The following is a 144,179-nucleotide window of genomic DNA, read 5'->3' as shown; positions in this document are numbered from 1 at the left end:
CATTGTGTTTCATTGTGATGACGAATATGGAAAACAACTACAACTACATGGATAGTTTACCCAAAAATGATAATTCTCTTATCATTTACTCATTTAGCATTTATATTTTGAAGGATATATGATGTTTTTTTCAATGGGGTCCTAAACAATGAATGTCAAAAAAGGACATAAAAGATAAAAGTAATCCATACTACTCAAGTTGTTTAAACCATGTCTTCTGAAGTGATACGATCAGTTTTGGGTGAGAAACGGACCAAAATCTAACTTCTTTATCACTATAAATCTTGGCATCTGCTGTCTCCTTGCTGCAGTTATGAGAGAAGCTCATTTACACATCCTCGTGACTGACAGATATGCAAAGAGATTTTGAGATGTCTGGGTGAGTAAATGATGAGAAAATAATAATTTTTGGGTGAACTTTCCCTTTAACAGCAAAACATAAGTGCATATGCATTAAAGGTGCACTCAGTAAGTTTTGTCTTTGTGTCATCTTGGACTTACACTGACACCTAGTGGCTTGGATGCAGCATAATTTAAAATCAATAGTTTTCAGTTTCAGATGCCATTTTAGAAATGTAGTATTCACAGTCAGCCATGATTATTTTAATCAATGAGTGAAAGTGTAATATAACAGGACGGTTACTGAGATTAAGCGAGTAGTATTCGGCTGGTCATGTGATTCTAACATGGCAGCTAACGTGTGGACCCTCTCCATGTAGAATAAAACGGCTTTTATAAGGTAACTGATATGACTGGAATCTTCATTTTAATGTAACATGATTTCCTACATATATTGCAAAATCACAATTCATGTCTTTAGGAGTTTTTAATGAGGAAAAAATTACTGAGAGCACCTTTAACTGGGTTAGCAAACATTTCACTAGCCACAAAATTTAGACTACAAGTTGGCGATGCTGTAGATGCCCTCAAACAGAAAATGTGTTTGCCAGAGAAAGTTAATATAGCAACATTATGCTGCTTGAGTACTTTTCATTGGGACTGCCTTTAGATCAAAATGAACAAAACAAAAACAATGTTATATCTATCACTTTAATGTAGATTTACATATCACAAGTATATCACAAAAACATTATTATTTTGTTTAAAAAGTCAATTTGGGTTGCACAAGATGAACCTCAAGAGTTTGCGCCCCAAATATCAAGTGAAATCCCTGAAAGTCATTGTATAATTAATTGAATATACAACAGTGAAGTTTGTGTATACTGTAAATACAGAAGCAAGACACAGATGAAAGGGATCAAAGTCTCAAATCTGAACCGATGAAGACAGATGGGGACCATTGGCCTAACAAATACGTCTATAATACCTGGAGAGAGATATCCGGTAGCATTCCCATTCATCTCAATGGCAGTTGCTCATCTGTCACATGACCACCCAGGAAATACACGACCTGCATGCTGCCATCTTTGTTCAAGGGCTTTCAGTTCTGGGTACAGACACTTTTGAGCCAGTTACCTTAGCCGTAAATGCCATATGACTAATCACTCTGGACCCACAGGAATAAAATGTCATTACAAAACTTTGGATGACTGGATGATGGCACCACAAGAACATAAAGAGTCATAATAATGATCTGATTAATTTCCGAGAATTGATTCTTTCGAATGGTTAATTTCAATGAATCGGTCAAAAAAGCGATCCAGCAGTTCTTTTTAGCTCATCACGTAATGACGTCATTGTATAATTCCATTTCATAGTTTAAAGAGCCCTCGAAACAAAACAAAAAAACTGTCACTGGTAAAACATTTACTATATTTCTTGGAGAAAAAAAAATATTTCATCAGAAAACATGGTTACTTTTGAATGGCTTCAATGGAGAAAAAAAAGCTTTTTGCCATCATACCATCTACGAGCAGAACAAAAATGGGTGTTTCCCAATAAATGACATTTTCAAACCGGGATGGGCGTTTTTCAACCATTTTACATGATTTTCCTACTACACTGAGATTCACTACTTTCGTTGTATAGTTGAGAAACGCCCATCCTGGTTTGGAAACACCTACTGATTACTACATTGAGATTCCCTGCTTTCACTGGATAGTTGAGAAACGCCCATCCTGGTTTGGAAACGCCCACTGATTGCTACATTGAGATTCCCTACTTTCATTGGATAGTTGAAAAATGCCCATCCTGGTTTGAAAATGCCCACAGATTGGGAAACGCCCAGAGACTGATACTTCATTCTTGACCACCTGGTCCCATGCTAACCTGCCAAACCCTGATCCCTTGGCGTGTCTCCTACAATACTCAGATCAGTAGTTGCTCAATATGGGTTTTCAATGACCAACTGTTTATTTTTTTAACCAATATTTAATAATAATAAGGTCATACTGAAGTAGGAGGCATGTCAGTGTGGAGTGTTTGTATCGCTGACCACCCCTTTCTGAGCCCAAGGGCATGTTAACCTGGTAAAATGAGCTTTCAAAATAAGTCTGTATGTGCTCTCTGCTCTGTAGGGAAACAAGACCACAAGCTTGAGTCACATCTGTTAAGCTCATTACAGGCTAGAGATTGGTAATGTTTTACTGTAATTCACCTCATGATAATGAGGCTGCCCGCATATGAGTGAGGTAGCGAGTGGTGACCACCATCTGGGACCGAGTTACACAGGGAAGAGAACAGCTGAACTGAAGTTTTGATTTATTTCACATCATACCACTCAAAATGACCCCTGCCCTTGTTTTCTCAACCAAACATTCAGTGGTGAAGAAAACTGGAAAGAACTTTCTCAATCTGGCAAACGCTAATCTGATTGGCTGGCTTTACACAATTTCTGGGAGTAAAAGCACACAGGGTTTTTTTTTTTTTTTTTTTAACAGTATGCCTGGAAACAGGGTACCAGATTGAAATTACTGGATTTGCCATTCTGCCAGGTTAGTGGCATCACATCTTTCTATGTAACTCAGAGTTTTGTTTGAGGCACTATGGCCCAATCCCAAATGGCACACTTGATGTGGACTTGTGGTCTTGTGGCCTTCATTTGCACATTCCTGTAAAGTCCACGAGACCGTAGGGTGTCCCATTTTACATTTTAGCGTTCAGAGGTATGCTCGTGAGCACCCCCTTTGCACCATCAATGCGCCCTTCAGCTGCTGACTATTACCCAACAATCACCTCTACTGATCCTCTCGACCAATCACAGCAGACTGGAGTTTCCAAGCTGGAGGAAAAAACATGGCGGACGAGGCGATGTCAATCGTTTTTTACTGATTATTATGTGTATATAGTATCACGTTTAAGTCTGATGTGTAGAACTGGTTCAAAATGTAGTTTTATTTAGAGATTTATTTAGAGGGAATTACTCCTATTCAGTTTATTGAACAGTTTTTCTTGGGGAAGTTTTATGTTCATAAAAGTAAGTCACCTAACATTAAACCTTTGCTATTGTTGTTTCAAAGAGGATTTTAGAATCCATCTAAAATATCATGACAGGAGAGAATAATTTTATGCACATGGCTTTTTCTTGTAAGATTGCTTATATTTATTGATATAGCAACATTCTGTCTAACAGTGATATTTACACCTGCAGAAGTGTGGCTGTGTGTATTCTATAACTATTTTTGCGAATATATGTATGTATGTATGTATGTATGTTCTTTCTGTTCATTTAACTGTGTTCTAAGCACCTGCCTGTAACCATCCATGTGTCTGAATCATGTTTATTTGTTCTCTAAAGATTTAGATTTTGTTGTTGTTTTTATATGTGCGCTTTGTTTTTCAGAGGTTTTTGATCAAATTACTTAAAGCTTTATTGTCAGTGTGTTTGAAATGATTTAATAAAAACAAATATTCAATAGTGAGTTTAAAGTGTGTTCCTTTAACTAACCTATCTATAAATGCCATGACTTTTCAAATAATAATGTATAAAACTCTGTGTATATGAAGAACAGTATGTATAAACAAATATGTCATCTGATTGAAGTCTGCCCCAAATGCACACTTTTATAAATCATGCACCCTCATGGACTAGCTGACTAGCGCCCCATCGTTCTGCAATCACTTATGTCACAAACGTCTGCAATCAGAGGAGGACCGCAAGGACAGAGGGTGCCATTTGGGACAGGGCCTAAGTAGCAAGTTAACTAGATATCCATGGGCAGAGTTATGTTTGTGAAATAATCAGTGCTTATTCATTTTGACGGCCCTCACACATTTAGATTGCTTTATTTTCAGTTCAAAACCTCCTGCAATTTATCAGAAAATACTGTATATACTATTATAAATATATGAAGAAACAATTTGTCTTCTGTACTGTTTCTTTTTTATTTTTCTTTATTCAAGCTACATATAAGCAGCATGGTCTACATGTGCACTGTTTGACGCATCATTATACTGGATAAAATATTGGATGTTCTGAATATATTTCAATAATAATATGTGTTATTATTACTTTTATTATAGTCATATTATCATCATTGTAATCCCATGGTAAATTTTTAGGGACTATGTCTGCAGCTGGTCAGTAGCAGATCTTGGCATAGGCAATATAGGCAGTCACCTAGGGCAGCAGTTCTCTGGGGCACCCTGACTAGTCAGAAGCAATCAACAAGCTAGTAACTTAACTTATTCAACTACGTAGTTCAACTATTTTCACAATAGTGTTGCTTTTCTATTAACAAGTAGGGATGTCATAAAATATTGATTATTGATCGGCATGTTATTTTATCAACAAATTAAAATTATTTTGAAGCATAGATATATTAACATCAGCCGACATTTAAATTAGAAGCCTAATTTGTGCGCTTTCAATTCACTGCCAGTTGCATTCCATTCAATGTATTCTGACGTAATAGCTTTGGGAGACCACAAGGGGGCGACATAACATTTACTGAAGCCAGTCGCAGAATATCACACACATTACGAGCTGATGGTAGTCCAAAGTTACAAAGGTTTTGTACATCTTCTAGAATGAACAAAGTGACATTGATGAGTTTGCAGGTTAGTGTATGAAACTGGTGTAACTGCGCAAACTGAACGATTTAAAATGGCAATGTTTATTATGCAATTTCCCTGTATGTAGCATTACATAGGTCTTTCATTCAAGCTGTCAAACCACAAAAAGACATAACTGTAACATGAAAATACATTCTGTTGGCTCTATGAAAGATACTTATACACAATATATCATCCAGTAATGACTGGAGTAAATAATCTTTATCCTTTGATAATGATTTGGGTCGAATTTAATGGAAAAGTATGCGAGTTGAGGTCCGTGGCATTGCAGAATTTTTAACAGCCTCCAGAGACGGCGAGCCCGCGGTGTGTGCGTACGTACCTTCATAGAAAATTATTGTTTAGAATTTTAGAACGCACCATGTCGTCCCCCAGACAGCTCAAACTTGTTGTTTTGAGAAATATGTTTGAAAAGACAAAGAATATTAAGCAACGAGCAACCCTATTTATATCTGGAAAAAAAAAATCCTTGTAAATCTTGTAAAACATTGAGAATAATTATTGATAGTTATATTACTAAAACATTTTCTTTGGGTTAAAATTTTTTTTGTTAGTTTTTGCTAACTAACTGCCCTTTTAAAGTGGAGTGTGGTGGTGGGTGGCTTATGTCTGATCTCGCCTAGGGCAGCATGTGAGTCAGAACCACTGCAGCTGATCCTCAGAGCAAAGAACATCATGCACGAAATAGACCATCCATTCTTAAGGCCAAAACATACTCTACACAAGTACGTGAACGCAGACGCACCTTGCTACACAAGCTCGATTTCACGCATCGTTGTGAAATGTGTCAGTGCTCAATTCTTAACACAAGTATGCACTGCATTCTCAGTGTTGCCACAAGGGGTGCTAGAGCAGATTTTCTTCTTTCAATCAACAACTGTCATGGCGGACTCAGGCAGCAATTTGAGTTTAATCTTTTCTAAAAATATATACGACTTTTTGTCCCCAGTCCATTCAAACTATCTTGTTTTTTCTCTGTGTCTCTTCCCCACTCCTCAACTATCCACTTATCCACCACATCTGGGCTGCATCCAAAAATGTAGGCAGCTGAATTGCTGCCTAATCAGTTAATGGCTTAACTGACAGCTGTTTTAAATGAATGGAACTCTTAAGGAACTGGTCTCCAAACAGTTTGAAAAGCACCTTATTTTCATCCTGCCACCGTTTACAGCCTCCAAAGGCAGTATTTTCCTGGTTTCAGACGCAACACGGGTTTCGTGGTCACCACTAAAAAGTCTATTGCCCTCTTGTGGTCTGATGTTTGTAACCGCCAGAGCAACACAAGAGCGCACGTAATGTATGTACAACGGGATGACACGCTTTGATTTGTTTAAAGGATATTTAGATATTTGTACCTGGAAATAAAACAAAAATAATGTTTTTTGTTTTTTGTTGTTTTTATTACAGTGTAGTCAAATGTCTGACCATACAAGACTAGTAACCCCCAAACACAAACTTTAGAAAGTTCCTGGTTATACACACTTTTCTTCTCTCAAATAGGGAAAAATACCATGACACACTGAATCACAATATGTTTGAGCTAAAAACCAGACATATAATTTTATTGTATTTGTGACTGTGTGTGTGCAGGCGGCAAGGAAAGTGATGTCATCAGTGCGAGAGGAGCCCCCACCACAAAGCCAACTGCCTAAAACGTAATGTTACACATGGCTTTGGCTCCAAGCCCCCCTTTGAGGTCAGGCCCATCTCCCTCACCATCAGAGCATTAGGGGCCAGACTGAATGTCTCTGGGTGTCTCTACAAATGGGGTATCTTAGCCTACATCTTATAATATGCACCCTTTATTTTTATCATTACTGTAATCACTCATTCCACTCTCCCTGTCAGCATCCTATATTTCAAGTTCTCTAAGCATGTGATGTCAGCTCTGTAATACTTTAAGAGAAGTGTGTCTATACTTTAACATGTCTGAACTGTGATGTGGCGTGGTGATCCCGTTACCCCACGAAATCAGTTTTCCAACTGTCTGACTTCAGCAGATGAAATTTACTGCCTCCCAGACAAGACCCAGAACTTTCTGGGAGCAAGGGGGTGACTTGAATGAGTCTGATGCAGGGACACAGTTGTTTCGCTCACCCTGACAATTTCTGTGTACCCCAACTGAAAAAAAGAAAAGTAACAGACACAGTAAGAAGTGGTCCAGGAGCTGTAACCAGGAGCGTAACTACAAGGAGGGCATGGTGGGCAGCCGGCGTGAGAGGGGGCCAATGAAGGTTGAACAAAAAGAACCATAAAAATGACTACGGGCCGGACGGGCAATTAAAAATTACAGAGGCACCCCAAGCAGGGGGCCCGACAGGTTCTTTGCACTGGGGCCTGTAAGATCCAAGTTACGCCACTGGCTGTAACCATTGTGCTCTTGCTGTGAACTAGGCATCTAACCTCAGGTTGCTCCATTGGGGCTGTCACCGTAATGGGTATAATGTCATACACTTAAAAAAGTATCAATAGTCGATATAATTGCATACATGTCATTGCATTTATGTGTCATGAATATGAACGTAGTATTTAACATATATTTAATTACATAAATTAAAACTTAAAACAATCAATGTATTACAAGTAATACCAGTGTTAAAACATCGAACACCATAGTAAACATACAGTATATGGGTCATATAGGACCCACATATACGTACATTCTAGGGGAAGTGATGCAAATTCTCTTAAAATATAAAAAAATATTCAAATAAATTTTTAAAAAGTCAGCTCACATGATCAAAGACACCTTACTTGAGGAATACCTGGAGTGTCTGATCAAAAGACCACTTCATGTAAAAATTATAGTCAAAAAGTAGATGGCCTTGCAATTTTTGACCCCTATATGCATTCTATGGTACATAATCTTTAACTATCTATTTTTGCTAAATTGTGACATAAATCATGAATTAGGACATTTTCTGTTTTTTATTCAAATAAGTATGAATAAGTGTATTTATTAAGCATTTGTAATATGTAAGTTAAACTCACTATTTGGCAAGTATTCAGTGAAATACTGCTTGTTGCTATAAATGCATAAAAATGATATATAATACATTTGTAAATAACTTAATATTCAAAATATGAATCCAAATGGAAGACTGCTATCTTGGTTGAAAATAAAATAATTGTGCATTGGAGATTGAGTACCTTCCTCGTTTAGTACTTCAACTTAATAGTCATTAATGAACCCTTTTATAAACCCTTAACAAAGGGAACATTAATGTAACCCCTACAAAAAATCATTGTCATTCTCATGCAAATGAGCTTGTGATTCACAGCAAATGTTTGCCAGAAGCTTGCAGCTCTTCACCGGAATTGGTGAAACATTTGGCAAAGCCAGTGATGGACTGGCCATTTGTAGCACCAGGACTTTTCCCGGTGGGCCGGTCAAGTATTGGGCTGGTAAATCACCCCACTCTTATTTATTAAGCACTGCCATTTTCTGCTGTGCATGGAAAACACCAAATACTCCAAAAGTATGATGAAACGGCACTACCCGATTAAACCGCGCAGCGTGATAGCCGAGCAGGACCGGCCCTCCCGTGCAGTGCTGACGAACCTGCTTTGCGCTCGCACAGCACAGTCCCGTGGTAAACAAAGCGTGAGATATGAAAACCTTAAAGGAATGTTCCGGGTTCAATACAAGTTAAGCTCAATCGAAAGCATTTGTGGCATAATATTGATTACCAGAAAAATTTATTTAGACTCCTTCCCCCTTTCCTTTAAAAAAGCAAAAATCGAGGTTCCAGTAAGGCACTAACAATGGAAGTGAATGGGGGCCAATTTTTTAACGTTAAAATACTCACTTTTTCAAAAGTATAGCCAAAAGACATAAAGGATATGTGTGTAAACATGATTTTAGTGTGATAAAATCACTTACAAACCTTTTCTGTGTAAACTTATAGCCAATTTTACAATTTTGTTACCATGATGATGTAGTCAATAAACCTGTAGCGGGATATGAGCTGAAGAAAGGAGGTACGGAACAGGAGAGTGCGTTTCAGTGAAGGCCCCGGAGGGGTCCTGAACCTGGAACATTCCTTTAAAGGCTCTGTGCAAAGCTCTTTGAAACCAGATTAAACAGCCCGACATTCTAAACAGCTGTGACGAGGTAAACAGGAAAACAATGTGTTTTCAATCCACACATCACCATTCTTATTGCATTGCAGTTAGTAACACTAACTGTAGAAACTATGGTGTTTTAGCAGAAATATTGTATTTATTTGAGATACTGTATATGTCACTATAATTATAATTATATTAAATATTGTATATTAGGGGAATATAAGTCACTTTCATTGCAGTTGTTTTTTATAGTCTTTACATGGATATTGTTGATATCATAGTTTGTTTTTTAGAAACCATAATTACATCTGATAATAAGGAGCATGGTTTTACCTGTGATCACCATGTTCTTACTAATACTTACTGGATACTATGCAAGAACTGTGGTAAATTTTCATAAGGGCAAGTACAAAGGAGAATTTAACAAGAGCTTTAAAGCATGGACCCCTGTGAATTAAAGATGAAGCAAAGAGTTTTTCCACCTCTGTAAATATGTTCAGTTCTAATTAACTTTAATGGGAAAAGTTAATTCAATAATCAAGATCCTGATGAAACAGAAATATCAGTTAAGATGTCCTACTGTCATAGCCTTTCATAGATTTCATACTGTTTACCGATTTATAGTTGTTAATATCAGTAAATTCACATCTGCCTCACAACTGAATGCTTCACAGTCAAATGTACATTAATACATGCAGTATTAATATTGATAACTGCATTTGCAATTCAATAATAATATCACTATCTATAATATTATCACACATCCCGTTGTGGGGGAACGCATGGGCCGGATGGGCTGAGTTCCAGGGCCAATTTTTTGTCCCAGTCCAGCCAGGCACAAAGTTCATTTGCATGTGAAAATAACGAGTGGGGAATTTGCGGCAAGTTTGCCAGAACTCTCGGTTTTTGTAAGGGACATGTTACCAAAACAAAAATAGGCCTTGAAACTCTTAAAAATTTATATTTTTTTCTTCTTTTTTAGCAAACAGTTAGTGACAAGTGTTTATCTTGCAACACGATTGTCAGCCACAAGAGTTTTGCGCTATATATATATATATAAAACCGTTTGGGACATGTCTATATAGTTTAAAATCCTTATTTGTGTGATTTATTTTTATTTTTATTTTTTATTTTTTTATCAAAACGCATTAAATAAATACACAAATTAAATAGATAAAATGCTTTAAATGCTAAAAAAATAAAATTAAAAAAAAGTGAGACTAAGCCAGAATGGATAACAGGGTTGCAAGTAACGTCTGCAGTTTTTTACAGAAATTAATCTAGCACTCAGTAGGGGGTTGCTCATTTGGGACCAAATGTTGTTTGTAGTTAATGATAAATGTAATATAAATAAATAACAAAAACAATTTTTACAATAACTTTGGTTTTGGTTCAGGATTTCTTGGTTGAGCTTGAATAATGCAGTCAATACTTCAATTTGTGTAAAAATTAAGAAAATGGAATGACAAATGCCATTACTTGTCTTTATGGCATGATGTAGAAGGGGTCAAAATTATGTTCCTTTTTGGCATTTGTGCCTCTAATCTTTTTTTTTTTTTTCTTCTCCTTCTTCTTCTTTTTTTAATATGAGCTTCCAAATTATGTGTTCAATGTTGCTTTTATAAGGCACATCTGGCCATGTGTCCACTCTAACAAAACTCGTCATTTGGCACTTTCTACAAATATGGTTCAAAATAGGCTTTGAAACTCTTAAAATGTTTTTTTTATTATTATTATTATTATTATTATTATTATTATTATTCTAACAAATTGTCACCGAAAAAAGGAATTTACCTTTTAGGAAGTAATCATCAGCCACAGGAGGTCAAACTAAATATTACATGTGTTGTTTTATTCTTGGAAACTGACCAAATGTGTGGTGCCTTTAGCCCCATTGTACCCTACTGAAAAAAAAAAAAAAAAACATCTTAAGGAAAGCGTGCTGTATTAAAAGAATACATTTCTTTGAATTAAATAAATAACAGAAGGTGATTTTTGATTAATTTTTTTTTTTTTTTTTTTTTTTTTAAATGGGGGTTATGGTGATATAGTGTAGATATAGGGACAATAGTTATAGGGCAAATTTGTCAACTTATGCAAATACTTTTGAGACAACAAGATGCTTTTTTGAGTAACAAATGAAGATAATGCTTTTTCAAAATAACCACTTCATTTAATCACTCCATTCTGCTGTTAATTTCACTAACATTTGACACTTTTATAATATCTCAAGTATTCTATAAACAAATGAATCCATTTTAGTTAGATCAGTCAATGTGAGCCCACTTTGAACATTCGATCTTCATAACAAATCTATTTCCCCAAATTACAGAAGACTGTGTGTATTATAGGGGCCTTTAGCCCCTGCAACAGGGGGGCTTTTTACCCCAAATACCATCCTTTCACTTATTGCACATTTATTGAAAATCATTTTATTTAATCACCTTGAAAAAAAAAAATAAATGAAAATAACAAATAAGTATTTTGTCTCAAAATAAATGTGATAATTTCAGGAATTCTAATTAGCTATACATTTGCAACACTTTAAAAGTTATTATATGTTAGATCAAATTTGCTCAGAATAAACCTTTAGGCATTGCATGCACAGATCTCATTGATCAGGAAACTTGGCAGTGAATAGTGACAAACAGGTAAATTAGGAAAGTACTGTGGTAGTTGCTATTTAGTGTTTTGGGAGAAAATAAAATCAAAACTGCCTTTTACACCGGGGGAACTTTATCCTTGTTGTATCCTGTGTGTTTGAAGTTGCTTTTATTCATGTGTGCACCCTAACAAAACTCGTCATCTTACAGTTTTGTCTCCCACGCTCACATAAACCGAGCCAAGTGTTGTGACGTCCTTCTTTCCCCCAATGGTTTGGGGTTTCGCAAGTCTGATTCATTTTCCCAACTACAAGTGAATGGAAGACAAATTGTGAGGTTGTAGCCCATGGTGTGCCCCCCGCCCCCTCTCTCAATAGACAGGATTGGCAATGGGCAGACACAGGGGCGGTTCATGGCACAGTGGTCAGACAACACCAAAACGAGGAGGTAAACCAGAGTCTCAGTCACAACCACTAAATACAGCTCAGAGCTTTATTGTGGTCTGACCTTGAAGGCTGTCATGGACAAAATACGGAAACAGTATCATATCAAACACATAAAGCAACATGTATATTTCAGTTCTCCCATGATAATGCCACATCTGACTCGCTACACGTCACAGTCAAACAGTTTTGTCAGATGGTTTGTTTTGCTGGATGAAACTCAGAATGCAGAATTTATTTTTGTAAAAAAAACACGTTAAATGAAAGGTTTATAATGTCAAACAAGCATTGCTCAGAACCAGAGTGAGCAAGTCTGCGGATTTCCCATGGAATCGGGCTACTTTTTACCAGTGGCAATTGCTTTAAGACTACACATTTCTGAAAATTTCATCTGAAATGCAGCAGTTACGAGTCTAATATACAGTACGTACAAATAACCTATATAAATGACATATCTCTCTTGGTGCATTAAATATTTTAATGACTAAAATTGTCAAATATCACACATTCAAGTTCATTCAAGTAACACAGTCCACTTTTTCTACATGAATATGTCCATAGATGTCAGTAATTACATGGCCCATAGAGCACGATTGAAGGCGTGCTTCAATGGGACTCTATGTCAGATACTTTTACCATTCAAATCAATAGAGTAAAGATTGATGATAATTGGATAAGAGGCTCTAAACATGTCATTTTTAAGTGCTGTCAAGTCGCCATGCTTTTCTGGGTGTCTACGGGACCATCATGAGCACTATTTGTATTGGAAAAAGCATTAGATTGCCTATTGCACATTGGACTTTCAATCAATGCATTTTTGTCCCACCAGGAAACCGTCTTTTCTATATGATGTTCAGTGTTCGGTGTAATCTAATTCCAAAGTAATTAGTTACTGTAATCTAATTTCTGTTTAGTCAAAAGTAGTGCAACGCATTACATTTAAACTTGAGTAATCAGATTACAGTTACTGACTTTCAATTAAGTTAATTACTTTTAAGTACATTACTTGTGTTATACATATTTCTAAAATAACTGAAAGCTGAAGAATCACTAAGACAGAAATGTGCGCCTCTGAGTGTATGACTTGAGTGCACCAACTATTGAGAAGGAAATAGACATTACTTTGAATTTGTTGATGGAAAAAACAAAAAAACATTGTGAAAAGTGTTTTGGAAAGTAACTTAAAAGTAAAGTAATTTATAATGTGATTACTTTTTCCATGAAGTAATGAGTAGTGTACTTTTATTAAAATTTTATAGAATAAGTCATTTGTTTTGCATTATGTTTTTGTGGCAGCTTACCCAACACTGATGATCATTGGTGCCATGGTCCTGTCAATCTGTCAATTTGGGTTTTTGTCTGACAGGACCATGGCATCATCGTCCCATGTCTGTCTCTGTGTGAGCGCACAGTTTCGGCTGTATTCCCTTCCCTGCTCTGCGCTGTTCGTTCTGTCTTGTGTTTCATGTCTGGAGCATGATGTCTGGATCCTGACTTTGTCTGGTTCAGTTTCGGTCTGTGTCAGGATCCAGACACTCATCGGGATCCGCAGGCGCACGTTGCGGTCTGAGATTTCGGGTTTGTGTGTGGCAGAACTCTTGCACAGGTGTCCTGTCTTATTTTTGTCGCCTATTGCGTGCATCGCATGGCGTTTGCCTTGTTTTGTTTAGTGTGAGAATGCGTGGCATCACTTTGTTTGGTGCTGCTATGCATTCTCTCGTCTTGCTTGTCAGTTGGCATGAGTGTATATTGCCTTATTGTCTTGGCGATGTGCACTTATGCCATTCGGGTGTTTTGTTGTCTTGTGAGAGCATGTGGTTTTGTTTCTGTATCGCCGCGTGCCTCTCTGTCTTACGTCATACCCTGCCTCATTGTTTGCTTATTATTAGTTAATTTGCCTCACCTGTCCCCTGTTAACTCGTTTGATTACTCTCCCTATTTTAGCCTCCTTGTGTGTGCTGACCAGTGCCAGTTCATTTTGTATATTTGTTTGTTCCAGTCGGTCCTGTTTGTCGGTCACGTTATTTGGTCCTGTTTCATCCCCAGCCCAGTCCGGTCGGTCCTGTGCCCTGTTTTCCCTACCCCAGCCTGGATACCTTTTTTCCCCTTTGGGGTAATTTATGTTTATTTTTCCCCCTCGTGGGAGTTTTGGTTTTTTGCCCTTTTGATATATTAATAAATCCCTTATTTTTTACTCTGCATTTGGGTCCTGAGCCTCTCTGATCCTGACAGATTGGTCAAGCATGAGAGATGCAAATGGCCAATAATTGAAACAGTGATGTATGGGATTGACAGTGTATGAAATGTAAAAGCACCACTTTCAAGCGCAGAATGCTTGGTTGCTCTGAGCTTCAGACGCAGTTACACATTTGTTTTAGCTTTCATAATTCTATATTTTGCCTATTGGCATTTTAAATTGTTGCAAAAACTGTTAATTGTTTTCATTAAGAATTTCACAGTTTGAATAGTGGTTGATTTGAGACCCAATCTCTATCCTGTCAAACTGACCATCTGATGCCAGATAGCGGTAATGCACTCAGACATGTCCCCATCTAATCTGCTACTGCATTCATAAAGTGAAGAAATAATATGTAAGTAGAAATAAGATCACTACCGATAATGAGTGCTGGGTAGATTGCTTCGGAATTGTAACCAGGTACTGATTACAAATTACATGACTAAAATTTTAAGCAGTTACATAATCTCTTAGATTACTGTGTTTATGTAATCTAATTTGACTACTTTTGGATTACTTTTTGGATTACCTCTGACCTAAATTACTAAATTCAGGCTTGAAACTCAGAATAGCGCAAATTGAGAGGTTCTTGAATTTGTAATCTGTTAGCCAATCGGCTCACTCACATGTGATATGTCAAGACATGATGTAAGCTGATCAGTCCTTTGATGTATAATCGAGTAGCCAATCAGCTTGCATACTCTCTTTTTACCTAACATTCAAAATTGCTGAGTTCACAAATAAGCCTGTTTCACTGCAGCCCGCTGACAGAGTTTCTCTAAAAATTATATTTGCTCAGGTGGTTGCTGGGGTTTTTTCTTCTATTAGCTTGCACGGTAAGGTCTGCTTTTGGCCAAGACACATAGAAGTGTGTCTTTATCACAGTAAGGCATAGCCAAATCAGGAACTGGCACACATCGCTATCTTAGGTAATTCGTTTAGATAAATGCACACATAGCTAGGCTAAGTCAGTAGTTAAATAAGCTCTGGGCTTTCCAGGTCCAGGTACACATTATGAGTCAGGTCATTAGCCGTTTAAGACATTTGGCCAAGTAAGCCCAGGCACACATAGCAATTTAGTTTATTAGCATTATGCCATTCGGCCAAGTAGGCCAAGGCATATCTAGCTATCATACACTTGGTGCACATGGCTCTTCGGAGCAGCAGCAGTACACAAGTCTTGGTGATAGACCTGCTTGTTTGTGGGGTTGTGTTTTGTGTTATGTATTTGTGCAGCTTACCTGCTTTGTTGAGGGATTATATTAATAACAAATTCTGCAGTAGCATATCATACAGGCTGATGCAGTTGTGTTTTTCTAATTGTGCAGCAGCAGCATGTCCACATGCTTATTCAGTATGTCTGTGTATGTTCTAGCATACACAGCAGTAGTAAGTCTCTGTACTTGCACTGCAGCAGCAGCAGCAGCGTAACAGATCTAGTCTGCTAAGACCAGTATCCTATTAATATGTCATGCCCACATTAGCGTGCTAAATCTTTCAGAGTGTTGTCATGACTGAATTTCTGTTTATTTGATGTCACATTCATTGAGTAGGGAAATCTTGTACAATTTCAACATAATGTTGGTTAATGCATTAAAGAAAACTTAATGAATCAAAATATGAGAATTGAAATGATTTTTTTGTGTTTTACTCGCTATTTGATTGAAATAACAAAGGCACTTAAAGGGTCATGAAACACAAAACACATTTTATCTGATAAGAATAATTCACACCATCAACATACCAATTTAGAAGATTAACCTACATTTCTTATGAGAGAGTTTCAAGAATTATGGACAGGTTTTCCAGCTTTTTTAACAAATGTTGTCTTACTCCAGCAATTCAACTGTTAATGTGTGAGGATGTGTATTCATCAACCTGTTACATGTCCAAGAAAATCACACAGGCCTATTGAACCAAGTTAAAAGTGCTTTTGTTGGTAGTTCAGAAAAAAACTATTTATTCACAGTAAACCATACGTAGATATCCCTTTATAATCATTTTCAGTGTGATGTCAAGGGTAATTTCATCTTTAAGCAGCATAGAAAAGCAGCATTGAACTGCATGCATGTATATTATCCAAGTAACCCTATAAACCCTGTCTTACTTCAGTTGAAATGTATTACATTTATTTACTTTGCATTATTCCCAGATGTATTGTAATATTTACAATGATGATGCTGGATTTGTGCGGCTATTTTTTTTCCTTCCATAGTGAACTTGAAATGTTTTTAATCTGGAACTTATAAAATCACGTTATATACTTACAACGAGTCACTTAAAAATAATTTAAAAAAATTGTGAGTATTACAGCAGTTTCATGGTGAAATGAACACTAGAGGCGCTACAACAGCAATTACTTTTATTCACTGTCACACAGTAAAACGGTAGATTATAAATTCATAAACACTTACTTTTCACCCTGTTCCTTACAAAATGCTATCTTATGACACCTAAACACTTTTACTAAAGAACATGAGTTGTAAGATGATACATTTTAACGTTTACATTACATAACCAACTACATTTACAAGCTTGTTCAAGCACGATCAAATTCCAATGTAGCTCAACTGATAGAGCATTGTGCTTGCGATGCAAAGTACTGGGCTACGTGTCCTAAAGAGCATGCAAGACGATATGTGAGCCAAAAGTGTCACAGAAGCACCACAAAATGAAGTGGTTGCTCAAACAATTGTGTTTTTACCTCATATTTGCTTTTTATGGCACTTTCGGTTAGGTTTAGGGTAGGGAGGTTTTGTTAATTTAAAACTCAATAGAGCAATAACCTTCAAAGCCTCATTTGTTTAGGAGAACATTTAACTCACTTTAAGCACCAAACAGTGGACATTCAAAAAAAATTATGAATTTGACATCACTGCTTAGCACCCATGTGCAAGATGCCAGTGAGCAGGTCATGTACTTGGGCTGCGAACAACTGCAATTGAGATGAATGGGAAAGTTAACGGATAGCTCTCCCAAGGTATTACAGACCTCGTTGGGATAGTCATCAGAAATCGTCTTTAGAACTTAAACCAAGTGCCGAACAAACACTGCCTACACTGAGACAGAGATGAGACTTTCACATTTAAAGATTGAGTCACTGCCTGCCACCCAGCCGTGGGGGTGAATCACTGCAGATTAGGGGCCCCACAATTAAAGTTCTTGACACACATTTTTGCTATTTTCTTCCATCTCGTGCCCTGCAGCCCTCAGTCAAAAACAAACTTTTTTTGGAAGCTCTTCAGGGTTTTACCCACCACAGAATTAATCCATTCAGATCACATTTTACTGTACACATGACCACCAACAATCTCATTAGCAGTATTGCTCTGTTTATCTTCAGTTTCCATGTGCACGGCGGTGGGGCCACACTCATTCAAACAAACACACACAGATTCAATAAAAATAAATGTACAGTTTTTATCTGTGAAATTTAAAGCTAACCTCTAACCCGCCCAATGCACACTGGTTATGATAGGAGTCGGTGACACAGAAATAATGTGTGGCTTAAACATGCTGAAGCAATAATACTCTTTAATATGTTCCATCTCTCATAAAGCGCTGTACCTGGTGCCACTCCGGCTATGCCTCCACCTCATATGAGCACAACGCTCTCCCACACACACACACTACCCTGAAATCCCACACACTGATGTATAAACTTGAACATACCTTCAAACATATAAGCCGAAACCTCAGAGACCACACATGCTTGAAGACTGCAATTGTGAGCTGTGATCTACTGTTGATGACTTTTTGAACAGAACATTTTCTCACACACATATGTTTGTTTTGCTATCATATTGGGGACTTTGCATTGACTTGTAGTGTTTTTATACTGAACTAATTATATTTTCTATCCCCTAACCCTACCCCTAACCCTCACAAAAACATATATTTTCATGAAGACATTATTTAATGTTTAGTAACCTCTTCAGCTCTGCTGCATATTTTGGCTACCACCTGCACTAAACTAATTGCAAAGTATTGGCCTCATTTTACAGAAAACCCACCAAATTCCCCCAAAAAGATTCCAATAATTCATAAATAACTTTGTATGTGTTTACAATCTTATGATTTACATACAACTTTGAAAGCCATTCCAATAGATGGCAGCAAGTACTAGGAAATCTTTTTTTCTCTATCACCTTTCATCACAGTGTAATTGGCGCTCTAACACAATTGAGCACTCGCCATGTGCTTGTCCATAGACATTCAGTCTATTTTGTGATCCCACACACCTTCCCCACTGTTTCGTTAAATATCTCATCCTCTGAGTGGACTAGAAGCTTAAGCTGAGGTCCTCATCTTCTCGATATGTATAAGAATTCTACACCAGTAATCAGAAACAGATTTTGCCGATGATTTGTTTATCATGTTTTTTCTGCTGGACTGCATATTTTGTCCTGGACATCTGAGATATAATTTTGGATTATTACCCAAGCAAGCTCACAGACAAGTAGAAAATGGCACATTTTAAAGAAAACAGCATACGGTAAGAGCTGATATGGAGTTTGTGGCTACTTGAGGCTTACAGAAGCCATGATCGGAGCAGACATTAGATGTTTGTCTTTGTCTTACAAAGATTATATTTCACTTATACAACAGTTAGTTCCTGTCCTTGAATCTAATTGGACTAGATGCATTCTAAGCATAGGTGTTGCTAGACCATATTTAAAATGAACCTAAAATTTATCTCAGCCCCCTAAAATATGTGACTCAGAAAGCAGCAAGCAAATGTTTTTAATGAGCAGCGGCACTGCACTAATTTTATTGCACTGCACTTGTAAAGACTGACTATAGCACGAGCCAATAGTATTGGAGTGCAGGCTATGAAGGAGCATATCATTGGTTTGAACTACTGAACGAATACACCACATTCCCCCATTCGATTTGTAAACAAGTGAGGATCAGCATCTGTTGACCGACTGAAGGAGAGGAGCATGTTGTTTTTTTTAGTTTGGTCTCTCGTTTAACAGGAGAAAAAGGGGCTGGATGAATTAAGAGTAAAAGTGACAAATGACATTACAATGACATCAGGACGTAATCAAAACTTGTAATTATTTTCACGTTTTTTAAGTTGCAATTACTGATTTAGTTCTACAATTTTTGTTAATAATTCTGAATGAATATTAGCTTGCTGTCTTGAATGCTGCAAACACAGATAAAAAAAAAACTCTATCTATGCAACAGAGTGTGATACATTCAATGTGCATATCTTATGGTTTCATTGGGGGCTGAGCCCCCCTACGATTAAAATCCTAGAATTGCCCCTGGTTCCAAGAGTGCTGATAAAGGAGTCATAACAGCACTAGAACGATTTACTGTTTTTATCACTCCACTTGTGTTCGTAACCTTTGAAAGCAGTGTAATGTGAGGGATTTTGTTTCATCCCTGTGAAATTATACATTTACTCCCAGAAATGGTGACAATTGACCATCTTTTGTGTTATGAGTTTCTGGTGAGAGAGAGAGAGTATGCTTTGTCAGTGAGCGGATTTACTCAGAACATCCGTATTGTCTCTCATGCTGCCTTCACATGCTATCAGAATTATTATACAAGTTTACTTGGAAGATACACATAAACACCCCCTCAAGTCATTATGACTGGGAAGCAGAGATAATTTTGATACCCGAGTTTGTGAGTTGTGAGGAGACATAAACTTTCAACATGGCGGAGGTGAGTGCAATGTCTGTGTTGGTATAAGAGCTCCCCAAGAAATAATAATGAAACTGTCTTCCTCCATGTTTAATCTCCAACAACAAAACACTTGAACGTGACATACTCATTATTGTGACTTCAGAAATGGGAAGTAGGATAATTCTGATGGCAGCATCACCCTTGCGAAAATCGAGAGTTCATGGCAAATTTGCCGCAGACTTGCCGCAAATTAGCCACTGATCGTTTTCACGTGCAAATGAGCTTTGCGGCAACCTTGCGGCAAATTGTCCATTGTTGCCAAAGGTTTGCCGGAGGTTCACCACTACCGGCGAAGAGCTGCAAACTTCTGGCAAACATTTGTGATGAATCAAAAGCTAATTTGCATGTGAAAATAACAAGCACAAATTTGTGGCAAGTTTAGATTTTTTGTAATGGTTCACGATTACTTTCATGTATGGAAACAGAGTTCATGAGGTGGGCTGTTGGCAAGTGTAAGATAGGTGTCGAGTGCAAAGACCTTTGCGCGTAAGCCACACTGACACAAAACTAGAACACGACCCAGACTTCCACTCAGACAGCTACAAAGCCACTTAAATATGTGGTAAACAGACAAGTCTCCTTTTCATTCAGAGTATGTAGTGGGTTTACTGACAGATGACAGACTAAAAATATATGCAAACAGATTATATAACAAAAAACTACTAGATTTGCTTGACCATTCCAAACTTGCCACCACAATGCTAAGGTGTTGTGGTGCTGTGTGTGCTGTAGTTCTCAGGGCATTTTGAGGTGGTTGCTATGGTTTTCTGGATGGTTTCTAGGACTTTGCTTGGTGGTTGCTGGGGTGTTCTGGGTGGTTGCTAGAGTGTTTGTTAGGTAGTTTCTAGGGTGGTCTGGGTGGTTGCTAGGGTGTTTAGGTAGTTACTAGAGTGCTCTGGGTGGTTGCTAGGTAGTTGTTAGGGTGTTCTGGGTGGTCAGTAGGTAGCTGCTAGGGTGTTCTGGGTCATTGTTTGTGTAGTGGCAAAGTAATTACGAAGGTGTTCTGGGTGGTTGCTTGGTAGTTGTTATGGTATTCTGGATGGTCGCTAGGTAATTGCTATGGTGTTCTGAGTGGTTGCTAGAGTGTTCTGGGTAATTACTAGAGTGTTTAGGTAGTTGCTAGTTTGTTCTGGGTGGTTGCTAGGGAGTTTAGGTATTTGCTGGAGTGTTCTGGGTGTTGCTAGGGTGTTTGTGTGGCAGCTAGGTAATTCCTAGGGTGTTCTGGGTGGTTGCTAAGTAGTTACCAGGGTGTTCTGGGGGGTTGCTAGGCAATTCTTAGGGTGTATGGGTGGTCACTAGGTAGTTGCTAGGGTATTCTGAGTGGTTGCTAGGGTGTTCTGGATAATTTCTAGAGTGTTTAGGTAGTTACTAGGGTGTTCTCGGTGGTTGCTAGAGAGTTTAGGTACTGTATTTGCAGGAGAGTTTTTGGGTGTTGCTAGGGTGTTCGTGTGGTGGGTAGGTAAGTCCTAGGGTGTTCTGGGTGGTTGCTAGGTAGTTGCCAGGGTGTTAGGGTGGTTGCTAGGGTAATTTTGTAGTTGCTATGATGTTCTGGGTGGTTGCTAGGGTGTTTAGGTAGTTACTAGAGTGCTCTGGGTTGTTGCTAGGTAATTCCTTTGGTGTTCTGGGTAGTTGATAGGTAGTTGTTAGGGTGTTCTGGGTGGTCAATAGGTAGCTGCTGTGGTGTTCTGGGTGGTTGCCATGGAGTTTTGGTAGTTGTTAGGGCATTGTGAATGGTTCCTAGGGCTTTGATTGGTGGTTTCTGTGTTGGTCTGGGTGGTCGCTATGCAGTTGCTAGGGTGTGTTGGTTGTTTCCTAGAGTGTTTGTGTGGTTGTTAGGTTGTTTCTACCATGGTTCAGGCAGTTGCTAGGGTGTTTTGGGTGGTTATTATGATATTCTGTGTGGTTGCTAGGGTAATTATGTAGTTGCCAGGGTGCTCTGGGTGGTTGCTTGGTAATTCCTTGGGTGTTTTGGTTGTTTGCTAGAGTGTTTGTGTAGTTGCTAGGATGTTCTGGGTGGTTGCTACATAGTTGTTAGGGTGTTCTGGGTTGTTGTTAGGGTGTTCTGGGTGGTTGCTAGGTTGTTCTGGTGGTTGGAAGGGTGTTAAGGTAGTTGCTAGGGTGTTCTGGGTGGTTGTTTGTGTGGCGGCTAAGTAATTCCTAGGGTGTTCTGGGTGGTTGCTAGGTAGTTGTTAGGGTGTTTGGGATGGTCACTTGGTAGTTGGTAGGGGGTTTTGAGTGGTTGCTAGGGTGTTCTGGGTAATTGCTAGGGTGTTTAGCTAGTTGCTAGGGTGTTCTGGGCGGTTGCTAGAGAGTTTTGGTATTTTCTGGAGTGTTCTTGGTGTTGCTAGGGTGTTTGTGTGGCAGCTATGCAATTCTTAGGGTGTTTTGGGAGGTTGCTAGGTAGTTGCCAGGGTGTTCTGGGTGGTTGTTAGGCAATTTCTAGGGTGTTCTGGGTAATTGTTAGGGTGTTCTGGGTGGTTGCTAGGGTAATTATTTGGTTGCTAGGGTGCTCTGGGTGGTTGCTAGGTAAATCCTTGGGTGTTCTGGGTGGTTGCCAGGGTGTTTAGGTAGTTGTTAGGGTTTTGTGGATGGTTTCTAGGGCTTCGCTAGGCAGTTGCTAGGGTGTTATGGTTGTTTGCTAGAGTGTTTGTGTGGTTGTTAGGTAGTTTCTAGGGTGGTTTGGATTGTTTTTAGGATATTCTGTGTGGTTGCTAGGTAGTTGCTAGGGTGTTCTGGGTGGTTGCTAGGGTTTTATGGGTGGTTGGTAGGGTGTTAATGTACTTGTTAGGTTGTTCTGGGTGGTTGATATGGTTTTTTAGGTAGTTCCAGGGTGTTCTGGGTGGTTTCTTGGGTGCTCTGGGTGGTTGTTTGTGTGGCGGCTAAGTAATTCCTAGGGTGATCTGGGTGGTTGCTAGCTAATTCCTAGGGTGTTCTGGGTAGTTGCTAGGGTATTTAGGTAGTTGCTAGGGTGCTCTGGGTGGTTGCTAGGTAATTCCTTGGGTGATCTGTGTGGTTACTAGGTAATTTCTAGGGTATTCTGGGTGGTTGCTAGTGTGTTCTGGGTAGTCTCTAGGGTGTTCTAGGTGATTGCTAGGGCCTTTAGGCAGTTGCTAGGGTGTTCTGGGTGGTTGCTACAAAAATGGTACTTGTGTGGTGGCTATGTAATTCCTAGGGTGTTCTAGGTGATTGCTAGGGTCTTTAGGTAATTGCTAGGGTGCTCTGGGTGGTTGCTAGGTAATTCCTTGAGTGATCTGGGTGGTTGCTAGGGTGTTTGTGGTGGTTGCTTACTGTCCCAAGTAAAAAGAGCCCTTCTTCAAGTCTGTAGGGTATTCTGGTCTCTCGATATGGCTCGGGTCCTTCTTTCTATATAAGTCTATGAGATTTTGTTTTACTTGTTTTATTATTCAGGAGGCAAAAAGATTAGAAAAATAAATAACAACTCTCTTCATCAAACTTTATGATTCATGCCCATTGCACAAATAGTGCGAGTTATGTGACATTTATAACCCTTGCCTCACCAAACACCACTAATTACGTTACTTTACGTTTCACAGTACTCTGCCTCCAGTTCAAAGAGGGATGTTGGCAGAAGAGGCCGTTACATTGCTGAAGTGAAAAATGAAAGCCCAGTGGGTGCCTGTGTCTTTTCTCTCTGTAATCTTAGTTGTTTGCGTTGCTGAAACCAGCAGAAGCAGGTAATGTTTGCTTTGCCTTGTCTGTTTTACATTACCGTTCATGGTTTCTTAACTGTTCTCCATTTAAGAGCGTTTTTTTATGTGAAATTGACCCCAGGAAACCCTTTTTCATCTGGCAGAATGCATTTTTCTCTCCTTAATTTGAAATGCTTCATCTTCCTGTGCATGTTAGGCAGCATCAAGAGAGACCCTGTATTTATGGGGAAGCATGCATGTTCCCCATATTTTAAATCACAACTTTGAAATCCTGTCAGAAAGCCTGCTAACTTAACCCATAACTCTTTCCAGCTCAGTGAGCTGACTAACCATTTTTACAGAAGTGAGGACCAGTCACTGACCTATAGCTTACATATGTGTCATTATATATACGGATGATCAGCAATAAATACAGCAGTAAACGGGGTTCAAAACATTTTGTGATCACAAAAATCACATACGGAGGTTGTTAAAATTGCATTTGAGGTGTAAACGCTAATCCGTCCATCCACCCCTCACCTGTCAACCAAACGCTGCGCTGCAAGAGTTTTAAACACTGCCAGTTATGTGTGGCATAAAAAGAAATATAACTGTCAGATTAGAAAACGTGAGACAGTGCATACATATACCTGCACAAAGAACTTCACAGATCTTCTTCATTACGGGGTTGAAGATGGCTAATTACAGCCGTAACTAGCAAATATCATACCACACCACATTATTCACAATCAATATTTTTGTACTTTGTGCCAAGAATAAAAAAAAAAAAAACTTTAAAAATGATCATGATGATTTTTTTAATAACAAAGTTGAACTATTGAACTTGATGAGACTAATAAGACTAATTAAAACTTTAATAAAACTTTTATGATGTCATCTTTTCCAAACTATCTTTTTTAGAGAGTCACAACATAACAGTTAAAGCTTTCATGTGGCATAAAATGACAAATGACAATAAGCAAAGGGATAAAAATAGTAAATGATTCAGCTACTCCCTAGAGACCCAGTCTTTGGGATTTCCCTGCTCCACTAATACTGATGTTTTAAATAAACCGAGACTCCTTGTACAGGCTGAATTGGCCTTTGTGAAAAGCTGAGATAGAGAAAAAGGAATGCTATATGTTCCTCAGCGTGTCGGAGACACTGGTCTGTCTGGGGTGTTCATTTCCTGTTGGGCTTCAGTGAAGGTGAGGTGGGTGTTGTGTTTCCGGCCCACTACTGAAGTTGGGCGGAGGCGTGTTTAAAGAGTGTCTCAATCTGTGAATGTGGCCAGAGGCTTGACATTTTGAAAGGCCTTGACAAACACAAGCCACCAACCTTTTACGACATAATTTTGTCCATTTGACTGATGCATCCGTGCTTTTGCACACATTGGCTTCTGGTCTTACCCTGTTTCGTGTACTAACCAGCAGTTTTCCGCAGGATTAGACAACATTGTGGTCACCTCATAATGAAAGCCTACATCACTGAGGTGACTAGACCCATAACGCGTGAGAAGATGTGTCTGCTCTATTCTGAGGTGCGGGAGTGTGAAAGGTTGTGCCACTCTTGGTGAATATAGGTTAGGTCAACAATACAGCAGGGCCTCTCATGGTCTGGTCCACAGCGCCACCTGTTGGCCTGATGTGGATGTACAGTTGAATTCACAATATTGAAATATCTGAATATTGAAAACCAAATTATATAATGAAAATTTGAACCTAGAATTAAACAGAAAATTGAAGGATTTTAAATTACAGGTATTGTGAAAAGAATGTGGAATGATTAAGAAGGATTTAAGATTCTACACTATTTCTAGATTTCTAATCAAATAAGAAAATTTGTGACGTTATTTTGTGATGTGAGCAAGTTTACTCATTTGTATGAAAGGTCAGATTTCCTTTCTTCCATTGAAGCACAAAAGATGCTCTGAAATATTCTCAAATCATGCTGGATAACATGTTCATCATCATCCAGCTCAACTGAACAATGTAATTAAAGCAAAAAGGGGACATACCATATAATAAGCCTACATCAATATTAATCTGGCTAAATTTGAAAATGGTGTTTTCATTTTCGAAATGCTCTCCATCCACACTGCCGTTTTAAAACTTTTTCCAAAAGTTGCTCGTCCACACTGAAATGTACAAAATCACTCAAATTCCCTTGCTGTGCATGCGAGAGAAAAAAAATGTAAGCGTGGCCCTGCGTCATTTCCATGTATGGTCTGAAACGCAATTGTCCTTGCGTATTCTGTCGCCAGACAGCAATTCCGAATAAACTTCCAGTCACCTTTGAAGGAATGTAATGTGAAGGTTGTACAAAGTAACATTTATCTTTAACAACACTATCAAAGTGAATAACAGGCACAGCGCCATCTTGATTGTTTTGGGTTGAATGGATCACATGACTGTGTCACATGACGACAAATACGTCATCGTTTTCAAATATCTCAGTTTTCCCTGTCCACACTACAATGTGAAGATGGCATTTACAAATTTACCCACTTGGGAGAGCGTTTTCGAAAAGCTCCAATTTCACTGGACAAAACAACGACTCAGTGTGGACGGAAGGCCTTTTTAAACAAAAACGTATTAGTGTGGAAGTGGATGTGGCCTAAGACATTTTGAAATGGTAATTTTCCAGTTCAGCTTTTACTCATATCATGCTTATCGTATGTCATGTTTTTTTTTTTTTTGTTTTTTTTTATTAAATTAGAAAAATGCACTTAGAAGCATTTTCGTTATTGGCCTAATCCACTTTTTAGTTTCCTAATGTCATAGTTTTTCAAAGTATGCAGTAATGAAGAGCGTTTTTGAGAACCTCCGTTTTCGGTGGAGAAACACCGTCCCAGTGTGGATGAGAGGCGTAAACATAGCTAAATCAATGTGTTGCAAACGCGCCTTTGATGCAGTGGTTGTCCACTTGTGGGTCACGGACAGAAATTGAGTTGCATGTCTATTCTGATAGGGTCACAAACAGCAGGGTAAAAAACAATGCTAAATGTAAAAATAATAAAATGCTAACTAATGCTAACAAACCAATGGTGCATATTTATGGCAAATAAACTTTTTAAACTTATAAAACTCTTCCCATATATTTTTTTTGTTGACGTCCAAGGCCGTGCGTCCACTCAAACTTTACAGTATTTTAGATCAAATTCATCTGTCACTTGTAGAAGCAGCCAAATTAGACAGATGCCAAATCGGACAGGTATCATGTTATGCCCATATCCACAAAACCTTTAATATGAAAAAAATTTGAATGTTTGATTTTACGGGCATTTTGGTACTGTGTCGGGTCGCCCCAGTGTAAAATCTGAGCAAAACCAGTTGAGAACCATCGCTTTGAAGTATCTTGGAGTACCATGTAAATACCTAATCATTTAGTACCATGGTGTGTATGTATCAAAGTACGGTGGTACCGCCAGGGACACATTATAAAGCAAAAAAGAAAATCAAATACAACATAAAAAAAATAATAAAAAATAAAAACGTTCACTTAAAGGCCATTAAGCTACAAATATAAACTCAAACAAAGTGCTTAATTGGTTGAAAAATTGAAGAGTTACTCGCCGTGACATATTTAGAGCATTACTGTAAAACATCAGTAGAATTCAAAGGGTCTGTGGCTGTAAAAAAAAAAAAAAAAAGTTTAACTCCCAAAGACATGAATTGTAATTTTGCAATATATGTAGGAAATCATGTTACATCAAAATGAAGACTCCAGTCATATTGTAACCTTATAAAAGCTGTTTTATTCTACATGGAGAGGGTCCGCACATGGGGGCTGCCATGTTAGAATCACATGACCAGCCGAATACTACTCGCTTAATCTCAGTAACCGTCCTGTTATATTACACTTTCACTCATTGATTAAAGTAATCATGGCTGACTGCGAATACTACATTTCTACAGTGGCATCTGAAACTGAAAACTATTGATTTTAAATGATGCTGCATCCAAGCCACTAGGTGTCAGTGTAAGTCCAAGATGACACAAAGACAAAAGTTACTGAGTGCACTTTTAAATATTTTACATTTTTAATTCTAAATCATCCTACAGCTGATATATGTTCGGTAAGTCTTGAATTCTGAATTTAAGTCTGGAATTGTACACACAGACCTGATATTAGCAATCCATAGGATGAATGGCAATCCACACATAAATGCCAATCCGACTGCATTAGTGCAGTAAAGTAAGTTTTATTCTAGGAGATGCTTTTGTACATGGCTTAAAAAAATTTGATATATACTCTTCAGGTATTTTGTGTGTGATGTTAATTCAAAGTTATAACTGGTCTTCTCTGTTAACACACATGGAGGGCGTTTGTAATGCCAAAATTGCTAGAGAAAGAACGGGCAACGAATTGAGTCAAAAGCATACTGGTATTAATATCGTTAAATCTTTTTATTTTAGTATCAACTTGGTAACAAAGTAGCTTTCTGAAGTTGAGTAGCCCTAGGTTGTACTCCTGTGTACCTTGGTGTAAATCATTGATTGTTGCCTACAAAACATTCAACAAAACATTGGAGATATGGCTTTCCAAAAGATTTCCAACGCATGGACAAAATAAATAAATAAATAAATATAGAAAAAATTAATTTTGTACATTAGATGTGACTTTAGACCTCATAGCCTCGTTTTGATTTGCATTGAAAAAAGCAAGCATCACTCATACTATATAAGTCCTTTTTTTCTTCTATAAATCTCCACTTCCACTTTCTTTTGTTTTTGTTGATTCGCATTCTTCGTACATATCACCACCTACTGGGCAGAGAGGAGAATGTATAGTAAAAAAGAACTTAAATATTGATCTGTTTCTCATCCACACCTATCATATCACTTCAGAAGACATGGATTTAACCACCGGAGTCGTATGGATTACTTTTATGCAGCCTTTATATGCTTTTAGAACCTTCAAAGTTCCAGCCACCAATCACTTGATTTGAGCTAAGATATCATTCTAAAAATCTTTGTGTTCTGCAGAAGAAAGAAAGTCATACACATCTGGGATGGCATGAGGGTGAGTAAATGATGAGAAAAATTCCCTTTTTGGGTGAACTATTCCTTTAAGCCTAAAATCTGGTTTATAGGAATCCAAGAACATATTCTACTTGGCTGAATCATGCTAGCCACGTTGCCTAATTATTTTTGCAATCCATTTGAAGTTACACCTTGCCTGTGTAGTTCTAGCTGCTAAACATTCAACTGATAAGAGACCTTTTCAGAGAATTTGGTAATCAGACAAAATGAGGGGGGTAAAAAAAACAGGAGTGACAGAACTGGGAACTTCTTTCCTGTGGACTGCAAGTCTAAATAAATGCCATGGTGTCCCCTAGTGGAGGAATTAAAAACATGGGCTTGATAAAATCTCTTCATCCCCCCCCCCACAATTATTTAAATCTTGATCAATGGAAACATGCAAATGCTTCATGCTGCAACCCCCCAATGTTCAAGCCAAATCTACGCCCTTGAATTGTACCCCATTTACTTTCTTAATTCACATTCATGGTCTTAGTGTGCACACATTATTAGTGCTTGCTGTTCCAAATTAAAAACAAAATGTTTGCCTTGGTAATCTTTTAACATAACTTGCTCTCCCTCTGAGCCAACTTCTGCTTTTGACTGACATCACAAATCCCTTTTACTTTTTCAACTTGTCTCCGTTCTAGTGTGGTATGCCGCAATCCAATAAATTCCTGAGGGGTAAAATCTAGTCCTGCCCTACATTTTTTTCATAAATAGGTCAGATTACATTAGTTAAATGTGCCGCAAATGGCATTTCACTATTTACTATAATGTGGGGAGCAATACCAGATAAAAATGACTGATAGTGTAACATATTTTATCACTGCTGGTATATGGTAGATCATAAATCATGGACAGACAACTTGTTTTTTGTTTTTTTTCAGGGTGTATATTTATATTTGTACATGGTTTTAAATATTTAAAATAATCCACAGTTGAACTTCCCTGGATAAATAGTTTTCCTCCATGACATTAAAAGGCATTTCTTGACACATGCTGGTGGTGCAGTTGATATCCTCGAGAACATCATCATTTATGCATTCATGTTTTCATCCAGTTTTCCAATGATCATGAAGCAATTAGCTCACTGAAGAGGAAAAGCAGCTCTTTAGGATTTCATGATTTTTGCTCCATCTTCAGGTCATGCCCAAACTCGACATCCAATCAGATTCATGAGAATTCAAATTCACCCTCCAGACATGATACTTCAGTTAAAACCTGGCGCTAAATACAGACAAATTTCATAGGTTCAAGTTTGTTTTTAAGTCATTTTAGTATGTAAATGTTAAGCTCAGGTGATGGTTCCTTCTGTACTCTAAATGAATCCAGGGAATAGAGACTGCAGCAGCAGAATCACTGCCACTACCATCAGACCACAGAAGAACAGCACCAGCCATAACGGGAACGATCCTGAGGGTGAAATACACGAGCGATATTACACATCAACATTCACAGGACTGATTTGTTTGTTTCTTTCTTTCTTTCATTTTTTACACCATGCCAGCTTCTATGGCTATATTCATGGCGGGAACTAGGTTTAGTTATTTAAAATAGTTAACTAAGTTAAATGAGGTGTTTAAGATCAATTTTTCCTAAAAACCTTAAAACTAAATTTAGATTCATTTGATTAAAAACCTTTTCAAAAGAATCAACTGAATAATACAGGTTCCTCAGATGTGTAGAGGTATGACAGTCCAGTAAAATATGTTTAATGGATAGTGGGTTCTGACAAGATGAGCACTTTGGTGAATTTTCTCCTGATAGTAAAAATTGGTGTGCGAGTCTTGTATGTCCTATCCGGCATCGTGTATAAATGGCTTGATCCCAGCGAACACATATTTTGTTCCAACAACAAGATTTATTTCTCGTAATTTGTTGTTTAAACATTGATCCCACTCCGACTGCCATTTGTTTTTGATATATACATTCAGAGTTGGTTTCAGATCTGTGGAAGGTATAGGGCATTTTACTGGTTCAGTAAAACTGGTTCAGTAGATAATGCTTCTCTGGCAGCTCTGTCTGCTTGTTCATTACCGGAGATTCCTGAGTGTCCAGGTACCCAGCAGAAAATAATGTTAAACTCTTTGTTTCAAGAGATGACAGCTTGATTAAAATCTTCACGATTGTTGGGTGATCAGTTTTAGTAGCTTCCAATGCTTCAAGCCATGATTTTGAATCAGTTATTTTTTTTTTTTAAATGTTGTGGAGCAGTCTCGATAAACTTCAGTGCCAGTAGTAGAGCGTTTGCCTCAGCAGTGAAAACTGAACTTTGGTCAGGGATGCGGATACCCTGACAGAGTTGGTTTGCTGCAAAAGCTGCTGCCACTTTATTTCCAGATTTAGATCCATCTGTGTATATTGGGATATGTTGTGGGTATACTGCTCTTATGTCCAGAAGTCGTTGATGGAAATCATTCGGATGTGTTTTGGATTTTTGGTTCCTTGTTAAATCCAGATGGATTTTAGTCTTTTTGAGACCCCATGGAGGAATTTTGCAGAAATGTGTCTGTTCCACACTGTTTAGATCCACTTTCAGATTCTCCAGATGGGTTTTTATACGTAGGCCAAATGGACAAATGAAACTTGTTTTTCTTTTTTCCATATATTGTTGAATGCTGAAGTGGGAAAACTGCTGAATAGGCTGGGTTTTCTTTATTTGTTTTAAGTTTGGTTGCATGTTGTAAGGCCAACTTTAGGCGTCTGATTTCCAAGGAAGGTTCATTGGCTTCTGCATAGAGACTTTGGATTGGTGATGTTCTGTAGGCTACCAAAGCTAGTCGTATACCTTGGTGGTGTACAGTGTCCAAAAGTCGTATGTATGACTTCCTAGCTGATCCATAAATTATACTTCCATAGTCCAGCATTGAGCGTACCCTGGTCCTGTACAAGTTCATGAGAGTTGAGCTGTCTGCTCCCCATTTGGTTTTGGATAAAACCTTTAAAACATTCATAGCTATAAAACATTTATTTTTTTAGTGATTTAATGTGAGGAAAAAAAGACAGTTTGTTGTCAAAAGTGATACCAAGAAACCTGTTCTCTTTAACAACTTTAATGGGGACTCCATCCATAAACAGCTCTGGTTCATTGTGTAGCGAACGAAGCTGACAGAAATGCATACAGATGGTTTTTGTTTGTGAGAACTTGAAACCGTTCTGTGTTGACCAGGAGTGCATTTTGTTTATCTTCAATTGGATTTTTCGCTCGATAGTATTCATGTACTTACTCTTGTAGCAAATGCAGATATCATCTACATATAAACTACAGAGGACATCAGAGCCAATGACTTTTGCAATGCTATTTATTTTAATACTGAAGAGGGTTACTGATAGGATACTTCCTTGAGGTACTCCAAGTCCTTGTTTATGTAGGTTAGACAAGGTGTTTGCTATTTTAACTCTAAAAAGTCTGTTCGATAAAAGACTTTCAATGAAGATTGGCAGTCGACCTCTAAAATTCATTTGGTACAAATCCTTTAAAATTCCATGTTTCCATGTCGTGTCATAGGCTTTCTCCACACAGCTACAACGTGTTATTTTCTGGTAAAGGCATCATGAATATAGCTTTCAAGACAAATAAGGTGATCTGTAGTGCTTCGACCTTTTCTGAAACCACATTGGAAGTTACTTATGTGGTCTTTAGATTCCAGTATCCAGACCAGGCGATCATTGACCATCCTCTCTATCGTTTTGCATAAACAACTGGTTAAAGCTATAGGGCGGTAGTTTATGGGGTCGTTATGGTCTTTTCCTTGCTTTGGAATAGGTATTATTTCTGCTTCATGCCAGGCAGATGGGATTTTTCCTGATATCCAGATGGAGTTCAAAATTCTAAGGAGCATTTTCAGGGAAAGGTGGGGTAGATTCTTTAAAAATTGATAGTGCATTTTATCCAGTTCAACAGCTGTGTCGTGGGATTTTTTAATGGCTTGCTGTAGTTCTTCCACAGAAAAAGGTTGGATGTGTTACTGGAGCCGAAGTTAATCTTTTCTTTTTCTTGTTGAGCAAGAAAAGTTCGAAAAGCAGGAAGGCAGTTCTCAATAGATGAATTGTTTTCGAAAGTTTTTGCTAGAATGTTTGCAATTTCTTGTTTTCAAGTCAATAGTGTGCCGTGCTGTTTGATGTGTTGTATTTGAGGACCGTTGTTTTTTCCCTTCATTTTCCACAGGACTTATTTAACAATATACAAAGCACTTTGGAGGCTTTTTGCTTTATTGTATATAGACAGTTGAGAGGAACAGGACTATTATTATTAGATCACATACTCATACTCACTTCGGTTGGGCACTGCATGCATCTGACAGCGACTGTCCACAGCAACACTTAACATAACAACTTCATTTTCCCCCTTTATGGCTTTACTCTTAGGAGCATCAGGCAGGAACGTTAGATCTGTGACAACAATGCCATGAGACTCCTGGATGTAGTATAGTTTCTGGTGGGTTGAGCAGAAGAGATGGCAAAGTCAGTGCTGAAATACTGTGTGGAATGGATCAGTGTCATGGCACATGATTAAGTTGTTGGTACCTGCAGGGAAAATGCTATGTAGATGGCCACAGATCCAGTCACAGTTCCCAGACCAAGAAATGTTCCAGAATCACTGAGAATTCAATGCATAACCATGACATACAACATAATTGACCATAAGAATGGCTGCATGCACACTGCAGCTAAATACAGTTTGCCAATGATTACAGAATTACAGATATAGAGATTTTTTTTCTCCACCTCACAGTCAGACACGATATTACTTCATTTCCACATGGCTTTGTGAGTAATGGTAGGAATGATCGTCCATCCCATTTAGTGATGTAGCATGGTGGGGGTTTGCGGTCTCGTTTGTGAGGGATCTGGACCGTATAGAGTCTTAAAGCGTCTTTTTGGTCCTCTACTTTTGCAAACCTGATAGGAGCAAGTGAGCATGAAGAAAATGACAAAACAGATATTGACAGAGCTTTTGTCAATATGTTATTTGCTACTAGCCATCTAAAAAGTGTGTGCAACTTGCCTGCACGACTTGTAGCGGTACGTCTTCTCCGTGATCTGGGGCATGTTTTCATGCCAACACAAACCCATGGCCAGTTGATCGCCACTCCACACGCTACACTCAAAATCACGGCCTGCTGTTACAATGTGCTACATTAGAAATGAAAAAAATAAGACTAATGTTAGAATAAACAGAATTGATAGTCATGAAACTCTACATAGCTCAATCTGATAGGTCCCTTGACATGTAATCTGTTAGCCAATCAACTTGCATACTCTCTCTTTGACTAACATTTAATTGCTCAGTTTTTTTGCAGGTACTTCCGTTTCACTGCAGTGTGCTACGAGAGTTTTCTCTTTGAATCCCTCCTCCTCCCCAGCACCACTTGTCTAGATCTGCTTCACGGTAAGTGTGTGTCTAATTGTGTAGCAGCAGCATGTCCTGCATGTTATGCCTTAGACCCCGTTTACACCTGTTATTAAGATGCGTTTCAGGTGATCCGATCACATCTTGTCAGCTTTAAATACGGTCTAAAATGTTTTGTGATCGGATCCCAAAAACCACATACGAATGGTTAAAAACGCATGTGACCACATCGCATTTGAGGTGTAAATGCTATCTGTCTTGGATGAGTCCCGGACAGCAAAGAGCCACCACCCCTCACCTGTCAATCAACAGCTGCGCTAAAACAAGAGTTTAAACTTTGCAGGTTACGAGCGGCTTTAAAAGGAAATAACGGTCTGATCGGAAAATGTTAAAAAGCAGATACATTCACAAGCACAAGAACTTCACTGATTTTCTTCTGTTTTTAAAGACAGATGAGAAGCAAAAACATCTGAAGTTCAGGCAAATACAGGAAATCCACTAAAATAACAGATAATTCTGCTCAAAATGTTGCATTCGTGCTTAGATTAAATTTCAGCTGCATCTGGGAGAAATTGCGTGCCGTTTTTTTGTGCTTCGTCTTTTTTGACTTTGTTTTGCTTTAATATCATGCAGTAACACACTGACATAGTGATTGATGTATGTTGTCATGAAATCAGAAACCCTCCCCTCCAAATCTGAACACAAGTGGTCACAGGACACGCATTTAAGTGACCAGGTGTAAACAGTGATGTCTCACCTGATCACATGTGATCGGATCACCCGAGACCAGGTGTAAATAGGTCTAATTATGCAGTAGCATGTCTTACATGCATGTGCACAGCATGTCTGTGTGTGTGTGTATATGTCTTTGTACTAGCTCTGCAGCAGCCACAGCAGTGTAAGCAAATCTAGTCAACCAAAACCAAATTGAGGAACTTGTCGTATCCTCAGATTTATTCAGAGAATCATGACTAAACTCCTAAAGTTTCTGCAACCTCACTTTGGTCTTCTCCTCTCATTAAACTACTGTATGACCTCAGAAGACTTTGAATATAGTGCACAATATTCAATTGTGCTTTTTCATCATTTTTGGAACTTGACAGCCCTGGTGCCCATTCACATTAATTTTATAGAAAAGAGCAGCTTGGACATCATGCAAAATATCTGTTTTTGTGTTCAACAGAAGGAAAAAAATTGGATAAACTAACATTTTAATCATGGTAAAATCTCTAGAACATATGACCTTGAGTGGTATTTTGCTTTAATAAGTATAACAAACCTCACAGAATATATGAACTACCTTTTTATCAGGACTGAGGTCTATATCCTCCAGTTCATCTTTGTGTGCTTTGAAGTTCAGCTTCTCCTTCAAGGAGGGGAACTGCAGAAAGAGGAAACCAGTTGAGACCACGAAGACAGTGTTCAATAAAAGGCTTTGCTCCAAAACATAGTGAGCTTTCTCATTGCCTACATAGGCACCATCTGGAACCTCATATGTGACTGATTTGGAATTCTCTACATGGTCAAAAGCTCCGTGTTTCATATAAATAGTGCTCCCCACATGAAGTGCACAAGAGACTTGACTCACAATTGATTTCAATAGAGTTTGGTGTCAGCATGTTGTTAATATAACACTGTGATACTCTAATTAGGATAAAAATACATAGCATATATAAATATTGGGTAAAATAGTCAATTTTAATTAGATGTAACTATTATTTTCAATACCTTTTCGTATTGAAATACATTTAAAATCCACACATTTTTCATCAAGTATGTCGCAATGCATTTTACAGTAGGATTGTCTTCTCTGCAAAAAGTTACTTGCAATGCTAAGATAACTTAGAAGTATACAGCGGCAAGAAAAAGTATGTGAACCCTTTGGAATTACCTGCATTTATGTATAAATTTGTCTTAAAATCTGGTTTGATCATCTAAGTTACAATAATGAACAAACACATTCTGTTTTAACTAATAACACAAATTATTGTATTGTTTTTGTACATATTGAATACATCAAACATTCACAGTGTAGGTTGGGAAAAGTATGTAAACCCCTAGGCTATTGGCGCAAACAAAAGCTAATTAGAGTCAGGAGTTGGAAAACCTGGCATCCAAATCATGAAACGAGATTGGAGGTGTGGGTTAGAGCTACTTTGACTTATAAAAAGCACTCAAACATTTTGAGTTTGCTATTCACAAGCAGCATCTGCTGACGTGGACCATGCCTCGCAAAAAAGAGATCTTAGAAGACCTACGATCAAGATATTAATTTGTCCAAAGTTAGACAAATTGTCTATAAATGGAGACGATTTAGTACTGTGGCTACTCTCCCTTGAAGTGGCCGTCCTGCCTAGATGATTCAAAGGGCACACCACAGAATGGTCGAGGTAAAAAAGAACCCTTGAGTGACAGCAAAAGACTTGACGGAATCATTGGAACTGCTTACCATCTGTGTTCATGAGTCTACTATCCGGAAAATATTAAACAGGCATGGTGGGACACAATGAGGCAAGCCGTTGCTTTCCAACAAAAAACATTGCTGCACGCTTGAAGTTTGCCAAAGACCTCCTGTAACACTCTACAAAGCTACTGGGAAAATGTTTTGTGGATTGATACATCTAAGCTTGAATTGTTTTGATACTGTTTGAAAATGATTTGGGGCTGCTTTGCTGCTTCAGGGCCTGGACCGCTTGCCATCATCGAGAGAAAAATGAAATCCCAAGTTTATCCAGATATCCTACAGGATATTGTCAGGGTGGCTGTGTGCCAACTGAAGCTCAGTAGAAGTTAGGTGATACAGCAGGACAATGACCCTTAACATCGAAGTAAGTTCACAACAGAATGGCTTCAAAAAAAGGAAATCCACCTTTTGGAGTGGCCCAGTCAGAGCCCAGATCTTAACCCAATAGAGATGCTGTGGAATGACCTCGATAGAGCCGTTCACATCTGACATCCTAAGAATACGGCTGAGCTGAAGCAGTTCTGCAAGGACGAATGGTCCAAAACTCCTTTTTAATGTTGTGCAGGTCTAATCCAAAGCTACCGGAAACGCTTGGTTGAGGTTATTGCTGTCAAAGGAGGATCGACAAGTTATAAATCCAAGGGTTCACTTACTTTTTCCACAGCAGTGTGAATGTTTAATGGGATGTATTCAATAAAGATATGAAAGATTATTATTGTTTTTGTGTTGTTAGCTTAGGCACATTGTGTTTGTCTGTACTTGTGACTGTGATGAAGATGAGATCACATTTTATGAACAATTAATGCAGAAAACCAGCTAATTCCAAATGGTTCACATAATCTTTCTTGCCACTGCAGGTACACTATATGGCCAAATGTATGTGGACACCTGAACATTTATGAGCTTGTTGGACATCCCATTCCAAACCATGGGCATTATATGGAGTTGACAGTGCCTTGAAGTTACTGAGCTCTTCAGTATGACCCATTGTCCTACAAATGTTTGTCTATGGAGAGTTCATGGCTATGGGCTGGATTTCAGCAATTTTTTAAATAGCTGAAACACCTGTACTCAATAATTAATAAGGGGTGTCCACATACTTTTGGCCATAACGTGTTTCTTAGAAGGCAGCATAATTACACTGCATGCCTTTTAGAACAGCCTTCATGTCAGGAGTGCACCTATGATGCCTTAAAATGCTGTCTACATAGGCAGCTCACTAAGTTTTGGAACAGAGCAAAAGTCTCTCCAGACTCACCTCCCACACTCTGATGTAGCCATCTGCCCCTCCGCTAAGCAGAAGTGTGAGGTCAGAGCTGAAGCGTACACACTTCACACACGGGTCCTGAGCACTGAAATCTGCCTGTACCAGACCCACATCCTCCACTGAGATCTGAGGAGTCTCCTCCATCTCAGCTACATCTCCTCCTGCTCCTCCATCTCTATTTTGACCTTTCCCTCTTCTCCTCCTGGCTGCACTCTTTTCTCCAGCACCTGTTAATCAGTGTCTCGTCACAAACATTCCTAATATCTGATATTATATGCATATACACAAAAAAAAAATAAAAAAAAAATAATAATTTTTTTTGCAGCTTGTTCAATTTACTGAATTAGAATGAACCACAGCAACAATTCTAGAACATTGTCACAACTTGACTTCATTGCGTTCTATAAATTTAAATTTGTAAAATGGAAGTTTAGTCGGAACAACATGAATACATTTTGTGGTGTTAATGTAGACAGATAGATGTCGCACATGAAACTGATCGCTTGCTTCGTTAAGCAAATGCTGTGTAAACTAGTGGTCGACCGATATATCGCCGAGGCCGATAAATTTTCCCCTTTGGCCGATTTGTTTCTTGACGGCGATGAGAACTGCCTGCTTGCATGTGAAATGACTGAGACATGTAAACGACCAGTCACGGTTCGTTTGTTGTTACGTGCCATCGTGTTACTACAATAATAGTCCAAAGTGCAACACAGTCTCATTTAAACGGTCCGCATATCAGAGACGTTTGAGCTCATAATGTCAAAGTGCTCACCTGTTTCATTCTCACTCTCTCTCCTCAACAGTTCCCTGTAACATTTAACTGTCTTGTCTAATGATAAAAAGGCAAATATCAATAAAACTAACATCATTTATACCATCTGCAAATATGCGCATATCTCATTTAAACAGATGTAATAAACTAACCTCACACAACTTGAGCAGATCCAGCATCCTGTGGAGCTCAACTGAGTGCTCACCTGTTTCATTCTCCACCTCTTCTCAACAGTTCCCTGTCACTTTAAAATTTATTTTCTAATGATAAAAGGCAAATATCAATAAAACTGCTATTATATACCATTTGCAAATATGCAGATATCTCGTTTAAACAGATGTAATTCACGAACCTCACAAAAATCCAGCATTTTCTTCCCGTTGAGCGCTCATCTAATATCTTCCTCTGAAGCACGTATTCTATCAGCCAGAATAAAAAACTTCAGGATCAGGATCAAAAGTTCCTCTGATTCACAAATCATGACGGTCAGTCCATGACAATCCAAGCAGGTGATCCAGGGCATTTAAACTGTCAGGAGATTGCTTCTCTAGCTGGATCCACATGAGCGCGTGAGTGCAACTTTAAAGTAAAAGTGCTTCACATGCTCTATGAGTAAATGTCTTATTCACTATGCACTGTATGTACAATTGGTTTGATTCTGTATTTTTGGAGAAAATGCGATTGCTAACGTGGACATGCTATCCATGGTTGCTGGACTACTGTGTGTACTGTTATTTCCTTCTTCCTAATATATTAACAATTTCTTCATGTGCAAATAAATTACAAAAATTTAATGACTAAACAGAAATCAGAAGAATCTCCTACCTATGTTTAGTGTGAAATAGTGTAAATATAGTGCAAAATAAGAGTTTATTAATTTTTTTTTTAGCAATTTTATGTTTATGTTATTTACTAAATTAAATTGTGTGATATATCAGCATTGTATCAGACTATTGGCCACCCTGCTCTCTGGATATCGGCATCGGTCATTAAAAAACCCATATCAGTTGATCACTAGTGCAAACCATGGCATAATTACTAAACTACACTCTGTACTGCTTCCAACCAGCATGTATTTAGCATGCTTACATTCACTTTCACTAGTTAGTACATAAAGAAATAAGAGATTTATTTGAGTTACATTGACACTAGAGGTAGGCCAATATATCGGTTTTACCGATTAACATGCCCCGTCAGCACATATATTGTGTCTCTAACTTCATATCTTGTGAATAATAATAAAACGTATTCCTCTTTAAACCTCATCTGGTGAAATATATATTTATATTTCCACCTTAGTTATTGGTATTGGCAAAATCCACTATTGGTCATCCTCTAATTGACACATCTAATTTTGTTGGGTTTACCCAATTCAACTAGGTTCTTTCTACACAAAGTGTTTGTGTTGAGATTACATAGTAATTTTAAGTTAAGAAAACTCATTTAAAACTTGTGGAACCACTGTCCACGACTGAATCAAGTTCAGCCAAAGAGCTATTTTTTGAGTGCAGTCATGATCACCATACACAACCATAAACATTAAAGACAATAAGAGATCTATCAATGTGTCGATTTTTTTAAAGGGATAGTTCACAACAATGAAAACTCTATCATTATTTACTCTCATCCTCATGTCGTCCCAAAACTGTATGATTTTATTTCTTCTATGAAACATAAAACATCTGTTTTCCATAAAACCAAAGCACTATATTCCAAGTCTTTTGAAGTCATATGATAACTTTGTGTGAGGAACAGACGAAAAATGTATGTCGTTATACACCAATAACTATCCCCTCCACCATAGCTCTTAAATCTTATGTGCAGTCACGCTTTTAAATGTGTCCTGCCACGATAGATCACATGACAAACAATTGTGTTTGGCACTGGTGATGTTAACCCTTATGCAGTGCAACCAAAAGCACCATTTTTTAATTGAACACAAGTGCAAATTAAATTTGAGAGCTCCGATGAACGGCAAGAATGTAATTTTCTGAGAACAACAACTTCATTTTCAGATTGCTTTTCACACAAAGCTATTGTATTACTTCAGAAGACTTGGAATATAGTGCATGAGTCATTTGGACTGCCTTTATGGCGCATTTATATCTTTTTGGAACTTGAGAGTAAATCCCCATCCACTTTCATTGTAAGGGAAAGAGCTCGGACATTTTGCCTAACATCTCCTTTTGTGTGTCATGGAAGACAGACAATAATACTGGGTTGGAATGACAAAAGGGTGAGTGAACTATTCCTTTAAGGTCATTGAGAATTGAAGTCTCCACTGACCATCTTTATCAGCAGGTTTTTTCGTCTGCTTGGGTGCACGTTGACCAAACTTCATCAAGCTGCAGTTACCATCTTGCCCTGCAGCGATCACATCACCACCAAGAGACATGTTCATGGTGGCTCTTGTGTCCGTGTCATGAGTGTGCAGCAAGGTGGCACTGTGCTTACCACTGACCAGCTCCAAACTCAGGAAATGCTGCAACCAAAGAGTGACAATTGTGTGGCCAACAACTAAATAGCACATAGTCCCTTCATACAGTGGCCCCATAAAGTATTTGGACATTGACGGCACACATAAAAATGTCTGAATGTCATTATATTAGATGCAAAAATATCACATTGTTTTAATTGCTTAAAAACCCCAAAACTCATTTCCAGGTAAATTCGATTTCGAATCCCAGATTTTTAAAGTGGATACCACTGAAGAGAATTTTTGTGCCAGGAATAACCCCTGGTAGCTGATATTTGTAAAGAAAGTTGTTGCTCGTACCACTCCATTCTTGATCCCGGTCTTGGACGCTCCGCCTCCTCCTGCAGTGATGATCAGACCGGTCTTGGGGTCAGTGTTAACAGTATACAGAGGGAATGGTGCTCTGTACAGCTCAGGCGCTCTTCGTTTACCCATGCTTCTCTGAAAGTAAATGAAAGATGTTACACACAATTCCACAAAACCAATACACAACCAAATCCTGTTTATTTTCTTGCCATTATGTAAACAATCAAGTTGAATGAGGGGGCAAACAAGTCTGCTATTCCATTTAATAAATAATAAAAACCATTTAAGAATGGTTCCTTAAAATACAACACAAACACATTCACTGTAACAGAGAAGTTACAGAGATGAAAAGGGATTGACACGGACCATAGAAACAGGCTTCATGCACCACTGTTGTACACAAATATAAACACTCAAGTCTCTGTCTCCATGCATTTAGCTCTTAAGCTCAATCTGCCAATCACAACCCCCGTCAACAAAACACTTTATACACTACACACGTTTGAACATAATAGAGCGGGCCGACTCTTTTTTAGACGATAGAAGGGTTAATTCAGCTCTATGTCAATATCTATATATTTGTCTCTATTGTTCGCTGTGCAGCTCGCACTCCTCTCACAGTTTAACTGCAGCTGTAAGTTCTTTTAAAGCACGATTGATGGTGTAAGTCACTGCACCTGTGTGTGTGTCGCGCTCCAGTCTCTTTCTGCAGTATTTCCAGTGTTCAGTAGACATGCCACTGGATAAACTCACTGCATTTGTCAAAACAGCCACCATCTACTTCCTCTGTTGCTCTAGCTACACGTCAGCACAGCGTCATGTCCTGCGCGCCGGCGTCACGCGCCCGCTCTAGGCGTCATTCGCTTTTAATAAACATTTATGGATATAACGTTGGCAAAGAGAACCAAAACCTGCTTGAACAGATTAGTTTGCATTTAGACAACCTCAAATTAACACACTCAACTAATAATATAATAATTGGAGGCGATCTAAATCTAGTCCATGATGAATTTTTTGATAAATATCCCTGTAGATATGCTATAAGTCAGCCAAACACCACATTCACTAACTTTTGCAATGAACACAACCTGGTTGATGCTTGGAGACACTTAAATCCAGGAATATTTAAATACTCCTGGTGTAGCCCAAATTACAACTTGAAATCTAGAATTGATCACTGGTTATTTGCAAGTCATTTGCTACACTACAATATCAACTCTGACATTTCGGCTGCTCCACTAACTGATCACTCTTATTTCACTACAAGTCAAACCTAATGACAGCAATTCACATTCACACAAATATTGGAAGTTTAACTCCAGTCTGCTTAAAAATAATGACTACTGTCAAAAAATGTAATTAATTATTCAAGAAATTATAAACTCCGAGGAGCTAACAGCTCCTACCAAGAAGTGGGAATTTCTTAAATATAAAATACGCCAAGTTACCATTTCATTTAGTAAAAGATTTAAAAAATATATTGAAAAGCAAGAATTGGATATTATAAAACAATTAAATATATACTGCAATAAATCTAACCCTACTGAAGACGATAGACAGAAAATATTATATCTTCAACCTAAATTAGATGAAATTTACAATCGAAAAGCTCAAGGAGCCTTTATTAAATCTAGAGCTAAGTGGATAGAGGAGGGGAAAGAAAATTCAGCATATTTCTGTGGCCTTGAAAAAAGACGACAAGGGAAAAATAGCATCAGATCCTTAATAGTTGATAATACAGAAATCACAGATAACAAATTGATCTCTTCAGAAATCCTGAAATTTTATAGCCAGCTTTACAGCTCTAGATTTTCCAAAGAAGACCGTTATGCATTCTTAAAGGATATAGCGAAACATATTCCCAAAGTCGAGAATGGCTTCAGACAAACATGTGATAATCAAATAATGATTGCAGAACTTGATGCAGTAATTGGTCGCCTCTCTCTTAACAAAGCTCCCAGCTCGGACGGTCTCACAGGTGACTTTCATAAGCATTTTTGGATAGATATAAGAGAACTACTGCACCAAGTTTTTACTGAAATATTTGAAACCTGTGTCCTTCCACCCACAATGAGACATGGGGTTATCGTTTCAATTCCAAAACCTGGGAAAGACCCCAGACTCATAGATAACAGAAGACTCATTACTCTTAGGAATTCAGACTACAAACTTCTAACCTACATCTTCACTATCCGTCTTCGATCAGGAATGTCGGATCTTATTGCAGAAACATAATCTGGTTTTCTCAAAGGAAGATCAATCCACAATAATATAAGACTGGTAATGGATGTTATTGAATATAGAAACCGTATTGAGGATGATGGATTTTTTTATTTTTAGACTTCTATAAAGCGTTTGATTCTGTGGAGCATCCATTTATCCTCTCGGTACTCGAACATTTTGACTTTGGAGTTAAATTTAGGAAGTTAGTTGGTGGACTATATCAAAATATCAGCAGCTGTGTCATATTACCTAGTGGTACCACCCCAAGCTATAAGGTTGATGTGGGTAACCCCCAAGCCCCGTTTCACAATATCTGTTCATTTTAGCTACAGAAATGCTAGCAATCTACCTAAAAAACTGTAATGATATTAAAAAACTTAATATACTTGGCACAGACATCATCATCAGCCAACTAGTAGATGACACTATGTTATTTTTAAAAGACACATTTCAAATTCCAATAACTATAGCAAAAATTGAAAAATTCTCAAAAGCTTCAGGATTAACATTAAATTTAAAAGAAATGTGAACTGTTTGCTGTACATGACACATCAATGACAGAAATTTGTAATATTCCTATTAAATCAGAAATCAAATACTTGGGAATTTACCTTTCAAAGGACCAAAAAAAAAGCCAGTCTCTAAATGTGGAAAAACAATAATTAAAGAATGTAAGTCAAAACTAAATTTATGGCTTCAAAGAGACCTATCAATACTCGGTCGAATTTATCTAACTAAAATGGAATGTTTGTCAAGATGTATATACCCAGCCTACTCCAATGCCATTCCACACAAATTGATCAAATCCATTAACCAAATCAATTCTAACTTCATTTGGAGAAACAGACCTCATTATCTGAAAAAAAAGTAATATGGTTAAAGACATAAAGGATGGAGGACTTAGAGATATTGACTTTGATTGTCTTAATGGAACATTAAAAATAAATTGGTTGAAGTCCTGAATCAAACACAGTGGCTCATTTTGGTATTGTATCCCAGAACACTTATTCAAAAAAGTTGGAGGCCTGGATTTTCTTCTCAGGATGGACTTTAATATTAACAAATTACCTATATCACTATCAGAGTTCCATAAACAAAGACTGTTATATTGGAAAATGTTATATGTACATAACTTTTCACCACACACCTCTATTCTCTGGAATAATAGATATGTATTACACCACAACAGATCTTTGTTTTTTGAAGATTGGTTTGAGAGGAATATATGGTCCATAACTGACTTAATGGATGCCAGTGGCATTCTTTTAAACTATGAACAATTTTGCACTAAACATAATTTCAAACCCTCACAATCAGACTTCACTAAATTACATAAAGCACTTCCCCAAGAATTTGTTTGTCTAATAAGAAATATATTAACATACCAAATGATACAGCCACGACTGGCTCCACTATCAATTCAAGGGATTTTGATTTTGGAAAAAAAGTTCAATAATCATTTTATTAGAAGTTGTATCACTGAATACCTTTACCCTGAAAAGCCCAACAAAAATGGCATCCTGCATAAATTTGATACAAATTCAATAACTAAACTAAGAACAATATATTTAACACTTCCTATACCCCCCAAAATGAAAGAAACACTTCAAAGTTATGAACTACATTTACCCCTCTAAAGAATTACTTCGACTTCGCTTTGGTATTGATGATAATGCATGCACATTTTGTGAAAATTATGTTGAAACTACGGACCATGTATTTTTTTCATGCAACCTGGTACAAAGATTTTGGTGTGACATACGTAATTGGATACAGCAAAAGATCTCTTCATTTCCGTCTTCTATCTCCAGAGACGACATAACATTTGGTTTGATATTGCAAAGCAAAGACAATGAACTCTGTTGTAATACAATTCTGTGCCTAGCAAAAAATGTTATCCACAAGTGTAGAATTATAAAATCATTCCCCAAATTTATTTTTTTAAACAAATTTAAATTGTATTTGAAATCTCTAAAAACTCTAAAAGGTCCAAAAGAACAAAAATTTTACGACATCCTAAAACACTTTCCGACTATAGTAAATAACTGAATTTAGACTAAATTCTCGCCTGGTACGACAATGTCTCATCACTGGGTTATTTATTTATTTATTTATTTATTATTTTTTTTATCCATGTTATTAAGAGCTGTTTCCTCTTACTGTTTTCTATATATCTTTATACTGAAGTTGTGTATTATATGTTGCATGTTTATTTATAAATTCTGCAATAAAAAAAATAAAGGCGTCATTCGCGCTACAGTAATCGGAGATGTTCTTTTTCATTAAAACAACCACCGCGCTTTTACCCTAGGCGAGAGTGTCACGGTCAACTAGCGCGATGGGAGAAAGGTGCATCTCGTTGTTCCTTGCTGGGTATGCTTAGGATTAGGGTGGGGACAGGGTTAGGGCATCTGCTGCCTCCCAGGAACAAACTGTGGCCCCTTTGTACAATGGGCGTCAACTAGCGTGTTACGACAGTAAGTCACCGTTTGCGTATACCATGAATGGGGAGAGCCGTAAACTGACACCTACCTGTCGCAAAATTGTGCATGTCTTCTAATAAAACAGCCATTTTATCATAGTAAACTCCACACATAGTTCACTCCAAAAGGATTGTTTAATGTAAAACATTTTGAAGATTAGAGGACAGGCGGTCAGTTCATTAAATAATGTGCTGTTTCCGCACAAAAGCAGTTTATTCAGGGTACCGAAGCATCTCCTCCATAGACAGCCATTAAAAAAAAACAGCCTCTTGTCTCCTCGCCAGTGTACCGCCCATAAAATGTCTATGAGACCAACGAGTTATGCATTGCTTTGGTAAAATTGTTAAACTTGATAGAAAGTCTGACCGTAATAAGTGTAGTAATGATGCATTTAAATTTGTTGTTGTTGTTTGTTTGTTTATTTGTTTTGGAAAATGAAGTTTTGATTGGTTTTCTTTATACATAAAATAACATACCAGTACAAACAATAAATTAATAAATACACTGCATTAAAAAGTAATAATAATAATAATTATAGAAATAACACTGTAATGCACAACAGGGTAGGCATGTCACAATTCAGACATGGATCTAGTATCAGTCATCCTTTGAAGTAACAATCTGAATAAAACTCTCCCACATGTCAACATCTAAGTGATTTCCATTCACTTTAGCTAACATTTTTTCATATGATACATTCACAATCATGAATTCAATCCACATTTTAAGTGTAGGACATTGAATATCTTTCCAAAATCTAAGTATCAGTCTTATTGCCATAATTACCCCCACAGTAACAAGGGAGAACTCATTATTTTTAATCTGAGGAATCTCAGATTTATCTCTTAAAGACAAATCCTTGATGAAAATGGAAGGTCAAATCCCAAACATCTTCCAAGATATTTCAACACAATGTCCCAAAAAGGTTGAATTTTTGAACATTGCCAAAGAGCGTGATTGTATGTGCCAGTTTCTTGTTTACATTTCCAGCATTTATTATCATTCAGACAACCCATTCTAAAAAGTCGAACTGGTGTATAATAATACCTATGTAATACCTTATACTGGATAAATTTACCTCTTGCTTCCTTAATGTACCTTCCACTGTAAGACAAAATTCTGTTCCAAGTATCCTTATCTATGTCACTATTAATGTCTCTTTGCCAAATCAATCTCAGGTTTGCACAGTTCTTATCACCAATCCTCAAACTGAGTTGATAAAATTTAGATGATTTTTGAAGGGGTCTTGGTAGTTCACAAACTTTTTCTAAAATATTCTTGTCTTGTCCTATGGAAACTTTTGTCTCCAAACAATTTCTAATCTGTAAATATTTCCAGAAATGATCCCGGCCTTCTAAATGAAACATTTCTTTTAAATTATTATAAGATAAAAGCTTACCATTACTAAATAAATTTAGAGTACGTATTCCACTTCTAAACCATTGTCCCCAAAACAAAGGCTTTTTCCCTACCTTAACATAAGGATTATTCCATATTGATGAGTAATGCTGACACATGCGAAAAATCCTACACTTCCTGTGGATGCTTTTCCAAATCTCTTTAGAATGAAGCAATATTGGGTTGGTCATATGATGCTGTAAGTCCCCCTCTGGGTTTTGTGAAAAAGCCTCTATCGGCTGAAAAGAGGAAGTAAGTTGTCGTTCTATTAATACCCAATCTAAATCTAAATCATCTTCCCCCAGTGTCTAGCGAGCTTAGACATTTCAAATGCTATTTTATAGAGCTCTACATTCGGTAATGCTAAACCCCGGCCCCTCTATCTCTAGGCAAACATGTTGTTGTTTGTTTTTAAAAAAGTAGTAATGACGCAAGTGTGAAAAGGGCTTACTTCTGCTTCAAATAAATATATATACATTAAAATTAAGTATATTAAATTGATTGATAGATTATATTGAAATTATATGGAACATTATATGTAAATCCTTGACTACTCAAGGCATGCCAAAGTTTCAAATGTTCTATTAGGGAGTTGAGAGACTGCAACCACAAAGCAAGCTTTGAAAACACCTCTATAGGTGCCTTGACACATGGTATTTATACAGTATAGGCCTATTATTACAGTGCATCCAGAAAGTATTCACAGCGCTTCACTTTTTACACATTTTGTTATGTTACAGCCTTATTCCAAATGGATTAAATTCATTATTTTCCTCAAAATTCTACAAACAATACCCCATAATGACAACGTGAAAGAAGTTTGTTGAAATCTTTGCAAATTTATAAAAAAATAAAAAAAACGGAAAAAAAAAAATCACATGTACATAAGTATTCACAGCCTTTGCTCAATACTTTGTTGAAGCACCTTTGGCACCAATTACAGCCTCAAGTATTTTTGAGTATGATGCTACAAGCTTGGCACACCTATTTTTGGGCAGTTTCTCCCATTCTTCTTTGCAGGACCTCTCAAGCTCTATCAGGTTGGATGGGGAGCGTCGGTGCACAGCCATTTTCAGATCTCTCCAGAGATGTTCAATCGGGTTCAAGTCTGTGCTCTGGCTGGGCCAATCAAGGACATTCACAGAGTTGTCCCGGAGCCACTCCTTTGTTATCTTGGCTGTGTGCTTAGGGTCGTTGTCCTGTTGGAAGATGAACCTTCGCCCCAGAGCGCTCTGGAGCAGGTTTTCATCAAGGATGTCTCTGTACATTGCTGCATTCATCTTTCCCTCGATCCTGACTAGTCTCCCAGTTCCTGCCGCTGAATAACATCCCCACAGCATGATGCTGCCACCACCATGCTTCACTGTAGGGATGATATTGGCCAGGTGATGAGCAGTGCCTGGTTTCCTCCAGACATGACGCTTGCCATTCAGGCCAAAGAGTTCAATCTTTGTTTCTCATGGTCTGAGAGTCCTTCAGGTGCCTTTTGGCAAACTCCAGGCGGGCTGTCATGTGCCTTTTACTGAGGAGTGGCTTCCGTCTGGCCACTCTACCATACAGACCTGATTGGTGGAGTGCTGCAGAGATGGTTGTTCTTCTGGAAGGTTCTCCTCTCTCCACAGAGAAATGTTGGAGCTCTGTCAGAGTGACCATCAGGTTCTTGGTCACCTCCCTGACTAAGGCCCTCCTCCCCTGATCGCTCAGTTTGGCCAGGCGGCCAGCTCTAGGAAGAGTCCTGGTGGTTCCAAACTTCTTCCATTTACAGATGATGGAGGCCACTGTGCTCATTTGGACCTTCAATGCTGCAGAAATTTTTCTGTACCCTTCTCCAGATCTGTGCCTCGATACAATCCTGTCTCGGAGGTCTACAGACAATTACTTGGACATCATGGCTTGGTTTGTGCTCTCATCAACCACGTGGTCTTGCAGGTTCGCGCTTTACATCATCAGGAATATCAGAACTTTCCTGTCTAATATGCTTCACATATCCTGGTCCTGGTTATGGTGATTTCATGACTGGACTACTGTAATGCCCTGTTGGCCTGCCTCCCAGCTAGTTCAATTCAATCACTGCAAAATATCCAGAACGAAGCAGCGCGTCTGGTCTTCAGTCAGCCAAAGAGGGCTTACGTCACCCCACTCTTGATTTCAATCCACTAGTTCAATCCACCTGTAACTGCCCGCATCAAATTCAAGGCTTTGACTCTGGCCTTCAGGACAGCCTGTGGAACAGTATCCTCTTACTTTAATTCACTCCTACAGGTCTATGTCCCAACTCGCTCTCTGCGGTCAATGAACGAGCGAGGCCTGGTGGTCCCGTCACAAAGAGGCATAAAGTCTATTTCATGATCATTCATTTTCTCTGTTCATCTGCTGGTACCATCTCAACATTCAAGAACCAGCTGAAAACACGTTTAGAAAGCACTTAACCAATCCACACTAAAGGCCCAAACATACTTCACGCAAGTATGCAAAAGCAGACGCAAGCGCTTTGACAACGCATGGCCAACGTGTGGTCCCATTGCACATACAGTACGTGCGCTCATGCGTTGCTCTGGCGGTTACAAACCTTGGACCACAAGGGGGTGAAAGAGTTTTTTGGGCGCCATGAAATCGGATGTGGTGGAGTCAACATGTTGACAGTTGAGGAGTGTGCTTTTGTATTTGCTGAAAAGACGACAGAAGAATATGTTTGTATAATCTAACTTGTTCGGCAAGACTCTCCTCAAATTGCTGCTCCGCCATGACAGTTGTTGTTTGAAAAAGAAAATCCGCTGTAGCGCCCCTTGAGGCATAACCTAACATGTACTTGCGTTAGGTTATGAATTGCGCTCTGACACAATTTACAACGCAGCGATGCGTGAAATTATAGTTTGCGTAGCAAGATGCGTCTGCGTTCACGTACTTATGTAGAGTATGTTTGCGCCTTATTTGCACTTACTATTAATAATAATTCAATAAATACAAATTAAAAAAAAAAAACTTTCGTTGTCTGTCTCTTTCTTCTACGCTAGCTTCTATACTACTCCAGCTATTCTGAGAACTTGACAGTGCGATACTGCAGATAGACTTTTGGATGACAAATTGCTTGTTAGGTTCCTTATTTGTAAGTTGCTTTGGGAAAAAAGCATCTGCTAAATGACTAAATGTAATGGTAACCACAGACATTATTTTCTCTAAAAACCCATTGGAAATTCCTGAGGCATGATATTGTTTTGGATAGCACAGCTCAGATAATTTAGTCTTGAAAGAATTTGATGAGTTCACATTGAAATATTTGACTTTTGATTGTAGACTTTTGGTATGTTGGCAATGAGTTTGAGATCTCTTCTGAAACACAAAATAAAAGTTTTGATGCAATTACAATGAATGAGGACTTCAGATTTCAAGCTTCAAAAAGGCACCATAAAAGTATCAAAAGTGTTCTATATGACTTGTGCACTATATTCTAAGTATAGTGAAGCCATACAACAGCTTCGTGTGAGGAAAAGATCGAATAATGATTTTAGTCATTATTGGCAGTTAATCTTCCCCTCAGGTGAGCTCTTAACTAAAGAATCGCTGTGACCGGGTCATTGAGTCAGTGAATTGAACCTGAGAACAGGATCAGTCTGATTAGTGAATGAATCATTCAGACTCATTTCGTGAACTGGAACGACCAATTCATTAAAAAAATATGACTCAAAAGAATGATTTGTTCACAGAAGAGACTTCTTTCATGAACACTCATGAAAGAGTTAGGGATTTTCAGTGAAAAACGACATACATTTAGATCTATTCCTCTCACATAAAGCTATCATATGGCTTCAGAAGATTTTTATGATACTTTTACGGTCCTTTTGCATCAGGGCCAGATCTAGGAGGTGCTGGTGTGCCCCCTCAGGCACAAGTAAAGAAAAGGGTCGAATTGTATCATCATGCCGCTAACCCTAACCCTGACACTAACGAAATGTGCTGGCTCTGAAAACACGTGCAAACCCCCTCCCCCCGTCAACAGAATACACACGCACAAATAACAAATAATTGGTATTTAGAATACAGTTACATTCAAAACGTATTTTGATTACTGAAGAGATTACTTTGCATTTTATTGTCATTTGTTTCATTTAATATTTAGTCCTTTCAGATGGAAAACATTTATACATATAAATGATGCGATCCAAAGTGCATTTGAACAGCGGTGAAACAATTTCTTAAGATGTGTTACATTCATACGAGCAGACAGAGAAGTAAGTTTGAAGTAAGTTTGGAGCAGAAGAAATAGAAATAAACCTTGTGTAAATTGTCAGCTTTACGCTAAGCTAAAATGCTATTTCTAGCCATTTTACATGCACGTTACCAGACACGATCATATTTTTTTATCAAGAAAATTCACGTTGGATCATAATTTCTTCTTTTCTAGTAAGACCTTTGATATTAGGGCAAAAATCATATTCTTGATAATAATTTTTGTATTGTTTTCCTGTAAAAATATCTAAAAATCCTTAAAACAAGATCAGTTTGATTGATCTTGTTTTAGAAACAACACTGCATAAGGTATTTAGGTTTTTCAGAGAATGTATTTTTAACGTGTATTTTGTCTTACTGTACTGGCAGAGTTTTTATAGTCAAAACAAGTGAAAAAAATCTACCAGTGCTGAAGAAGTAATCCAAAGTATTTAGAATATGTTACTGACCTTGAGTAATCTAACAGAATACGTTACAAATGACATTTTACAGCAAGTATTCTGTAATCTGTAGTGGAATACATCAAAAGTAACCCTCCCAACCCTGACGGTTAAACAGATGAATAAAAATGACTAATAGAAGTTTCCTTCTAATGGCTTTGGACATGAGTTTTAAAAACATATTAGGACAATACCTCTAATGGATGTGAGGCAGGAGTAAAAATGACAAAATAAGGTGCTAAAAGGTCAGTATCTTCACTCTCTTTTCCCTTGAAGCTTTAAAGTCCCAAACTTCCACAAGTATAATGAAGTATTCCTTAATTGTTCCCCTATGAACCTCTGAGGCAGAGCAAATTTAATAATTACTATGCTCTCTGTCTTCCCTAGTGTTCTCTTTGTTTACTTAGCAACAAGAGCCTGGGAATATATATTAATTACCGCAAATAGTGTTCAAGTGCACAGTTCCTATAGCAGCTTTTGGGTGTGAAAATCTGCCCTCTCATAACTGTTTACAGGAAAAGTTTAGTCAATAATAATGAGCCTGGACAAGGATGTGATGTCATTCATGGTTGAGTAGGGTGTACTGATGTGATGTGTTTGTCATGATGATGTGATGGTGATGGCTTCTATATGCTTTATAAAGGTCTGATGTCTGACTATTGATTACTTGTTCAATACAGGGTTTTAGTGGAATAATCATTATGACCCTGAAGTGCTGGCAATAGAGGCATTCGGCATCAGACATTGTCAGTTTTAACAGTACACTGTAAAAAAAAAATACTGAGAAATATACAGTATAAAAAAAAAAAACTGTCAGCTGTGGTTGTCAGAAAATCACTGTACATTGGCAATGTTTTAAATGTTCCAGGACGGGATACAGTTCATAAGCGTATTTCATTAACTGATATAATGTTATAGCTTCCAACCTACTTGAACTACTAAAATCTGCTTTGTAATATACTGATAACCACTACAATAATACAGACAGTGTTAAAATAGAAGGCCACGTGATGACATAAAGTTAATCAAAATAGGCCTTTTAATGAAAAAATGGCTGATAAATGTGTACAAATTTGTAAGACACAGCACTAAAAAAAATTATTAACTGAACAACATACTGTAAAACACCCTAATATTCAAAACTGAAAACAAAGGGTTAGTGAATAAGGGAAGAAGCAACTATTTAAATGAAATATGATCAAATCTGCCGGGAACACCCTTTCACTATTTTTCACTGTTATAAAGTGACTCTGTGAGGTGAGATATAGATTACTAACAAAAACATAATTTTATTATGAAAGTACATGTCTTGTGAAATATAGGTTTTCACCATAAATTGGCAATTCATACTTTTTAATTACAAGAATATATATATATATATATATATATATATATACAGTTGTGGCCAAAAATATTGGCACCCTTGGTAAATATGAGCAAATAAGGCCATAAAAAATATGTCTTTATTGTTCATCCTTTTGATCTTTCATTCAAAATATTCACAAAAATCGAACCTTTAATTGAAGAAAACTAATTGAAAGGGGGGACGCATGGTGAGGAGGATGGTTTGAGTGGCCAAAAATTCTCCAAGTATGACAGCTGTAGAATTGCAGGAATTAGTTGGGTCTTGGGGTCAGAAAATCTCCAAAACTACAATCAGACGTCACCTACATCACAACAAGTTGTTTGGGAGGGTTTCAAGAAAAAAGCCTCTGCTCTCATCCAACAACAAACTCAAGCGTCTTCAGTTTGCCAGACACTACTGGAACTTCAAATGCGACCGAGTTCAATGGTCAGATGGAAAAAAAAGAGCTTTTTGGCAGCAAACACCAGAGATGGGTTTGGTGCACAAAGAGACGTAGCCATATGGAAAAGTACCCAATACCCATGGTTAAATATGGTGGTGGATCTTTAATGTTGTGGGGCTGTTTTTATGCCAGAGGTCCTGGACATCTTGTTTGGATACATGGCATCATGGACTCTATCATATACCAACAGATAAAAAATATAAACCTGACTGCCTCTGCCAGAAAGCTTAAAATGGGCTGTGGTTGGATCTTCCAGCAGGACAATGATCCAAAACACACATCAAAATCAACATAAAAATGGTTCACTAACCACAAAATCAAGGTTCTGTCATGGCCATCCCAGTCCCCTGACCTGAACCCCATAGAAAATCTGTGGGGTGAACTGAAGAGGAGAGTCCACCAGCGTGGATCTCAGAATTTGAAGGATCTGGAGAGATTCTGTATGGACAACTGGTCTCAGATCCCTTGCCATGTGTTCTCCAACCTCATTAGGCATTATAGGAGAAGACTCCAACCTGTTATCTTGGCAAAGGGAGGTTGCACAAAGTATTGAATAAAAGGGTGACAATAATTGTGCCACACATATATTTGACAAAAACCTTTGTTTTTTGATCAAACTTGTGTTGTGTTTGCAATTGTTTGATATCCATTAGGGGATAGATTTTTGTGAATATTTTAAATGAAAGATCAAAAAGATAAACAATAAAGACATATTTTCACTGCCTTCTTTGCTCATATTTACCAAGGGTGCCAATTTTGGCCACAACTGTATATATATATATATATATATATATATACACTATATTGCCAAAAGTATTCGCTTACCCATCCAAATAATTGAATTCAGGTGTTCCAATCACTTCCATGGCCACAGGTGTATAAAATGAAGCACCTAGGCATGCAGACTGCTTCTACAAACATTTGTGAAATAATGGGCCGCTCTCAGGAGCTCAGTGAATTCCAGCGTGGTACTGTGATAGGATGCCACCTGTGCAACAAGTCCAGTCGTGAAATTTCCTCGCTACTAAATGTTCCACAGTCAACTGTCAGTGGTATTATAACAAAGTGGAAGCGATTGGGAATGACAGCAACTCAGCCACGAAGTGGTAGGCCACGTAAAATGACAGAGTGGGGTCAGTGGATGCTGAGGCGCATAGTGCGCAGAGGTCGCCAACTTTCTGCAGAGTCAATCGCTACAGACCTCCAAAGTTCATGTGGCCTTCAGATTAGCTCAAGAACAGTGCGTAGAGAGCTTCATGGAATGGGTTTCCATGGCCGAGCAGCTGCATCCAAGCCATAAATCACCAAGTGCAATGCAAAGCGTCGGATGCAGTGGTGTAAAGCATGCTGCCACTTGACTCTAGAGCAGTGGAGACGCGTTCTCTGGAGTGACGAATCACGCTTCTCCATCTGGCAATCTGATGGACGAGTCTGGGTATGGCGGTTGCCAGGAGAACGGTACTTGTCTGACTGCATTGTGCCAACTGTGAAGTTTGGTGGAGGGGGGATTATGGTGTGGGGTTGTTTTTCAGGAGCTGGGCTTGGCCCCTTAGTTCCAGTGAAAGGAACTCTGAATGCTTCAGCATACCAAGAGATTTTGGACAATTCCATGCTCCCAACTTTGTGGGAACAGTTTGGGGATGGCCCCTTCCTGTTCCAACATGACTGCGCACCAGTGCACAAAGCAAGGTCCATAAAGACATGGATGAGCGAGTTTGGTGTGGAAGAACTTTACTCTCCTGCACAGAGTCCTGACCTCAACCCGATAGAGCACCTTTGGGATGAATTAGAGCGAAGACTGCGAGCCAGGCCTTCTCATCCAACATCAGTGTCTGACCTCACAAATGCGCTTCTGGAAGAATGGTCAAAAATTCCCATAAACACACTCCTAAACCTTGTGGAAAGCCTTCCCAGAAGAGTTGAAGCTGTTATAGCTGCAAAGGGTGGGCCGACGTCATATTAAACCCTATGGATTAAGAATGGGATGTCACTTAAGTTCATATGTGTCTTAAGGCAGATGAGCAAATACTTTTGGCAATATAGTGTGTATATATATATATATATATATATATATATATATATATATATATATATATATATATATATATATATATATATATATATATATTTTTTTTTTTTTTTTTTTTTTTTTTTTTTTACAGTATTTCACTATATAAAATTGCATGTACTGACCAGTTGAATTTAATATAATTTTTCATTTCATTTGTTAAGGTCATTTACAGCCTGGTTTTTTTAAACTTGATGCCAAGGACCCCCAAATATAATGATCCCCTAAGCATGATATTACAAAGACAACATGCTGTTTGTGAAATTAAGTAATTGGCTTTTATATTGTCATCGTATTAAAGCCAAAAGAAATAATTAAAATATTATCTGGAATATGTTTACTTTGTATCAAGTTAACAGTGTCTTTTTTCTACATTCTACTGAATCTATAAACCTGAAGAAAAACATTTTCAGTTCAATTGTAATTTTTTTTACTATAATTATTGTTTCAGAGCAGCTTTACTAAAACTGCCATACAATCCCTATTTCTTAAAAATATTACATAATTCTCATAATACATAAATTTTTGTTAAACTATATGCAGATTCTGTTAAAAACTATGGCTGTTAGAAGAATACAATTAGAATAAAACTCAAGATTTGAAAATGAAATAATGTCAAATAATGTCAACAATGGAACATTGGAAACTGGCAGGTGCAAAAAAGAAATCCCGCCTTACAGGTAAATGAGCCAATCACCTTTTAGATCCACACATCACCTGTCGGTTAACTCGAGAACGCACATGCACATTAGCTGTACCAGCCTGAAAAATAGTGTTTTTTAGCACACTGGTGTAACAACAGGTGGTCCTGGATGGGCCGGAGCCACCCATTGGTCATTCAGGTCCCCTGAATAAATTGTCTTATGCCCCTGTACCACCAACAGTCAAAAATGTACTGGCTTTGAACCATGAGCCACTAACATCAAAGGCTTTCAGGTGGGATAATGTCAGCATCAGAGCTTTCAAAACAACAGCTGCTCAAAAAACAAATCCAAATCGCTCTCATTAAACGAAGCTATTTACACTATAAACAACCGATGTGGCGATGAGATGTGCGTTCATTTGATGGGCATCCTGTATCGTGCAGCAGCTATATACGTATATATATATATATATATATATATATATATATATATATATATATATATATATATATATATACAGCTCTGGAAAAATTAAGAGACCACTGCAAAATTATCAGTTTCTGTGAATTTACTATTTATAGGTATGTGTTTGAGTAAAATGAACATTTTTGTTTTGTTCTATAAAGTACTGACAACATTTCCTCCAAATTCCAAATAAAAATATTGTCATTTAGAGGCTTGATTCACAAAGATGAATCTGCCCGATTCCAGCCTTGCTGAAGCACCCCCAGATCATCACCGTTCCTCCACCAAATTTCACAGTGGTTGTGAGACACTGTGGCTTGTAGGCCTCTCCAGGTCTCCATCTAACCATTAGATAAGGATCCATTGGAGGATCGGTGATGATCTGGGGGTGCTTCAGCAAGGCTGGAATCGGGCAGATTCATCTTTGTGAAGGACACATGAATCAAGCCAGGAACAAGGTCATCCTGGAAGAAAACTTCCTTCCTTCTGCTCTGACAATGTTCCCCAACTCTGAGGATTGGTTTTTCCAGCAGGACAATGCTCCATGCCACACAGCCAGGTCAATCAAGGTGTGGATGGAGGACCACCAGATCAAGACCCTGTCATGGCCAGCCCAATCTCCAGACCTGAACCCCATTGAAAACCTCTGGAATGTGATTAAGAGGAAGATGGATGGCAACAAGTGCTTGAATTTTTGCGCCAGGAGTGGCATAAAGTCACCAAACAGCAATGTGAAAGACTGGTAGATAGCATGCCAAGACGCATGAAAGCTGTGATTGAAAATCAGGGTTATTCCACCAAAGATTTATTTCTGTACTAGTTTCTGAACTAAAGTTAAAACATTAGTATTGTGTTGTTTAAAAATGAACATGAACTTGTTTTCTTTGCATTATTCGAGGTCTGAAAACACTGCATAATTTTTGGTATTTTGACAAGTTGTCATTTTCTGCAAATAAATGCTCTAAATGACTATATTTTTATTTGGAATTTGGGAGAAATGTTGTCAGTATTTTATAGAATAAAACAAAAATGTTCATTTTATTCAAACACATACCTATAAATAGTAAATATAGAGAAACTGATCATTTTGCAGTGGTCTCTTAATTTTTTACAGAGCTGTATATATACAGTATATTATATATTAGAGCTGTCAGAATTAACGTGTTAATGCATGCAATTCATTTTAAAAAGTTGAACGCGTTGATTTTTCTTAATCGCGATTAACACATTTATTGTTAATACAGCATAAACCAACACTTGTTGGAAGGGCAGAACCTTTGCGATTTGCCGAAGTCATTACACTGACGCACACTTCACAACACATATAACAGTGATTCAATGTCAGTAATAAAATGATGGGGAAAGGAGCTCTTAACACTATTTGATGTACAAAACAAGCCCAGATGGGACTTTATTTTTTCTGCCTATGTAAGGCACATTTTAATTATCACAGAAGCACGTCAAGTCTTAACTATCACTAAAACGCAGAATGAGACGTTTTTGTCTGCAAGCGCTTTTCATGTGGAGTTCAAAGAGGCGACTGATGCTGACGCCCTGATGCAAATCATGAATGCAGCTCCACAATTGTTGCAACAGTCTACCGGCAGATTAATATTGTGGAGGATGAGAGTTTAAGGGATTTAATGCCCATTACAATGAATATGCAACCAATGGGGAAACTAGTTCTTACAATTAGTCAAACTCCCACTTAGTCTTTGGAAAACGTTTAATGTTACTTGAATTGGTCTATTTTAGTACATTTCTATCTTTATACTGTGGAAAGCTGTATGAAAATTGTTTGGAAAATGTTAATAAAGCATTATATTGTCACATATTTTTTTGTTTTCTTTCCTAAGATGGAAATAAATGCATTTTGACAGTAAAAGAAGTATATATACTGTCAAATTTCAGCACTTTCAAAATCTGCAATTAATCGCGATTAACTATAAAATATAATCGACTGACAACACTATATATATATATATATATATATATATATATATATATATATATATATATATATATATATATATATATATATATATACTGTATTGTCTAAATATACTCAAACACGAATATTATTGATTGATATTTTAATATTCTTAAAGTAGAAAAACTTTAGTAAATGTTCTGAATACACACCTAGAAACAATTAGCTAAACAATATGAACAAACAAACAAACAAATGAATGTATAAATAAATGTTTACAGATCTCATGCGATCGATAGTCTCTTTTGGCTACGCTACTGCTTTTGCGTGATCTAAACTTAAGAATGATACCATAGTCAGTTCATGATGCTATAGTCAGATTTGACTGCTGTTTTGAAATATGTTATTTGATCGTAATTTTGACCAACCGTTTAGAAGATCTCTGTCTTTCACCATTGAAAACGGCTTAATAAACATACAAAATAATGTCTTAATAAAAATTAAAAATGCAGAAAGGTTTGTGTGAGCATTAGATTAAGGGGGCTAAGGGATAAAAAATATCCTTAGCTAATTGTAAAACCAAAAGAAGTAAATGGAAAATGCCCACAAGGATAAAAACAAATGTGCATGTTTGCTATTTACAGTTGTGCCACAAAAGCATTGCTTACTAGAGTATTAGAGTATTGCCAGTTTTGTAGAGAACAAATTGTAAGGGCACAAAACATGCACTGTAAGTACTTAACTACATAGTGCTGCATAATACATTAATAAAAACTTGATATTATGTTTGCAATAAGATAGGTTGCATATTTTTAGCTGTTGACAAAAGTCTGCCCTCTGTCTTTGCTCCACTAACCATGCCCATGGAAGGGGGAGTAAAACCTACCAATCCTACTATGTATCCTACTATCCATGATCCAATGAATATATATATATATATATATATATATATATATATATATATATATATATATATATATATATATATAAAAAGCCTTTTTCATAGTAGGATTGGTCATTTTAATTTAGTGTTGAGAAGTCCGATTCATTTAAACAAATCTGTTCGATCGGACGATTCGTTTAAATGAATCGATTCATTGGAGCCATCGCCCAGGTGTTCCCAGAAGTCCCTGTGAGGCATTATTTTTCCTAAATTTCGTAGGAAAATAAATAGTTTGCTTAATACTTATGTTTTATCACTCTGTTAAGGATTACATACATCATCGACCTTATTTAGAGTAGCCCCTGATAGCACATGCACGTCTGAGATGTCTGTTTTAGATCTTTTCATCTGGAAAGCATCACAATCTAATTAACATCTGCTAAACATCTTAAAAATATCAGATTTACAAACATTCTAAATCATAAACATCTCAAAGACATCTGCTGAATGTCTTATTGACATCAGAGACATACTTATTGATATGCGTCTTATAGACGTATTGCAGATGAGTAAACAACGTTAAAAATACGTCTCCCAGATGTAAAAACACACATCAAATAGACATCTGGGAGATGTACCTGCACTATCAGGGTTTAGGTCATTTGCTCATCTAATGTTTCCTCACAGATGTCAAAAAACATTCAGCAGATGTCTTTGAGATGTTTCTGATTTAATATGTTTGTAAATCTGATCTTTTTAAGATGTTTATTAGATGTTAATTAGAGTGTGATGCTTTCCAAATGAAACGCTCTTAAACAGACATCTCGGAGATGTACCTGTGCTATCTGTTGCACAATATTTAAAGCTGAAGTATTTAATTTCTGCGACACTATAGCACCACTGAACGGAATTGCAAAAATAAACAACGTTTTAAAAACAGCTTGCTGAATATGCCCCTTGTCTGCTGTCCTTCAAACAGTATAGTCCCGCCCCCAACTTACGCCATTTGTTGAGTATCATTGTTGGGGTGGGTCTAAGCGGGTCACTCAAAACAAAAACAGGAATTTTATAGCACCACAGAAACACAGTGCTTACAGTTTATGACAAAATGTACCTATGAATGGCTTACTTATAGTTGTCTCTGCATATTCAACTGGGATAATGAAAGTATTTTAACATTGAAAATGTTACATACTTCAGCTTTAATTGTTTACACAAATGAAAACAAAGCTGTGAGGGACAGTCTTATTGTCTTGGTATGCACTGTATAAAGCTGTAAGACAACTGGTGTCTTCTGGAGTTTCTGACGACTGAAAATGTTTTAAAAGGATCAAGGTTTGATCATCTGAATGATTTACACCAATATAAACAGCAGCATTGAAGAAACTACCTCATAGCCGATTTCATTCCTGTCAGAACTAATATCTATGGCGCTACTTAGAATAAGGTCAACACAGTCACTTTTTGCCTTATATTTGTTTTCAAGATGTCAGTTTTACTCAAACTTTTCGCTTCCAATCCGAATGGATTCACAATCGCTTTGCGAATCGGTTCGAACGAATCATTTAAATGAGCAGCCCTAAAGAACGATTCGCTCGCGATTCGGACATCACTGTTCGCTTGCGTTTAGAAAGTGAGGGCGACTGAATCTCTCTGTGAACACACAATGAAAAGTCAGGGTTGTCTACAGCAAATCGTTTTTCTACCGGCGTTAGGACTAAAGGTTGTACCAGTATCTCCAGCGTTCATCTATAAAACGGGAAGAGTCGCGTGATTATTGTTGACTTTGTGTGGAAAAGCCTTCGAAGAGTGGATATTCATGCGTTTTACGGGTGATTTTTCTCTGTGCGTCTGAGATTTATCTTTGTCACACTCCACATCTTTGAAGGAGCCCCTGAACGGACTCAAAACAAAACGAACAGTGTTATAGATACAATGTGCTGCATTTCCAGAAGAGATGGACAGACTGGAGATGGCAAGAATTCTGTTTTGTATGTTTTGTAGTGATTTTGCTGCGCTTCGTAGCGATATATACAGCTTATAACAATAACAGAAGACAGCAGCCGTGTGTTGTGATATTCATGTCCATATTTCATACGGCACGAGAAGCGCAACATGTATGTCCTGCGTGATTCCTGTATGTAAAGATAGGGCATTATCAGGCCAAGATGCGCGCTATCCGATCACGATAATGTCTTTTTCGTGTATTGAGGTTTTATTTTCGTTTTCACTGTGTGTCATGCTGGTCTAGGGGGGAAATCTCCTTCAATGGTGGTTTGCTTCCTTCCTGAGTCCTGATGTTCTTCATCCATGCGAGGATTCACCATGGAAGCCCCGAGTGAGCGCTGGTGGACACTCGGACACAGAGGCTGATGGATGTGTAAACAGCCTTCATGTCCACGTGCTGTGACCTGTCTTTGCAGACACCAAAAAATCAAAAGCGTGTAGCTGGAAGCATATTTTTGAGAGTGCCAAAGAGTCTCTAGGAGACAGCAGAGACTGTGATGGCATGATGTAAACATGCATGCAAGATCCGATTCCACGTCTAAACATGCAGCTCATGACAATCAGGTCTGATCTTCGTACATCTCAGGTATGGACATTGTTGGACGCATTTTCGAGGCGAAAATTCATGCAACTAAACACAATGTGTTCTGAACATCCATTGCGTTAAAGAGTTTATTATAGTTTAGTATCTTTTACAATCGAATCCCACAATGCCTCGCAATCGGGCCTTTTCAGAGCCGGAGTATTCCGCGGAATATTCGGCCGACTGTTCGGTCACCCTGCCCTCTGACTCCGGTCAGGTTGTAGGGCGCACTCACGAGGTGACCGTGCGCAGTTCTGGCTGCTGCCTGTGCTTGCCACGCTTCATGCGGCTGATCTTCGCACCTGACTCTCTGGAAAACCTCTACCAGACCTATTTCCGCCGCCAGCGACACGAGACACTGCTGGTGCTGGTGGTTTTTGCAGCCCTTTTCGACTGCTATGTCATCGTGATGTGCACTGTGCTTTATTCCAGCGATAAGCTGGCATCTGTTGCCGTGGCATCGGTGGGACTAGCGGCAGACGTCCTGCTGTACGTACTGTGCCGGTACGGCCTGCTGCCAGACCGTGTGTCTCGCCGGCTGGTGCCCTACGCCCTCTGGGTGCTCATTGCGGCCCAGATCTTCTGCTACCTAGGACTGAACTTTGCCCGCTTCCATCAGCCCAGTGACACAGTGGGATGGCAGGCCTTTTTCAGCTTTTCCTTCTTCCTGACGCTGCCACTGAGGCTGACCCCTATAGTGCTCATCACAGCTGTGTCCTGCGGGGTGCACACCCTGGTGCTAGGCGTCACGATCGCCCAACAGCAGCAGGAGGACATTCAGGGGGCGGCTCTTGGAAGACAGGTGAGATAAATGATGGCAGCAGTTTAAGGTTTTCTAAAGGCACAGACATGTTTGGCTTCACATAAACCAGTCCCAGATAGCACACGTACATCTCCGAGATGTCTGTTTTAGATCTTTTCATCTGTAAAGCATCCCTGATAGCACATGTACATCACCCAGACGTCTATTTGATGTGTGTGTTTACATCTGGAAGACGTATCTTTAAGGTTTTTTGTTAATCTGCAATACGTCTACACCCAGATAGAAAACATACATCTCTGAGATGTCTGTTTTAGATCTGGAAAGTATCACAATCTAATTAACATCTGCTAAACATCTTAAAAAGATCAGATTTACAAACATTCTAAATCATAAACATCTCAAAGACATCTGCTGAATGTCTTATTGACATCTGAGACATACTTATTGACATCTGTCTTATAGACGTATTGCAGATGAGCAAACAACTTAAAATAGTCTTCCAGATGTAAACACACACATCAGATAGACGTCTGGGAGATGTACCTGCGCTAACATGGCATTATAAAATATTTCCTCCTAGATGCCAATAAGACATTCAGCAGATGTCTTTGAGACATTTATGATTTAGAATGTTTGTAAATCTGATCTTTTTAAGATGTTTAGCAGATGTTAATTAGATTGTGATGCTTTCCAGATGAAACACTCTTAAAAAGACATCTCGGAGATGTAAATGTGCAATCTGGTAATGTCCTTAAAATCAAATATTTAAAGGAAAGCTTCAGGTTCAATACAAGCTAAGCTCAATCAACAGCATTTGTGGCATAAAATTGATTACCACAAAAGAAAATTTTGTCCCTTGTTTAAAAAATCGTGGTAACAGGAAGGCACTAACAATGGAATTGAATGGGGCCAGTCCATAAACATCAAAATACAAACGTTCAAAAATTTTAAAAGTATAGCCATAAGAGGTAAATATTTATAATTGCTTACTAACCTTTTCAGTCTAAAATTGTATCCAATATTACAACTTTGTTGCCATGACGATGCAATGCCTGTAAACCCTATAAGTGATTTTATCTCGCTAAAATCTTGTTAACCTGTATAATGTTTTACCTCTGTAGCTAAACTTTTGAAATAGTGTGTATTTTAATGTTTATGGACTGGCCCCATTCACTTCCATTGTAAGTGCCTTACCACAATTTTTTTCATACTCTCGGCAGCCAGTAACTCACCACACATACACTATGTGGCCAAAAATGTTTGGACACCATATGTGCTTGATGAACCTTCAATTTCAAAACCATAGGCATCAATTTCCCCCTTTGGTGCAATAACAACTTCCACTCTTCTGAGAAGGCTTTCCACTATACTGTATGTAGTGACATGGCTGCAGGGTTTGTTCCCATTCAGACACAAGGCTATCAGTGAGGTCAGGAATTGATGTTGGGCATTGGGGCCTGGCATTCCAGTTCACCCCAAAGGTGTTCAGGTCTGGGCTTTGTGCAGGCCAGTCAATTTCTTCCACATCAGACACAGTAAACCATTTCTTTATAGACTTTGCTTTGTGCACAGGGGCATTTTCATGCTGATTAGAAAAGGGCTCTCCACAAACTGTTTCCATAAAGTTGGAAGCACCGAATGCCCTAGAATACCACTGTTTGGAGTAGAATTATGATTTATCTTCACTGGTATTAACGGAGTAACCAAACTCTTCAGTTAGAAGGGGGTGTCCACATATTTTTGGCCATATAGTGTAATTCATTGTGGTCAGCAAAACTATGTTTCTCCTCATTGCAAGTGAACCCATATTTATTGTAGTGCGGCTTGTATATTTTTTTTACTTTGTGTAGCTTTGTTCATGGTTTTCAAGGATAAGGGCATGCCATACAACAAGTCCATATTGGCATCAAGTCCATGTTGGTACATTTGCCCCATAAAACCTTGGGGTTTGTTTGGTCGCACGGCCTTTCGTGTCAACAACAAAAGATATGGGAAGCGTTTCTCTTCTGTTTAAAAATGTGAAAAGCCTATTTATTTAGCTATCCTAACTATGTATGATTATATGGTTATATTGTATTATTTGCATTTATAATTTTTTTTTCCTTGCTGTCCTTGATCCTATCAGAACAGACCTGCATCCCATTTTTGGGTTGTGACCCACCAGTTGAGAACCACTGTTATAAATGTTTTCATTTGCCCAAATCTGCTCGCAGTCGGCCGACTCATTTGATTACACATTCCCTCTTGAGGACTCTGATCAAAGCCTGATTAAACCAGTGTTGAAACATAAGAAGAGAAGATTTATACAGGCTCAACTCAATAATTTTCAGCATCAAACACAAACTTTTCAGTCTGAAGATTTGATGAAGAATTGTCTCTCACTAAAGACCTTATAGCTTTTAGCTATCAGTACATTCATTCTTTTCTAAGTGAATTTTAGGCACTGTAGGCGGAGACCAGGGGCAGTTAACTACAAATCTACTTAATAAATAAATATATATCACCAGTTATAGTACCATATTTAAATTGAGATAGACTTGAAAACAATATTGAATTGAATGTATATTATATTATATTTTGATATTTTAATACAGTAAAAAAAAATACTTTATTTTACCTTTAAAAAAAACAACAACTCAAAAGTAAAATGTCCAAATGCATTGCAATAATGTACTTTATTGTCCTAAAAATAATGTCACAATGCAAGCTTGATGGACCTAAAATAGGCTTCATTTTCTATATGCAAAATATAATTTCTTATTTATTTCTATTGAATATGGAGTAAAATAGGACCAGGACATTTTCTTGACAGAATCAACCATCATTTTTTATTTTTGTCATTCGATTTGGGTGTGCAGTTTGACCTGGACTTGAAAGAGTCACCCAATTTACTTCATAAATAGTGACTAGCCATCTGTACTGTATGTATAAACTTGTGTTTGGTTGTGGGGTTGCAGTATTAAGATGGCAGAAGGGGCCAGAAGGGCCTGCAGGTGGGTGTCAGGCCACAGTTCTTACTCAGCAGCACTGTTTGTGGTATTAACTGCAGCCTCAAGAGACAGTATTAGAATACATCGCAGAGGAAAAACCTGGACATCAAGTGATCTTGGGAGCATTACTGTATAGTGCTCAGATCCTTATGTAGTAAAATCTGTCCACAAAACATGTCAAGATCATATTTCACAAGTAATATTTTGTATTATAGGTAAAAACTCTTAGAGATCCAAACACTGACATTGATTTATTTTCTATTTTTCTGCTTGAAAGTGTTTTTAGGAAGCCGCTGATTATAAAAATCTTGATTGTGTTTTGGGGTGAATTTTGTGTGACTTTAGTAAGCTGTGAACCAAAACTAATGTTGTGATACAGTTCAGAGTGTCTGCTACTGTTATGTGTGTGTGTGTGTGTGTATATGTGTTTATTTTTATTTAAATACAGTTTTTAATCAAAAATGTATATTTAGCTGCTTTAAACAAATGTTACAATTATTGCAATGTTGCGATTAATGCGATTAAATAAAAAAGTTTAACGCGTTAATTTTTCTTAATCGCGATTAACGCATTTACTGTTAAAACAGCATAAACATTGGTGTGAAGGGCGGAACCTTTGTAATGTGTCCGCCTGGAGTCATTACACTGACGCACACACTACAGTGCCAGAGCCCTTCTATGAAATGTAAATTTTACTGTTATACAATGATTTTTTTTTATTGAAATCACCATAAATTAAGAGAATACAAACAAATACTGTACCGTGATGTATAAATATTTTACAAATTCAAATAATGTATCATCGTTTTTTTCCTCCTTTGCATTTTTTTCATTATGTTTATATGAATTTGGGGGGAAAATGTCCTTAATTAACATGAAAATAGTGTAAAAATACTAAAATCTTAATGATCTTGAAATAGGCTTCATTTTCTTGCAGCTAAATATAACTTTCAGATTTTTTCCTTTGAATTTGGGGTGACCCTTAAAACCCTGGTGTTTGTAGTAAAACAATAGTAACCACAAAATTAACCATGGTTACTACAGTCATGGTTACTACAATATAACTATTGTAAAACCATTGTTACTCTATGGATTCTACTGTATTGCTGTAGTAAAACCAAGGTTAATTGTATCAAAACTAATATATATATATATATATATATATATATATATATATATATATATATATATATATAAATAATAGTCAAAAGTAACCATGTTTGATAACTGGAATCATGTTCATGACAGGTTTCATGAAATTCACCCAGTAGTCTTAAAGGGATAGTTCACCCAAAAATGAAAATTCTCTCATCATTTACTCACCCTCATGCCATTCCAGATGTATATGACTTTCTTTCTTCAGCAGAATACAAAGAAGATTTTTAGAAGAATATCTCAGCTCTGTTGGTCCATACAATGCAAGTGAATGGTGATCAGAAATCTGAAGGTGCAAAAAGCATATAAAAGCAGCATAAAAGATATTCTTAAGCCTTCAGTGTTTAAATCCATGTCTTCAGAAGTGATTTGATAGGTGTGGGTAAGAAACAGATCAATATTTAAGTCTTTTTTTTACTATTAAATCTCCGCTTTTACCTTCACTTTCAGAAGTGAAAGTGAAACTAAACAGGCGCCACATGTGACTTTCACATCTAGAAAGTAAAATAAATAAACAGCTTAGACGTTGGGTCTGTTCCTGTTATAGCCGATGAATAAAGAAGCTTTTTATGAGAACTTTAGTTTCCTGCGGATGCTTGATTGTGCTGTTGTGTTTTGCAGTTGCTGGCCAACATTGTGATCTACGTATGTGCCATCACAGTGGGTGTCATGTCGTATTACATGGCTGACCGCAAACACCGCAAGGCCTTTCTGGAGGCGCGACAGTCCCTGGAGGTGAAGCTGAACCTGGAGGAGCAGAGTCAGCAGCAGGTGAGAGCAAACGGTGGAATTTAGTGCTGAGCGATCAGTCACCATCACTAGCGTATGATGCAGATCTGCCCACCTGATGAATGGGCTCTTTCTGTCATCTGTTAAAAATCTCCAAACAACAGGTAGTGCTAGCCGTTATTGGGTGCAAAAGTATGTTGTGTGAAATGTTAAAGGGGAAGTGTGTAATTTTAGGCAACTATAAGTAAACCTGTGTCTCTGTGACACTTTGAAGACATCACTCTGTTTATTCGAACATCCTGACCAGGGGTGCGTTTCCTGTACAACTATGTAATTCACTGCTTAACCACCATAGTACGATGCATTGTTGGAGAAATTAACTAGCTAGTCACAACTGTTTTCCACACATGTATCGTTGGAACCACGTTGGTTCAACAATATAGAGCTGTCGTTAATGAAGTCACGCAGGGGGTAGAGTAATAATTTGTGCTGGTATTAAATTATAATAACTGATTTACACGTATTACAGAAAGCTGTTTAATGCGCACAAGCTGCTGAAGACACGAAAGCGCCGTGTAATGTGTAATGTGACAGATAATTGCGCTGCAATAGTGGGGTTTCCTGTTACATCAGACTTCGGGATTCCCCCGACGCACTTGAGCACATATGCACATGCGTACTCTTCAAAAACACATAAGAACTTCACTTATGCGTTAACATGGACACATGTCGTGTTCTCCGACAGAAACCGTGTGTATTAAAGTGCTTTAGAGAATTTAATCCCTTAAACAGCTGCATTCGTGTTTATGTTAAGTTTTAGAACGCCGTTTTTTGCAAAACCCCGGAATAAGCAGTTTCCTTAAGTGCATGTAAACGTGTTCAAAGTCTTGACAGAATGAACGATATGTATGGAATGAAAAATATAGAAGCCTCAGGATGTCAAATGATGTCCACACAGCAAACTAACAAGGAACTATGCTTCTAGCCACAGGTAAAGAGCTGTAGTTCCAACCACACAAATTTGTGATACAGTTTGTGAATGTTTGTTGGAACTACGGTTTCGGGAAACACCAAATCGTTGAATTGTTTCGGTAACAATAGAACTTGCGACTAAAGTTGGCTAACAATGCTTTTGGGAAACGCACCCCAGCCCGACATAGTGGTACTGGATTAAAGAATAGTGTGAGTTTGGGCAGGACTTTCTGTTTGAAATGGATGGAAGATGGCAGGAGTGTTGATCGGGAATCAAAAGAAACCTTTTGGAAACAACTGGCACTTAATTAAACCTCCTTGCAGTGTGTGTAGCATACTACTGTTTGAAATGTTTATTGTAGCATAATACTGTTTCGTATACTATTAAAAAAAATAGTAGGCAGTATAATACATAGTATATACTGTGCTGTATTCAGTTAGTAGTCAGCTAGTATTCGATTCCGAACATAACCAATCAATATTATTTACAAAAAATTACTTTTGCTTTATTTTTCTATTTGGTGCCACCAGTGCACAGACAGTACATACTTTACATTTAATGCCTAATGCCAAAGAAATTTAAAGGAAACTTATGTAATTTATGCACCACTAGCTTGACCAATCGGGATTGCAATAGGTCGCGTTTTCTTTTTCATCTGAAAGGTCCATTAACCATAAGACCCGTTCACATTGTCAGCGACTTTGTTGCTGGATGCTCGGTAGCCCCTGTTCTCTATGTCGCTAGTGGGCATTCCAGCTGCTGTCACTTTAACATTATTGGTCGACTGCACAACTGGCTATAGCTTTAGTAAATCTGATCACAGATTAGATGTACTGCTGGTAAAACTATGATATCAATGTTATTTGACAAGGAAAACTAGGAAGTTTTACTGTAATTACCTACTACCTCCACACACAAATTCTCCAGTAATAATAGCATTATATTATTAAAACAAGTGAGTTTCATGACATTTGGTTCCGTTAACAGTTCTTGAACATGCATCCTTCAGGCGATGCGAACAGAAATCCAGACTAAAATACTCAAACACTGCTTTTTAGCGATGCAACACCTCTACTAATTGCACAGCATGAGACATAAAGCCTGACAGGTATAGTCTGATTCCCAAAAAATTACTCTTTTGAGCCAGTTCTTTTGAGTCTACAACTCAAGAAATAATGCGCGACCAGTGTAATCTGATTCACAAACAAATGACTAATTTGAGCCAGTTCTTTTGTATCAACAGTGTGAGAGATAATGTACGACAAGTGTAATCTGATTTTGTAACAAATAATTCTTTTGAGCCGGTCCTTTTTAATCAACAGTGTGAGAGATAATGCGCGACCAGTGAAATCGGACTCCCAAACAAATGACTCTTTTGAGACAGTTCTCTTGAATCTACAGCGTGAGAGATAATGCGTGACCATTGTAATCTGATTCTGTAACAAATTACTCCTTTGAGTCAGTTCTTTTTAATCAACAGTGCAAGAGATAACGCGCGATCAGTGTAGTCTGATTCCGTAACAAATAACTCTTTTGAATCAACAGTGCGAGAGATCACGCGTGACTAGTGCAATCTGATTCCCAAACAAATTACTCTTATGAGCAGGTTCTTTTGAATCAACAGTGTGAGAGATAATGTGCGACCAGTGTAATCTGATTCCGTAACAAATGACTCTTTTGAGCCGGTTCTTTTGAATCAACAGTGCAAGAGATAATGCGTGACCACTGTAATCTGATTCCGTAACAAATGACTCTTTTGAGCTGGTTCATTTGAATCAACAGTGTGAGAGATCATGTGCGACCAGTGTAATCTGATTCCCAAATAAATGACTCATTTGAGCCGGTTCTTTTGAATCAACAGTGTGAGAGATAATGCGCGACCAGTGTAATCTGATTCCCAAACAAATGACTCATTTGAGCCGGTTCTTTTGAATCAACAGTGTGAGAGATAATGCGCGACCAGTGTAATCTGATTCCCAAACAAATGACTCATTTGAGCCGGTTCTTTTGAATCAACAGTGTGAGAGATAATGCGCAACCAGTGTAATCTGATTCCCAAACAAATTACTCATTTGAGCGGTTCTTTTGAATCAACAGTGTGAGAGATAATGCGCGACCAGTGTAATCTGATTCCCAAACAAATGACTCATTTGAGCCGGTTCTTTTGAATCAACAGTGTGAGAGATAATGCGCAACCAGTGTAATCTGATTCCCAAACAAATTACTCATTTGAGCGGTTCTTTTGAATCAACAGTGCGAGAGATAATGCGCGACCAGTGTAATCTGATTCCCAAACTAATGAATCATTTGAGCCGGTTCTTTTGAATCAACAGTGCGAGAGATAAAGCGCGACCAGTGTAATCTGATTCCCAAACTAAAGATTATTTTGAAACGTTTATTTTTTAAATCAACAGCGTGAGAGATAATACACGACCAGTGTAATATGATTCCCAATCAAAAGACTCTTTTGAGCCGGTTCTTCTGAATCAACAGTGTGAGAGATAATCGTGACCAGTGTAATCGGTAGGGCTGGGACGATTCATCGACGTAATCGATGTCATCGATTACAGAAATACGTAGATTTGCATAACATGCGTCGGCACGTCGCAATGGAGTAATTAAAATGGCAGCACCCGGTTTAATCATGGATTCCCCCGATTTAGCCAGAGACCCAACAATGTGGTACTGTGTAAGCTAAGCTAATTGGAAATGGCTTATCACAGCAGTACAACCGCCATGAACGAACACTTGAAGCGAAAGCATCCCAGAGCGCTTTGTCAAGACGGCAGCAAGGCAGCACCGTAAGTCCTGTTTACTTTTTGTCCCCACCCAAGCATGACATATTAGTATTACAACATGTGTTTATGTTAGTAGTAGTCACTTTAAACTGAGTTTCTAAAGGTTTCCTCTTCGCCCCCATGTTAAAAGTAATTTCTGCACTGCTGCTAACGTAGGGTGACCATACGTCCTCTTTTTCCCGGACATGTTCTCTTTTTCGGACCTTAAAAAAGCGTCCAGCCGGGATTTCTAAATTTGCGAAAATGTCCAGGATTCGGCTTTAGTTGCGTTATGATGTGCATCTGGTCTAATACTTCATTGTGTTCGCGCATATTTGCATTGCTTTAACCCCTCTTTGTAAGTCCCTCCTTCTTGCACACCAATTGGTCGATTATAAGAGGCTTGCAGCGACTATTGGCCAAATTCCTGCCTGTCAATCTCTCCGTGAACGCGCAAAGCGCTGTTGTGTTCAGCATCAAACAGTTGCTTAACAGTAGCAGCAAATGACAGCTGAGTGGAAACAATGCCCAAACAAAAGTGCAAATTTACAGAAGATTTGCACAAAAAATTCCCATGCTTTCGTCCAGGTCGAGATCCGTGGGAAGCAGAATGTATGACATGTAAAGCTGGCACTTATGTGTCAGTTGCTAATAAAGGTGCAAATGATTTAGAAGCACACATTAGCTCTGCGAAACATATAGGGTCAGCAAAAGGTGAAAGTTCATCAGGTAAATTAACGGACTACTTTTTGCGACCAGGTAAAATTGTTATCACATTGCTTCATTTTCCATGGCCATTCAAAATAATAGTGATAGTAAATGAAGGTACACTAATGGCATCAAATATTTTATTTTAGTACATGGACATTCAAAAGAATGTTGGAATTTATTTATTTATATAAATGTATATATATTTATGTTATGCTAATAGTGTCTTTTTCACTGTATTAAAGTTCGCATTCATAGTAACACTGTTTTTTGTTGCAGAATAATGCCCTGCAGTGCACACTTTGTTTCTTGTACATTTGTTTATGTTTAACAGAAGATGATTTAATAAAATACTGAAATATTAATGAGAAGTTTTTTATATTTATTTTGGGTTAATTAATTGTTATATTAATCAAGTAATAATTATAAAAAATCTTTAGAATAATCGGCAAATTAGTCGTTAGATTAATCGACTAATCGGAAAAAGAATCGTTAGATTAATCGATAAAAAAATAATCGAGGCATTTCAACAAATTATAGACAAAGTTTTTCGCCTGTCTAATATACGTTTTGTTCGAATGATCTTTGATATTAGGAAATAAACTGGCCTTGTTTGCCTTCCGATATTCCTAAAGATTACTTAAATTATTAGGAGCCTGATGAAAGGAAATCAATATATTTTATGGAGTAGGAAACAAACATTTACACTAGCACAGTCCAAACTCAGAAAAGTGTTCTACTCATGGGAACATTCAGAATATTATAACTTGTCTCGCTGAATTTATTTATGAAAATATCTATCTATTATAACTTTAACTATAACTGTCACAGTTGTGATAAAAGATCTAATAGATTCTACTTAATAGATTATCATATTTAAAATGAAACCGCAACATTTTTGTTAAAATATCAGTTACTGTTACAGCTGTAAAATCGTGATATATTTTAGGAAGGGTGATGATGTGTAAAAACGTTTATTTTGCCACATGTCAAAATAATCCAGCAGAGCGGATCACTTGTGCCACACTCACACGAAAGCTTTGGCAGCCACCGTCTCATTTTCCATGCAGTAGTCTACTGTATTCTGAATTCTTCATGCTTTAGAGACCACTATTCATTTTCAATGTTTAGCCACTTTAAGATATTGCATTGCATGCAGCGTTTTCTTTTTTTGGAAACAGCATATTAAATTACATAATGCAAGTTACAGTACCCATATTATGACTAGCACATAACTTAGTTCAAGTTCACCTGTTCATTGCTTCATTGTCTGTGCAGATGTAAGTTGTAATATTACATACAGTATATGTTGTGTATATAGTAATTAATCTCATGGATAAATAAGATGTGTTTGAGTCAGTTAATTAAAGGGATAGTTCTCCCAAAAATTAACTCACCCTCATACCATCTCAGATGTGTATGACTTTCTTTCTTCTGCTGAACACAAACGAAGATTTTTAGGGGAATATTTCAGCTCTGTAGGTCCATACAATGTAAGTGAATGGTGACCAGAACTTTGAAGGTCCAAAAAGAATATAAAGGCAGCATAAAAGGTAATCCATAACACTCCAGTGGTTAAATCCATGTCTTCAGAAGCAATATGATAGGTGTGGGTGAGAAACAGATCAATATTTAAGTCCTTTTTTTACTATAAATTGTCCTGCCTGCCCAGTAGGTGGTGATATGCATGAAGAATGCAAATCACCAAAAAAGAAAGAAGAAGAATGTGAAAGTGAAAGTGGAGATTTATAGTAAAAAAGGACTTAAATATTGATCTGTTTCTCACCCACACCTATAATATCACTTCAGAAGACTATTCAGAATATTAAACCACTGGAGTTTTATGGATTACTTTTATGCTGCCTTTTATGTGCTTTTGGAGCTTCAAAATGTTGGTCACCATTCACATGCATTGAATTACAGAGCTGATATATTCTTCTAAAAATCTTCATTTGTGTTCTGCAGAATAAAGAAAGTCATACACATCTGGGATGGCATGAGGGTGAGTAAATGATGAGAGAACCTTTTCATTTTTGGGTGAACTATCCTTTAAACCCATTTTAAAGCGGTTCACTCATGCAGCTCAAGCGGGACAATCTCCAACATACAGGATTATTGGATTAGATTAATTCATATCTAATATCTTCTATAAAAATATATTTCTCTAGATGTTTCTTTTTGTGTTTATACCTTGCATTGTTAATATCTTGCAGTATATTATTTTTTTCTCTTAAAATGTTTGTCAGCAGAATGCTTTAATAAAATCTTTCATTATCATTATGATGCGTCTTTTTCATTTCGTATTCATTATTGTTGACAAAATCAAAAATACCTTCGTCAACTAACGTTTTCATCAGTGATTTCGAGATTAACACTGGATGTTAGGCTTTTAGTCTCAGTCACCATTCACTTTCATTGCATGATTTTTTCTCCATACAATTAAAGTGAATGGTGACGTTTGCTACTAGTTAAGAGTTTGTAAGGAATATAGGTGTGTGTGTGTGTGCGTATGCATGTGAGAGTGCAAAAAAGGCAGATAAAACCATATGAGGAGAAACTCCCTGAACACTTATGCAAAAGCAGGGGCTGCTGGGAGACGGCTATGCCAGCCAATCAAGGAGCATCCGGCCACAGCAGGTTACCATGGTGACCAACCTCCTGAGACGATGTCAGCTGTAATCACACTAGCATCTCGCTCCTCTTGATCCCTCCACCCTTTATCTGCTCTTTATTGTCACACTTTTGGGTGAATCTACTGACCCCTCCTCTATTCATGTGTAAGTGTGTGTGTGGGAGTGCTAGAATGTGTCGGAGGAGAAGAGAGAAACAGAGTGTGTGTGAGTGTGTGTGAGTGTGTGTGAGTGTGTGTGAGTGTGTGTGTGTGTGTGTGTGTGTGCATGCTAAAGGGCTCGACATCATCCTGCTTGTTATGTTAGAGTCATATCACGTTAATGCCTGTGAGCATGACAGGTTTAGGAACCTGTGAGGACTGATTTTACAGCGGTTTAAGTAACATGTTATTGAGTTTTGAAATATGTTTGTGACTGAAATCCCCCACTGCGTGAGTGAGTGGGCATGTTATCATATTGCCATCTGGTGTATCAGTTCCTAGTTAGTGCCATCAGTGCCTCAAGGAGCATATTTGACCAATACCATAAATTTGACCAATTTCCATAAATTCATACGGTTTTCCCCCACAAGGTTTATCTGCATTTCCTTTTGCTTTTTATATACAAGCACAGCCATAGCTTAACCTCTTGCGACCTCGTGTCCTCATATGAGGACATTTAGTTTTGGCCTCCCTGTACCCTAAACATAATTTCACTTTTTAAACTGACTGTACTCAAGACAGGAGACTCTTGGCATCCCAACATAGTTCCTGTAGCTCAACTGGTAGAGCATGGCACTAGCAATGCCCAGATCATGGGTTTGATTCCCAGGGAATACACAAACTGATAAAATGTATACCTTGAATACACTGTTTGTCGCTTTGGATACAAGCATCTGCTGGTTTGAGTATTTCTGTAACTGCTGATCTCCTGGGATTTTCACGCACAACAGTCTCTAGAATTTACTCAGAATGGTGCCAAAAACAAAAAACATTCAGTGAGCGGCAGTTCTGCAGACAGAAACACCTTGTTGATGAGAGAGGTCAACAGAGAATGGCCAGACTGGTCCAAGCTGACAGAAAGGCAGTGGTAACTCAGATAACCACTCTGTACAATTGTGGTGAGAAGAATATAATCTCAGCATGCACAACATGTCAAACCTTGAGGCGGATGGGCTAAAACAGCAGAAGACCATGTCAGGTTCCACTTCTGTCAGCCAAGAACAGAAAACTGAGTCTGCAGTGGGCCTACCATCTGTGTACCTCAGCAGAAATCCAGATTTGTCAGACCAGAGCAGTCTTTAACTGTCCAGATTTGGTGAGCCTGTGCCCACTGCAGCCTCAACTTTCTGTTAAAAAAGCTGAGGCTATATTTAGTTGTTGTGTTCCTCTGTGTACAGGAGCGCCTCCTGTTGTCCATCTTGCCCAAGCACATCGCAGATGAGATGCTTCAAGACATGAAGAAAGAGGCCAGTCAGAAAGAGATGCAGCAGTTCAACACCATGTACATGTATCGCCATGAGAACGTCAGGTACGATTCGCTACATTCAGAGGCAGTGACATGAAGTCATCAAAAAGCTTAATGTTGTGGTTTGCAGATGGTTTATAAAGGGGACTTTTACTGTATTTCTGTTGCAGTATTCTGTTCGCAGACATCGTGGGCTTCACACAGCTGTCCTCATCCTGTAGTGCGCAGGAACTGGTTAAGTTGCTAAACGAATTGTTTGCCCGCTTCGACAAGCTAGCTGCTGTGAGTTTTAACATCTGTACGCTTTTTCAACACACGTTCAGTGACGTTTATGGGTGTTTATTTAACTTCTTCAGCTTTTAGGAAATAAACCAAAGATGCACTCAGTCATTTTTAGAAGTATGTCGAAGTGGTCTACATAGGCTTACACTAGCCACTTTTCCATTATCGGGCCAGTGCGAGCTAGGGTTATCGTCTGGCCAGCCAGGGCCAATAGCCTCAGACCTCGAGCTGCGAGACCAAAATCGATCTGCGTTCCCACCATCGGGCCAATAGCCGTGCAGCGTTGCCCTAAAACACGCCTTTAACACGCTGCCCTGGTGCCAACGTCACACACCCCGCCCATTTCACAGGCAAGGGGGAAGCTCAAGTTGAGGTATCATGTTATCTAGTTATCTAGAATATTGAGTTTAAATCATTTGTAAACATTAGCTAGCTAGAAAGATAGGTTAGTGTTTACAACTCACCAACTGTTATTGCCATGGTGTCCCGAGTGGTCTCTCCACTAACAGTGGAACGATGTCCCAGCACACCGTCCATGATCCGTGAACCGTCTTTGGGCACCGCTTTGTCCATTGTGTGTTTTAACGGATTTGTACCGTATCCACAAATTTATTATTATTATTTTTTTAAAACCTCTACTGTTGTGCTCTGTATACACAACCTGGCAAGTTCAGTGAAACTCTGTCTTTGACATTGACTCCACCTCATTCCCCAGTTGGCCTTGTTTGGCCTAAGGGTAATCGGCAGGCCATTGGCCCCGAGAAAGGCACAAGAAGGCACGATGAACCCCTGGAAGAGACAATGGGAATGCAACTGGACCTGGCATGCACTAGCATGCCCTCATTTGGCCTGATAGTGGAAATGTGGCTACTGACACCTAGTGGCTTGGATGCAGCATCATTCAAATGCAGTAGTTTTCAGTCTCAGATGCCACTGCAGAAATGTAGTATTCACAGTCAGTCATGATTATTTTAATCAATGAGTGAAAGTGTCAAATAACAGGATGGTTTCTGAGATTAAGCGAGTAGTATTCGGCTGGTCATGTGATTCTAACATGGCAGCCCCCATGTGCGGACGCTCTCCATGTAGAATAAAACAGCTTTTACAAGGTTACATATAAAAAAATGTCTTCATCTCACATGATCTGTCATGATTTTATACAAACAGTATGTTTCAAAATTACATATTCATTTCTTTCGAAAAAAAAAATGTTTAAATACACGTATCACACTTTCACTAGTTTAATTTGTCTACTAACAATGTCACACTGTGGATATACATACGTCACAGAGAATTATATCATTTATTTGGTCCCTGAACTGTCATTAATAATTGTCATTTCCACCACATCTCAAATCACCATTCATTCTGTGGTGGAAATGACATTTTTCACATTTTTGTAATAAAATGGCTGACTCCTTTTTCCTGCTAATGCTAATTTTATAGGCAACAATTCATGTATTCTAAATAAAGATAATATTTAAATTTTTTACATAATTTGACAAAATACAGCTTGATTAGAAATTAATATTTGGACCCACTTTATATTAGGTGTCTATGTACTTAATCATTTGATACAATGTACTTATTATGTACATATGTGTTGTTGCATTGTATTTACATTTAAAGTACCTGCATTTAATTACATCTGTAGTTACACTGTTAACTTTACCCCTAACCCTAAACCTAACCAAAACCCTAATCTAACCTCTAACCTCTACTTGTAACGCTACCCCTAATCCTAGCCGTACCTCAACCTCAATAGCAGCAAATGTGAATCTTGTGAGAATTTTGCAGAACAATATGTATTCACACAATAAGTACATTGTACTGTATGTATTTTATGTTAGTACATAGTAGTTAAAGACACCTAATATAAAGTGGGACTAAATATTCTGCTCACAAGTGATATTTACCTTGATTTTCCTTAGTTTTCTTCAAACACCACTTGTCTCATATTTCATCTTATGCATGCTCTTCACTGACACTTGTCACTTTGGTAAACCAAGTACATTAACTTTTGAAAAAACTTGATTAGGGACAACAGTTTTGGCTTACATGTAGATACTGTAAATAAATATCATTTTACACTATAGATATTGAAATTATTTATGTTTATTTCACTCTTTGTTTAGATTGTCATAGTGCAGTATTGATATAGTGCAGTGATAAAGCAAAGAGTAATATTTTTATGATTGATTTTCAGATTTAAAGATTGAAAGTCTGGTTCTGTGACATAAAAGTGCCTGTAGTTGAAGAAACACCCTTGCAACTTTTCAGTGATATTTACAAGACTAAACATTCATCTTAAATTGGCTAGAGACCTTTTAATTGGGCTGACCAATTTAGCTTGAATGCTGTACTTTCCTTTCTCATCAGAAATACCACCAGTTGAGGATTAAGATTCTCGGGGACTGCTATTACTGTATTTGTGGTCTTCCAGATTACCGTGATGACCATGCGGCCTGCTCTATAATGATGGGCTTGGCAATGGTTGAGGCGATTTCGTAAGTCATGCTCATCGTAATGACTTCACATCATTTCTGAACTGTTTATGAACTGACACATGCAGTTTCATTGAAATTAGTGATTGTTCATAGCAATTATTTCTGATTTACTTGTGTTGGGTGTGCTTGATTGTGAGAAGACTGACACCATCATCTGGATTTCAGATATGTTCGAGAGAAGACGCAGACGGATGTGGACATGCGTGTCGGGGTGCATTCTGGGACAGTGTTGGGAGGGGTGCTGGGCCAGAAGCGATGGCAGTATGATGTGTGGTCCACTGATGTGACAGTAGCCAATAAGATGGAGGCAGGAGGGATACCAGGGTAATGACCCCCACCTTCACATGTGATAAAGTTGTGTTGTTGTTGTTTGAAGACTTCCAGGGAATTCATTAAAGGAATATTTCGGGTTCAAAACAAGTTTAGCTCAATTGACAGCATTTGTTGCATAATGTTGATGACCACAAAAATTAATTTGACTCATTCCTTTTCTTACAATTTGTAAAACAAAATCATGGTTACAGTTAGGCACTTACAATGAAATAAATGGGGCCAATGTTTGGAGGGTTTAAAGAAAATCACTTACATTAATTCTTCTTTTAAAACTTAAAAAATCCTGTTAACAAACATATTGTTTACATCTTGTGGCTAAACTTTTTTAATGTTTACGGATTATCCCCATTCACTTCTATTGTAAGTGCCTCACTGTAACCCACATTTTTGCTTTTTAAAGAAAAGGAGGGCTCGTTGAATTATTTATTTATTGCTGATGCATTATGCCACAAATGCTGTCGATTGAGCTTAATTTGTACTGAACCTGGAATATTCCCTTAAGAATAAATTGCGCCCGCTGATAGCATTGTGTACTTGCACATACAGTCTGCATTGTTTTGATACCTGAGTTTTGATTGTGCTGAATACAATTAGCACAGCAAAATTCCCCATCTAGTGTATTGGTTCTCAGTGCTTTTGGAGAATTCAGCAGACTACTTCACCAATGTAATCCAGGTAATCTGACAATACAGTGCATTTTGATATATTACCATTAATGATAAGAGATATGACACACTTATCATTTTATGAATTACTGCTGTCATTATTGCTAGATTACATACACAAATATCGGTTTTAATGAAAATGTAATTAACTATCTTCTTTCCAGACGTTTATAGTGCAACATTAACTGCACAATGCAAATTGTGTTGACTTTTTTAATAAAGCACAATCTAAAAAAAGCCTATTTAACATAGAAAAGAGACGTGTTTGAACTGAAAAGAATGACAAGGGCTTCATTTAAATACTCACTCTTGTAGTGCTAACCAGCGCAGATACTTTACTTTCAACTTTATTTGTCCCCTGAGGGCAATTGATTTTAAAAAGATAGCACCTAGTTAAAGGATTAGTTCACCCAAAAATGAAAATTCAGTCCATGTTTACTCATCCCTGTGTTGTTATAACCCTATATGACTTTCTTTCTTTTTCATAACACAAAGGGAGAAGTTGTGAAAAAATTGTGCTCAGTGATGTCATACAATGGCAGTTTATGGTGACCACCTCTTCAAGCTACAAAAGAACACAAAAGTATAATTCAGAAGTCTAATAAATTATTTCATGAGACTCATGATTGTTATGAAATCATACGATACGTTTTGGTGAGAAACAAACCCGAAACCTAATGTATTATTTAGTGAAAATGTTCACTGACCATTGATCTCCTGTGTGCGTTCATGATAGGGCACGAGAGCAACAGTTCACGCAGCCTTCTCGTTACACTGAGGCGTTCAACTCGTTTGTTTATCTAAAAACAGGTCCTCCATAGTGATTGTGACAACAGAACACATCACAGCTGCACACAAAACAGAGAACAGAACTTACTAAACATGTCTGAAGAGTTTGTAGTCAAAGAATTGATGCATTTCTATGCCCAGCCTTATTGTTTTGAACGGAGTACTCAGAAATCAAAGAGGTTACAGGCAGCCATAGTCACACCGTGTCCTAGCCTGACGGTAAACGACACGTGATAAAAGGTATCTTTTCTATGATAATCAGAGTTTTTGTCCTAACCAGCAGTGACGAGCGATGGTACATTCTGTCGATCGCTTGTTTTCTATTTTCAGCATCTCGTGGGTAACTCCGCTCGCTGTGAACTGGCACCGGTCCAAAAACTTTCAAAAAAATAAGGCTGGGCATAGAAATGCATCAATTCTTCGACTATAAACTCTTCAGACATGTTTAGTAAGTTCTGTTCTCTGTTTTGTGTGCAACTGTGATGTGTTCTGTTGTCACAATCACTGTGGAAGACCTGTTTTTAGATAAACAAACAAGTTTTCGCTTGAACGCCTCAGTGTAACAAGGAGGCTGCGTGAACTGTTGCTCTCATGCCCTATCATGAACGCACACAGTAGATCAATGGTCAGTGAACATTTTCACTAAATAATACATTAGATTTCAGTTTGTTTCTCACCAAATCTAATCATATGTTTCATAACAATCATGAGTCTCATGGAATAATTTATTAAGACTTCTAAATTATACTTTTGTGTTCTTTTGTAGCTTGAAGAGGTAGTCTGTTTGTATGACATCACTGAGCTCAACATTTTTCACAATTTCTCCTTGTGTTAAGAAAAAGAAAGTCATATAGGGTTATAACAACACAGGGATGAGTAAACATAACGTAAACACGTGAATTTTCTTTTTTGGGTGAACTATCCCTTTAAACTAGATTGCAGGTGGTTAGTGAATAAAGCCACAAATGTTTTGAAAACGTTTTCATTTTCCTACTGTCGTTGTTTTCCAAAGTATGGGGTAATGGAGTGCATTTTCGAAAACGCTGCGTTTTCAGTGGAGTAAAAAGTTATTGTAGTGTGGATGAGAGGCGTAAGCGTAGAGAAATGAATGTTTTAAAATGAAAACGTATTAGTTTGGACATGGCCTAAAGGCGCGGCCACGTTTACCTTTGCACAGCGAAATTCAATGGGAATCTGCTTGATTGTGAATTTTGCACGATGGACTTCAGGTGGCGAAGAATTTCCCCTCACGGATTTCGCATGGAGTTAGTGAACTTTGACAGCTTCGCCTCTTTGACCAATAAAAAGTTGCTTGGTTTGGCAGTGACCTCTGTGTGGGTGGTGCTATGTACACAGCTACACTGAATATTCACAGTAGACAAGGATATCATTTTAGCGGTGAGTTTCTTTTAAACATCACTCTCCCAGAGTATAAAGTGCAGCATTAAAAAGAGGCTGCTTGACCATTCGTTTTTTGTTGGTTTCACACGTGTTCAACGTCCGCCCAAGCTTCTTTGCATGTGAAATGTTGCCGTGCAAAGGTAAAAATGTGACCTCACCTTAAGAAGCAGGTTTTTGTGCTGAAATACCACACGCAAAAGTGGTGCAACTGTTTAGTGAATTCGGTTCGCCCATTATCCAAAGAAATAAACACTGATAAACTGCAACATGTTCTGGATGTATTGTGTAATCAGTAAAAAAAAAAACTGGTTATGTTTGCTAGTAAAGGACTCAAAGCACATGTTTGCTCAACTCACTTGTTTCGGGTAGGAGAGTCCACATCTCCCAGAACACCCTGGAGTGTCTGCATGGAGAGTTTGATGTGGAGCCTGGAAACGGAGGAGACCGCTGTGAATACCTGAAAGAGAGGGGCATTGAGACATACCTGGTGGTGGTGTCAAAGGGACCTGTTGGCAAGAACGGCATCAATGGAGTAGTGAGTGTCACTTCCTGTTGCTGCTGCTGTCATTTTTATCTCTTTTTCTTTCTCTGTTTCTTACTCTGTCCTCAATGTTTCTTTCCAGAAGCTGTCAGTGACGTCATCTAATGGGAATTCTCCTCTACTGATCAACACTACAGAGTGTAATGGGACTGTCCACACTGCATGTACCACACCGGAGGAGCCAGAGGAGCTGGATACACGGGTACTGACTTTTCTATCTTTTCTCAGACCAGTGGGATCTGTTTTTTGTGTTTATAAACCACTTAATTAAAAACTCATTAAAATTAATCATTAATTTACATTAAAACTTTGTTGAGAAAGGTACTGAGCATTAACACTGTTTAGTCTCAACAGAAATCTGATTAAATAAACAACACAACATATTAATTAAGGAGCAATTCCGACCTAGACTAGGCGTTTTCATAGAAAGTGCAATGCAACAAAACAAATCGCAAAAACTGTTCAGGCCTGATGCAGTCTGATGTAAAAAAAAAAAAAGTGATATACCTGAACAAAAGTACTGTGAGTAATAGAAATAATGGTACTGCTTTAATAAATATGTTTCTAGCTAGGTGTAGATGAAATTACTATGACGTTACACCGCAGGCAACTATGTGTCCGGGTTATTCAGACCAGCAGCTTTCAATGGTGGATATGAGTATCTCTACAGTTTTAATAATCTGTTAAGCATTACTTAATCTAATAATGTTTGTTAATGCTATTCTAATGGGATATCTATGGTTTATAGTTTATACGTTCTGTGGGTGACAGGGCTTTCTCTTCTTATGCTCCTAAACTGTGGAACTCACTTCCAGCTGATATAAGAGAAGCACAGACTTTAGGCATTTCTAAATCTTTTCTTAAAACATATTTCATCAGGATAGCTTATTCATATTAGATCACCTTTAGATCATATTTGGGGCATTTTCAGCTTAATTTGAACAATGCACCCATTAACAGCAGTTCTTTTCTGGAGTGCCAAATGAACCTGGAATTGCTGCAGGCGAGCGTTTGTTTGTAAAAAATTAGCTTCAACTATTGTTGAGTTTAAGTCAGAAGTTTACATACACCTTAGCCAAATACATTTAAACTCAGTTTTTAACAATTCCTGATATTTAATTGAAGAAAACATTCCCTGTCTTAGGTCAGTTAGAATCACTACTCTATTTTATGAATGTGAAATGTCAGGATAATAGTAGAGAATGATTTATTTCAGCTTTTATTTCTTTCATCACATTCCCAGTGGGTCAGAAGTTTACATACACTTTGTTAGTATTTGGTAGCATTGCCTTTAAATTGTTTAACTTGGGTCAAACATTTTGGGTAGCCTTCCACAAGCTTCTCACAATAAGTTGCTGGAACTTCATTCCTCCAGACAGAACTGGTGTAACTGAGACAGGTTTGTAGGCCTCCTTGCTCGCACACACTTTTTCAGTTCTGCCCACAAATTGAGGTCAGGGCTTTGTGATGCCACTCCAATACCTTGACTTTGTTGTCCTCAAGCCATTTTCCCACAACTTTGGAGGTATGCTTGGGGTCATTGTCCATTTGGAAGACCCATTTGCGACCAAGCTTTAAATTCCTGGCTGATGTCTTGAGAGGTTGCTTCAATATATCCACATAATTTTCCTTCCTCATGATACCATCTATTTTGTGAAGTGCACCAGTCCCTCCTGCAGCAAAGCACCCCCACAACATGATGCTGCCAACCCACATGCTTCAAGGTTGGAATGGAGTTCTTCGGCTTGCAAGCCTCACTCGTTTTCCTCAAAATATAACGATGGTCATTATGGCCAAACAGTTTAATTTTTGTTTCATTAGATCCGAGAACATTTCTCCAAAAAGTAAGATCTTTGTCTCCATGTGCACTTGCAAACTGTAATTTGGCTTTTTTATGGTGGTTTTGGAGCAGTGACATCTTCCTTGCTGAGCAGCCTTTCAGGTTATGTCGATATAGGACTCGTTTTACTGTGGATATATATACTTGTCTACCTGTTTCCTCCAGCATCTTCACAAGGTTCTTTGCTGTTGTTCTGGGATTGATTTGCACTTTTCACACCAAACTACATTCATCTCTAGGAGACAGAATGCATCTCCTTCCTGAGCGGTATAATGGCTGCGTGGTCCCATAGTGTTTATACTTGCGTACTGCTGTTTGTACAGATGAACGTGGTACCTTCAGGCACTTGTAAATTCCTCCCAAGGATGAACCAGACTTGTGGAGGTCCACAATTTTTTTTCTGAGGTCTTGGCTGATTTCTTTTGATTTTCCCATGATGTCAAGCAAAAAGGCACTGAGTTTGAAGTTAGGCCTTAAAATACATCCACAGGTACACCTCCAATTCAGTACACCTCCTATCATAAGCTAATTGGCTAATTGTCTAAAGGCTTGACATAATTTTCTGGAATTTCCCAAACTGCTTAAAGGCACAGTTAACTTAGTGTATGTAAACTTCTGACCCACTGGAATTGTGATATAATCAATTAAAAGTGAAACAATCTTTCTATAAACAATTGTTGGAAAAAGTACTTGTGTCATGCACAAAGTAGATGTCCTAAATGACTTGCCAAAACTCATGGCATCCCAGATGTGTATATCTTTCTTTCCTATGCTGAACACTAGCGAAGGTGTTTAGAAGAGTATCCCAGCTCAGAAGGTTCTTACAATGCAAGTCAACAGGGTCCAAAACTTTGAAGCTCAAAAGAGCACATGAAGGCATCATAAAAGTAATCCATATGACTCCAGTGGTTAAATCCATACCTTCAGAAGCGATATGATATCGTGTGGTTGAGAAACAGATTAATATTTCAGTCATTTTTTAATATATATTCTCCTCCCTGCCCAGTAGGTGGCGATATGCATGAAGAATGTGAATCGCCAAAAACAAAAGAACTCTCTTCTCACCCACACCAATCATATTGCTTCTGAAGATATGGATTAAACCACTGGAGTCGTATGCATATGCTGCCTTTATGTGCTTATTGAACTTTATAGTTTTGGACCCAGTTGACTTGCATTGTAAGGACCAATAGAGCTGAAATATTCTTCTAAAATTCTTCATTGGTGTTCAGTAGAAGAAAGAAAGTCATAAACATCTGGGATGGCAAGAGGGTGAATAAATGATGAGAATTTTCATTTTTGGGAAAACTATTCCTTTAAAGCCAACGTGAAACGCCATTCACAACACATTTTACTTCCATGATCTGATGCATTTCTGTAATCTGACATATTTCCGGCTGAAACAGGATATTCAACAAGAATAATTGTAAAGCATGTTGCTAAGCTAACACCATCGTACTAAAGATAAAAAAAATAATAAAACACAGCACACACAAGTATGAGGTAAATACATTTCTAAGTGCATTGAATATATAACTGAGGAATCAGAACCAGAATTATCTCTAATGAAATGCCGCCTCAGATTTTGGCCAAAATGGTATCTTGGTAGGCAGCATAATTATGCTGTCTGGTAAAGACAGCATGCTAATGTGTGTGTGTGTGTTTGGTGTTAGGTGGTGAACCCCTCATTTCCGAACCCTCGCCGTCGGCTGCGTCTGCGTGATCTGGCTGAAAGAGTGATTGACGCTCAGGAGAATGAACAGGAGCTCAACAAACTCCTCAACGAAGCTTTGCTGGAGAGAGAGACCGTACAAGCGTGAGTACTCGGAGTGTGTGTTTGTGTTAGATATTAGGCTGAAAATCCAAGCTGCTTTTTTCCATAAAGTTAAAGGTGTATTTCATTGTATGGATTTCTACTGCCAACCTCCAAAAAGCATCATGAAGATATCATTAAAGTAGTCTATCTTGTGTGCTATATTCAACTAAAAATATTCAGTTCAGTTGTTTCTATAGCGCTTTTTACAAAACATATTGTTCCAAAGCAGTTTAGTGCTTTACAAACCTCACAGTGAGGAAACCAAAGGCAACAGTGGCAAGGACAAACTCCTTAAGATGTTAAAAGCCTTCCCCTCTGTTGTAGTGCTCAAATATCATTTGTGCTTCTATTCAGTTGGGAAGTGGCGCCTCAAGATTTGTCGTACCAGATTTTATTTTATTTTTTTTCCCAATTTGGAATGCCCAATTCCCAATGTGCTTTTAAGACCTTGTGGTCGCGTAATGATTTGTCTCAGTCCGGGTGGCGGAGGACGAATCCCAGTTGCCTCCGCGTCTGAGACCGTCAACCCACGCATCTTATCATGTGGCTTGTTGAGCGCGTTGCCACGGAGACATAGCACGTGTGGAGGCTTCACGCCATCCACCGTGGCAACCGCGCTCAGCTCACTGCGCGCCCCACCAAGAACGCCCCACATTATAGCGACCACGAGGAGGTTACCCCATGTGACTCTACCCTCCCTAGCAACCGGGCCAATTTGGTTGCTTAGGAGTCCTGGCTGGAGTCACTCAGCACGCCCTGGGATTTGAACTAGCAAGCTAGCGAACTCCAGGGATGGGAGCCAGCGTATTTTACCACTGAGCTACCCAGGCCCCTTGTTGCACCAGATTTGATGTCATTGACGCCAGACCGCATTGGTTCATGCTAGGGTTGGGCGATATTACTATATAGATTGTGCCGACAATATATAGTGCATTCAGTATATCGTGTATATCACGATAAGTAAATGTCCATGTGCGCGGCGTGCATGGATCTATCACGTCACGTGAGACTGAGAGAATTGAAAAAACATGGTGAGGGATTTTCTGACATTGAAAATTTCTGGCATTCATCTTACGTTCGGCTCTTCATAAGTGCTAAATATGTCTCTCATTTTCGCTCTCGCATCTGTGTTTTACGTCTCTGGAGAGATGAGAGCGCAGAGTGGGATCACATTACTCAATCCGGCTTCTCTCCATATCACGGCGCAGACCACAAAACGTACGTGACCCATTTAATTCTATTGAGTTTTTAAGTTAAAGTGCTATGGAGGAAGTCAAACATCTTAAACGACTAAATAGCCCTACATTCTAACCACCACTGATGAGTAACACAGCTACAACACCGTGTCATGTACCAAAATAAAGGGGTTTTAAACTACACATCATCACCCTTACTAAAATTCTGTTCAATTCTGTTTGATATTAGCAACAACAAAACACTCATGTTTAGCTTCAGATATTCATACACTCTCTATAAGATGACTTAAATAATTAAAAGATATTTATAATATATTTCTATTATATTTTCTTTGTTGCATCGCTTTAAGAAGATGTTGAGTTTCTTGAGGAAAGTTTATAATAATAATAATAATAATGGTCAACATATCAGACTGAAATGTGGCATAATGTGAAATTTAGCATTATGTCAAGTTCCAAATATATATATAACAGATTTGTATTTGTACATACGTATATACTGTATGTATGTATATATATATATATATATATATATATATATATACACACACACACACACATATATATGTATTTGACTAATTGTGTATTTCTATATATACTTATTTTCAATTAGCTTTTTATGTTTATTCTATTTTTTTATTATTATCTCTGTCTTGTTGTTGTATTGTTTTTGAACTGGAAGCTTCTGTCACCAAGACATATTCCTTGTATGTGTAAGCATACTTGATAATAAAGCTCATTCTGATTCTGATTTATAATGTATTTAATTCACTGACTGGATTATCCAAAAATAGGCATTAAAATATGTTTATTTATTTCTAAACTAATTTTTATTGATTTTCCAGATCATTTTTTTTTTTTTTACTATATTGTGATATATATCGTTATCATGCTATAAAATTATTCATAACTTGACATATCGACCACCCTTAGTTTATGCTTGTCACATTACTGATTGTGTGCAGCGAAAATGCGACCACAAATGAGATTTGCGTGCTCCAGTGTTGAGAAAGATTTTCAGTGAATATCAGCTTAAATTTCGGTCTGTTCCTCAAACAAAGTTATCATCTGGCTTCAGGAGACATGGAATAGAACACACAAACCGTATGGTCTACTTCTATGATACTTTAATGGTGCTTTTTTCATCCTCATTGAAGCTTAACGAACATGCTCATTATGAACGGTAGGTACGTGAAGAATCGTTAAAACTTTTGCTTTTGTGTTCCACTGAAGAAAGACATGTCATGAGGTTTGGAAATACATGAGGGTAATTAAAATACAATAAAAGGAAAATATGCATATGTGTGTGTTTCCATGTGCACTACAGGCTCAAAGGGAAGTACACTAATCGTCTGTCTCTGCGCTTCACGGATCCGGAGCTGGAGACGCGGTTCTCTGTTGAGAAGGAGAAGCAGAGTGGAGCGGCGTTTAGCTGCTCATGTGTGGTGCTGCTCTTCACTGCCGTCATGGAGGCACTCATTGACCCCTGGTTAGTTAACTATTAACTACACAAACACACCTGATCACATCTGAGCCGTTTAATTCAGGATCCAAAGGTCAATCAGAGTCTGTTTGCAGTTATTATAGCATCTGTTTGGAGATCTTATGATCCTGTTGCAATATAGCGATTACTTTCGTGATGAAGTTAATGTTTACAAATAAACGCTAGGTAGCAGCACTTGCGAGTTCTTTTGGCATACCAGCCCAAAAATTGCTGTTAGTGTTACACGTCCGAGAAAATTACACAGGCCTATTGAACCAAGTTAAAACTTGTTTTGCCGATAGTTTGGAAAGAACCTATATACTGTATAATTCTTCACTGTAAACCATAGATATCCCTTTATAATACCTTTTTTTAACACAAACTAACATTATTAGAGTATATAATGCTTAATTGAAATCTGCAGAAAAGTAAAAAGTGTGGTTGCCTATGGTGACATCATGGTAATTTTATCCAAAAATGAAAATTCTGTCATCATTTATTCACCCTCATTTCGTTCTAAACCTGTCTGACTTCCTTTTCATCTGCTGTCTGTCTGTGTGTCTGTTTTAGGTTGGTAGCAAACTATGTGACTCTGGCAGTGGGGGAAGTCTTGCTTCTCATTCTCACTATCTGTTCACTGGCAGCCATTTTCCCACGAGTGAGTGATTGATCTAACACCTTTCTTAACCAATCACACAGAACATGTGTCCACTGGGTAGGACATTTGTTCATTTCATACTGTATGTGATAAATCCAGTGTTAGGGAATTTACTTTGAAACTTTAGCTTCCCGAGCTAATTTTAATTAGATAAACTACAGTCAAGCTACCCTTTAAAAAATGAGTTGGTTACACCACAAGCTGCTTATAAAAAGTAGCTAACTAACAATTTCGGGGAAGTGGGGAGGCAATATCTATCTAATAATTCATATTTATCTTTTCAAATATACAACAATATGAGCAGTATTTATCTGGCACAAAAAAATAAAAGGATCTCAATTAGAGTGACAGCATTAATCCTTTAAGCTCAAGGTATGAAAAAACAATCATCAAAATATTAACGACTGCAGTCTTGATCAACACAAAATAGGTATTGTTTGAAAGCGTAGAAGCTTTACTTTCCAATGCACGTAGGCATTATGACCAAAACTGAACAAGTGCTATGAAATTTGCAGATGAATCAGAAGTGTTCCGTTTTGATAATTTATTTAAAACAAATTGCACTGTACATATTATTGCAATCAGTAAAAACATCAAACTCATCAAATAGCCATGTGTTATATGTTGTTGGAAAGCTCTCAAAGAGTTTGTTTTACTCACAGACAAAAATACAGTGAGTTATAACTAAGGATATGTCTTTATGACAATCATGTTGGTGTTGCTTATATGCCACGTTTTCGCTTATTACTTCAAGAAAAAGAAACGGAACATAAAATATAACATACTACTACTTAGAGGAGGTGATTATCTTTCAAAGAGCCCACATACAAGGTAATCGGATGTATAGATCATTAGATAATCCACACGAAGCACAATGTTGCATATGACCACCAGGAGATGGCGCCAAGTAAATAACACAAGCTCAATGATGCAGACTCAGAGTCAAAAGGCACTCCTTCTGTGAAATCTCATTACTAAAATCATTTCTCCATGCTACACATACCTTTAGTCATTGTTGTGTTTGCATGTGTAATTAGTTCTTATGTACAATTATGTTTTATTTGTTTGGAGAGGCTTTTGGACACTTGGAAACATTTTTGGACACTATGATACATTTTTTTGTAATGCTATAACTTTTGATTGCTTTGTCGTATCAACACAACATCAGATACAGTTGACATGATTGGGAACAAATCAATAGCCGTTTTTCTGATCCACCTTATTTATAGAGATATATAATGTCAAATAAGAAACATACGAAAAAAGTAAAGTTTTGGCCCAATTTTTTTGTGCTTTTTCAGCAGAGTCTTAGAATGTATCATTTAAAAAATGGAAGAGATTTCTTTACAATGATGCCAAACATTTGACCCTACTTGTTTTTTGTTTTTTTTTGTGTTTTTTGTTTTGTTTTTTGGTTCAAGTTATAAGCCTTTCATTTTGGGTATGCCACTGAAACAGAAAATCTTTTAAAACACCTTCAGAGCTTAAAGCGGTAATCATCATTTGAACAGATCTATTTACTCTGGCTGTCAATCGATAATTTTTTTAATTAAATTAATTACATATCATGGCGAAAATTTAATCGAAATAAATGTAATTAATTGCATATATAAATATTTGCCTTGAAAGCCCCACAGATAACACTAATTCAATATATAATGTTTAAATAGTTTAGTTAGCATTTCAATTCTTATAAATAAATATTATAAATATAATTCAGATAATTAACATGCTTTAAATTACTGTGGCAGACAAGTAAAGCATTGATAAGACAATACAAAAAGTGGCTTTGTATATGTATAAGGCAATATATTGTTTATTTGCATATTATTGAATGTAAGACAATCACTGGTCTACAGTTCACAGCAATCCATTTTGCAACTGAATTTGTAAATCAGTCCGAGATTTATTATAAGTGCATGTCTAAGGATGCGTCAGTGTACACCTGCGTCAGATGGATGCTTTTAGAGCATCTTACTTAGGTTGCGTCATGTCATAAACATACCATTTTTAGGAAAACTTAGAAAAACACGTCTTGAGATTCCTGCATTCGAAATTGCGCTCTGTCCAGCTGTGTTTGAACGCAAGAATGTGTCCTCATCTTGTGCTGTCACTAGTGTCAAGCTAGCATTAGTGTGGTTTGTTGTCAGTACAGCTGCACGTTGCCTATACAGCTGGAGTTACTGCCTACAATGGTAGGAATATTCCTATTTACGGCCCTGGGACATGATTAATTGCACTCATTTTTTTAATGCATTATTTTTCTATATAAATAAATGCACTGAATTAACGTGTCAAATCAATAGCCCTACTATTTACACTGTATATACTATTCAAAGTAGAAACCACCGTAATTTATATTACTGAGTCGAAAACATAGTGATGAACAGCAGCATTTAACTAAATAGTAAACTACTGAAAAAGGTTAAGTTAGTTGCGTCACTACTCTGATTTAGTTACTCTCCAACACTGGATGCATCTTAGGCTGTTTTCATTTGAAAACTCAGTATTCACTTTGCTAACAATCAGTTTTCGGTGGAGGACAGCACAGTTCTAGTGTGGATAAGAGGTATCAATGTAGCGAATGTAGCGTTTTCGTTTTATTACCATAGACGTGGCCTTTCTGTTTTGTGGCATGCTGTATGTCATTGCAATGATTTCACTTGCGTAAAGGTTTCTTTTAACATTGCACAATAATGCTTTCCGTTGGAAGCTGGGCTGGGTTCATGACCCATGCTGAAATCTGATTAAAGTTTCCAGATCAATACATAGTCAATTTCTTATGTAATATTAATGTAACCAGCCACATGGATGAAATCTTTCCTAAGGCTCATACTCTCCCAGTCATTGTTCGAATATGCACCAGCACTTTTGATTTAACCTCATTAGTGAGGTCATCACATTCCCCATTGATTAATAAAGTTATGTACTAGTATTGATTCACACACACACACACACACACACACACACACGGATTTAAAGAGCACATGGATAATGAGATTTTGATTTCACCATCCACCGGGCACCAGACAAAAGCCATATCACTTCGTACAATTTAGTAGGAGAATATATTGATTTTGAGGCATCATATTACATTAAGAATCATGTTTTTGGCAGCAATGTGAATAAAATCAATTGTTTCCACAAACACCACATACAAAATCATATTGTTGTCTCTTTTTATCATTGATATGATAGGATGTTAAATTATGAATTTTATATGTGACCATCTTGTTTCCAAAGGTATTTCCAAAGAAATTGGTGTCGTTCTCCACGTGGATTGATCACACACGCTGGGCCCGCAACACTTGGGCCATGGCGGCCATTTTCATCGTCACAATGGCTGACATAGTAGATATGGTAAGAAGCCATTGAATGCAATTTTTATTAACTAATACTGTAAACCTTCCAGAACACCAAATTAGCTCACAATTCTCAAAATTTAACTTACATGTACCCATCATCAAAGCACACATTATGTGTCTTGAGCATCATTGTCGGAAGTACTTTGTGCAGTAATAATAATAATACTAATACATTCGAGCAACAGTGACCGCCCTCTTTTTCAGCGGCCTTGGTACTGGAAGTTGTTTTCTCATTCATTTTCTCCACGGGAATTTTAAAAAAATCTTAAAGAAAGAGTTCTAAACCATGAACCAAACCAACCAGCTCCGAGATGAATCATAACATTATAAACAACAAGTATTTGATTATGGGAAAAAACAAAGGTCTGTGTACGTAAAGTCTTCTATGAGGGAATGAAGTACAATCCCATGATAAATTGTGAATAAAAATGACTGCACAATTTAAAATCGTGTTATATAGTGACTGATTTTGAAGTATAAAAATGATCCATTTGAAGTTAATTGGAAACATTTCAGATATCTACAAATACAAAAAAATATTTTAAGAATGTAGGTACTGTAGATCGACTCGATTACATAATCCGCAATGCTTCATGGGAGTGGGCGGTCTCTGCTGAGCTCTTTTAGTGTGATTTTATTTCAGTAGGAACAGCAACATCTCTGATTGGTGGATATCGTTAAAGGATTGTGGGTAGTGTAGTTCAGTTAAATATAATATCATATTTTAAAATTAAAGTTGAAATTACACTGACTGTTGCTTCTACAGAAGCATATATCACCACTTAAAAGAGCTCATGGTATGTCTTGGTAATTAATGTCTTGACAAGTTTATATTTTAAAAATGGTTGTGCTCTAGTACTTGCAGCTGTGTCATTGATGATCTACTTTTGTAGCTAAGCTGTCAGCCACCTCATCTTTCTACAAATGATGCAACTGCGGTCCCCCCAACCACACTAGGAACCCGGGGCTGTCTGGAGAACCCTAAATACTACAGCTACATTGCAGTACTTGCGCTAATAGCCACCACCATGCTGGTGCAGGTCAGCCACATGGTCAAACTCACGCTCATGCTACTCATCACAGTAGCTACAGGCGTGGTCAACATCTACAGCTGGAGGGACATTTTCGACACGTACGATCTATCTCGCTTTAAGGAATACAGGTATGTCAAGCACTTATCAGAGTGTAAAGCCCATATTAGGAACCTCTACATACATTTGTATTGTTAGTGGTGTTTGCTAAGGCAAGCATCACCATTACTACCAGTGCTACGGACATGAATGACGTCTCAAATGGTGTGGCTAGTTGAGGATGATACAGGGGGCAAAAAAATCCCATAAATGTACAACTGATGGAATATCATGGGAAATCATAATTACAATTGTCAGGCCTACTCTAACATTGTGATGGTGACTTTTGCAGAAGCAAACAGTGTTCACATTTAATGTTATTTTGAGTTAAACATCATTTAGTTGTTTAGGTTTTTTTTGGCATTGATCATTAGTTTGGTTTTTTGGGGAAAAGTCTCTTTAAATTCCTTTGTTTTACAGGGTTTATCTTGTGCCATCCAAATACACAATGAGTGTTATGATTTTCATTATGATGGTCAGCTTCTACTACTTCTCCAGACATGTAAGATCAACTTCTCTCTCTTGCTCAAGCCATGTTGACACTAATACTTTTTCAGTTGAAAAACGAAACTGGACATTTTTATTTTTTTTTTTAAATTCCAAAGTATGCAGAATGTTTTCGAAAGTCTCCATGTTCTGTGGAGGAAAACAGCATTCCAGCGTGGATGAGAGGTGTAAACGTAGTGAAATCAATGTGTTTTCAGTCGAAAACATATTTGTGTGGACGTGGTCTCTCTCTCTCTCTCAGTGTTCTCTTAAAGAGATTCTATCATCTCTTAGGCCACATCCACACTAATACATTTTCATTTGAAAACGCATTTATTTTGCTACTTTCACGCCTCTTATCCACACTGGAATGACACTGAAATCGTTTTGAAAATGCTCTCCATAACCGTAGACTTTGGAGAAAGATGACGTTAGGAAACTGAAAACGTGGATGTGGCATCTGGAGCACAAAAGCTGAATTTTTGTAGAAAAGTGCTGGTCGCTCTTTTCCATGTAATGAAAGTTGATAGGGACTGGGGATGTCAAGCTCCATGTCCAGTCCATGATAAAAAAAAGTACTATAAAAGTATCATAAAAGTAGTCCATATCACTCATGTGCAATATTCCAAGATTTCTGAAGTCATACGACTTTGTGTGATGAACGTACAGAAATTGCAATCGTTATTCACTGAAAATGTTGCCCTTTGCTGTAGCTCTCAAATCAAATATCACAGCATTGATTTTTAGGACTTTTGGTCACGAGGCATGTCAGAAAATGGTTTGCACTTTTTGTTGTCCATTTCAGAGCTTCTGCAGAGGCAATGTTTTTAACGAATATCGACAAAGTTTCGGTATGTTTGCACACTTTTGCACTATTCTACGTCATTTTGAAGTGTAACATAGGTGTTAGTCAAACTTACTGAGTGCACCTTTAACACTGAAAATGCAACAAAAAGAAGTGTACTGTGCACTTCTTCAATCGTCAAAATGGATTGTGTGGAATGTTGGACACTTCATTCACTCAGCGCTTAGAGTTACCTGGCTGCGATGCTGGTCTGACAAAACAGTTGTAAATAATGGAGAATTTAGCAACTAGCAAAACTTCAGTGAAGACAGCACCTTAAAAAATGTAAGTTAAATGCTTTACCATCACCCCACACTGTGTGTATACAGTATGTACAGTACGTTGTTTGAGATACAAGTGTTGAACTGAGGTTGGCTAACACGCTAAAGCTAGCAGCAACACATCACATGCATTTGAAACATCACTTTCGTCAGCCGTTAAACAGCGAAAGCTTCTGTCTAGTAAAAAATTGTTAAGCATTCCTTTGGTATGATACTAAATTTGAAAATTCATACACTACAGGGCTGAGTGCATAGTGTATATTGTAAGTGTATAGTGCATCCATTTGTATGGATTACTTTTATGGTGCTTTTTTGGTCATTTTGGAGCTTGACAGACCCATGTGGAAAAGAGCAGCCAGGATATTCCTCAGATATTTCCCCCAAATACCTTTTGTGTTCCACAGAAGAAAAAAGACAAAGAGGTTTGGAAAAACATGAGGGGTGAGTAAATGATGATAGATTTTTTTATTTTTGGGTAAACTATTATTTTAAAGTGTGCAATCACATTTGGCTCTGTTCATTTCACTGAGGTGGAGAAGCTGGCTCGCACACTGTTCCTGTGGAAGATTGAAGTGCACGAGCAGAAGGAGAAGGTGTATGAGATGAGACGTTGGAACGAGGCTCTGGTCACTAATATGCTTCCAGAGCATGTTGCCAGACACTTTCTGGGCTCCAAGAAGAGGGATGAGGTGAGAAAATCCCCCGTCAGACTCGACATCCAAATGTATCTGTGTTTTACAGAGACAAATGCTGCCAAACTCAATAACTGTTCTGGAATCATTTGCCATGTGCACAACCCAGGAGCTCTACAGCCAATCCTATGATGAGATTGGAGTTATGTTCGCCTCCATCCCAAACTTCTCTGACTTCTACACAGAGGAAAGCATCAACAATGGCGGGATCGAGTGTCTGAGATTCCTCAATGAAATCATTTCCGACTTTGATAGTGTAAGAGATTTTTTTTTTTTTTTTAAGAGTTTAAAGGAATGTTTCGCCCAAACAATTAAAATTCTGTCATCAATCACTCACCCTTAGGCAACACACAGACAATAAATTGACAGCTGGGCGGAGAAGAGTGCAGAGGTCTCAAGACTAAAGTTTCAAACTACATTTAACTTCCCACAGCGTAACAAAAACACGGCGATTATGGCTAGAGATGCTGAAAACCAATGAAACGTGAAGGCAAGCACAGTGAGACACACCAATAGCGTTTGTCTGATGCAAGTGTACAGACAGAACCAGGGCCGTTTCTGAGCATATGGGAGCTCTAAGCGAAATCCTAGTTGGAAAAAAACAACCTTGCTGTGCGGGGCCCCCTGGTGGCTCGGGGGCCCCCTGGTGGCTCGGGGGCCCTAAGCAGGCACTTATACTGCTTATAGCTAGAAACGGCCCTGGACGAAACGCAAGAATGCATCCACCTCGGATAGATTGATTAAATCGATTGCAAAATGGATCGCTGTTAACTGTAGGCCAGTGGTAGTCTTATGTTCAATGATATGAACATACAACAAAAAATATTTTGATTTCTAAAGACACTTTTTGTATTGTCTAATCAATGCTTTACTCGTCTGCCACAATAATGTAAAGTCTTTGAATTATTTGATAATGCTGTATTGTTATAATTGAATATTATCATGGAATACTATATATTATATTTATAATTAAGCCCATTTTGATTATTATATATTGAAATATCTTTATTTGGGGGCTCTTTTTAGCAAATATTGATACCTGTGATTAATTGCGAGTAATGTGATTAATTAATAGGCACATCATTTTATTAATTAGATTTAAAACAAATTAATCGATTGACAGCCCTAAGATACATGTGTGTGAACTTAATGTCCAACAATAGAGAGTTCTTCAAAAGTGGTCAAGGGTTCATATTAGTCAAAAAAAAAAATTTATAAATTAAAAAGACTTTAATAACACATGTCTAATACAAAGTTTTTTTTACTTTTTGTATTAGCCATGTGATAATAAATGCTTTTTAATGGGTTATTTGGCTTTTTTTGGACATATGTGTGTGTGTATTTGTTATATATGTATATCAAATATATGTGGGTCAATAATGGATCTATTAATTATTGAAAAATACATTAAAAATGCAATTCACACAAAACAATGACTTGAATCCACCTCTTTTGTGAGGAGCAGGTTTTCCATTTCTGAGTTCAAAGTAATTTAGATATTTTTTCTGGGGGGTTAAGTTGTGTAATATTCTGGAGACAGTAAAAAAAAAAAAATAATTTAACCCTTATGTACTGTTCTGATATTTTTGTCTGATTTGTCCTGTATTTTTATGTATACAAATTCTATGCTTCATCGGAGCGCTATAAAAATGTGTGACTTTTCCTCTTTTTACCATCTAAAACACACAACAAAATCCTGAATTGATTCCATAATAAAAAAACAAAGTCACTCTGTGTTCCTGGACCAATTTTTCCGACCATAGAAATGAATGGGGAAATGAGTGGGTGAGCTATAAAACAGAGACAAAATGCAGAACACACTCATAAATAAATTGATGAGATTATAACACTGCCATAGTACAGAACACAGATTAATGAATGATATGATTGAATATTTTTTGCAAAATAAATGGTAGCTAACAAAATACTCATTCTAAGTCTTCTCTCCGTGACACATGGTCAGATTTGAATTTTACATTGAGAACAGCATTATTGCAACAACTGAATATTCAAAGCAAGTGGTTTAAAAAAACAGCTAAACTTTGACAAAAAAATCGTATTTTATAATGTCTGAATATACATCCTAATGCATAACTTGTGATAATATCTAGGAATTAAGTTAGAACACTGAGTTACAGAAACCAGGCAACAATAAGTGGAACACTGAGGCCACCTATAGGCTATACTTGACATTGCTATGAAATTGTCAGATTTTTGTCCTGTTTTTTTGCAGCAGATGCTCCTAATGCATAACATATAGCAGCCTTTTTCATAAAACAATCACCTAGCTTTTTACTGAAGTGAATGTAACAAATAAAGTAGCTTATTTTACATGAAAATGTAATAGTGTAATTTGAGATATTTGAGGTCTAAATCCATGAAGTCCTCCAAAATGCAAAAAAAGTTGTCATTATAAATATGAAAAAAGTTAGCTAAGAGGTGTGACACAAAATGTGTCACAAATGTTGTCGTAAGATGTATAAAAAAAGAGTGTTACACGAAGAGTGGTAGCCCAATATGAGCAGGAGCTGAAATTCTTGAAGAAGAAAAAAACAAGTACTTTGGAATAAATTTGTATTATTATTAAGTATTATTAATATTTAAAAAACTTTTGTTCACCAGATCAAAGTCAGGTGGTGTAACCAACATGCAGGTAGCCGTTCTGTTGTCAAAACAGAAAACAGAGAAGGACCCCTTCAGACCCTCATGAATGTATGAAATAAAAAAATTTAAAAAATCTTGATTTTGACATTTTTATGATAAGGCACATTTTGTTCAGGTCAAATGGAGTAAGCCTCCAAAAACTTCTTGATATTTGTGACTCAAATTCATTATATTGATATTTGAAATGAATGATCAAGTTGTGTACACCCGCGTGTATTCAAGGTGCAAGTAAATATTTTAATACTTTTTACACCACTTGACATGTTTTTCAAAAATGTATAAAACCAACATGGACACATACATTACATTTCTATGAACTTGATTCATGTGTTTTAAACTAGATTTTTAATTAAAGATCACCATTCTTTACTGCATCTACTGCATTTTCATTTTTGGGTGAACAGTTCCTTTAAATGTCCGTGGAAGTTATTGCTGATGATATTGCCAATAAAATGTTTTCTTCCACCAGAAAGAGACTTAATTTCTCTTTTGTTTTCTAAAGCTTTTAGATGAGCCACAGTTTCGCTGTATAACCAAGATTAAGACCATCGGCAGTACGTACATGGCGGCATCAGGCGTCTCTTCAGACAATAACACTAACGGTTATGCCTGCATGAAGGTAAAAGGACTCTGGAATCTCAGAAGTCTGAAAACAGTATTTACCTAGTGCTGATAATAATGATGATATATTGATGTTTATGTGTATTTTTATGACCTGTCCAACAGAAAGAAGAGATTTCTGACAGGGAACGCTGGCAGCACTTGGCAGATCTGGGTGACTTTGCTCTGGCCATGAAGGTGACACTCATGAACATCAACTATCAGTCCTTCAATAACTTCATGCTCCGCATCGGTTAGTGTACTCACATCCTGCTCTGTGCAAATCGTGCAATAATTCTGCATACTGTTTTGTCATGTACAGTATGTGATCTTTTCTCCATAGGGTTGAATAAAGGAGCTGTTTTGGCTGGAGTTATTGGGGCCCGTAAACCTCATTTTGACATTTGGGGAAACACTGTGAATGTGGCCAGTCGCATGGAGTCCACAGGGGTTATGGGGAACATCCAGGTGAAGGATTTTACATTGTTTTAACAGTTGGGATACCTTCCAAAGATATAGTACCTTCCCTAAATTGAGCTGAAATAATCAGTGTTTGGGAGTCATTTACTAAAAGTAAAGATTATTTTTTCAATCGTTTGACAGTAGCAGTAATAAGACTTTTTTTTCAGTAAGTAGTGGTGTAGTGTGACAACCCTAAATATGTCCTCTTTCTTGAGTACCACTGGGATATACAAATCATTCTAGCAAATCGGATTGTGAAATGAACCAGTTCAAAAAGCTGATTCAAAAGTCGCTCTTAAGTACATTAGAGTGTGTTTCACTTCGACTGTAATCAATGCAAGTTTATATGTCCCCGTTTGATGTTGGAATCGTAATTAAGAAAAACTGTACTGATTTGATATGATTCATTTGGATAAAAACATTTACTTAAGTAACTTAAAGGAATAATTCCCCCCAAAACTCTGAAAATTCTGTCATTACTCACTCACCCTAATATCACTACAAACACAAAGGGAGAAATTGTGAAAAAAGTTGTGCACAGTGATGTCATACAATGGCAGCTTATGGTGACCACCTCTTCAAGCTTCAAAAGACCACAAAAGTATAATTTAGACATCTAATAAATTATTGTATGCAACTCATGTCTTGTTCTGAAAGAATAAGAATAGATTTGGTGAGAAACAAACCGAAATGTAATGTATTATTAAGTGAAACTCTTGACCAACAGTTGCACGCAAGCTTTAGAGCTCTTTGCACGAGAGCAGTAGTTACACAGCACGCGCGGGATGGGACGTTCAAGTGAAAACTCCTTTTGTTTTGCTTCAACAGGACCACCAGCGATATTAACAACAGACAACACAACATAGCTGCACACATACCAGAGAGCAGAACTTACAAAACAAGTCTGAAGAGTTTGTAGTCGAAAAATAGATGCATTTCTATGTCCAGCCTTATTTGTTTAAAGCTGAGTCCTGTTGTATGACATTTTTCACAATTTCTCCCTTTGTGTTAAGAAAAAGAAAGAAAGTCATATTTGGTTATAACAACACATGGGTGAGAAAACAATGACTGAATTTTCATTTTTGGGTGAACTATCCCTTTAAGTCTACTTACAGTTTTTCGCCATTTAATGAAAGTAAATAGCAACTCTGGTCTGTCAAGCTCTTAAAAAGAAAACCATAAACCCACAGTAAAAGTTGTCGATACGACGCGTACACCATATTCTTAGTCATTGGTTCTTGTGTGTCTTGTGACCGAACATCATGACGTCAAACCTGCAGCATTGCCGCTATATTTGTTTGGACGCTGCTGTTGGAAGTCGATCAATGATTTGATTTCAGTGTGAGTAACAACTTAAATTTTGGTGTGTGTTCATCACACAAAGTGATCATATGGCTTCAGCAGAATATAGTGCATGAGTCATATCAATTACTTTTCATTTGTTCTAGTTTATCAGACATGATGTTTAGGCTGTCTGAAACCAGCTTTACAAGTAGGTGCCTTCATACAAAAATGCTGTGTGTTAAGTCATTGACTGACTGGACACCAAGGCACTGCTTTTGAGTTTTGGACACAGCCACAGTTAAAAAAATTACTTCCCCAACATTAAAATACTGGAGTGTAACTATGATAGCGCTTTATAGCAGCTAATACAACTTTGCTTCCCCCAGGTGGTGGAGGACTGCTACTGCATCCTGAAGGACTACGGCTTCCGCTTTGTGAGGAGGGGACCCATATTTGTAAAGGGGAAAGGAGAGCTGCTCACCTATTTCTTAAAGGGACGGGAAAAACAAGGCTCCTTCATTAACGGCTCGTTCGTCACCCTGCCGCACCAAGTGGTGGACAGCTCTTGACCAACATACACACATAAGCACACACGCTGTCGTACATTAAACTCTTCAAAATGGCTCTCGCACACCTCACATCATACCTCTGCCGAGAACATGTGCTCCAGTAATTAGTACTTTCAATTGTGTTTTCTCTATTTATTAAAAGGAGGAAAGAAATATTGGTGGGAAACAAGATAGATTTTGGTATATATGAGAGAAATACTATTTAATATAAAGTTATGAAGTGTTCACAGCTATGAATAAATGAAAGCGGAATGATTTTAATAGGTGATTAACAGTTTTAGAGGAGGCTGTTTTTAAACTCATACCACACAGAGAATATAGAGTATATACTACGAGCTCTGCTGTATATTATACACTGCGCTGTTGAATGACATATTTTATTTCTTCTTTTAATTTAAATCCTTTATTATTTCAAGATTACCCTGAATTTCCCAGTTTTATTTGAATGTTGTTTGAAATTGAAAAGCTACTCAATGTCTGTGTAAGAAAGCATACAAGACTGCCTTTTTTGACACTTATGGAAGTGTGAGTGTGTACATGTGCATTTGTGTTTATTTCTTTTGTCACCTTAATTTATTTGTCATGTTCTATTGATTTACTGATTTATTTTACTTTGCATCCATTTATGATGGAAATACAGGGTCCAAAGGTTTGAGACCACATTGGAAATCTGGGATTTAATAAAGTTTACAGAATAAAGTAAATTACAGAAAGGTTATTATGTAAGATAAAGAAGAAATATTTATAATTCTGCACTTTTCTAGGTCACTAATCAAATTTAAAGCAAATATGTGACTTCAGCCATGTACAAAATGTCTTGAGTTTTCCACTGAAAAACACAAGATGCTCTTTGGGATGCTTGTTAACATTGTTTATGTCAGCTCGAGCGCATGCTGTAATTAAAAGAAAAGGGCATCATACCAAATAATCGAAAATCTGAAATTCATGTATATTTTTCTGTTCAGCTTTTAACTTAAATTAATTTGTGGATCATTTCATTTATTTTAAATAAAATAAGAGAAAACACCAAACAGAATCTTTTTTCTGTGGTCTCAGGTGTTTGGACTCCGCTCTACGTCATATATTCTAGTAAAAGTGTTCCTCATGTGCCAAAAAGAAACCACTATGTGCGTCAGTTTGTGGTACTCTGAGGACATAGACCAAGAGTAGGAGAGGTGTACGAGTATCACTGTGAACGTGTCTAAAGTCTAGTGGCACTACATTCATGGGCAGTATTGCAGGGACGGATGATTCTTAGTTCAGAGTATCTCCCCGAATGGTGTCTTTCCTGAAATATTTGATGAATGTGCAATAGTTTATTCTTTTATGGCACTCTGCTGTCCAGTACCCTTTTGCAAAGAGCCTTCCTTTCCCATCAAATCATATTTTTATATTATGATTGTAAAAAGGACGTTGGATCAGTGTGTCTTAAAAACTGGCCGAACAGTTCATTTATTACCAATGTCAGGGATGTTCTGTATGTGTACGCAGAAATAGCATTTGATTTTGACTTTCATATGTTGAAATGGTTTATGAAGGCATGACGTTGTGGCCGGTCTCTGGGGTTTAATTCAGGATTTTGCTAAAATGTGATATTTTTGAATTATCCTTGGATATGGAATAAAATGGCACTTTGAATGATCTGTAACCTAAGGCTTCTTCATTTTATTTGAACCACTTTATGTATTTAAATTAAATGTTATAAAATCAACCCAATTGTGTTCACATGCACCTCACCTTTAACATTTTCCATGGTAACTGGTTTCCATAGATCATTTTCAACTGCAATATTGCTACAACATTAAAACAGTATACCTGGTATTACTCTTACCTTTTCATTGACCCAAACACTTTAAAGGGATAGTTCACCCAAAAATAAAAATTCCCTCATCATTTACTTACCCTCATGCCATCCCAAGTGTGCATGACATATTTCCCTTCAGAGACAATAATGTGTATTTCAGTTTTAACAAAAAATATTCTAAAGATTTTTAGAAGAATATCTCAGCTCTGTAGGTCCATACAATGCAAGTGAATGGTGGCCAAAACTTTGAAGCTCCAAAAAGGACATAAAGGCATCTTAAAAGTAATCCATATGACTCAAGTGGTTAAATCCATGTCTTCTGAAGCGATCCAATTGGTTTTGGATAAGAACAGACCAAAATATCCACCTTTTACCTGAACGCGGAAGTGTTCCATGATTCACCTGTTTTCAATTTCTGGTCTCCAGTCTTTTCACTCGCATCGGCCTAGATTCTTAGCAGTTAATGTGATGTTTAAAGTACTGTATTTCATTTGTAAAAACTGTCAAAAAAACGTGGCTCTATAGTGCCAATACTTCACGCATTCGAGATGACTGTTTTTTGACAGTGCCTCACCTGAGTGTGTAGATGTCATGAAGTGATGGCCCGAGGTTACTTACATTGATATCAATAACTACTTTGAGATTTTATGACAGCCAACAACTGCGCAAGTTGAGCCTGAAATTTATTTTTACAAAAATAAAACTTAAATGGTTATTCTGTCTGGTTAGTTTTACATTGCATCTCGAAACCAGAAACAGAAAACGGGCAATTAGAATCATCATGGCGCCGCCCAGTGGTTGCTCAAGAAAACTGTGGATAACACCTTTCTCAGGCTCTTTCTAGAAGTTAAGCCTAATCCTGCCTTCACGCGCTATCTGTATTATCGTAAATATGAGTTTCCCCCCACAGAAGTTGCACATGAACAACCCCTCAAGTCATAATTACTACTGGGAAACTCTGAGATAATATTGATACCTGAGTTTCTGAGATGGGAGGAGTCGTAAACTTTCAACATGGCAGAGGACACTACACTATGGTTTCTGTAGTGAATGACAGGTTTTATTTATTTTTCTAAATACAGCTAATTGTTAGCGCTTACCATTTTGGGCATGTTCATCCTCAAGAAATATATATGAATTAATGTTTTTTCCGGCAACAAAGCACTTGAAAGCGATGTATTCGTAATTACCACTTCAGAAGTGGGAAGTAGGATTATTCCGATAGCACATGAAGGCAACATAAGTCTCGCGAGAGTCTCATTCACTGTTGCTAAGGTTAGGTTTAGGGTTAGATTAGTGGTGGGGTTAAGGTTAGGTTTAGGGGTAGGGGTAGGTGTAGGTTTTTTGTAGGACTCTAAATAACACAAAAAACACAGTGTGTGAACATTCAATGCGGCTCTCACGAGACTTTAGGTAACTGGGGGGTTACCTTCTAGACACTACTGTAAATCTTAACATCAGCAGTCTCCTTGGCGGACATTAATTTCAAGCTCAATTACACTTCCTATAGCGCCATCTAGCATTCTGCGCATGCGTCAAGCACTAGGAAGTGTAATCGACTGTGAAATCATGATTGTGCAGAGACTGCAATGGCAAGATGTACAGTGAAAAATTAGTTACATTCTGGTCTGTTTACACCCAAAATCGAATGGGTCACTTAAGAAGACATGGATTAAAACACTGGAGTCCTATTGAGGCCCAAATATACTTCATATGAAATCGAAGAACGAACGGGTGTGAAGTCATTTAGAACAAAATCTGGCCAAAAAGACGGCGTTTTTGCGTTTGTTTCGGTGGTTCGGACAGCTCGGCTGGGCAAACTTTTAGGAAAACTTCTAACAGACTGCTTAACAACTTACTGCCATTGGTCCACGACATCGGTAGGTGTGACCTGGAGCTCCACCTGCCTTGACACCACAACACATTCTGTTTATTTTGTTCAGTCAGTCAAAATCAGTCAACATGAACACACCGGCGTCCAGAGTTATTAGCGAGCTGGTGCAAATTTACCTACATCTGTTCGATCGTTCATGTAGACTGTAGAGAAATTTTCCAAGACCATGTCATGCGATTCTTTTGTTTTATATAATTAGTCTACAAAAAGAATCAAATCTACTCAAATACTCTCAAGTGCCCATTCACTCATGTGCCATCTGCAGTAAAAGCCATTCAAACATCTGCCCAAAGTAAGATATGCCTCTCTTATCACCATTCTTTTGTCTTTATTCTGCACATTAACACTTTTATACACTCATCTTTGCAGTAGTATCAGTGTCATCATAAATTACAAGAACAGAGTGTAACCAGCGCATATTATAGCGTGTAAGAGCATAAGCGCCATGAATTCAAAATGTAAACAAGACAAATTTTCTACTGCACATCTGTTACTTCAAATCATCATCGAGTGGTTAAAACCGCTTCTTTTACTGACCTCATCTAAATTCTACTCATAAAATGAGGCATGAGGTCTTTGATAACACATTGTAATGTCACATTAGTTAAGGTTTTACATGTTGCGTCCTCATATTTAAATGCTCCTCTAAACACCTCCCATCAGCAGTGTGGCGGTGGGTGTCTCAAACAGTATACTGCTGTCTAGCTTTCTTTGTTAAGGAGGAAGCAGGAGCCGGGTAAACATCTAACGTAAGACTTTTATTTTTAACACTTTTCAGTGACACAAAAGGGTTTGCTTTTCAGCACAATATCAATAAATGCACACACTATCACTGCAGCGTGCGTCTCTCTCTCCCCCCTCCGGCGGTTTGGACTGCCCTTTTATCCCTCTCCAGCTCTCACTGCAACACAAAACAGCTGTTAGAGGTAATTTCCCCACAGGTGTCAATCCTTACTGCTCTTCCTCTCCCGTCCTCGCTCTCCACAGACGTCGCTCGGCCACGCCCCCATCGGCCACGCCCCATGTTGCCCGGCTGTTTAGAACTTATTTTTCTCTCTGAACGAAGAATGAATAAGCAGGGACTAAAACCAAAATGTTTTTCATTTCATCGTTCTGAGCAAAAACTGTTTTTTTTTCTTTCTATTTTTCATTTCGGTTCAAAAGTTCTGCAGCCTCCTTTCCAAATTGTTACTGGTTAGAACAAAATAAAAGAATGGTTAATAACGTTCTTCTTAAAATGACAGTACTCTGCACTAAGGGGTGGGTGAAATACCAATTGCAGCATTGACAGATCTCACAAGAGAAGCATGCTATCTGGTCTGGAAAAACAAGCTCAAAATAAGCCACTTGTCTCAAAATAAACAAAAAATTTGCCATTTATCAGAATAGAAATTGTAACAAGCATACAGTTAATTAACAGTTAAGTAAAATTTTAATTAAAGATCTGCTTCTGAGTCAAAACCCAGCAGCATCAAATCGGTATTAATGCATCATATCTAACAATAATTCAGTGAAGACTTAGAAACAACTGAGAAAATATTTTTTACATCTAATAATGTTTTCCTTGTATCTGAATTAGCCGTGTATGTATATGTAGAAATTATTCATAGTTGTTAAAAGGTCTTTGTTTATAGAATGCGGCATCCACAACAGACAATTAGGCAAAGAAATGTGTGATGCAGCAGCATGTATCTATGCAAATATATTTTTTAACTCACAAACACAACTCTGTCCAGCATTTATTTGTGGATCGCTTCCTGTGCATTTGCGGATTGCTACACGCATTTGTCGATTTTGAAACATATCTAGCATCAAGATGTGCACACAAGTCTACAAATAGGTGGACTCCACCCATGGTCTACTCAAGCCAATCAGATAACGGCCACATTACTCGGACCAATTGTTGCATGTTCTCTTCAACCAATCATGCTTCATTTTACTATCAGGGCGAGACCAGAGTCACAGCACTCTCATGAGCATGGAATCAAGCACATACAGATAAGTTCCAAGGCCGCAAACTTTTAAAGATACGGACGCCATCAGAGGAATACTGTGACTTAAGATTCATATAATTTTCTCTCTGTGATAAACGTGTAATGTCTTGTTAAATGTCGACAGCTGAAAATTGCCCATTTGTAGAGTGTCCTGATCATTAGCTTTATAGCTAACCTGGCTGACTGTATGGGTCTGCTATTTTAATTTTAACCAAGTTTCTTGACTGAAATGTGTCGTCAAAACCTTTACTCTTAATGTTACATGGCAGATCCAAACAAACACACTACTAGACACTACAAAAGATCAGTAGTACAGATAGTGCCTTTATAAAACATAAATCATATTAGATGATCTTAGGAGCACAAACCATAAATTAATACCCTATATTACACAGTGTACAAAATCTGACTTTCATTCAAAATTGCTTAGATGGGTATCTCAGGATCAGAATATCGTGGATACTTCATTGTTGGCTTGTATGACTCAGGATAGCAATCAGCCTTCTTAGTATCACCCTGGCAACTGCCTAGCAACCACATGTGCTTACCTTAGCAACTGTGTTGCAAAGCCCATATCTCTGCATCACAGCATTTTTGAATGGAAGTCAATGGAATTTGGTTGCTAGGGTGCTCTAAATGGTTGCTAGGGCATGGCTAAGTAGTTTCCTAGTAGATACTTGAAGACTGATTGCTCACCCAAGTAAAACAAGCCAACTCTCATGTTTCTAGGGCATTCTGATCCGAAGATATCCCTCTCAGCCATTTTTAATGGAAGTCAATAGGGCTGGTTGCTAGGGTGCTCTAAATGCTTGCTAGGGCATGGCTAGCCAGTAACCAGAGTGAGTATTATTGGCTGCTTAATAACCTGACTGAAAAGAGTCAATCCCCATGTCGCTACGACATTCTGTTCTGAAGATATCCTTCTGAATGGAAGTCTGTGTGTGAGTGTGGGGGGGGCGGGGCTTGCTAGGGTGCCGTAAATGGTTGCTAGGGCATGGCTATGCATTTCCAAGATGATAATTAAATACTGATTGGTAGCACAAGTGAAATGATCAGGCTGGCAAGGAGTGTTTTGAGTATCACCCTGGTAACTGCCTAGCAACCAGATGGGGTTACCCTAGCAACCGAGTATCAAAACACATAACTCTGCACCAGAACATCGTAGACACTTCTCGGTTGGCTCATTTGACTCAAGCTGGCAAGGAGCCTTTTGAGTATCACCCTGGTAACTGCCTAGCAACCAGATGGGATTACCCTAGCAACCAAGTAGCAAAACTCATATCTCTGCACCAGAACATCGTAGAAACTTCCTTCTTTGGCTTGTTTTACTCAGTCTAGCAATGAGCCTTTTAACTATCACCCTGTTAACTGCCTAGCAACCAGATTGGGTTACCCTAGCAACCAAGTAACAAAACACATATCTCTGCACCAGAACATCGTAGACACTTCCGGGTTGGCTCATTTGACTCAGGCTTCCAAGGATCCTTTTGAGTATCACCCTGGTAACTGCCTAGAAACCAGATGGGGTTACCCTAGCAACCAAGATACAAAACACATATCTCTGCACCAGAACTTCGTAGACACTTTCGGGTTTGCTCATTTGACTCATGCAGGCAAGGAGCGTTTTGAGTATCACCCTGGTAACTGCCTAGCAAACAGATGGGGTTACTAAGCGCTAACACATGCTAGCAATGTCTAGCGAAGTGCTAAAACATGTTAGCAATTTATAGCTAAGCATTCTATCTATCAATAAACTTTCAGACTGTGTCACTTTTTCAAGCCAACCTAAAGTTTGTCCACAAACTTTTCAATCTAGTTATACATGAACTAAAAACAATCCTTGATTAAAAATCCATGAACTCAAATAACAGGTCGATGATCTTCTGAAATGTCAAAAGTACATTCACATTTGACAAAAACTCTGCAAGACTGAAATTTGATGGTCTGTAAAGTAGTGCGAGAGGTGCTTGTTTGGGGGCTATAAAAACATTAAAACATTTAGATTTTCCATATTTGTTATTGTGTATATGAACTTTGCCAAATAAATTCTTAAGCTTCCAAATAAAATTAACAGATTCTTTCTTTATTCTTAAAGTTCTGTTCATATATACAAAACAAAAATATATATTTTTAAATATAAAAACAGGAAAATGTGATAAAATGTAGTTACAAGATTTCAAATTGGTACATTTCTTCAGTATCCCTATGTGACGTCAACTATACCATGGGGTTCAAGGTTGTTGCGGCGCCTCCGGTGACATCATCGCGCACAGACGTCCGTAATGGACTTGCAGCTGTTCTTTGACAAACAATAACAAGAGCGGCTAGCGACATCGCGACGAGCAAACAGTGGCGGCTCTCGTATCAGTAACCGCGGTGAAATTTAGCCTGTAAGGCATCTCCACTCTGACATTGCCGGGGTGGAAACTCTGGCCTCCGCTTCCTCCTCCGACGACTCGGAACCCAGCGGAGCTTCGCCGCCCCCGCGGAAAAAAAGCCGAGGCTCGGCGGCGGAGGGAGCAGGAGAGAGCGGGGCGTCTGCTGCCGGGATCACGGGCCTCTCTGCGGCTTCTCTCCCAACCCCCTACCAGCGCTCATCCATCCGCCTCAATAACAGCCCACCTCCGCTCAGATCCGGCGCTTTAAACGCGTTGTACAACATGCAGACCAACGGGACCGGAGGACAAGAGCCAGAACCGGAGCTGTCGTGCAGGAACGGAGAGTCGTCGTCCTCCACTGCGGAAGTTGTACACCCCAACGGGCTTCTGTCCTCCGCTAATAACGGGCTGCCTTCCACCGAGAGCTCGGCCCCGGACACCAGCATGAAGAAGAAGAAGCGACTGTCACAGAGCGATGAGGATGTGATCAGACTGATAGGACAACATCTACACGGACTAGGACTCAAGTGAGTAATGCTCAGCCCTAATGTGCGTGTTGTTATTGGGATATTATTGAATTGTTTAAAGTAGATGAAGCCATGATGGTGTCAGTGGTGTTTTTGTGTTTTCACTATGGTGTCAGTGGTGTTTTTGTGTTTATATGATGCTGGTGTTTTTGTGTTTTCATGATGGTGTTATTGTGTTTTCATGATGGTGTCAGTGGTGTTTATGTGTTTTCATGATGGTGGTGGTGTCAGTGTTGTTTTTGTGTTTATATGATGATGCTGGTGGTGTCAGTGATGTTTTTGTGTTTATATGATGGTGGTGTCAGTGTTGTTTTTGTGTTTTCATGATGGTGTTATTGTGTTTTCATGATGGTGTCAGTGGTGTTTATGTGTTTTCATGATGGTGGTGGTGTCAGTGTTGTTTTTGTGTTTATATGATGATGATGGTGGTGTCAGTGTTGTTTTTGTGTTTATATGATGATGATGGTGTCAGTGTTGTTTTTGTGTTTTCACGATGGTGTCAGTGGTGTTTTTGTGTTTTCACGACAGTGGTGTCAGTGGTGTTTTTGTGTTTTCACATTTTCACGATGATGTCAGTGTTTTTGTGTTTATATGATGGTGGTGTCAGTGATGTTTTTATGTTTTCACAATGGTGTCAGTGGTGTTTTTGTGTTTTTACGATGGTGGTGTCAGTGATGTTTTTGTGTTTTCACCATGGTGTCAGTGGTGTTTTTGTGGCTTCACGATGGTGTCAGTGGTGTTTTCACGATAGTGGTGTCAGTGGTGTTTTTGTGGTTTCACGATAGTGTCAGTGGTGTTTTTGTGGTTTCACGACAGTGTCAGTGGTGTTTTTGTGTTTTCACGACAGTGGTGTCAGTGGTGTTTTTGTGTTTTCACATTTTCACGATGTCAGTGTTTTTGTGCTTATATGATGGTGGTGTCAGTGGTGTTTTTGTGTTTTCACCATGGTGTCAGTGGTGTTTTTGTGTTTTCACCATGGTGGTGTTTTTGTGTTTTCACGATGGTGGTGTCAGTGGTGTTTTTGTGTTTTCACCATGGTGTCAGTGATGTTTTTGTGGCTTCACGATGGTGTCAGTGGTGTTTTCACGATAGTGGTGTCAGTGGTGTGTTTGTGGTTTCACGATAGTGGTGTCAGTGGTGTTTTTGTGTTTTCATGATGGTGGTGTCAGTGTTGTTTTTGTGTTTAAACGGTGGTGTCAGTGATGTTTTTATGTTTTCACAATGGTGTCAGTGGTGTTTTTGTGTTTTCACGATGGTGGTGTCAGTGGTGTTTTTGTGTTTTCACGATGGTGGTGTCAGTGGTGTTTTTGTGTTTTCACGATGGTGGTGTCAGTGGTGTTTTTGTGTTTTCACGATGGTGGTGTCAGTGGTGTTTTTGTGTTTTCACGATGGTGGTGTCAGTGGTGTTTTTCTGTTTTCACGATGGTGGTGTTTTTCTGTTTTCACGATGGTGGTGTTTTTGTGTTTTCACGATGGTGGTGTCAGTGGTGTTTTTGTGTTTTCACGATGGTGGTGTTTTTGTGTTTTCACGATGGTGGTGTCAGTGGTGTTTTTGTGTTTTCACGATGGTGGTGTCAGTGGTGTTTTTGTGGTTTCACGATGGTGGTGTTTTTGTGTTTTCACGATGGTGGTGTCAGTGGTGTTTTTGTGGTTTCACGATGGTGGTGTCAGTGGTGTTTTTGTGGTTTCACGATGGTGGTGTCAGTGGAGTTTTTGTGGTTTCACGATGGTGGTGTCAGTGGTGTTTGTGTTTTCATGATGGTGGTGTCAGTGGTGTTTTTGTGGTTTCACGATGGTGTCAGTGGTGTTTTTGTGTTTTCACGATGGTGGTGTCAGTGGTGTTTTCACGAAGGTGGTGTCAGTGGTGTTTGTGTTTTCATGATGGTGGTGTCAGTGGTGTTTTTGTATTTTCACTATGGTGGTGTCAGTGTTGTTTTGTGTTTTCATGATGTGTCAGTGGTGTTTTTGTGTTTACGTGACAATGCCAGTGACGTTTCTGTTATGTGTCTTTTCTTTTCATGGTGATCAGTTGTGATGATGGTGTCAGTAGTGATTTTTTGTGGTCATGGTGGTGTCTGTGTCATGGTTGTGTTAGTGTTTTTGTGCTTTAATGAAAGTGTCACCGGTGGGTTTTTTTTCAGGTGATGCTTATATGTTGGTGTTAGCATTGTTTTTGTGGTTCTGTCAGTAGTGTAGTAGTAATGGTTTCATTTTGATGCAGTGGTATTTTTAAGACTGCGTTGTGACTGGAGCTTATAAACATAGAGATGTTCCATTGTACAGACTACAGCAAAGACTGTTGGACAGCAAATAATTATATTACTACAGCCACTTTCAATAATACAACACTGCAATCTCTTTACAGTGCACCACTAATTCAGGAAATAAGCAACAGCCTAATGTAATGTGTATTAATGTATTGTAATGTTAATTTAGGACTTCACCTTAAAAAAACAAGGTTAAAAAAAACTTGTTACAGAACACCTTGTTTTTGTGCTCCACAATATATTGGGTGTTAGAGATAATAATGGGTTCATCAATCAAACACTGGTTTGTTGCTAGGAGATTAAAACTGTGTGTGTGTGTGTATCAAGGGAAGAGTATACAATTTTGAATCAGTTCTTAAACTTGAATACTGATACCATCATTAGAAAGGAATGTTAATCCATTTATGTTATTTATTAACATGTTGTCATTATTGTTGTTGTTGCAGTCAAACTGTGGACCTGTTGATGCAGGAATCAGGCTGTAGACTGGAGCATCCTGCTGCCACCAAGTTCCGGAATCATGTGATGGAGGGAGAGTGGGAAAAGGTGAGGAAAAGGTTGCCCCTCCACCCCCCTTAGTTACTGTTACTTGCTCAGACTTTACAGAACATTCCATACGAGTGAATCAGATTTCCTTGAACAGCATATCAGATGGTAATACCATGGTATTAACATGGTGTACTTCAAAGAGTAGTTCCAGAGTACAAGTCCAAAAAACATGGCAATGCCATACTTTTTGGTACTTTATTAAAGTGTGTAAAAACCTGTTTCTTTATTACTGAACTGTTGTACATGAGTTAGATACACAAAGAGATGAACAAAAATATTTATGCCGGGATCTAAAGTATTGATAAAATATCTTGAGAATAAGTATTGCGATATATGGTGAAATATGCTTCCAGACCTTGCTGCTTGTCCTTGCTCTTATTTTAGCACTAGTGTATATATATATATATATATATATATATATATATATATATATATATATATATATATAATAATATTATTATTTTTTTTTTTACCTACATGAGCCTTAGGTATTTATAGACTTTGTCCTTTATGTGGGTAATAGTTATATGGGTCACAAAAAAACAAACAAGCAGCAGAACTCATTTAATTTGTCTTTTTTTTTATGTGTATAACAGGCTGAGAGTGACCTCAATGAGCTGAAGGCACTGATGCATTCACCCAGCGCTGTTGTGGTAAGAGTCCAAAGTCCTCTAAACATCTCCACCATCAGTTTGACCCCATTTACACCAAGTATTAACAACCGTCTCAATTGATCCAGTCACAAGTGGACAGCACTATTTGTAAATAGATACCACATTGCATTTGTAGTGTAAACATTAATTAGTCCCGGACAACAGCAGTGGACTCCCCTGTCAGTCAAACCACTGAATGAAAACAAGGGTTTTAAACTTTAAAGGGCTTTAAAATGCTGTTGCTACACATTGGCTTTTTCTGATTAACATTTTTTATTGATTCAAACAGTTAACAAAGAAAAGCAAAACATATATTCACAGAATCAACATTTAACCCCCACTATTACCCCTCTAAATCCCCAACCCCACCCTGACCCTCATCAAACATCCCTGTGGTCACACGAGTATACACACACACAAAAAATATATATATAATAATCACACACATTTAAAACTATACTTCTCACTCAACTGCCAAATAGCTGCCCCATTTCCCATCAAACGTATCCAAGTTCCCCAGCCTTCTAGGCGGCACTTCCTCGAATGCCGCCACCCTCCCCATCTCTGTGCACCACTCTTGAAATGAGGGCGCTCCAGCCGACTTCCATCCTCTTAAAACAATCTGTCTGCCAATCATAACACCGGCCAGGACCCAATTTTTTATGTGTTTATCCCTTATGTTGATGACCGCCCCATCGCCTAAAATACAGAGTCTGGGGCAAAATGAAATTTGAGTGCCCAACACGTCACACACAAAACTCTGAACCCTCAACCAAAATTCTTGGATCTTAACACACCACCAAAAAACATGGGTTGTGTCTCCATCAACTGATTGGCATCACCAGCAGGTGGGTGTGTCTTTAAGACCAAGCCTATACAATCTAGAGGGGGTCCAATAGAATCAATGTAAAATCTTAAATTGCTGAAGGCGCACCCTTGCATCTCTAGATGCAGACTTGACATTTTTTAGAATCCTAGCCCATACTCCCTCCTCCAATACCAAGTTTAGATCTTTCTCTCATAATCTCTTGAGAGAAGTTGAAGCTCCATCCCCCAGACTCTGAATTAGCAGGGAGTAATACACTGATGCTTCATGACCATTTCCAAAAGCAGTTATCACCACTCCCAGAGTATCTGCTGCTTTAGGGGGGCGTATGCTACTCTCAAAAGTAGTACAGAGCAGGTGGCGCAGCTGTAAATACATAAAGAACTGAGATCTGGGAATCCCAAAATGTTGAACCATATTTTCAAAGGATCTCAACACTCCACTCTCATGTATGTCACCAAGTGTATTAACCTCCTTCACAATCCACTCTGTCCAGCAGAAAGGGGACTTATTAATACATAATTTTGGGTTCAGCCATATGCTCGAGGCAACATTTAAATAAATGTCCGAATTAAACAGTCTGGACACTTTTGTCCATACCGAGTGCAAATGTGAGATAACGGGGTGTAACTTAACTTCTCTGGTTAGTTTGATAGGCTTTGCAATGGCGAAATAGGGGCAAGAAATTTCTGTTCAATACAAAACCAGGGAGGGGCTCTCTCAGGTGGAAGCGACCAATGAGCCAAATGTCTGAGACCGAATGCATAATAATAAAACAAAATCTTGGGTAGGCCTAGCCCACCTTTGTCAGTCGGCCTATGCAACTTACTGAAATGTAATCTGGGACATTTACCATTGCAAATGAAGGACTTCGCTATGCTGTCAAATTGCTTTAAATAAGAGAGGGGACATCTATAGGGAGAGACTGTAGCAGGTGGTTGAATTTTGGAATTCAATTCATTTTAATAACATTAACCTTCCCAATCATAGATAAATGTAATGAAGCCCACCTGCCCACATCGCTCAACTTTTTTATTAAAGGGTCAAAATTAACTTTAGCTAAATCACACAGATTTGCTGGGAATAAAATCCCCTAATACTTAATGCCCTGTTTCGGCCACTGGAAGGCACCCAGCTGAAAAGCTGTGACCGGGCAGTATGCTGTCAGAGCCAAAGCTTCAGATTTAGACCAATTAACTCTGTATCCTGAAAACTTAGAAAAGGAATTAATAATTCTGTGGAGGCAAGGCATAGATCTAGTGGGGTCGGAGACGAATAATAAAATATCATCTGCGTAAAGCAAGAGTTTATGCGCCATACCTCCCGCCACCACCCCTGGAAAATCCTCCTCCTTTCTTATCGTGGCTGCTAATGGTTCCAGGGCAAGACAGAACAATAATGGGGAAAGAGGGCAACCCTGCCGGGTGCCCCTATCCAGAATAAAATAATCAGAAATTAATCCATTTGTTTGTACCGCCACTACTGGGTGTCTATAAAGTAACTTAATCCAACCAATAAAAGTATTCCCGAACCCGTACATTTCCAAAATCTTAAAGATAATCCCATTCTGCCACATCAAATGCCTTTTCAGCATCAAGTGAAATGGCAGCGACCGGAGTCTGATCATATGCTGACCACATGATATCTGATGAAACACCTAATGTTATCAGAAGAGCTACGGCCCCCACCTGATCTATATGTATAAGAGATGTCATAACTTTACTTGATCGGTTAGCCAAATTTTTTGACAATATTTTAACGTCTAGCTGGATCAGGGAAATTGGACGGTAACTCTTACACTCACATGGATCTTTGTCCTTTTTAAGAATCAGACTGATCCGGGCTTGCTTCATGGCTGGTGGAAGCTTTCCATTCTTTAATGATTCTGTATAAACTTCTAGTGAAGCCAATTCTGTAGCATAAGATCGAAAAAAACTCAGCGGCAAAGTTATCTGGCCCCGGAGCCTTAATTACCTCGCCAAGCTCATCCAAGGTTATCTCAGAATCAAGCGATTTATTTATTTATTTATTTATTTATTATTATTATTATTATTATTTTTTTTTTTTGCTCAGCCATCAGTTTAGGAAGTTCTAATGGTTCCACAAAGTTTCTAATATCCTCATCAGTAGACGAAGATGTGGAACTATAGAGATCAAGATAGAATTATTTAAAAGCATTATTAATATCAATGGCCGAGGTAAATATTTCACCACCAGCAGATTTCACTGAGGGAATGGTAGAAAAAGACTCTGTTTTATATATCTAGCCAGAAGCTTTCCTGCTTTGTCCCCCGACTCAAAATATGACTGTCTTGCCCTGAATAGCCAAAACTCCACCTTCTGTGACAAAATAGTATTATATCTGTATTTCAGTCAGGTCAATTCTCTGAGGCCATCAGACGACATTCGGCGCTTCAACTCTGCCTCGGCACTTTTAATATTCCCTTCCAACTCCATGAGTTCTCGTGCTTTGGATTTTTTGGTGAATGAGGCATACTGTATGAACCCCCCAAAGTGCCTCCCAAGCCACGCCCACAGAGGATACTGAGAACCAGTTTGTCTCCATATAAACATTGATTTCAGCCTTAACATTTGTTGGAATTCAGGATTTTGCAAAGGGATACATTAAAACGACAACTATATGATTTCTTTTTCTCCATATGTGGCAACACCTCTAAACTCACCAGGGTGTGATCTGAGACAAAAAGTTTTCCAATTGAGCAATCAACAACAGATGAAATGAGGGACTTAGATATATATATATAAAAAAATCTATTCTAGAATAAATATTATGGATTGATGAAAAAAATTTATAGCCCCTCCCAGATGGGTTCAAAAGTCTACAAATATCTGTAAGACCAAGATCTTTACACATCCTGTGAAGCGTCAGTGTTGCTCTAGAGGGCTTGCACACTTTTGCTTCACTATGATCAAGGACTGAGTCCATCAAAAGATTAAAGTCTCTTCCCAATATTATATCATGAGGGGTGCCAGTGGCAAGCAACATCCCTTCAAGATCTATAAAAAAAAAACCTGATCATCAACATTAGGTGTGTAAATATTAGCCAAAATAAGACGTTGCCCCTGAATTTCTGTTAAAACATTAATGGCTCTTCCTAATTTATCTTTAATCTGTTTGAGACATTTGAATTGTAGATGTTTACTTATCAGTGTAATGACTCCCCTGCTTTTACTTGAGCCAGCACTAAAGAAAACATGTCCACCCCATATCTTCACAAATTTTTCAGCTATATTATACTAATTACACTTAAGAAGAGAAATAACCTTCCTTCATTTTATGGGGTGTCCCAACGCATTCACATTCCACATGGAGACAGAGACAGTCCACTCATATTAACATTTTACATTTTGACATATGAGAAAAAATAGATTGTGTGTCAAAAACAAAATGATAAAGACCACATTCCACATTAGTGCATCCATCAAACCCCGAACATCCCCCAGAACCAAACAAACAGAAAAAAGAAAAACGTGCACATTAACCCCACGCACGACAGCGCCAACTGGCGTCCATCCCTCTAAACTCAAACAGTCCATGTACGCCTACGAGAGCCCCCGCAACAACTTTGCCGTCGGATTGCTCAAGTCCGGTGTTTCTATAAACGTTTTGTGAAACAGAATTACACAACAGAAGATAATCTCTAAAACAAACTCCAGTCAATACTCCAAACTCCACATAACTGTCCCGAAGGTGTGTTACTCCACAAACAAACTCGGCGGATCCCTGTCAAGCAGATTTGGAAAGAGCCCATCCAGGAATTTCGCCATAACCTGACCGTCTTCAGCCTCAGGAATTCCGACGATTCTGACATTATTCCGCCGGCTACGGGTTCTCCAAGTCCTCCAACTTTTCCCAGACACACTCCAAATCCACCTTGGTCGCTAGCGCATTAGCAGTTAATTCCCTCTCCGATGACTCCAGATAATCAATCCGTTTCTCGGCTCCCTGGCTCGGGGCCTTCTCTGGGGTGTCAGCTTGAGCATGTAAGTGCATTTTAATGTCTCCAGAGCCCGAGGATTTTGAATTCTTTGACATTTTATCCTCCTAGAACAGTTATGGAACAGAGTGTATTGAATCTCACTGGTTTATGTCATTAATAGTGTTAAAACTAGCAAAGTGCGCAGAGCTCGCCGTTCACACGTCCGAACCTCGCATAACGTCATGTGACTCCCACGCATTGGATTTTTAATGTTTATGGCCCAATAAAATAAATGCTTTACATTTAATGGAGATAGAATGCATTGCACATTTTTTCCTTATCATTTTAATGTTGATTACAACCCCACCCGACACCTCTCCCCATCTTTTCTTTTTTGTTGTTGAGATTTTTCTTTTTTAAATCAAAATAGCAGTTTTGTATTTGGCTTCTTAGAAAATAACCTTCTGTCCCTGATTCAACATTGATGACACAGATCATGTAAAACACATCTGAAGCAATTTTATGCTTTTATTTATTTTTGCTTTTTGTTTTTTGTTGTTGTTGTGCTTGCATACATACAGTAACACAATGTAGTGAGTGTATGAAGTGATGAAATCAGCCAAAATTTTGGCTTGTTAAATGTTTTAATTAAATGTTATGATCAAATTGTGTTTAAATACATACTGTACAGCTTTGTTCAAATGAAAATATAATAATTTATAAATAATTATTTTTGGTAAAAAAAAAATTAAAAAAAGATGTATAACAGAGCTTTACAGTATTAATGAAAACATTAAATGAAAACAAACTGATTACCTGAGGCTGCCATGGCTGAATCACAACATGCTGATATTCAGTACTGGTATTCAGCTTTTGTGATATTGCTTACAGATAATAATATAACCATTTAATATTATATTATATTGTTATTATGAGTATTATTGCTACTACTTTGAATATTACACTTTTATACAGTAGTAATGTTTTTCTGTCATAATGTCTTCAGTTTCACGCATCTAGTTAAATAAAGCTCTCATTTCACTGGGACTTTTATTTTGAAAGACCTTTTGAAGTTCTTCCTGTTTTTTTAGGGTTCGCTATAACAAACTTCCCGTGACTCGCGAGTTGAAATCTGTGGTGAAAAAGGTCATTTGAGGGTTCACAACCGTTTATACACTAAACGCACTGCTCTGCGGCTCTGCAGATGGATACTATTGGACACACTGAATGAAAATCAAGCATTAGTAGTGTGTTTGTGTTCGTATGCGTGCCTGTGTGTGTAAAGGAGATGAGAGAGCAGAGCGGAGCCTCATTCATTCTGTGGTGCTGCGATGTGACTATATTATTAAATTACATCCTTCTGCTGTTTAACAATCACACTTGGCCATATCAAGACTTTTTTATTATTTTCAAATAGTCTTTGATTTCATCTCAAAACTCTCACATTACATTACATTTAGCTAATGGCAGCATACTTTAATATGGTACCGTAATTAACAACAAGATGAAATCGTACCACTTAAAAAAAAATTTGGTATCGCTATATTCCGTTAGTACCGGTATACTGTGCAACCCTAGACCCTCCTTTTCGAAATCCGAACACAAGTGTTCACAGGAGATGCATTTGAGACACATGTTAATGCCAGGTGTAACCAGGGTCTTTGATGAATGTTCTGTTTGTTTTTTCAGCGGATGAAGTTTTTGCTCCTGCAGCAGAAGTATCTGGAGTATCTGGAAGATGGGAAGGTTCTGGAAGCTCTGCAGGTGCTCCGAGCCGAGCTCACCCCACTGAAGTACAACACTGAACGCATCCACGTGCTCAGCGGGTATCACACTTCTGTCCTCCTACCACTTCACAACTTCATTTCTCTCATTTTTGTAAAATTAGAAGAAAGAAGTCACTTCCTTTTTGTATTTTGAAATGACATGTTCATTTTAAAGGGGTCATATCATGACAAATCTATCCTTTAGCATTGGCATTCATCTCAATGGCAGTTGCTCTGCTGTCTTATGTGGCCCCTTAAGCTGGCTTAAGGCTCAGTCACATTAGCCTTTCCACAGCGAAATTCTTTTGGTGCAGGAGGCGTAGGGCAGTTGTGAAGCGAGTCTGAAATCTGCAAAACTACTTTCCAAGCAGCCTCTTTTAATATGTTGTACTTTATACTCACCGCTAAAACAATTTCCTCATCTGTTGTGAATATTCAGTGTTGCTGTGTACAAAGCACAGCACAGATCATCACAGATGTGAGATATTGCTTAAATATAACACAGTTGCTATTGATTTATTATTAGTAGTATAACAGTGAATATTACATAACTGTACAGTAGTGATCTATTTCTGTCATACTTTTTTCATTTAAATTGATCTTTTATTTGGGCGGAGCTTTTATTTTGAAGTGTTTCTGTGTTGTTTTGACCAAGGAGCTCTGACGTAAAGACGGCAGATTCCCAGTCCGGAAAAGCCGGTCGCTACGTGAATCATAGTAATTATTAAACCACAAAAGGCTGCTATTTTAATAAATAAATATATAGTCTGTATCTGACTCGTGCTAAGTGAATTAGCGCTCTGCCTGCTGTCATCTGCTACAAACAGAACATGCTATGCTCGTAATAGTGTTTTCCGTGCATGAGTCAAGGATCTCTAAAGGTATGATCAGTTTGTCTTTATGTCAGCACAACACCGGCTGCACACATTCACAACACTCACATTTAAAACGCTGTTTAAATCGCAGCTTTTGTGGTTAAATAATCTCACTTGGACATGACGGGATTTTAATTTGTGCGCTGAATGTTTACAGAATGACATTCATACCTCAGATGGTATCGGTTTTGGTATCGGAGCATTTTTACGAGTAAGAGTACCAGCACTTGAGCGTGGTATCGGACCCGATTCTGATACCAGTATCGGTATCGGGACATCCCTAGTGTAAAGCTGTTGTTAAAAATATACAAACTTGAAAGTGCTTTGTTCGGTTTTCTGCCAAAATTAAAAGCTCAATTTCACTAGAAAAAAATATGTATCTACTGTTTAGTAAAATGTAAATAAATAATAAATAATAATAAAAATAATAAATATTCACTGCATTAATTATAATAAATAGTAATAATAATAGTAATAATATATCATTAAAAATGACATTATATTTAAGAAGTATCTCACAAGCAAAAGTGCTGTTGTACAGAATAAAAGTTTTCAACAAGGTTTTCATTAATACTGTGATGCTCTGCTGTTCAGCACTGTCTTTGACATAAAAAATATCTCCAATGTTGTGTTTTGGATTGTGCTGTGAGGATCTGTATAAAAGCTCTTTATTTGATAAAAATAATGCAATGGTAATTTGAAAAAAAATACAATGGATTTCATAGGGCCCTAATTTACTCTAATATTATGAAATACTTGAGATTGATATGTTGCTTGCCAAAACTGTTATTTTGTCATAATACATTTCTACTTTTGAATGGCTGTCAAAGGAGGCAAATATTTTTTGAATGCATAATAATTAGTGGTCGACCGATATCAGTTTTTTATGGACGATATCCAGAGAGCACAGTGGCTGATATATCACACAATTTAATATACTAAATTACATATACATAAAATTGCTATTACCTACATTTAGCACTATATTTACTCAAAATGTCACTCAAAAATGTCAACTTTGTAAAATAATAATAAAAAGAATATTTGTGTGTTTTAAATACTAAATACTAACATTATAAGTTAACCTCAGGGAAAAACAATTCAATCATAAAAATGTATGACATGACCTCTTTAAAATGATTTGCATACTGTCATGCAACTTTTTGTCTGCTTGGTATTTCCTTTAGGAAATGTACATCTAGTTTTTCTCAATGGTGAATCTGCAGTTGATCTGCTGTTTAGGTACCTGATGTGCAGTCACTCTGATGATCTGCGTGCTAAGGCAGAGTGGGAGGGGAAAGGGACAGTCTCTCGTTCCAAACTCCTCGACAAGCTGCAGAGTGAGTTACACTATGTACCTGCATGAACAAACACAGACAGCTGAGTCATTCCTGTTATGCAGTACCTTTTCAGCTCTGTAACTTTTAACAAATGAATGTACTTGTGTTGGAACTTAAATGAGTGTTTTTTAAAAAATGGTATACCAGACTTTCAGAAATGTACTCTGGTCAAGCTAAGGCACTTTATTAATTATTACTTGATTATTTAAACTGTGGCAAGAACATGAACTGAATGGGCATAAATTAGTTAAAGTTAGCCATTGCTCAGTGAGGGATTGACTGTTAGACACACAATATATCCCTAGAAAGCATGTTTTTGATTGGAGAAAAGAATTAAGAAACACCTTGAATATTTCTTAATAAATTGCCACTATTCCCTGTTAAAAGCATTCCCTGTTTGTGCATGATGCACTGGGGCATGGCAAAAATGGCATCATTAGCTCAAAGCAATTATTAAATTATTTTAATGGTGTTCACTTAATTGTAGAACAGCATTTTAGTGCCACATTTAAAAAAATAAAAATTTTTTTTATTAAAAATAAAAAATTGAACATTTTGAGAATCAAAATTACGGGAATAAAGTTGTAGCATTATGAGATTAAAGTTGTGATATTTTGAGAATAAGTCACAAGGGAAGTAACATGAAAGTGATGTGGTGGAAACAGCAAAGTGGAGCGTCTGGGTCTTTGAATACGGTAAACACCAATAACCAGGGAGATAACTTGGCTATGCATCCAAGCTGAATTTGTGGGAAGTTTTTGCCAGCTCTCTGTTGATTTTTTTTTTTTTTTTTTTCTCTCTAAACAGTTCTATTTTTTTCATGCAAGATAATACTTTAATCTGAAGAAGTAATCCAAATTATTTAGATTACGTTACTGACCTTGAGAAATCTAATGGAAAACATTATAAATGACATTTTACAGCATGTATTTTGTAATCTGTAGTGGAATACATTTTAAAAGTAACCCTCCCAACCCTGGTCACAAGTACAGACAAACACAATGTGCTTAAGCACATTTTTGCCATGCCCCAGTGCATCATGCACAAACAGGGAATGCTAACAACACACAAACAATGATAATCTTTCATGTCTTTATTGAACACATCCCTTTAAACATTCACAGTGCTGTGGAAAAAGTAAGTGTACCCTTGGATTTAATAACTGGCCAATCCTGCTTTGGCAGCAATAACCTCAACCAAGTGTTTCCGGTAGCTGCGGATTGGACCTGCACAGCGTTCAGAAGGAATTTTGGATCATTCGTCCTTACAGAACTGCTTCAGCTCAGCCATGTTCTTAGGATGTCTGGTGTGAATGGTTCACTTGAGATCATTCTACAGCATCTCTATTGGGTTAAGATCTGGGCTCTGACTGGGCCACTCTAAAAGGTGAATTTTCTTGTTTTGAAGCCATTCTGTAGTTGATTTACTTCGATGTTTAGAGTCATTGTCCTGCTGCATCACCCAACTTCTACTGAGCTTCAGCTGGCGCACAGCCACCCTGACATTATCCTGTAGGATATCTTGTTAAACTTGGGAATTCATTTTTTCATTGATGATGGCAAGCGGTCCAGGCCCTGAAGCAGCAAAGCAGCCTCAAATCATGATGTTTTCATGTTGGTATGTGGTGCCCTTTTTACGCCATACGTAGTGCTGCATGTTCTTCCCAAACAATTCAGTCTTAGTTTCGTCAGACCACAAAACATTTTCCCAGTAGCACTGTGGAGTGTCAAGTTGATCTTTGGCAAACTTCAGGCACGCAGCAATGTTTTTGTTGGAAAGCAGGAGCTTCATTCGTAGTGTCCTGCCATGGACACTTTGCCTGTTTAATGTTTTCCATATAGTAGACTCATGAACAGAGATGTTAACCAGTTCCAGTGATTCCTTTAGGACTTTAGCTGTCACACTAGGGTTATTTTTTACCTCATTGAGCATTCTGTGGTGTGCACTTTGAGTCATTTTGGCTGGATGGCCACTTCTAGGGAGAGTAACCACAGTACTAAATTGTCTCCATTTATAGACAGTTATTTTAACTGTGGACAGATGAATATCTAAGCTCTTCAAGATGACTTTAAAAGCAACAATTCTTGATTGTAGGACTTCTGAGATCTCACTTTTTCTTTCTTTCTTTTTTTTCTTTTTTTTTTTTTTTGCGAGGCATGGTCCACGTCAGCAGATGCTTCTTGTTAATAGCCAACTCAAAATGTTTAAGTGCTTTTTATAGGTCAAAGTAGCTCCAACCCACACCTCCAATCTCGTTTCATTAATTGGATGCCAGGTTTGCCAACTCCTGACTCTAATTAGCTCTTGTTGACATCATTAGCCTAGGGGTTCACATAATTTTGCCAACCTACACTGTGAATGTTTGAATGTTGTATACAATATGTTCAATGAAGGACTAAACATGAAATGTTTTTCATTTCAGTACTTTCTGAGCAAAAACATTATTTTTTCATTCCGATTCAGAAGTTCCGCAGCCGCCGCCTCCAAACGGTTACCGGTTCGAACAAAATAAAAGAACAGTTAATAACGTTCTTTTAAAATGTCAGTACTTTGCGCAAAGGGGTGTGTGAAATACCATTTGCGGTGTTGCCAGATCTCGCAAGAGAAACCAGAAACATGGTCTGGAAAAACAAACCCAAAATAAGCCACTTGCCTCACCAAAATAAGTGAAAATAAGCAATAATTTTGTTTGTGTGTGGTGGATTTATCGGCATAGAAATCATAACAAGCAGTTAATTAACAGTAAAGTATAATTTTGTTTACAGATTTGCTTCAAAACCTGGCAGCATCAATTCTGTATTAGTGCATCTAACAATAATTCAGTGAAGACATGGAAACAACTGAGAAATGTACTTTTTACCTCTATTAATGTTTTCCTATGTAGTAATTATACATAGTTGATAAAAAGCTCTTTATTCACAGAATGCGGCATTCACAACGGGCAGTTAGGCAAAGAAATGTGTGATGCAGCAGTTTCCTTCAGGATCAAAGCACAGGTTTCTTTTTTTTTTTTGGGAAACATGAAGTGGTGTAGTTCCAAAAATGTACTGTGATAAAACATTTGGCCTTTAGTTTCATGAAAAAATTATTGGAAAAAAATGAACTGGTTATAATAGGTTACCAGCGTTTTCGGGTTTTCGTTCCTTGAACCGTTTTTAGTCCCTGTGTACAAGAACAATACATTCATTTGTGTGTTAATAGTTAAAACAGATTGTGTTCAGATTGTAAAGCCCAAACCAGGTTTAAGACAAATGTATACATAAATGCAGGCAATTCCAAAGGGTTCACATACTTTTTCTTGCCACTGTACATGCACATTCTTATGCTGATTATGCTTAAAAAGCTGACAACGTGTGTGGTAATGTAAACACATTAAATAGTTTTCCTTTATTGTGTACAGTCATAAACTGATCAACACGGGTAGATTTTTGCCTATTACCCCAATTTCGTGCTGTATGTAAACACCTTTAGCGGCATTCTTACCGGTTTATCCAATGTATGCAAGTGTTGTGCGCATGTCTCTATAGCAGAGAATAACTCGATTATTTCAAATCTCATGTAAACACAGTTTTCTTGCTTTGTCTGATTTCTAGGTGTTATCAGCGTATTGTTGTGCATGTAAACTGGCTCACTGTCACACATTAACATTTTGATTAGTGACCTACGAGTGTAGAAACTTTGGTGCCTGTATTTCTTCATAAGAACTTTACTTTGTTTTAAAAAGTTTTAATAGCTTAAACTTTGTTTATTTCCTGGTTTAAATTAGCTTTTGAATCCCAGAATTTAAATGTTGTCTCGGTCGGATCTGATTTGAGCTTCGGATGCATCAAAATACTTGTGTGACTAGACTGTATGTGATGGCCCTAAACTTCATTCTAAATGCCAGCTACTTCGGTAGATAATGAACGTAGAAATCAGAAATGATCATTTACGTTGCAAAAAGATTACAAAAGACAGTGTTTTGGACCCCACTGTTTATGATAGGGACATGAATATTTACTGCATAACAGGAATGATCCAGCTACTGGATATGTTATTGTGTGTGTTTGTGTGTTTCACTGTGTGCTATACTATTATTATTATTATTATTATTATTATTATTCGCCTTTTCATGAATTCTCTACACTTCTTTTCCTCTTCACCCCTTCTTTATTTGCTTCTTTTTTACAGTTTCATGTAATTCTTTTTTCAGCTAGGGTTCGGTTCAGTTCTATTTCTGTTCAGCCAATTCGGGAGATGAATTGAATTCTGGGGGTAACCTAAACAACATGAAGGACCTGCGTAGTCTAAAGTCCAAGATGTGAATTTCAGTTTATGTCCTGTTTTGGCTGAATTTAGATGAAACGGAGTCTAACCCTCCACAAACTCTCTGCTCTCCATCTCTCTCTCTCTCTCTCTCTCTCTTTGTCTGTTTCTCTCTCATATATCACTACAGCATATCTGCCCCCGTCTGTGATGCTGCCGCCCCACCGTCTTCAGACTCTGTTGCGTCAAGCTGTGGAGCTGCAGAGAGATCGCTGTCTGTACCACAACACCAAACTGGACAGTGGGCTGGACTCCGTGTCGCTGCTTATAGACCATGTGTGCAGCAGGTACATGGGCTGAAGTGTATCATTGTTTGTCAATATGCTTTCCCCTATCAACTGTAAGTAAGCCATTTATAAGTTGATTTCAGCAAAAAGTAACACTGTGACTAGGTGATGCTATCCAAACATTGCTCTCTTTGTTTGAGAATCCAACCTGTGCCGGAAGTGTATTCTCAGATTTATTGTCCGTACTCATGCAACTTATGTAGGCGAGACCAGAGACGTGAGCTCCGTTCCAAACTCTAGCCGCCTCGCTACTTAACACACATGAACACCAAGGTCTGTAATACCCGGAGAGAGCTAACCATTAGCACTCCCATTTATTTCAGTGGCAATTGCTCAGCTGCTGTATGCAGTACCTGAAGAATGCGACCTGAATGCTGCCATCTTTTTCTAGGCACACATTCTTTTTGAGCCAACCACCTGAGGTGTAAAAGCCACTTGACTAAAGACTCGGGAGCCTCAGGAAAATGTCATCCCACTGGCTGTGACGTCAAAGGCAGCAGACAGGGTCGAATAGACATTAAAAGAACTAAAGCAAAAAAAATAAAAATAAATGAACTTCATATTGCGAGTGACTTAAAAAGTGTCCATATACTTTTTGGGGCCTCTATACTTGTTGGAATGATCTGGTGTTGGCCAATTCCAGCCTCAACGTGTAACAATTTTTAATGCATTATGTCTGGGAAAGTGCTTGTTAAAGCTAAGATGCTTTCACTGTTATCTGCAGGAAACAGTTCCCCTGCTACACCCAACAGATCTTGACAGAGCACTGCAATGAAGTCTGGTTCTGTAAATTCTCCAATGACGGCACCAAACTGGCCTCTGGATCCAAAGACACAACAGTCATTATATGGCAGGTTGACCCTGTGAGTGACCAGCATTACCAAATAATGATACAGCATTAAATGAATAGTTCACCCAAAAAGAAAAATGCTGTTCCAAACCCCTATGACCCCTATGAATGAGAAGTGGGGCTGTTCCACAGTAGAAAGTCATAAAGGTTTGGAATTACATGAGGGGTAGTTTTGAGTGAACCATCTCTTTATGGTAATAATGAAAGAGTTGAATGATTTGACAGGAGACTCACCAGCTCAAGCAGTTGAAGACCCTGGAGGGTCATGCCTATGGGGTTTCCTATCTGGCCTGGAGCCCTGATGACATGTATCTGATAGCCTGCGGCCCAGACGACTGCTCTGAGCTCTGGCTCTGGAACGTTCAGGTGAGACACCGCTGACCCTCAACCTCGCCTCCCTTTTAAAGTGTCATGAAACCTCCTGTTTCAGCTCGTGTTCATTCTCACCACAGTTACAAAATGCAGAAACACAGTTGAGTGTTTAAGTTTGCATCCCCCTTGCAGAATCTACAAGATGTTTATCATTTACAAAAATAAGGAGGCTCATAAAAGTAGCATTTTGTTTTTTATTTAGTACTGCCCAGATGAAGCTGTTTGACATAACAGATATTAACATATATTCCACAAGACAAAAGAATAACTGAGTGTACACAAATGATCCTGTTGGAATCGAATCGCATTGCATCTGGTTAGAATTGAGACACTGCTGACGTTATCATGCACATACTGTGACAACGACTCAATGCTGATTTCAAACCTGAAAGATGAAAACAGACCAAAAACATCCTTAAATTGACTGTTTTTTCTTAAAATTTAAAATAACATGCAGATATTGTTTTTCATTATGTCACACTCATACACATATCTGTTAAAATTAAAGAAATTTGTTTTTATGTTCTTTGACCCTTTAAATATCCACTGTGGTCATCCAGACAGGGGAGCTGAGAACTAAAATGAGCCAGTCTCATGAGGACAGCCTGACCAGTGTGGCCTGGAACCCAGACGGCAAGCGTTTCGTTACCGGAGGGCAGAGAGGCCAGTTCTACCAGTGTGTAAGTGACCACTACAAAGTTACACTGCTCTTAGCTATAATAGGATGAACCTCACAAAGACATTTCCAGGTCATATTTCACCCCAACATCTAAAGAACAAAATAACAAATCAAACGTATTTTTTAGGAACATTTAGATTTTTTTGCATTGTGACGTTATTTTAACTACAATAAAGTTCTCGTTTCTTCCAAATTCTCATAACTGTATTGTTGTGAAAAAAAAAAAAACAACAACTCTTTTCTCGTTACTGTAATGCAGCATGGTCTTACACACAATCATCTTTGACAATGATTTGTTTTTTATCTGCATAAATTAAGTGAAACTGGCTTAAAGTCAGCATGGAAATCAAAATTTACCCTATTTACCCTTATATTTACCCTAATATACAGTTGTGGCCAAAAACATTGGCACCCTTGGTCAATATGAGCTAAGAAGAGTGTGAAAAATATGTCTTTTTATTGTATATCCTTTTGATTTTTCATTCAAAATCCAAAGTTAAACTGTACCATCAACACACACAAAAGAAATTCTTGATATAAAGTAATCCAAAATTATAGCATTTGAAAACATCTTCATTAATGTGTCCAAAAATCTTCCCAAGCAAGAATTCAGGTGTTTTATTGAAAATTAAAACAGAATAACTCAAATCAAATCAAATCCCTTTATTGTCACTCAACCATATACACAAGTGCAACAGTGGGTGAAAGTCTTGGGTGCGGTTCCAAGCAACAAAGCAGTATGACAATTACAATAAACATCTGATTTACACAACACAGTTTACACATCTTCTTACACAATATACAATATACAGTGTACACAAAATAAGAAGACTGTATACAATAAAAATACACTTACCCCCCCCCCTGTGGGTCCAGTCTGAGGCTAATAAAGTGTGGTGCTAATATATGTATCGTGATCGATCAAGAGTTCAAAAGTCTGATTGTTTGGGGGAAGAAGCTATCATGAAGTCAGCTGGTGCGGGTCCTGATGCTGCGATACCGCCTGCCTGATGGTAGCAGTGAGAACAGCCCGTGGCTGGAGTCTCTGATGATCCTCCGAGCTTTTTTCACACACCGCCTGGTATAGATCTGCAGTGCACTGAAAACTATGAATGCAAAAATCTCAAAAACATCGAAAAAAATTCCTAAACTTATTTGAACTAAGTGCCTTACAATAAGATTCAACTCTCATGGGCCTCTTACTCCATCACTCCAAAAAATATGTGTTGTGCGTCCTCTTGTGCACAGTCTGTGTATGTGCGCTCTGGCTCTGGTTTCGTGACCACGTGGGTCCTATGACACTTTCCAAATATGGAATATAAAGGTGTGTTCGACTTCATGCAATGCTGCGCAGATTAATCGACGCTGGACATGAAGCAGAAGCAATTTTATCCGGGTCCATCGGTGCGTCACTGTACCATATGCTGTCAAAGTACCGCGAGAGTAGCCGTCTGGCTCAGCTGCTGCAGTGACGACTGCTTTGAATGACGACTCAGCTTATTCACGATTGGCCAGACTCACAACGCAACAACGGTTACACGTGTTTCATGGGCTACATCCGCAATTGCATGTTTCACATACCACTCTTACTACTACAGCTATGTCAGTCTTTAGTAGAAATAAGAGTAGTATGGTAGTATGCCATTACCAAGGTGTTTATTCTGACACCTCCAGTTCTGCGAAAACTCTCACAAATCTGGGTTTTTATAACAGTGCATGTTTATATCATGTTATATTATGTTTGTTATATTAATATCATGTTTATTCATAAAAAACATTCAAAATTATTAAAAATACTGCATCTTTTATTGGTATTAAAATAATACAGGCTTTTACTGGACTTTCTTCTTGTACACACATCAGGCACTGTATCAAGAAGCACATAACCTTTTCAAATGAATAATGTTTCTGGTTATTATGTATAAAATTCAAGCTTCTGTCTGTCTGAATTCCACTTTGTATGCAAACATCGCGTGGTCTTCCGTAACTGATGTAGGTTCAGCACATGACGGGAAGCGCAAAGTGTCTTGCTTGACTTCTCTGTTTTCAACTCCTCCCCCGACTGCAACCAGCAAATCTTGCCGATCGGTAAATCGAGATGCAGTTCAAGTCGAACACCTTAACACTCTCTAGACATCCAATGATGATGATCTTACACATCTATGACACGAAATATCATGTTTCAGTGAATCGATCCCAGAGAAACCGTCGCTAGAGATACCATTTGCGATTATAGGCACCATAGCTGTCCTGCCACACTTTGAGGAATATTTCAGGATTTAGACATTGTGTTACGTTGAGTGGGGGCTTGTTTGATTCAGAGCCATCTGCTGTAAGTTGTTATGCCATTTTCTACATCATATTTATTTTTCATGAAGTTATAAACCAAAATGTGATAAATCCTGTTTCTCTGTTTATTATACATGTGGATTTCACACGCTAATACTCACTGAATTTGGTCTCTGAGTGAAACAAATTTGCCCGTTGTATTCTACTCATCAAGACCTTTCAAAAGATATATGACACATAGCTGTGTGATCTTTTGATCTTTTTACTGAAAAAAAAAACCAAAAGTGTGTTTGAAGGGAGTTTATATTCTGTAAGTCCACAGGGCCAAAAGTGCTTATAGTTGAAAAAACACCCACTTGCTGTTAGCAGGTGTCTGGTTAATTTTGTTCTAATGACTGTCTAATGCACTAATTCATCAGTGACGATTCATAATGAATGTGTTGTTTATCAGGATCTGGATGGAAATCTTCTGGACTCGTGGGAGGGTGTGCGTGTGCAGTGCATGTGGTGTTTGAGTGACGGCAGAACAGTCCTCGCCTCTGATACACACCAGCGGATCCGTGGATATAACTTTGAAGATCTGACTGACAGGAACATGTATGTTGACTGTTTCTATCACTTTCACATCCTGTTTGACCGGACTGGCTACTCTGCAAGTGTTTGTATGAGTTATGAGGACATGTTGGTGTTTGTTTGGTGTTCATGTTTTACAGTGTTCAAGAGGACCACCCCATAATGTCCTTCACCGTGTCAAAGAATGGAAGATTAGCTCTGTTGAATGTCGCAACTCAGGTGAGTATCATTCGGGGCTTGACAGTGTGATGTTTATGCCATGTGACAGTAGAAATGTGTCAATACACATTTGTATCTCTGTAGATATATAAATATATCAGTGTTAAAACTGCTTACATAGCGGGACCTGTCCCAAACAAGTCAAGACCAAGGAGGAGCTTGATATTAACAGATGTTTGCTTGATACTTGGCGAACTGGAGTTTAGTTGTTTATCGTTGCTGAGAAACGTCACAACTTGCCACGTAAATAATAATAATTCTAATGTGCGGTTACAGGTGTGCATATATTAGTTATTTTAAGATATTTGACATACAAGTTTCACCTGGCAGATGATAACACAGCAAAAAAATCCCATAGACACACTGAAGGAGGGACCTATGCCATATCTATCAGAAACATCATGGAGACTTGACATGAGGGTTGGCTCTTTTGACTTGGGCCAGTACTCTAAAACACGCCGAACACCTTAACAACTACATAGCAACATCCTGGCAACCACCCACAAAAATTCTAATAATATATATATATATATATATACATACACACACACACACACAGTATATATCTTTACTGGAAAACAACAAAAATAGTAACAAATTATTTTTGCAACGCAAAAAAAAAAAAGCAACAATTTTTTAACATTGTATTTCAATGGCTGTTGCTAAGTAGGAGCATCCTCCACTTAGAATTAGTTTTGTTTAAATGAGATGGCCTGCGTAGGACAAACGGAAACAGAAGGTATCATGGTTGCTATGACAAGTGCGAAGGGAATCACTGAGGTAAACTTCATGAGGATGCAGAGAGAAAAGAAAGTGGATTTTGCAGCTGTAATTTTATATTTACTTTATAATCATTTATTTTACATTATACACCGGTGAGCCAAAACAGTATGACCACTCACAGATGAAGCGATTAACGTTGATCATCTTCTAACAAGGCCACATGTCAAGGTCTGGGTAGATTAGATGGTAAGCAAACAATCAGTTCTTGTAGTCAACGTGTTAAATGCAGGAGAAATGGGCTGTAGTAAAGACCTATGCGACTTTGACAGGGGCCAAATTGTTGTGGCCAGACGACTGGGTCAGAGCATTTCTGAAACAGCAAGACTTGTGGGGTGCTTCCGGTCAGCAGTGGTGAGTACCTACCGACAGGGTGTTGGGCACCCAAGGCTCATCGATGGGCGAGGTCAATGAAGGCTATCCCGTCTGGTCCGAACCGACAGAAGGTCTACTGTGGCACAAGTCACTGAAAATGTTCATGATAATTACGGGAGGAATGTCACAACACACAGTGCATCGCACCCTGCTGTGTATGGGGCTGCATAGCCACAGACCGGTCAGAGTGCCAATGATGACCCCTGTCCATCATCGAAAGTGGGCACGCAAGCATCAGAACTGGACCTTGGAGAAGTGGAAGAAGGTCACCTGGTCCGATGAGTCCCGTTTTCTTTTACATCACGTGGACTGCCGTGTACGTGTGGCGGTTTACCTGGGGAAGTGATGGCACCAGGATGCACTGTGAGAAGATGACAAGCCGGTGGAGGGAGTGTGATGCTCTTGGCAATGTTCTGCTGTGAAACCCTGGTCCGGCCATTCATGTGGAAGTCAATTTGACACGTGCCAACTACATAAACATTGTTGCAGACCAGGTACACCCCTTCATGGCAATGGTATTCCCTGATGGCAGTGGCCTCTATCAGCAGGATAATGCACCCTGCCACACTGCACACAATGTCCGGGAATGGTTTGAGGAACATGATGAAGAGTTCAAGATGTTGCCCTGGCCTCCAGTTTCCACAGATCTCAATCTGATTGAGCACCTGTGGGATGTGCTGGACCAACAAGTCCGATCCCCGGTGGCTCCACCTCGCAACTTACAGGACTTGAAGGATCTGATGCTAATGTCTTGGTGCCAGATACCACAGGACACCTTCAGGGGTCTTGTAGAGTCCATGCTTCGGCGGGTCGGCGCTGTTTTGGCGGCACGTGGAGGACCAACAGCATATTAGGCACGTGACCATAATGTTTTGGCTCATCAGTGTATATTAAAATATATATATATATCTACGTAATTTACGTTGACGCAAATAATTGTGAGTTGTGAGTGCCAACGAAGGATACACCTCCTGCATCCTCCGAATTCCTGTGAAAGAAGGTTGCATTTGAAGGCTGCATTTGGAGTGTCCTCTTTGCTTTTTTTAAATGAGACATTCAATGTATGCGGCCAATAAATGCGACCTCTGGAGCACGCAACCTTCGAAACGAGACACAGCTTTTCTGTGGTTTGAGGCTTGTTGTTAACTCATGAAGCTCTTGCACTGATCCACACTTACCATTCATCTGTTTGAATAATCTTAATCTCAGTGTTTGGTTTGTGCCCATCAAATTCCAAATTGAAAAGTAAATAATCAAACGAGATGAATAACTTTTCATTAACTAAATTATCCAGTAACTGGCATTACCACGTGGCTGTTTAATATTTAAACCCTTTCTTTGTTGAATTTCCAGCTAAAAAAAAAAAAAACGTATCATGATATTTAGCTTACGTAATAGAAAATTGCTCATACCATGATACAAGATTTTGGTCAAAAATGGTATGAATGTTTGACTTCTTTCTTAAATATTTGAAGCAATATGTCACAGTATAATTATTGCATTTGGGTGGCACCACATGATCCTCTCTGGATGTGTCTAGGGAGTTCATCTGTGGGACCTACAGGACCGGGTTTTAGTCAGAAAGTACCAGGGTGTGACTCAGGGCTTCTACACCATCCACTCCTGCTTCGGTGGCTATAACGAAGACTTTATTGCTAGTGGCAGTGAAGGTAAGAACGTGTAGAACATGCGATTATACTTTCAATTAGAGGAACTTCTTTGTCCCCTAGAATGATTTTAAAGAAGAAACACTTTTAAAAAGCAATCATTCTAGGTTTAAAGGATAGATTATATTAGCTTTAAACTTTTTTGTGTCACTTTAATTACTTTTCTCACTTTAAAGAGTGCTGAAATGTGCCAGAATTTTTCTGTTTTGGACTCCTTTATTTAGACACCATTTTGATGATAAAATTAAAATAAACGGTTAAATATGGAATTCAGAAAAAATCAAACAAAAACAGGTATTGGTATTGGCGAGTACTGAAAAAGATGTATCGGTATTCGTATTCGTTCTCCAAAAAATTGTAACGGGACTTCCCTAGTTTTAAAATGGATCAAATGTAGTTTGAAGAACATTCTGTTGTCTAAAGCAGTGTTTCCCAACCATTTTTTGCCAGAAGTACTCCCACAGCACCATCAGTAAGACTGAAGTACCCCTTCATCGACCAAAACCAAAGATGTGTACCAAACATTAGATATCATTTAACATTATCATTAATATTGATTGTTGTTGATCAATTAGTATTGGTTTGATCTGTTGACATCCCTTTATCAATACCCAATAGGGCTCATAATGTCAATTTTGCTTGCATATATATAAAAAAAAAAAAAAACTCTTTCAGCTAATGCTGTAAACTATACAGCGGACCTTCTAACTTGGTACAGAACAAAATATAAATTTTTACTAATTTTATTTGATCATTAGTTTTTCATAATTTCATCATTTTGGTCACATTTTAGCTTTTGAAAAATGTACAAATTCCATATATTCCATCAATATGTCTTGGAATGGCATATGTTAGATCTAATTTTTATGTTTTATTACATGTTTATTGTTTACGTGCATAATTTGTACTATTTACAAGTAGTTACATTGATATGTAGAACAAGAGTTAAAATGGTACTGTCTCTTTAAGACGACTGGCAGTTTATCCAATGAGAGCACATAAATGAGAGAACATGCACAGTGTCTTTAATTAGAATTAATGTTTCTTTTTTGTTGTTTTTAAATAACAAACTGTAAAGAACAGAAAGGATATTAAAAGGGACATTTTTAATGACAAATGGATTGCATGGATCTCATCTTTGGACACACATTACACTGTATGAGTCAAGCCAAACTTTACATGCAGTGAAAAGATCTTGGTGCCTCACTTTACATAGAGTAAACAATAGATATTGGGATTATTCTAATGAAGGTTGCGATTTAATTGGAAAATCGATATTTTTACCCATCCCTAATCCTTATTCTAATTTGTTTAAGGCATACATTTAGTTAGGTTTAACATAGCAAAAATCTGTTCTTTTTGCGTACCCCCTGGAACCTTTTTGGGAATCACTAGTCTAAAGTACACCTAACTGATGAATCACCCTAATATCGGATGGAGAGTTGATGGGTTTTATTTACCTGTTTGTTGTCTGTAGACCACAAAGTTTACATCTGGCACAAGCGTAGCGAGCTGCCCATCGCTGAGCTGACGGGTCACACGCGCACAGTGAACTGCGTAAGCTGGAACCCAGTGCTGCCGGGATTGATGGCCAGCGCCTCAGATGATGGCACTGTACGGGTCTGGGGTCCCGCCCCCTTTCTGGACTCTCAGGAGACAGAGGGGCTAAATGGTATGACCTTTCTCTTTGGAATGAAATTGCTGTCTATTTTAATGTAACTGCAGTGTTACGAGTTTATTACTTAAATTCTTTTCATAATAGAGGATGCAAAGTTTAAAATGAGTCTGTGTCTGGTACGAATAGCGAGTAGGGTTTGTCACAAAATCAAAATTTCAGTAGTTGACACGGATACTAGAGCTGGGAATCGATTCCAAAAAGAATCGTTTCTTCAGTTCTGAGGCATTTGTAACCGATATTCGACTCCAAAGCTGGGGATCGACTCCGTTGAGTGGTGTGACATGTTCGGGCTGTGTTTGTTTCCTTAATAACCAAACTTCTACATATTCCAGAGAAGCCTCAACAACACTACTTTAAAATACAGATTTTAAAGAGACTACAGGTAAACCGTCATAATTTCTTGACTGATCAGCACGACTCTTGTAGTCCGTCAGCCATTAGTAAATTCAATCCCATTGTTCATACGTATGAAGCAATCGCACAAGCCCTTTCCAAACCGATATCCATAGTCTGCTGGCATTTAACTTTGGATTAACCAAAAAAACAAGTAAAATGCCAAATTTGTGACAAAAAATTGGTATACAATAACAACTTCCCCAATGTTATAACACCTTAGGGCTGTCCACAACCAGGAGATGACAGAGGAGGATCAAGTAACCATGAGTTAACTCCCAAGTTTACATCAATAAAACGGTAGGTTAAAGTTTATATAAATGGACTGCACACATAAAGCGAGAGTCTAACACTTTTTTATTCAGTCTAGCACTTGACATTTTTTCCATTGTATGAAATAAACCAGAGCTGTACAAGAACCTGGATTTTTAAATAAAATCATCAGATTAAAGTGTGCAACATTTGCGATGGTTCTTCAGAATACAGGCGCATCAACTTTCCCTAAAGTCCATTCCAAGTGTTGCATTTTGAGATGTGCATATAGACACATTTATTAGAAAAGACATACAGTATATTATGAATAGAAAGTGTAAAGACCTTTTGTCATTCATACTATCAATCATATATTGTGAAAATAATGTTTTAAATTGCACTATTTATTATTGTTATCCCTTTTTCTCGTAAAAGTTGCGTAAATGAGTCTGGAATTGATTCCTTCGATTCCTAAACCAAGAATCCGAATCAGAGTCTATTCCAAATTTTCTGAAATAATATTCAACTATACAAGGGCTGGGGGGAAAACGATTCACCAATGCATCACGCTTCTCGATAATCTGAATTTTAAATTAAGGATATTAATATAATAAATAGTTTTATCAGTCAATAAAATATTAAATCACGATTAATCTCATGATTTTTCATAATTAATTGCAGATTTTGAAAGTGCTGAAATTTGATTCTATATATACTTATACTATATATACTACTATTCCTGTCAAAATGCATTTAGTTCCTTCTTAGAGAAGAAAAGAAAACAATATGTAACAATAATGTTTTATTAACATAGTATTCCACAGTATAAAGATAGAAATGCACTAAAATCGCACCAATTGAAGTAACACTAAACGTTTCCCAAAGTCTAAGCGGGAGGTTAACTAATTGAAATATCTAGTCTCTGTAATTTGCATTTTCATTGCTGTGGACATTAAATCTCTTTTAAACCCTCGCCCTTAACATTTGAACAGTGGCTATCCACTTTGCTACAGCAATCGTGAAGCTGCATTTACATGATTCCCGCTGCTTTGAACTGCACATGAAAAGTGGATGCAGAGAACGTCTTGTTTTGCTTTGAGCGCTGGCATGGTCCACGTGATGATACTTCATCCGAATTGTCTGGAACACGCTGCCAGGGAAATCTTGATGCTTCACTCTAGCCGGTTGTGTGAATTCGGCTTATCACATGACCCATCTGGGTTTGTTTTGTGTATGTTTGTGGTGTGTTCATCAGTGTAATGACGCTGGACGCAGCGCAAAGATTTATTCCAACCAGTGTTCAGCACTCATAGGGAGCAGAATAAAATGTCCGAATCTAATGTGAAAATGTACATGCGTTAATCGAGATTAAGAAAAATTTACGCGTTAAACATTTAATTTCAACAGCTCTGATAATAAAATATAAAAAGAAAAAAATATATAATTCTGGTTATTGAGAAAAATAGACAAAACAAAACATGGATACAGGTAAGTGCCATGCGGTGTGCAGCCCTGCAAAAACTGTACGGAGCTGCCACGCAAAGGTGTGTTTGAACAAACATACATTGGACCCTTGTAATAAGTTCAATGACCAAAGACATAAACACTGAACTTGTTTCATTTTACTTTTAACATTGTAAAGAAAACAACCATGTACTCTATATTTAAATTATTATTACTATATTTAAATAGAAACTATTGTATTTAAAGGGAATTAATGACATCCCTACTAGTAACAACCACTCTACACTGTGAGTTGCACATTGTGACAACACTAGATCACTCGCATTTATAATCAACAAAGCTGTCTACACTTCAAATTCCTGCCGTTGTAGACTGTTGTGTTGATAATAACAGGAATGATGTAGTTTTGTCGCAGTGTACTGCTGGCTTGGCATTACACATTAAATCGACTAGTGATTAAACATCTCTTCCTCGTAAATCTGAATTGTTGTCCTAACCAGCTGCGACGACTAACAGGACCACGTTACAATGGGTTGCTCCTGTTCCTTATTAGTGTGAATTAAACATCAAATATCTTCTGATTGGCTGAGATTGTGTGGCGTCATGCAGTAGTTTTACATCGGTTTGAACAGACAAATTGCTTGTTTCTGGAAACTTGTCGAATCGCGCCTGATTAGGACACAGCGTAGTGAGCGGAGGGAATCTTGTGTGAAATTGTCTCTGCTTCTCTTTTCATGTAGAATGCTACAGCATGGACAGTTGATGTTGACTCTGGAGCAGATGTCCACTTTGGAAAATTTACAGTGAGACACACTATAGACTTTGTGAATGAAGAATAAAATCCTGACGTAAACAGCGGCAGACAGATGTTCTTTTCTGGCGCTTTCACATCCCCAACCAGCAATGGAGTGGCAGCGTTTGCCACCAAAGACGTCAATTCACTTGAATGAAGCCGTTGCCCTTCGCCATTTGACTTCAAACCCATGTGGCACTAAATGGTCATGCCACACCCCTCACAGAGGACATGCCCACCATGGTTTAAGCTCCTCCTCTTTTCTACACTGCATCCAGAGTGGACGACTGACTCCTGAACCCACACGCACACATACAAAAACAAACGTCATTCAAAACTTTATTTATTACGGCTTTAATTTATTAGTGTGAATGAATCAAGGCCTCAGGCTTGCTTTTTGTTTTTTACAATAATCACACACACAAAGTTGTTTTTCTGGCATGTGTGAACACCGAAACCGGTCGTAAAATAGGGCGGAACGGTGGATTGGTCTAAAAGACCACTCACATTACCGGAGGTGTTCTATAGAGAACAAACCATATTTTTATTTGTCAGCATGAACTCTTGTGCCCTTTTAACCACCTCTTTGACAACATATGCTTGAAAGTCTTCACCAGCAGATATATATATATATAAAACAATTTTGTTTTCCTCCAATTTTAAATGACTGAATTTACAGGCATTTTTTAACAGCTTAATCTTCCTTTGTTTTGAGAATTCCAATCAAGACCCCAAATCACAATGTTATCGCTCTGTTCATGATTACAGTCCTTTATTCTTTTATTCTATAATGTGGTCATTTTGAAAGGGCAAAGGTTTGCTAGTGTTGATGGATTATTCATAATTTTTTATTCAAATACTTGAGATGAGCCGACACAGATTGACCAGGAAAGATACGTAACAGGACATGGTTATGTTTTGTTAACAGGGTTAAAAACTAACCCACAACAGATAAAAATGCCATATTTGAGGCCGTGAGGCTTGCTTAGACTTGCAGCATGCTATACGTCCTGCTAGCAACAAACTAATGTCATGTAAATATTGGCCTTCAGTGTGCATACTTTGTCTTTGTAAGTGGCTAATAGTTGTTTGTATAATGGTTGAGGTCATTTTTGAAGTGAATTTACAGACTCGGTCTAAGGCCACATCTACACTAATCTATTGTCACTTGAAAACTCAGTTTTCAGTTTCCTAACATGATTGTTTTTCAGTGTATGTGGGAATGCAGAACGTGTTCCAAACACTCCATTTTTGGTGAAGGAAAACGGTATTCTAGTGTGGATGAGAGACGTAAGTGTAGCGAAATTTCACTAGATTTACACCTCGCCTAATACGTTTCCGCCCCTCATGCACAATAGAATAGCGCTATTCTCCACCGAAAACAGCGTTTCTAAAACGTTCTCCATTCCCGCATAAACTTAGCCAAATAGGTGCGTTTTAAACGAAAATATGCCTAATACATTTCTGTTTGAAAACTCATTGATTTTGCTAAGTTACCACCTCTCATCCACACTAGAACGGCACTTTCCTCCACCAAAAACAGAGCATTTAAAAAACATTTTCCATTCCCACATAAACCTCAAAGTGTAAATGAAGCAAAATCAGTGAGTTTTCAAATGAAAATTTGCCTAATACTTTTTAGTTTGAAAACGCATTAATTTTTGCTGCGTTTGCACCTCACATACACAATAGAATGACGCTTTTCTCCACCAAAAACAGCATTTCTAAAAAGTAAACGTAAACATGCAAACAAAGCGAAATTGATGCGTTTTCAAACAAAAATACGCCTAATACGTTTTTATTTGAAAACATATTGATTTTGCTACGTTTATGCCTCTCATTCACACAAAAACAGGGTTTCCCTCCACCAAAAAACAGAGCATTTTGAAAACGTTCTCCATTCCCACATAAACGTAAACATGCAGACATGGGGAAATCAATGGGTTTTCAAATGAAAATATGCCTAATACATTTCTGTTTGAAAACTCATTGATTTTGCTAAGTTACCACCTCTCATCCACACTAGAACGGCGCTTTCCTCCACCAAAAACAGAGTATTTAAAAAACGTTTTCCATTCCCACATAAACCTCAATGCGTGAATAAAGCAAAATCTGCGCGTTTTTCAGTTGAAAACACGTTGATTTCGTTTACGCCTCTCATTCACACAAAAACTGCTTTTTCCTCCACCGAAAAACGGTGTTTCGACATCGATGCGTTTTCAAACAAAAATATTTTGAAAAGGCATTGATTACAGTACGTTTGTGCCTCTCATCAACACTAGAATGGCGTTTTCCTTCACCGAAAACAGTGTTTCAAAGAGATTTCTCCGTTCCCGCATAGTTTGGAAAACGATGACGTTAGGAAACTGAAAAAAAGTTTTCAAACGAAAACGGATTAGTGTGGATGTGGCCTGAGGTACACTGGCGAAATAAGAATCTAAATGTGTTGTCATGTTAAGTATGCCAGCACATTGAATGGACCCCCAAATATTATTCTTGTGTACATGTTTGGTCTGGTTTCCATTTATATTTGTCCCCTCTCATTCCATATTGTCCCCTTTCGGTCTTCTCATTTTTGTATTTTTTTTTATCCTTTTCAAATGTATATGAATCCACTTATGATTTTCAGTTTTATTCACTTTTATTTTGGTTTGAGTTATTGCTTTTTTCCCTTGTATTATAACGGATGTCTTGGCAAGTAGCCTCTGAACTGCTTTTTTCTATTCTTAATTTCTTATACTTTCGTACCATATCACGCATTAGTACACACAGGTGTACCCTATAATGATTTAAGTATTCAGAGCTAAAGAAACTTTGCCTACTATGATTTCTTCTGTAATTGTGTTCATTTATATATGAAGAATCTATAGATATATAGATATATATATACATAGGTGTGTGTATCTTTTGCCATGTATCCTCCCTTACAAATGTTAACTGTTTCTCACCTGCATCAGGTAAACTTCTCTGTACAGGTTATTCATACCCCAACCAGCCAAACCTGTTTTGTTTCCGAGGAGTGACGCGCACAAACAAACAAAAAACAGGTGCATGCGGAAAACGCCGTCACACACATGCGATTCAACAACAAAGATATCACAGAATTGTGGTGTTGTACATTCTGGTTTATGCAACCTAACCTTTTCTTCTGAATATTTGTGTTTCATTTGAGGTCTTAGTTTGACTTGTGCTATGAGCCAGCGGGGTAACAGTAGCGGCCTGGGTGAAGTTCTGGGCTTTAAGTTTATTGCAGTCAAGTTCTGACACATCTGTTTTGCATTTCAGTGTGTTATTATTCTAAGTCATTGTACTATTAAGTAATGTTATGTAGGAGAGGTGTTATGTATACATACTTTCAATAAAGCATTCAGGGTTTTAAACTATCCAGTAAGTGGTCATTTTCATTAGAAACGAATCATTTGGGAGAAATCGTAAAGGTATCAAAAAAGAATCCACAAACAATTGAATACGATTTTATTAGATAAACTGAAAATCCAGTGTTCTCACACCTTTGATCAATTAATTTCCATGGCTTTTCCAGTCATGTGATTTGCTGATTTTCTTTATTTTTTTTAATCATTTAACAGAGACTGCACTCACAAAGAGCAATTAGCTGATGAAATATTTAAGAATTGAACCAAACTAGAATTATTCATGACTTCAATCATGGATTCCCTTATATTTCCAAATTTTCCATGACTGCCGGAACTCCAGTAGGATCTTAGTCAATTCCTATTTGATCCCTTAGGAATAGAGCACATTTAAAAAATGTAAAACAAGACTTTAAGCCATGAAGCAAAGCATACAGCTCTTAGATTAATCACATTAA

General features: G+C 37.9%; 3 protein-coding genes across 6 annotated transcripts; 2 read left to right on the top strand and 1 right to left on the bottom strand.

Annotated features, from left to right (window-relative positions):
- Window positions 1-29,551: 29,551 nt before the first annotated feature.
- On the bottom strand, window positions 29,552-42,147 carry LOC127454399 (prolactin regulatory element-binding protein-like). Of its 2 annotated transcripts, XM_051721585.1 has the most exons (10): window positions 42,020-42,147; window positions 41,337-41,477; window positions 40,847-41,042; window positions 37,777-38,012; window positions 35,355-35,435; window positions 33,710-33,837; window positions 33,430-33,603; window positions 33,229-33,301; window positions 32,977-33,136; window positions 29,552-30,114 (listed from the first exon to the last, which is right to left on the bottom strand). In XM_051721585.1, the coding sequence occupies exons 2-10, from the start codon at window positions 41,469-41,471 to the stop codon at window positions 30,020-30,022; spliced, it is 1,278 nt and encodes a 425-aa protein (XP_051577545.1). In that variant the 5' UTR covers window positions 41,472-41,477; window positions 42,020-42,147; the 3' UTR covers window positions 29,552-30,019. The 2 variants fall into 2 exon arrangements, with proteins under 2 accessions (XP_051577545.1, XP_051577546.1); XM_051721586.1 differs by lacking the exons at window positions 40,847-41,042; window positions 41,337-41,477; window positions 42,020-42,147 and adding an exon at window positions 38,561-38,690.
- A 19,397-nt stretch (window positions 42,148-61,544) lies between these two features.
- On the top strand, window positions 61,545-104,227 carry LOC127454374 (adenylate cyclase type 3-like). The gene is made up of 20 exons (XM_051721536.1): window positions 61,545-63,303; window positions 68,031-68,180; window positions 76,605-76,735; window positions 76,843-76,954; window positions 79,334-79,461; window positions 79,627-79,785; window positions 83,019-83,184; window positions 83,273-83,392; window positions 86,704-86,846; window positions 89,370-89,531; window positions 90,096-90,183; window positions 93,427-93,543; window positions 94,442-94,710; window positions 95,099-95,180; window positions 96,820-96,978; window positions 97,091-97,237; window positions 100,148-100,264; window positions 100,372-100,498; window positions 100,589-100,713; window positions 102,378-104,227. Exons 1-20 carry the CDS (start codon window positions 62,629-62,631, stop codon window positions 102,558-102,560), a joined length of 3,360 nt encoding a protein of 1,119 aa, XP_051577496.1. The 5' UTR covers window positions 61,545-62,628; the 3' UTR covers window positions 102,561-104,227.
- A 5,198-nt stretch (window positions 104,228-109,425) lies between these two features.
- Window positions 109,426-143,733, top strand: LOC127454386 (WD repeat-containing protein 26-like). 3 transcript variants are annotated; one of them, XM_051721564.1, is made up of 15 exons: window positions 109,430-111,157; window positions 113,862-113,970; window positions 114,570-114,626; window positions 121,083-121,219; window positions 123,277-123,374; window positions 127,810-127,966; window positions 128,691-128,829; window positions 129,042-129,182; window positions 129,749-129,868; window positions 132,608-132,753; window positions 132,870-132,948; window positions 135,644-135,773; window positions 137,248-137,442; window positions 138,065-138,141; window positions 140,298-143,733. In XM_051721564.1, exons 1-14 carry the CDS (start codon window positions 110,913-110,915, stop codon window positions 138,085-138,087), a joined length of 1,776 nt encoding a protein of 591 aa, XP_051577524.1. In that variant the 5' UTR covers window positions 109,430-110,912; the 3' UTR covers window positions 138,088-138,141; window positions 140,298-143,733. The 3 variants fall into 3 exon arrangements, with proteins under 3 accessions (XP_051577525.1, XP_051577524.1, XP_051577526.1); XM_051721566.1 differs by having other exon boundaries at window positions 109,432-111,157; window positions 113,871-113,970; XM_051721565.1 differs by lacking the exon at window positions 138,065-138,141 and having other exon boundaries at window positions 109,426-111,157.
- The last annotated feature ends 446 nt before the right edge of the window (window positions 143,734-144,179 follow it).

Source organism: Myxocyprinus asiaticus, chromosome 16 (genome assembly GCF_019703515.2).
Source record: "Myxocyprinus asiaticus isolate MX2 ecotype Aquarium Trade chromosome 16, UBuf_Myxa_2, whole genome shotgun sequence".
NCBI classification, from domain to species: domain Eukaryota; kingdom Metazoa; phylum Chordata; class Actinopteri; order Cypriniformes; family Catostomidae; genus Myxocyprinus; species Myxocyprinus asiaticus.
Note: the sequence above shows the minus strand (reverse complement) of the source record. Positions and strands in the feature narration are given on the sequence as shown.

Bases quoted from the DNA above. Each gene is read 5' to 3' on its own strand.
- LOC127454399 (XM_051721585.1), bottom strand. From the start codon at position 41,471: ATGGGTAAACGAAGAGCGCCTGAGCTGTACAGAGCACCATTCCCTCTG. The intron at 41,043-41,336 runs GTACGAGCAACA...CTTTGGTTGCAG, and splicing joins CCGGGATCAAGAATGGAGTG to CATTTCCTGAGTTTGGAGCT. The intron at 33,302-33,429 runs GTGGAGAAAAAA...TTGAATTCTCAG, and splicing joins ATATCGTGTCTGACTGTGAG to TGATTCTGGAACATTTCTTG.
- LOC127454374 (XM_051721536.1), top strand. From the start codon at position 62,629: ATGCCTCGCAATCGGGCCTTTTCAGAGCCGGAGTATTCCGCGGAATAT. The intron at 68,181-76,604 runs GTGAGAGCAAAC...CTCTGTGTACAG, and splicing joins AGGAGCAGAGTCAGCAGCAG to GAGCGCCTCCTGTTGTCCAT. The intron at 90,184-93,426 runs GTGAGTGATTGA...TTGTTTCCAAAG, and splicing joins TGGCAGCCATTTTCCCACGA to GTATTTCCAAAGAAATTGGT.
- LOC127454386 (XM_051721565.1), top strand. From the start codon at position 110,913: ATGCAGACCAACGGGACCGGAGGACAAGAGCCAGAACCGGAGCTGTCG. The intron at 114,627-121,082 runs GTAAGAGTCCAA...TTGTTTTTTCAG, and splicing joins ATTCACCCAGCGCTGTTGTG to CGGATGAAGTTTTTGCTCCT. The intron at 121,220-123,276 runs GTATCACACTTC...TCTGCTGTTTAG, and splicing joins CGCATCCACGTGCTCAGCGG to GTACCTGATGTGCAGTCACT.